Here is a 144,179-nt window from a genome sequence, read left to right on the forward strand (position 1 = left end):
ACGGATTGCGACTCGGTCGCATGATTATGGTAGTAAGAGTCCTGTTGATGGTAAAGAAGCAGAATCTTCTCATTCTAATCCATCAACCTCAGCTCCCGGTTCCGATCCACTACAGATCGAGAAACCTAACCCGGACTTAGTAATCAAACCGCCCGCCAAGGGTATACTTCGAAAGTCTGCTTTCAATCCACATGCGAGAGCAACTCAGAATTATAACATTGTTGAGGATTTAGCTGTTTCACCCTCAGCAATGTCGGCTTTAGAAGTGCTGCAATCATGTCCAGCACAGCGCAAATTACTTTTATCGGCTATAGGAGCTATTGATATTCAGGACCCGAACCTGATAATCTTCGATCTAGAAAATAGTACACCGCGACTCCCTCATCAAATGGCTTTCCAGATCCCAGTGATAGTCAAAAACAGGCCCATTCATCGGACTGTAATTGATGAAGGAGCTTCTACGTGTATTATGTCGATTCAGTGTTGGAGATCGCTTGGTTCTCCTGCATTGAACCAATCCCCGACGATTCTTAAGGCCTTTGATGGCCGTGGGTTCCATCCGTTTGGAATCCTACAGGATTTGCCTATAGGGGTTGAAGGAAAAACCATTAGTCTGGATGTGGAAGTGGTTGATGCCCCTCTAGACTACAACCTTCTTTTGGGTCGCAGTTGGTCTTACGTTATGACAGCAGTCGTGTCATCGGTCTTCAGAGTTATAAAATTTCCACACAATGGTAAGATCGTGACCATAGACCAGCTGGCTTACTTTTCATCCGACCCAGCCTCTTCAGAGAGTATCCAGCATGTTGGTAAAACGACTATCCCTTACAAGGATGTTGGTGTAGGATTAGTTAAAGATTCCGGTTTACTGGGAACTTTTCCTTTTCCTCCGCTCAACGCAGACCCTTCATTTGCTCTCATTCATATGATTACTTCAGACACTATTATTTACGATGATCCTTGGATTGTCCCATCTGAATCTGAGATAGACTCATTCGGTGATGCTATGCCTTTGAGTCCATATGAGATTGCTTATGAAGCAGTGCAGTCTTTTTCCGACACGAGTTCAACCCAAATTGACCAAATGAATGTGGTCGGTGAAGAATCACTTTTCACATCAACCTCGGAACGGATAGCGTTTCCTGAAGTTGTGTCATCTGACGAACAACTTCGCGAAATCCTAAGTGTAGACGATCTACCATGGGAAGATCTCCATCACAGATCTTCGTTTTTACCTGAGGGTGATGACTTTGAAAATGATTTTTCATCCATCTTTTCCGCTGAATATGTCAAGGACGCTCAGAATCCCATGAAACATCCTGATTCAGAGTTGAATTTGGCAAACATTTCTCAAACTATTGCCATTGACATTTCAGTCAAAACTGGAACTATTGAGAACATTCATATAGGTGCCTCGTGTACAGATGACGAAATTCAAAGCTACAAGGCCCTATTCCAAGAGTTCCGCGACGTGTTTGCCTGGTCCTATGAGGAGATGCCAGGAATTGATCCCTCCATTGTTGTTCATGAGATTAAGACTTACCCGGACGCTAAACCCGTTCGGCAACGTCTGCGTCAGATACACCCTAGGAAAGCGGCTGCGATTAAAGCAGAAGTCGAGAAGCTGTTGAAAGCAGGTTTCATTTATCCGATCCCGTTAACGGATTGGGTTTCGAATATTGTTCCAGTTAACAAGAAACAAGGAACAATAAGAATATGCATCGACTATAGGGATATAAATCGTGCTTGTCCAAAAGACAACTATCCCACACCCTATATCAATCAAATAATTGATGATTGTGCCGGCAATGAAATATTTTCCTTCATGGATGGTTTTTCCGGCTACAATCAAATCAATATTCTACCTGCCGATCAACCAAAAACGGCTTTCATTTGTCCTTGGGGGACGTTTGCTTATTGCAAATTACCTTTTGGACTTAAGAATGCCGGAGCCACTTTCCAACGGGCAATGTCTTACGCGTTTCACGACATCAAGCACATTGTGCAACCGTATCTCGATGATTTGCCTGCTGTTATAGACAATTTTGTGCCTTGCAGCATCAGGCATGAATTGTCAATAATCCAAGGGATCCAAAGTCCCTAAACATGATGTTCCTAACCCTAGAGGAACAAGGTCAGCAAACCAACAGCTCTCAGATTAGTTCTCCACCTGAAAACACTCAAAAACAAGCAATCTTGAAATCAAAGCAGGTGCTCCACTAGGCTTCTGCGCTGAAACTCAACTCCTCCATGGTGTACCTGCGTTGCAAAGCAGGTAGAACAAAGGCCACCTGCGCTGAGCGATATGGGACAAGTGGCACACTGAGTCATTGCTCTGGAATCTTCCAAAAATGACACTTGGATCAGGGATTTCGCCTTGTGATGAGTCAGAGGCTCTGTTTCTCCAAGTGGAAGCAAGGTTCTCCAAGTGGACTCAAGAGCTGAAGATCAACTGAAGAGAGAGAGGACACAAGGCAGCTACACATCAGTTGCAAGCTGACTCATCCTTTCTCAATTCATCTATATATTGAGCTCTCTCCTATGAGCTCAGGAGGCTGGAATTTTGTGCAAAGCAATGATATGCTGTTGGTTTCACTATAGAACTATTGGGTGATTGCTTGAAGGAGGTGAAGAGGAGAAATTCTTTCTGCTGGGAGGTGTTGCTGGATTGGGGCCTTCAATGGTTGTAACACTCTCAGAACTTTACTTCTTCCATTAATAAAAGCTATTGAGGTTCTTCTATATGCACTTGTTTCAATGATGTATTGTGATAATTGTATATTTGATTTATGCTAATCCTTGAATCAGTTATGATTGCATGCTTCTTGTAGTTCCCTTCTTTGTTATTTTGTAGGATCTCATTGTAGCTAGGCCAGCAAAAGAGCAAGGAGCTAGGAACAAGCAGCAAAGAGAAGAGATTGGAGCAAATATTAAGCGCAAGGCAACGGTTAGTGCATTTCTTCATTCTCTCTTGCTTTCATAAAGAAGTAAACCTTAAGTAGTTTTGTTTACAGTTGTTGCTGAGGTACTATCACCCTTAGAGTGGGATAGGGTCATCCGAACCGGATACTTTTCCCTACAACAAACTGGCGACTCCACTGGGGATCGTATCTGTTTGATTGTTTGTAGCATTTTGCTATTCATTTCCTGAACAAAAGAGTACCAAATCGAAAAGCTTTTGACTATATCAAAAGCGAAGTAGAGGGCAGCTACTCTAGCTCATTTCTGAGCATGTTCATGATTTGAAGAGCTGATCTACAAGGATCCTTGTAAGCTCTTAGTGATAGCTTTTCATCTTCCTTGTCATCCCTTAGTGTGTGCTTGACTGATAGCTTCTGATTTGAGCAAAAACTGTGAATTTTTTAGAAAATTGTGACCCGGAAACTGAGAAAACACAACTTTCGTTTTCCAAAGTAGGTAGTACACAGGCTACCTGCTTTGCAACGCAGGTCCCGAAGGGGCTACCTGCGCTGAGAGCCAGACTGGCTGTGGAGCACCTGCGTTGGCCCAATTTTGCCTTGTGCATTTGGGGTTTCCTCCCTTTTTCTTGCCTGTTTTCACTATAGATTTTGCAGTCAGTTACCAGTCTTGTACCTATTCTGAAACAACCTTACTTGCCATCATTCCGCCTCTGTTATATAACGAAACTGTACTTGTTCTTTTGTATTTCTTACATCATTTACAATTTCCCATAACGAAAGTGAACTAGTCTTGCTTTGGCCTCTTAGATCTGAACCTGTGTTAGGCATTTTGCTGGTCAAAAGAGTTAGCTTGTTTGCTGTCCATAGCTGATTAGTCTTTTTACTTTCGTCATTATGGTTTGATTTCATGTATTTCCAGTGATTAAACAAGTAAATCTTAAGGTGTCTTTTGATTTTGGACAAGCTTGTTTGTTTTCGCTTTAAATCGAAATCAAAGTTAAATAACAACTTTCTTTTTGTAATACATCAACATTAAGAAAGGGAAAAGAAAATACATGCATTGTGCATTTTGCATTTGAAAATGTTTGCATGATGATTTAGGAGAAAGTGCATTAGTTTGTGCTGTATGAACTGTGTGAAAAGATATGCCTTTCTTCTCCCTCAGTAGTTAAGATTTTCATCAGTCAAAAAGATTTGAAAAAGCTTGCTTCTCATCTTAGGCTGCATTTAGGAATTTTTCATATACATCTCGTGGTGAACCTTGAAAGGCAAACTTTAAAAAGATCAACTTAAAATATACTGAATGAACCTAACAACGCATTGAAACATAACGCAAACACATAGAGGTCTAAGCTAGAGACGTGTTCCGGCGTCGTTAAACGTAGTGACTGTCGATCTCTACGAAGGTGGGTGATTCCTCCTGAGGGACGATAGCACTAATACGGACTTGTGCTCCCACGTACCGTCGCGTATATATTGGGAGACCCCTATAGGCATTTATCCTTTATCCTTAGGAAGCCGTGTCGGCCGCCCTACTGATCGCGATGCAGTGAACACAGCATTCACGAAGATCGACCACCCGTACCGTAAAACTTATTCTGTGGTTTCGCGAAAGGTTTGGCACACCCTCTGCCTAGATCTCCAGAGCAGTTTCTTTTGGCCCTTTTCAAACTCTATAACTGAAAAGGTCCAACCGAGCATTTGTCACTTCGGGCTCGTTAATACATCGAAGGAGACTAGAGTCATCTTTAGCTTTTTCTCAACTCTTAAAACATGAAAAAGCAAAGTTATGTCTAAAGGCGTCTAATAAAATTCATTCAAATCGGAAACACAAATTTTCCCCTTTATATTTTAGTTGATCGAGTAATCCGCAATCGTGGAAGAAAGTCAATTGAATATCCGTCGTTCGCGGAGGCTTGCGAGTCAACCGTCTTTGTCTCCGGAGTCGAAAACAGTCCGGGCAAAGCGAGCTCGTCGAACCAGTTCAAAATCTCCTTTAAAAGTTAGAACAAGTGTTCCAACAGCATCTGAGATTCTGGTTACTCCAAACATTTCTGGAAACCCTGCCTCTATAGAAGAAGTTCAACCGCCACAGAAGGACAGTAATACTGATCCTAGTCTGGGGGCAAATACTTGTATAACTGAACCAGTTCCATCTGTAACCGGTCCAGAGAGTTTTGTTCCTCAAACATCTGTCGCTGTCGATACAACCCCTTCTTCGGCCCCGGAAATCTTTTACGGACCTGACGGTCTTCCTCTTCCACCTGGTCTGATTGCGATAGAGGAAATTATAGAGGAACCGCAAGTATCCACTCCAACTCATTTTGGAGTAGGGGTCACTCTATTTCCTGCTACAACAGAAGTTTGTCCATCACCAGTGGAAGTTCCTGTAGAATCACTAGGCAATCAATTGGATAGACTCAAAATGTCTGAACAACCGTCGACATCTAGGACTGTGTCAAATGACACGGCGACGACAGAATTACCTGCTGCAAATCCAACAATGTTCGCCAGCATACCATCTGTCCCAACTAGCTCTCAATCGCTAGAAGGAGTCCACCAAGGGACTATCTCGGCAGTATGGTCTGTTCCTGTTTGTTCCAGAGTAATGTCTGGTAACTCTTATGGTGAGACTCATCAAATTGACCCTTTTGGGAATCAATTTAGGCCATCCAGTCCTCCAGGACAATCAATTGCCTTGAGTTCTGGATTACCACCGTATGGGGGGCAGTATGCCCTTTCATTACCCCCTCCGGGAGGGTACCCATACGGGAGTTCTCAACCTTATTCAAGTTATGGTGGAATTGCAACGAGTAGTTGGGTACCTATGCTATCCCAGCCACCAAGAGTTGTATATTCTATGCAACAGTGTGTACCTGTGACGAACATCCCAACTACACCGGCTATTGTAACCGTGTCGCAAGTTCAAACGATGCCTGTTGTATGTCAACCTCAGATTTCTCAGGATCTCATGCAACAACCCTTTGACCCTGCAACCCAACCACAATCGCCTACTGGTGGGGCGACACAAGTACAATCGGGTACAATTACCCCACATCTTGGTCCAATGGTTAGTGTAGCACAACAACCCATGGTATCGCAACCGTGGATAGTGCAATACCAACAGCCACAATTCCAACAAGTGTACCAAGGTTCTGAACAGCAAATCTTTGCGAATACTGGACAACCATATATCCAAAATGGTCAAAATCAACCACTTTATAGTGGTCAAGTCCATCAACCGTATCAATCATACCAACATCAACTCCATTATGCTGGTATGCAAAGACCAACTGTTCAGGCAATTCCATCGTACCCTGGTTACGCTTCCCCTAACTTGAATCAACAGTTACCATTCGTGGCGACTTTAGAGTTGCCTGATTTACATCGGTTAACCAATGATCCAATTGCTTACGCCCCATGGTGGCCAGTGATCCTGCACAAACTTCCATCCGACATTCCTAAATTCAATGGAAATCCAGGTGAAGACCCGTCGAATCATGTGATGACATTTCATCTATGGTGTTCGTCGAACACTTTAAATGATGATTCGATAAGGCTTCGCCTCTTTCAGAGGACATTGACAGGTCCAGCGGCGAAATGGTATATAGAATTGCCAAGAGCTTCGTTCGACAATTTTAGCTCCCTTGCCACGACATTCTTAACCCACTTTCAATTACCAATAAGGTATGAAACGGGAACAGAGATATTGACCAACTTCAAGCAGACAACCGCAACTCATATATCAGATCATATACATGAGTGGCGACGTCGACGAAGAATGGTTAAAACATACGTTCCTGATCAGCTTTTAGCTGAGTGGTTTATAAAGTCGTTACTTCCGGCCATAACGGAAGATGTGGCAAAGGGGGGAGTCGTAACAGAAGAGCAGGTTATTGCTCGTGCGCAATATTTGGACTTAGTATATACTCAGTCCGGCACGCTCTATGACAAAATACCAGACGCCCCTAGACCAGAGTTTTCAATCCCTCCTCCTCCTAAATCAAATAGTGACTCTCATGCCGGCGATGGTGTGATTGGCACGGCAAACACAAATCCAAAAAGGGCCAATCAAAAGAAGGCCCGTAAGGATTCGAATCAAAATGCGCATGAGGAAATTCTTGCTTCGGAAGTAAATTCCGTATCGACAGATAAAGGCAAAGAAACCAATCAACCAGGAAGCAAGAAGAAGCAAAACAAAGGGAAGAAGAATAAACAAGGTGAGTCATCCCCTAAGAAAAATTCTTCGAACCCTCCTGGGAATAGGAAACCGAATCCATGTCAAATATGCGATGACAAGGATCATAACACTAAGAATTGCCCATTCAAAGCTGAGCTAAAGAGGTTCTTTAAGAGTCCGCATACCTCAGCTGTGTCAAGTGATCCATTTCCTAACCCAGGTCAAAATCTGGTTGATAGTGGAAACGCTTCCCCATCTCAAGTACTTATGTTGTCGATTTCGAAACAGCAAAATGATGCTTTGATTTCGACAAGGAACAAAGATTACGGGAATCCACAGGTGTCGAACGATAAAGGTAAAGATCAACCTAGCAGTTCGACAACAACTTCGGCAGAAGTTATACCCCCCATCACGCATGAATTAACGATAAAACCGCCAAAGGGAGTAGTACATAAGTCGACATTTAATCCCCGTGCCAGAGCGGCACAGCATTATAACATAGTGGAAGATTTGGCGCAATCGCCATCCGCTATGTCGACTCTTGAAGTACTACAACATTGCCCATCCCAAAGGCAGGCATTGTTATCAGCAATAGGTGGGGTGGATTCTAAAGATTCCAATCTTGTATCCTTTGATCACAAAGGGTATGATCCTCAGTTACCAGCCCAACTAGCTTTCCTCGTCCAAGTGAAAGCCCTCAACAAAACTGTTCATCGAACGATTATTGATGAGGGGGCATCAACATGTATTATGTCGATGAGTTTCTGGAAAACTCTAGGATCTCCAACCTTGTCACGATCATCGACAACATTAAAAGCATTTGACGGAAGGATATATACCCCTTACGGTATCCTTAGTAACTTGAAAGTTGAACTAGGGGGCAAAACAGTAGAAATAGATGTTGAGGTCATCGATGGCAATCTTGACTATAACATCCTACTGGGCAGACCATGGATTTATGCCATGCAAGCTGTTGTGTCAACTTATTTTAGGAAGATCGCATTCCCCTTTGAAGGAGGGATTATGGTCGTCGACCAACAGAACTTCCTCCCTAATGGTTCACAAGTTACAAGAAGCGTTCCCATGATCCATAACAGCGACCGGTCGATTCAAGATATTGGAGTAGGTCTGTTGAAAGATCCCACCATGATGGGAACTTTCGCGCTACCACCTCCTATTGGCATAGGAAATGTACCATTTGTAGCAACATGCAACATGGTATCCACCTTGAAAGTCACGGAAGGTAGAGTCGCTATGGATCATGCAATGGTTTTGCCACCAAGTCCCATTGAAATATTGTAGCAATCAATGTTTCATGCCTGGGAGGCGAACCCCAATCAGCGCTCTTCGAGCGTTTGGGTAGATAGATCTAGAGAATATGGTACCCCATTAGATCCTTGGTCGAAAGTACATGGGACTGACGAAGAAATCTTACAATCAATGATGATTGAGGGGGCACCATGGAATGATCACCACCATCGTTCCCTTCTTCCGGAATACGAAGAAGATACTCAAAAAGATCTTTACCACCCTTCAGTCTTTGAATTCCTAACAAATACTGTAAACACGGTGGATTCCGAGCGGAACTTATCCAATATTGAAGAGACTATAGCCATAAATATCTCGACCAAAACAGATGTTGTAGAGAATATTCATGTTGGCAAAGGTTGTTCCCCTTCAGAACTGGAAATATATAACGCTCTTTTTCGCGAATTTAGAGATGTCTTTGCTTGGTCATATGATGAAATGCCAGGCATCGACTCGAGTATCGTTGAACATGAAATTAAAATGTATCCTGATGTCAAACCAGTAAGACAACGGCTTCGACAGGTGCACCCTAAGAAAGCCGCTGCCATTAAAGCAGAAGTTGAGAAACTTCTCCATGCTGGATTCATCTACCCGGTTCCTCTAACCGATTGGGTATCGAATATTGTTCCTGTTATGAAAAAACAAGGAACAATACGAATGTGCGTCGATTATAGGGATGTAAACCAAGCTTGTCCAAAGGACAACTACCCTACACCCTTCATCGACCAGATAATTGATGAATGCGCCGGATGTGAAATTTTTTCCTTTATGGACGGATTCTCCGGGTATAATCAAATTAATATCCGCCCACAGGACCAGTCTAAGACTGCATTTATATGTCCGTGGGGCACATTCGCTTATCGAAAATTACCCTTTGGTTTGAAGAACGCAGGGGCGACTTTTCAGAGGGCTATGAATTATGCCTTCCACGACATCAAGAGCATTGTTCAACCATATCTCGACGATCTTCCGGCTCATTCGCAAAAGCGGACTGATCATCCGCAGCATCTAAGAGCGATATTTCTACGTTGTCGACACTACAAGATAAGACTCAATCCACACAAATGTGTGTTTTGCGTCGGTTCTGGTCATTTACTTGGCTTTGTAGTCTCTAAAGATGGGATTCGTCTCGACCCCTGTAAGGTTCAGGCAATCATCAATTTGCCTCCACCTTCGAATTTGCTTCAGATTCAGAAACTCCAAGGGAAAGCAAACTTTCTGAGGAGGTTCATTCCAAATTACGCAGAACTTGCTAAAGGTTATACACGTCTTTTGAAAAAAGATGTACCCTTCGACTGGGACCAGGTTGCGCAAGCTTCCTTTGACGCTTTGAAAGAGTCTCTAGTAAAAGCATCATTAATGTACGCCCCGGATTATCTTAGGGATTTTAACCTGTATCTAGCTGCAGCGGATACAACCATTGCGATGGTTTTAGTTCAAGAAGTCGATGGAGTTGAACATCCTGTATATTATTTAAGTAAAAACTTAAATGATACAGAAAGTAAATATTCTTACGTTGAAAAGCTAGCGCTTGCTGCTGTTCAAGCGGTACAGAGATTTCGACATTATATCCTCTTTAGGAAAACTACCATTCTGTCAGATTGCAACCCCATGACTTATATACTGTCGCGACAGTTGCTGGGGGGCAAGTATTCCAAATGGATAGCGATCCTTCAAGAGTTTGATCTGGAATTTGTGAAATCCAAGTCAAAGAAAGCTCTGGTATTCGCAGAATTATTATGCGATCTCCCATCGTCGTCCAACGATGAAACTTCCAAGGAATCAATCGTGGACGAGACTTTATTTTTGATATCTGCAAGCGATGAATGGTATGGAGATATAATTATCTATCTCCAAACCCAAAAGTTTCGGCCAGACACCTCACACTCCGAACAGAAACGTATACGATACCAAGCAAAAGACTACGTGATCGTCGGTGATACCCTTTACCGTCGTGGTATCGATACAGTTCTGAGGAGGTGTCTCACCCATGAAGAGGCCGAAAAAGCCCTGAATGAGTGTCATTCAGGCGCGTGTGGAGGGCATCAATCCGGTTTCGCTACAGCCCAAAGGATATTAAGAGCAGGATATTTTTGGCCAACCATGTTTAAAGATTGCATAATCGCAGTCCGAAGTTGTCATTCCTGCCAAATATTTGATAGCAAAACCAGAAGACCACCCGCACCACTGCAACCAATAGTTGCAGTTGGGCCTTTCACCAAATGGGGCATCGATTTCATGCAATGTAACCCCACCTCGACCGGGGGGCATGGGTATATTATAGTCACAGTTGACTATTTTACCAAATGGGCCGAGGCGATGCCTACATTGGACAATACTGGTGAAACAGCTGCCCTATTCTTTTTCAATCATGTAGTCGCCAGGTTCGGCGTACCCCAGGCTATAGTTACAGATCATGGATCACATTTCCGCAATCACATGATGGTCGAATTAGCTGCCAAACTAGGGCTATCTCACGACAGCTCTACTCTGTATTATCCACAAGCCAACGGACAAGTTGAAGCAATCAACAAGGTCCTGAAGCGTATGTTGCAAAGGATGATCGGAGTTCATAAAAGAAGATGGCACCTAATCCTGTATGCAGCCTTGTGGGCCTACCGAATTTCGGTAAGAAACGCAACCAGATTCACACCTTTCCAATTGGTGTACGGTCTAGAAGCAGTCTTACCGATCCAGTGTGAAATTTCGTCGCTTAAACTCGCAATTGATCTCCTCCCGGGAACTTCGGAAGAAGAGGCTCGTTTCTTGGAATTAATCCACTTGGATGAAACCCGTCGTGATGCCGCTTTGGCTAACGAAGCCCATAAGAAACGAGTCAAGGCTCAGTTCGACAAAAATGTCAAACCCCGTGTCTTCTCAGAAGGTGATTTGGTCTTGCTTTATGACCAAGAATCCGATAAATTAGGAGCAGGTAAATTCAATTCCTTATGGATGGGCCCCTATATTGTTAAAAGAGTGTTAGCAAAAGGAGCCTACGAGTTAATAGATTACGATGGAATTCCACTGGCGCAACCCCGGAACGGGCTGTACCTCAAGCGTTACTATGCTTAAATAGTAACCTGCATGCTTTTGTTGTATTTTGTTTTCGCCAAAGTTCTTGTTCTGGTTGAGTGATTCCCCTTTTTCATTCGTTGCAGATGTCAAACCTTATGGAGACATGTGTTGGATATGCCGACGGAGCGAGTCGTAGTTCGCGGAACCTATCCTCCGCAGCATGGGCCATTTTTGATCCAAGTGGCGAGTTAGTAAGTTTCAGAGGTGTATGTATTGGGCAATCAACGAATAACATCGCTGAGTATAGCGCGTTGATAGAACTACTCTCTGATGCCGTCACACGAGGCATACGCCGACTAATTGTCAGGCTAGACTCACAGCTCGTAGTACTACAACTCAATGGCATATATTCTGTTCGTAATCCAGCTATTTATCGCATGTTCCTAAGAGTAAAGATCTTGGAAAGACGATTTGATTCAATTCAATATCAACATATTTCAAGAAATTTAAACACATTAACTGACTCATTAGCAAACTATGTGTTAGATAGACATTTGCAACATTTATAAAAGGGACACATCATAAAAAGTGTACATATGAATCATCCAAATCAACCAGAATGAAAATCGACAATCAAAATATATATAATCTGTTCATAAAGTTCATACATAATGTTCTGTAACCGAGACAAAATTGGTCATGTGACCTAAAAACTCAAAAGTGCTAGGGGGCACCCTAGCCTAGTGATGCTCCTGATAGTAAGCCACAGTCTGTGCTATCATGCGCAGAAGACGGGTCCATCGTCTAGGTACACCGATAGTATGCTGCTGCATCGGTAAAGGTAACTCGTCAATCTGTACATCCGGAAGACCACGGGTAAGGTTCTCAACCTGCCCCTGCACAGCTGTAAGGGTCTCAGTATCGCTAAGATCACGGATAATAACTCTCCGAGCAGGTTCCTCTGCCGGAGCAGCAACAGGTGGTCTCAGACGAACTGCCGGACGAACAGGACCGACATCTGCAAGCACACATGAGTTCAATTAAAGTCTTGATAGAATAAAGCACAAGAACATTATAAATGAAAACAATGAACAGTAATATGGTTGAAGCTCTTACCAGTAGCATCCCACTGAGCACCGTCTGGCAGTACCATATCCGGATCACCCCGAAAATCCATACCAACATATGGGTACTCGGAAAAAGCCATCTCCTGGCGATTGAACCACCTGAAGAAAGCGGCATTGAAAGAAATCTGGGATTGACCTGCATGTCTGGACATGTGATCGACCCATCGCTGCATACGTGGCTCGGTAGGAGAAGGCACTCCGAGATCAATGTACTGAGGTTGCATCAGAGGGATCTTCTCCAAGGCGAAGGCAGTCAGAATCGAACCAAAACCAAAGTTCTTCAGCTTCCCGTCCTTCACCTTGTTCAGTTGACTTTTCATCTAAGTAAGCACTGCATCACTCCAGTTGAAGATCTTCGGTTGGAGACACTCCAAGGCGTGCTGCATATGAGACCTGTTGGCAACATGTAAAGATGCGCTGCCGTCCATCCTACCAAGGGTATACAGAATAGACCTGAGAGGCCTGCTAGTAACATCACGGATGACTACCTTGTTGTCTCTGCTCGGCTGGGACCCCTCCCTACAATACTGGCGGACATAGTCTCTCACGGAATCATTCCCCCGAACTGTACCAGATAAAGAAATGGGGGCACCCCGCCTTGACAAGCCAGTCAAGAAGTAAATGTCTGTCACAGTCAATGGAATAGGTTTGTTCCTGATCTGGAATACTTGGTTAACAGGATCCCAAGCATCAAGCATATACTGCAGTAGTGAAATCTGTGCTCTCATGCTTGAGATACGGAAAAACTTCAGCATACCACAGTCTCGTAGCGCGCCCACCGTAACAAGATCATGAAGGGCAATCATATCTTCTTCTTCATGTTCTCGTTCTCGCCATGTGAGGGCCATCTTGATCAAAAATCCCTGCAAAACAAACAAGAGAATGAGTCAGCTCCTGAAATTGATGAAAAACTGGCGAAAATGTCATCAAAATCTGTGAAAAATTGTTGTTTTTATGCCCCAACGCAGGTGCCCAGTGTACTACCTGCGTTGGGGGACAAGCTGCCTTCAAACAGCTTGAATCCCAACGCAGTTTTCGAATGGGGAACCTGCGCTGATCAGAGGGCGCCCTGGCAAAACCCCAGAGGCTCAATAGAACAGCAAAACAGGCATAAAACAAGAAAATGAAACCATGAAAATGAAGAGCTAAGGTTTAGCTCCTACCTGGTCCAAACGGCGCCGAAAATCGTCTGCAGAATCTCCCGGAATCAGCTGGTAAAAATCAAGGGGAAAGAGGCTCCTCCAAAGCTCCAACAAGCAAAATGCAAATGAAATGGTAAAGTGAGAGGTAAAAACCCTTTTTATTTGCTTTTTTACGTAGTTCAAGGTAAATATTAATGTGTTAATCTCATTTTCAAGTAAATATTACTCATTTCTAACTAGTTTGTTGCAGCAATTTGAAAATGCAGTGCTATCAGTGAAAAAGAGAAGCTAGTTATGGTAAAAAATCAAAAGTAAACCATATAATCGAGCAGTTTTAGCACACAGTTCATGCTCGTGAAAAAATAAACGCAAGATTCGAGCAGTTTTAGCACATAGTTCATGCTCGTTAAAAAATAAACATAAGTTGTGAGCAATCTTCCCCTAGAGTTCAAGCTCACCCAGAAAAAATGAACCGGTAAATAACCTTGGTAAAATGTAACCTTTGACAGCCATATTAAAGCCCTTGGTCGTGTTCTTGCAGTCTCACCTCCATCCGTTCATTTGGCCAATCGTTCATCTCCATATGTTTGTTTACCCATTTTGAGGAATAGCTGCGAAGAGTGATTTCACTAAGCCATCCTTGTGACACTGCCGTGATTGGAATATTCCAACCTGTACCTGGAATCTGCTACTATCCCTGTTTATCACTCGTTCCTCAAAAGACGAGTCTTCTTTGAGCTCTTTTCTCCTGACTCGTAAAATATGAAAAGTTTGCCGAGTTTTGGCCTTCCAGCTCGTTAAACGACCGGAAGAGCTATCCCTCCTCTAGATTTTAATCTTTTTGGACCTGAGGGATTATTGCACAAAAAGATCGAGCGCTTGTTTAGTTCGGCTCGTTAAAGCAATCGAAAATTCATCCCTTCCGTATTGTTTTATACTTTTTCGGACTTAAGGGATTAGATGACGAAAAAGGAATTCTGGAGTTGACTTTATGAAACTTTTCAGACTCCCTAAAAATGAAAAGGACCGAGTTATCCTTGTCGTTAGACTCGTTAAATTCATTAAATAGCGACAAACTTGTCTTTAGACGAGAACGAGTTTCCCTATCGCTAGGCTCGTTAAAACATAGCGATGGGCTTGCCCAAAGGGCAGGTTATAGAACAAGCATATGTTATCCTCCTCAAGCTTGACAAAAATAAAGAGGTACTGGTCAGCAATGACTGGGGAAAATTGGGAGAACCTCATAGCTTTAATGGTAGCAAGTCGCTCTTGAACATAACACTTTGTCCTCCGTATCACATCGGGTTGGGTTGTTTCATTCACCGGTCTCATCACCATGGTCCTCGCCACACCATCCACATTTGGGGTAATGCTACCGATCCATCACATCAGTGTCGTTATATGTTCAAGAGATGTTGTTCTGCAAAGAGTCAACCGTGTCCCATCCACTGCCATACATTGTCCTTCATCCATTTCATGACCGCCACCCTGAATCATACATCACAGTTTGTTTTCACCTCATCACAATCGCTAGCTCCGTTCCGTGTCACTGATGTGGGATTCATTAAGGCCCTCCTTTGACGGATCGCTCCTTGTCGACATCAGCTCATTATCCAAGGAGTTGATCTAGGAACAACCCCTTCAGTACTTTGAAGCTTGCATGCCTCAATGGCAAGTTTCTCACTTCCGGCGACAGGTATACATCAATGACCTTCGACCAGAAGATTTTGCATGGTGGTCGACGCCAAGTCCTTTATTCCCACCATGTGAATTGTACTGCCGTACCTTGAGGGTCATCATCCTTATCGGTGATTCCTCTCGCGCTTGTTAACGGTTTACATCATTGACCGGTAATCAAGCGATGTCTTTCCATGTTCAACTTCAAGAAATTCTCACATGGATCGACTTGTACATCGAGTGAAGATCGGAAGAGATTGAAGACCCCGGATCTAGTTTCATCCATCCGGGCTGCGATATATATTCAGGATATAAAGACATTTGATATGTACATCATTGCAGCAGATGATCATCCTTCTCAAAGGATGATAATTTCAGCAGAGAATTATCAGTCTATCATCAAACGATCGTCTGTGCTATGTACCAAAATGAATTTATAAAGTTGAGCATGGGAATGCCCGCCTCAGCTAGATCATGAAAAAGAATGAAAAATAATGTATTGTATTGTATCTTATTACAGGACACTTCTCAGCAGATTGAATGAACTTCGGATCCTCCTAATAAAGCATTTCACTCGATAAACGACCTCATACTTTAGGGGGCATCTGTTATAGACAATTTTGTGCCTTGCAGCATCAGGCATGAATTGTCAATAATCCAAGGGATCCAAAGTCCCTAAACATGATGTTCCTACCCCTAGAGGAACAAGGTCAGCAAACCAACAGCTCTCAGATCAGTTCTCCACCTGAAAACACTCAAAAACAAGCAATCCTGAAATCAAAGCAGGTGCTCCACTAGGCTTCTGCGCTGAAACTCAACTCCTCCATGGTGTACCTGCGTTGCAAAGCAGGTAGAACAAAGGCCACCTGCGCTGAGCGAGATGGGACAAGTGGCACACTGAGTCATTGCTCTGGAATCTTCCAAAAATGACACTTGGATCAGGGATTTCGCCTTGTGATGAGTCAGAGGCTCTGTTTCTCCAAGTGGAAGCAAGGTTCTCCAAGTGGACTCAAGAACTGAAGATCAACTGAAGAGAGAGAGGACACAAGGCAGCTACACATCAGTTGCAAGCTGACTCATCCTTTCTCAATTCATCTATATATTGAGCTCTCTCCTATGAGCTCAGGAGGCTGGAATTTTGTGCAAAGCAATGATATGCTGTTGGTTTCACTATAGAACTATTGGGTGATTGCTTGAAGGAGGTGAAGAGGAGAAATTCTTTCTGCTGGGAGGTGTTGCTGGATTGGGGCCTTCAATGGTTGTAACACTCTCAGAACTTTACTTCTTCCATTAATAAAAGCTATTGAGGTTCTTCTATATGCACTTGTTTCAATGATGTATTGTGATAATTGTATATTTGATTTATGCTAATCCTTGAATCAGTTATGATTGCATGCTTCTTGTAGTTCCCTTCTTTGTTATTTTGCAGGATCTCATTGTAGCTGGGCCAGCAAAAGAGCAAGGAGCTAGGAACAAGCAGCAAAGAGAAGAGATTGGAGCAAATATTAAGCGCAAGGCAACGGTTAGTGCATTTCTTCATTCTCTCTTGCTTTCATAAAGAAGTAAACCTTAAGTAGTTTTGTTTACAGTTGTTGCTGAGGTACTATCACCCTTAGAGTGGGATAGGGTCATCCGAATCGGATACTTTTCCCTACAACACCTGCTCACTCTTTACGTCGAGCTGATCACCTTGTTCACTTACGAGCTATTTTCATGAGGTGTCGGCATTATTGAATTCGTTTGAACCCACACAAATGTGTCTTCTGTATAGAAGTGGGACGATTGCTAGGTTTTGTCGTTTCAAAAGCCGGTATCCGCGTCGATCTTTCGAAGGTAGAAGCTATCATCAAATTGCCTCCTCCTTTGAGTTTGTGCCAACTCCAAAGTTTGCAGGGGAAAGCAAACTTTTTACGTCGATTCATTCCTAACTACGCCGAGGTTACAAAGGGTTTCACCCGGTTGTTAAAACAAAATGCTCAATTCTCTTGGGATGAGATAGCTCAGAAATCTTTTGATGCACTTAAGCACGCGTTGACCCATGCACCGTTGCTGCATCCTCCCAATTACAACCAGGATTACTTTTTGTACCTCGCCGCCTCCCACTCCACCATTGGAATGGTTTTAGTTCAGGAAGATGAATTCGGAATGGAACATGTTATATATTATCTTAGTCAAACCTTAAATCCAACCGAGTTAAAATACTCACATGTGGAAAAGTTGGCCCTGGCAGCCGTTCAAGCTGTCCAGCGTTTTCGTCACCACATTCTTCTCCGAAAAACTACAGTGATTTTGGATTGCAACCCTATGAGCTATATCTTGACTAAACAATTGCTAGGGGGCAAGTACTCCAAATGGATCGTTATCCTACAGGAGTTCGATTTGGAGTTCGAGAAGTCCAAGTCTAAGAAATCCTTAGTTTTTGCCGAATTAATGTGTGACTTCCCGCATACTGATACAGAGACTGTGGCAGAGGAGCCCATTGCGGACGAATCTTTGTTTCTTATCAGTACTTTAGATCCGTGGTATGGGGATATAATCGTCTATCTCCAGACCCAATCCTTTCGGCCCGAAATTTCAAAGTCGGAACGTCGGAAAATTCAATTCCAGTCCCAACAATACAAGATCATTGGAGATACTCTTTATCGTCGTGGGGCGGACTTGATTTTTCGACGTTGCTTAACTCATGAGGAAGCTGAGAGGGTTTTGAATGACTGTCACTCTGGAGCGTGTGGCGGTCATATGTCTGGGTATGCCACTGCCCAAAAGATATTGCGCGCTGGTTATTTTTGGCCGTCCTTATTTAAAGACTGTATTATTGCGGTCCGAAAATGCCACAACTGTCAGGTGTTTGATCGAAAGATGCGCGCGCCACCTGCTCCTCTCCACCCTATAATTGCCGTTGGTCCTTTCGCCAAATGGGGTATCGACTTTATTACTTGTAACCCTCACTCGGCCGGGGGGCATGCGTATATCATCCTTGCGGTTGATTATTTTACTAAGTGGGCCGAGGCGATGCCTACATTCGAGGCAAGCGGCAAGACAGCAGCAATTTTCGTATTCAATCACATTATAGCTAGGTTTGGTGTCCCACAAGCAATAATCACTGACCATGGGCGCCATTTTCGAAACATTATGATGACAGAACTTACAGGCCAGCTTGGTTTATGCCATGATAGTTCTACTCCTTATTATCCCCAAGCGAACGGTCTGGTTGAGTCTATCAACAAAGTTCTAGTCATCATGATCCGACGGATCATTGGTATTCATCGGTCGAATTGGCACAACATGTTATTTTCGGCGCTATGGGCATACCGAACCTCAGTGAAAACATCAACAGGGTTCACTCCTTTCCAACTAGTTTATGGTTTGGAAGCCGTGTTACCCATTGAATGCGAAATCCCGTCACTGCAAATGGCCATCGAATTACTCCCAGCTACTTCTGAAGAGGAGAAGCGTCTGTTATACTTAGCTAAATTAGATGAGACTCGACGTGAAGCTGCTTTAGCAATCGAGACTCACGCCAAACGAATGAAAGCTCAGTATGACCGGAATGTGACCCCTCGAAGTTTTTCGGAAGGAGACCTAGTGTTGTTATATGATCAAGCTAATGATAAGCTAGGCGCTGGAAAATTCGTTCCTATGTGGCATGGGCCCTACATTGTTAAGTGAAAGCTAGCAAAAGGGGCCTATGAGCTGGTAGACTTTGATGGGGACTCTTTGGGTAAACCCAGAAATGGACTTTACCTAAAGAGGTATTATGCTTAAATGATGGGTATGGAGATCTTAGTTAGTTTAGTTTTCTTTTCTAGCCAGTATGTGTGCTTAGTTTAGACTGTGTGCTTAGTTTAGACTGTGTGCTTAGTTTAGACAGTGTGCTTTAATATAGAGAGTGTGTTTTCGTCGTTATTCTGGCTTATCTTGATTTTGCTCTTGATATTACAGATGTCGATGCCTCTCCAAACGTACATTGGATTTGCTGATGGTGCTTGTCGTAGTACACAAAATATCTCTTCCGCAGCTTGGGTTATCTATTCGCCCTCTGATGAGTTAGTTTCTATGCATGGGGTGAGCCTCGGTCAAACAACAAACAACATTGCAGAATACAGTGCAGTGATTGAATTATTATCTGAGTCTATTTCATTTGGGATTCGAAGTTTGATAGTGAGGTTAGATTCTGAACTCGTTGTATTACAGCTTAATAGAGTCTATGCCATTAGGAATCCAGTGTTGCTGAGATTGTTTTTGAGGGTGCGTCTCTTGGAACGTGAATTTGATTACATTGAATATCAACATATTCCGAGGTCTTTAAACACATTAGCAGATGCAATGGCATCTCGAATGTTAAATAGACATTTGTAAACAATCATAAATGCAAATTTATAAACATTTCATCATACATGTTAAACAAAATAAGCCGGTAATAATGATATATATATAGATAGGAGTGTGTCAAAAAATATACATCGTCTTCGATCATAGGTTTAAAACACCTTATGATCGGAAAAATGATAAGTACAAAAAGTCAAAATGTCACATGTGACTACAAAAGTGACCATCCAGTCACTGGTGATGCTCTCTGTAAGACACCACTGCACGGGCTACCCTACATAGAAATCTCCTAAAAGGCCCCGGGACTGCGACTACATAACGCTGCAGTCTGATAGGAATGTCATCTATGGTCGTCTCCGGTATGTCCACCGTCAGACGCTCTAGATCCTGCTCCAACTCAGCTAGCGTCTCTGCGGCCGCATCCTGTGGGGCCGGTGCCGGTATAGCTGGATGTCTCCTCTCAAAAGCCCAGAGATTGGTTGGACGCCATGGGCCTACATCTGCATTTTGAACATTTTTACTGTCAGTTTGAGGCGATATATATAAAAAACAGAAAAAAAATAGATAATTTAAAAAACTTGTGAAAAATGAAGTACCTCTGTCATCCCATTGTTCTCCCTGTGGAAGAACCATGTCCGGGTCATTCCGAAAATCCATTCCGGCATAAGGAAAATCCTGAATAGCAAAGACCTGGCCCTCTAGCCAGTGAAAGTAACCATCAGGAAATCGAACCACTGTCGTTCCCTCATCAAGATGCCGGGCCATCACTGCAACCCATCTCGTCAACTTAGGCTCCCGAGGAGCCCCAACTGGAACAGTAAGCTGCTGAGGGATCAACATAGGAACTCTCTCTAGGGCAAAGCTCACAACCAAAGGCCCATACCCAAAGGTCTTTAGTTTCCCGGTCTTTACCCTAGTCAGTTGGGCCTTCATGTTGGCCAACACAGCTTCGCACCAGTTGAAAATGGTGCCTTGGTAGCAATCTATCGCTATCCACATTTGGGACCCGGTGGCAATGTGCAAGGCGGCTGCGCCGTAGAGTCTGGTAACTGTAAAGGTAATGACCATAAGTTCAGGCCGGGATATATACTTGATTTCTATCCCTTTCTCATGGTTTTGATTGTTGCACCACTCTAGCCAGAGGCTAGCAAGGGATTGGCCACCCGGCCTGGTCCCGGAAAGAGTCAGTTGCTCACCCCTGTTGGGCAAACCAGTGAGAAAATATATATCAGAGGGCTCTATCTCGAGCTGGTGCTCTCCGATGTAAAAGCATTGTTCCTGGACGTTCCACCTTTCAACCAGCCACTCCAAGAATGGCACCTGTGCCCTCATGCCAGCTATGGCCCAGTATTTGTATAGTCTGCATGCCTTCAAAGCATCAATGGAGGGTTGATGATTTATTGCGGCTAAATCAACATCCTCGTGCTCTCTTTCGCGCCAATCAAGCATGGTGTGCTCCCTACACATCATTAAACATCAATTAGAATCCATAAAATTTAAAAATTTTGGTCTATTTTGGAGCTATGAGGGTTTCAATTTACGTTTTGCGGGGTACGCACCCTGGCCTTTAGGGACAGAGCGTCTGTACGCACCTGCCCTTAAGGCCGGGTGCGTACACCCCGTAATTTTCCCATTGAGAAAATATCGGGGTACGCAGGTCAGCAGTGCATGACCTGCGTACCCCGAGGAGCGCATCTTGAAACCCCAAGACCCCCAAAAAATCAAATAAAAGCTTAAAAATGAATTCTAAACGGATGGAAATTAAGAGAGGGGTGTTGTAGAATACCTGGTGAAATGGCGTTCGATTCTGATGGTCGGATTCTCCGCAATCTCCACGGGAAGTTTCTTGCCAAAAGCCCTTTTCTCAACCTCAACAGTAAAATGGTAAAAATGACATGGTAAGAAGTCTTTTTATAGGTTTTTTGGATAAATAAATGCTAAATTTGTTTATTTTTCACCGTGAAAGGATATTTTTCAATGCATTTTTGCCCATCTTAGGCAGGTATGAGTAATGTGTTGTTTTTGTGCAGGACAAAGGGACTTTAGGGTAAATTATCATTTTTCGCGTCAGAGTCATCTTTTAAGCCCTTTTCTGACTCCTAAAATATGAAAAGATTGCCGAGCGTTTCTTTTACACTCGTTAAAATGGAATTAAAAGACGGTCTTCTTATAGCTCTTTTCCGACCGTAAAAACGCGAAAAGGTTGCCGGGTTTTTGTCGTTTCAAACTCGATATTGGAAATAAAACGACGTGTCTTTGATCGCTTTTTACTTTTCAGGTCAACGACACTAAACATGAAAGTACTCCTTGGTCGCAAGATCAAGCGGTTCTCTCAGGTATGATTTTATACTTTTTCGGGCTTGAGAGACACAAACTTACGAAAAAGTTCATCTTGGAGTCTCCTTTAGTTTTTTCAGACTCTCTAAAATTGAAAAACACCGAGTTTCTCCTATACTGGACTCGTTAAAATTTCACAGTAAAGGGCCTGTTCGATTACAAACAGGAACGGACCACTCCTTCTTAGGGTCCGAATCTAAACTAAGTTGGACTCATCCGAAGGATGAGCTTATAATCAAGCATATGTTATCCTCCTCAAGCTTGTAAAAAATAAAGAGGTACTTGCCAGAAATGGTGGGGGAAAAGAGAGAAGAATGAACCTATTTGTTATCCTTTACTACAGAAGAACCTTATCACCGCTCTTGAACACGACACTTTTCATTCACCTGGGTTGGGAAATCCTTTGCCTTAAAAGTTGATTAAACCTCTTTGAAAGTCTTCAACCATTTTGGGTATTAACTTTGGGTCAATCGTCACCAAGCCATCTGTCGTGTCGTTATGTGTTCAAGAGGTCTCTGCAAATAAACCATTCATACGCAAAACACATGTCATCCATTTGACCATCCCTGAGTCAGTCCTTACAGCAACATTTCTTCAACTTGAACAATGATTTCGTGTTGTGGGCTTGCCTGCAACGGGTCGCTTTCTATCGACATCAGCACATTATCTAGAAAGATGACTTAGAAATCGTCAGTACCTTGAAGTCTGCATGCATCAATGGCAGGTTTCTCGCCTTTGACGACGGTTTACATCATTGACTTTCGATCAAGGGATTCCGTGACATGTTCGACATCAACCCATTCATTCACATTTCATGGATTGTACTGGGTACTTTGAGAACCATTGACATCACTGGTGGTCTCTCTCACACTTGTTAACGGTTTACATCATTGACCGGTAATCAAGTGGTTTCTACCATGCTCGACATCAACTCATTTATTCGCGTGGATAGGATCGTACCAATTCGAGAAGTAGAGATGAAGACCCTGGATCTAGTTTCCGCCATCCAGGCTGCGAGGAGTTTTGTATTCATTATATAGTAGACTTATCATAAACAGATGGCTGCGTCCATACTGTGTCTACAGAAGTCTATGATTGTGATGTACTGCAAAATCATTCTTGTATCAGAGCAGTAGTTAGATTGTTAGTTAAAGTTTTCAATCTGAGTATGGGAATGCCTACCTCAGTGATGATATCATTTTATATATGTCTTTTGTGTTGAATAATTGCAGGTTCTGACCAGGCTCTCCGCAAGATACTCCTTGAAATGATAAAGTACTTCACCCTTCCTAGATCATATGAAACCCTAATCTACTACAGGCTTCGCACTTTAGGGGGCAATCTGTTACACTAAAAAATGTCACCATGACTATTTGCAGTTAGTATGGCTCCATCCACTGTCATACTATCCTCCTTGGCAAGTCTCATGCCTCTGCTCTGCATGTCAAACTCCAGAAAGAAGAGAAAAGTCATTTAAAGTCAATTATCTCTGGTACGCAGTTTCTCTTAGCCTTACCTGCGGGTACGCAGCCCAAGTTCACAATGCCTGCGTACATGTACGCTCTGTATGTAAAGGGGTGGGTGCGTACTCCTGTAAAGGTCAAAAGGCGCAAGTTTCATCTTAAAAAAGTTACTTGTGGTCATTTCTAGAACATTCTAGAAGCTTGTTTGACGTGTATGAAGCGCCTCCAGATGGTTCATGTACCCAAAGAAAGAGGGACTTATCCCATGAAGAGGGGAGACTATCCCATTGAAAGAGGGGCTTATCCCATCCATGGTGGAGCTAATTAACTTCCTCTAGAACACTATAAATATAGGCATTGGGCCAGAGGGAGGGAGGTTGAAAGCTGAACATTCCTAAGGGTAGATGCTGCTGGAATTAGGACTTCCTTGTGAGAGCTTGTGAGGAGAGATTACCATCTTTACTTGTTTCCATTGGGAGGTGGGTGAGCTGATCAAAGTAAAGGAGGACTCTTGTGGACCCTGGAAGGAGCTTGCACAACACCAAGGCTCAGGTTGTAATGGTTCCTTTTGTTACCTTTAATACAAATTAGTCCATTCTTCTCAATAACTTGTTATTTATGAGTTGTTTCATATACTCCTTGGTCTATATGTTGAATATGCTTTGTTTTATGTTATAATCAGGTGCTATTTAATGGTTTGACTGTTGGTGAATGCAGGTTTCGAAGAGGAGGAGCTCATCTGGATCAACGAAGCTGGACTACAACAACAGCGTTTGGTTAGAGGTAAGAGCTAAACACTTGATTTCTCATATTGTAATGCATATTTAGAGAAGGATTGTTCTCTTTTGTCTTGTTTTTCATTAGAAAGTCTTAGACTTCTAGGAAGGTCGGTTGTGTCCGCACTATTGACTGATTCCGTGTGACAGGAATAATCTCTCCTTCTGTGCACTGCTAAGATCCAAATCTAGCTGGGTTGCCATCCTTAACGTGTTATATTCAACTTCAATGGACAGCAAGGCATTTTTCCCATAGACCAGCTCATAGGGTGTGAATCCAGTGGTGGTCTTCCATGTGGTATTATTGGCCCAAGTGGCCTCAACTAGCATTTCTTCCTAATCCATCCTACTGCTGCTTGCCACCTTAGTTAAGATGACCTCCAGTGCTCTATTGGTCACCTCCACTTGCCCCTTAGCTTGTGGATGATAGGGAGTGGAGGTCCTATGCTTGATCTTGTGATGGCTGAGAAAGTATTTGATCATGTTGGAGGTAAATTGGTTGCCTTGATCTGTGACCAGCTCTCTAGGGTACCCAAATTTGTAGAATACACTCTCCCTTAGGAACTCAGCCATCTTCTCTTCTGTTGTTGCCTTAATTGCCTTATATTCAGCCCACTTAGTCAAATAATTAGTGCACACAATAATGTACTATTTTTTCTTTGAAGGAGGGTCAATAAACCCAATGAATTCCATGCCCCACTTGTCAAATGGCTCGAAAGTCACTTGAGGTTGCATAGGCATTTCATCTCTTGGAGTAGGCCTTACCATCCTCTGGCACTAATCACAATGACTAGTGTATTTTTTCACATCCTGATGAAGAGTGGGCCAATAATAGCCTGCTTGTAACAATTTGAATGCTGTCCTCTTTGCTGCAAAGTGACCTCCACAAGGCCCATCATGATAGGTCAGAAGGATGTCAAATACTTCCTCTTCCCTGACACACCTTCTCAAGGTTTGATCTGGGCCAAGTTTGAAAAGATTGCCCCCAATCCAAGTGAAGGGGGCACTTTTCCTAACTATCTTGCTCTTTTCTCTCGAGGACAAGTTTGGTGAGAACTGTGCTAATACCAAATAGTTTTCTATATCAGCAAACCAGGGAGAGAGAATTGAAATAACAAATAAGTGCTCGTTAGGTAATTGGTCATCCACCATACCTTTTTCACCTATAAGAAAATTTACCCTAGATAAAAAGTCTGCAACAACATTTTCCTTACCAGGCTTATCAACAATGGTTAGATCAAACTACTGTAATAAAAGTAACCATATTATAATTTGAGCATTCACATCTAGTTTGTTCATTAAATATTTGATTGTAGCATGGTCAGTATGCACAAATTTTTGATAGCCTGTAATGTAATGCCTGAATTTGTTTAATGAATGTACAACAGCAAGGAGTTCCTTTTTGGTCACTGTATAATTTAGTTCATACTTTGATAAGTTCTTACTAATAAAATATATAGCACAAGGAAGTTTTTCATCTATCTGACCTAAGGTTGCTCCTATGGCTTTGTGTGAGGCATCGACATGAATATGAAAAGGAAGGGCCCAGTTTGGGCCTCGGAGAATTGGTGCAGTGGTTAACTTATCCTTTAGAATGTCTAAGGCCTCTTGACAACTTTTTGACCATATAAACTCAGAATATTTGGCCAACAAACCAAATAAAGGAGAGGCCAACTTGCTGAAGTCCTTTATGAACCTTCAGTAGTATCCAACTAACCCTAGGAAACTTCTGACATCTCTTTGCTTTTGAGGAGGTGGGACCCTTTGGATGATGGCTATTTTGTTTGGGTCCACCTACAGTCCTTGCTAAGATATTGAATGACCTAGCACTGTCCCCACAGTCATTAATAATTCACCATTTTCAAGACTGAGAGACAGGTTCATTTCAATGCACTTGTGCAATACTTTTCCTAGGTTAGACAGGGCTTCTTGAAAATCACATCCATAAGGTTTAAATCATCCATATAAATGTCCACCACATCATGGACTAATTCGGCGAAAATACTCAAGACTGCTCTTTGGAAATTGGCAGGAGCATTGCATAGGCCAAAAGGAAGGAACCTATAGGCAAAAGTACCCCAAGGATAGGTGAATGTGGTCTTATCCTGGTCTTCTGGGCAGATCTAGATTTGGTTGTACCTACTGAATCCATCTAGGAAAGAGAAAAACCTTTTCCCTGCCAGGCCATCTAGCACTTGGTCAATCTAGCAATTTGTGTAGTTCTTCTTTAACTATATCTTTAAGAGATGGATTCATCCTCCTTTGTGGTTGCTAGACCGGCTTGCAACCTTCTTGTATGTATATGTGGTGAGTACAAACTGAGGGGTGTACTCCCTTAATTTCCTTGTAACTCCAAGCGAAGGCTTCTAGATTTTCCTTTAACATGTTGCATAGCTTCTCCTCTTCGAGAGAAGAAAGAGATGGATTGATTTTCAAGGTTCTATATGGGCCGAATTCTATGGTTTTGACATGGAGTGAGTTGGAATTGGCCAAGCATAAGTCAATTGGACGATTGTTCTGGGTTTCCTTTACTGTTTCTTCTAAAGGTAATGAACCGGGATTTGGACTTTGGAGCAGATGTTCAATCAAATCATCCTCATCTTGTTGTCCTCCTCCCATGGTTGCTTCCAAAGCATAAATTTGGGTGGAATAAACTTCATATTCTTCCTCCTCTTCCAACAATAAAGGTAAATCATGCTCTAGAGAAGGTTGAGCAGGAGGGTATAGGACTAACTGCTTCGACATATGCCCATTTTTTATGGTCATATTCCCAGCTTTGCAACTAATGTAAACATTGGTAGTGGCAAACCATGGCCTCCCAAGGATGAGAGGATAACCAATAAGCTTAGCCTTAGGCTGGAGAACTAGGAAATCTATAGAGTACTCCCAGGAGTCAATGGATACCATCACATCCTCCAAAATTCCCTCAGGGGTTACTGTGGAACGATCTACAAGTTGCAGAACCATTGTGGTCTTCCTTAATGAACCTTGGAGGTTGAGCTTGAGCATGGTGTCCTTGGTCATCACATTAATGGCAGCCCTAGGATCGATTAGAGTGTGTGGGACATTGGTGACATTGATGTGCACATCTAGTACAAGGCTTCTAGGGTCCAAATATTTTGGACATATTACCTACCCTAGCATTAAGTCAGGCAGTTCCCCAATGACATTAATGGTAGGGGCATCTGTTTTTCTCCTCCCTCGGTGCTTGAAGCACTTCTCCTTAATCAACTTATTGTAAATGGGAACATCTTTTATTGCCTGGAAAAGGGGGATCTTTACACATAGATTTTTGAATTCTCCCAGAAGTTCAGTCTCTTCTGGGGTAGGTTGGAGTGTTTGGGCTAATCTCTCAGGAAAGGGTGGATTTACTTTAAGGTTGCTTTCCTCTCTTTCTTCCTCAACCTCCCTAGGTGGAGGGGGAGGTTGGTTATCTGGGAGAAATATCCTAGATCTCAGGTTAGTTTCCTAGATTTCCATAGCATAAGCTGGATATGATGTCTCTCCATTGTATACTTGTTGAGCCTTCCTATTGTTCGGGTTTGGATGTGGTTGGGCAGGCATTTGGGGTTGCTTGGGTGGAGCAAAGTGTAGGAGTTGTGGTTGGGCAGGTGCTGGAGGCAATAGAGTTGGAGCGTTGTTGTATTGGGGCCTCCACCCCTAGAGTGGTGTATTCCACTAAGGTTGTGGCGGAGCATAAGGTTGAAATGATTGGATGGCTAGTTGGGAATGATACTAAGATGCATAGGACCAAGGAGGGGGTGTAGCCCAGGAAGGATGAGTGATCCAAAATGGATCTTAAACCCTCTAAACCTCTAAGTTTTCAAATATCAGAAAACACTATCACAGAGAAAAAACACTAAGAATGGCAGAAAATAGAGCTAATCGGAGGTCTAACTGCAGCTGCAAAGGAGCCGTCGGATTGGACCGATCAACAGTCCAGATCAAATCGGCAGATCACATCAGAGGGTTCAGCGACACAGTGCAAACTGTTGATTGAGCGTGCAGATCAGTGGCTGCGATTACACCATCACATTGCAGGTTTCCAAGGGAAGGACTTACCAAAGGCCCAGAGACACAGTGATATGCAATTTGCAACTTATCGCATCGCACAGACCTAAAGGGGAAGGACCAAAGCATAGCAAAGGGCCAATGTATAATAGCGATCGGTGATATGCGATTGCGATATATCGCATCACAATATCACATCACAATGATACAAGGGTGATACCAATGGACTCGCGACCCCACCATATGCGATACGCTGATATCAACGATCAGTGGAGGAATGGAGCCAAATACAAAGGGGCCTATGTGCCATGCGATATGCGATTACGATCAGGGCAGACCTGAAAGGAATTATAGATGCAGCTGTATAAAATTTGAAGTTTGATAATAAGCGTTTTCCTATGTATTTCTGAGTATTCCTGCTATGGACCAAATACAAAGGGATTATGACCATAGCGCTTGCGACTTGCGATAGCAATGCAACAACGAACCTGATAGGATTATAGGTCGGATTCAATATCATTTGAAGTCCAGCTTAGTGGAAATTCTCACTGTTTTGGTGCATTTCTCTTTGTAAATAGAGAAACATATTCCTAGGGATTTCACCCATGGCAGTGGTCCTTTCCGTTTGAAAAAAGGTGGCCACCATACCTTAGAGCATTTTGCAATGATTTTTTAACGCTCAACAGGGATTTGAACGAAGAATGGCCGGGAGCCAGAGAGCCCGATAAGGGAGGCAAACAGACAGTGTCGATAGGCTTAAAAGCCATTCAATGGCAGCACAGTAGGGCAAAAGAGATCAAAGACAGAAGAGAGACAGAGAGTCAGAGGAAACACAGCTACGAACAGTTGATCATAGGCACTAAGAGGGAGAGTCTGTGTACTCTTTACACTCGAGTTTTTTGAGTGAAATCCCTGTGTAAAATCACTGTTGTAGTGTTATGGCTCTGATTGAGCTCACACTCTTGTAAATTCGGTTCTTGAATACATAATATAGAGGTCGACACTGATAGCTGGACCAGGAGACATAGCCAGGAATTCTGGTGAATTCCTTGATTATTTACTGTGTTGATGTGTTGAATTGTTATGTTTTCTGACTGTTAATTGTCTGTATTATTCACAATCCTTTCGATCCATTGCACTAAATAATATAGGCATTCCTACAAATGTGTCTGTAATACCTTAATATTGATTTAAGATCTCATTTTCATATCAAGTGGTATCAAAGCATTTGGTTTTGGTTTTGTTAAGGTTAGACAAGCGTGTGCTGGATTTTGAATGCTAACTAGATTAAAGCTCGGACTAGGAGAAGGAGAACTTCTTGAGGCTAATCTGGGGATTGGAAGAGTCTATTCTCAAAGGAGAATGGCAAAAGGAGCTCCATTGGGATCAGAATCTCAATTTATAGAAATTTTTAAGGCACTCAAAGCCATGGTGGAAGATATGTATTTGGAGTTTAAGAAGGGTTGAGGTGAAACCAATTCAACACCCAAACCAAAAAAAGGAGCAAAGGAACCTTTTCTAGCTGCCCCTCCATAAGGCAAAGGTAAAGGAGACATGCCTCCTCCACCATCTCCTCCATCATCACCTTCGTCATCCTCATCATCTTCTAGCTCTTCTAAGAAGAAGAAGAAAACTTCCTTAATCAAATTAGATGTGAAGTTTGATTTTCCAATTTATGATGGAGAACTCAATGTAGAAAAGCTAGATAATTGGATAAGACAAATTGATATATATTACAGGGTGCAGAACGTTGATTTAGAAAGGAAGAAGATTCAGCTAGCTAGCCTTTGACTTGGAGGAACTGCACTAGTATGGTGGGAAGGCAAGACACAAGTTGATCTGCAAAAACATGGTAAAATCATTTCTACCTGGAATGAATTTGTTTATGCTATCAAAAAGCAATTCTATCCTTTAGCTTACATGCTGCAGGCAATGATGAGTTGGCAAACTCTTCGTCAGTTGAAGGGTCAAAGTGTATAGAGTTATACTCAGGAATTCAGAAAGAGAGCTTTAACTCTAGGTATATCATTAGATTCACCTAAGACTTTATTGAAGTATATAGGTGGTCTTCATAGCTATTTAAAGCATACTATTATCATGTTTAATCCCACTAGCCTATATGATGTATCAGTTCAAGCCACACATCTAGAAGCTAGAGGTAAGAATGTAAACCTCGAGGTTGGGGGACCATCTAAATATTCTGTAAGCAAGAGCAAGGAAAATAAGAAACTGAAATGGAAGGAGAGGAAAGCAAACACTATAAATAAGGATAAACCTTCATGCACTCATTACAAGAAAGAAGGACATGATGAGGCACATTGTTGGTTTTTGCATCCAACACTGAAACCTAAGAAGTTCCGTGGTAAGAAGAACAAGAATGCTACTACTATTCAAAAGGACTTGGGATCAGATTCAGGGGATGAAACAACAGTTACGGCCACAGGTATTAAAGGTAAAGATTCTGAAGCATCCACAAGTAATTCTGCACAATCTGTTGATAATGAAAGTAATGAGAGGGAAAGAAATGAGATTTTTCATATTAGAGTAATTTCCAAGCACAATAATATTGATGCTTGGTTTGATAGTGGATCACAAGTAAATTTGATTTCTGAAACAATTGTAGAGAAGTTCGGATTACAAACAAAACCTCATGAGAAGCCATATCCATTAGGTGGGGTGTGTGATAAAACAAAGCTACAAGTAACGAGACAATGTAAACTTAGGTTTTCTATTGGATCAACATTTGTAGATGAGGTTGAATTAGATATAGTTCCATTGGATATATGTGGTATTGTTTTGGGAAGTCCATACTTGTATGACAGGAAAGCTATTTTTTATAGAGCTGAAAATAAGTATCAACTCACTAAAGATGGAATATAATATATTATAAGAGCTCATAAACTCAAAGATAACTATTCTCTCATAAACTTGGGACAGATGAAAATAACTGTGAATTCAAATAAGAAATTTTTACTAATGGTTGTAAAGGCAAAGGATCCTGAAAAATCCAATGCATTTGAAGGCTGTGATTTTAAACAAAAAGCTGATTTAGTTAAAGTTGTTACAGAGTATGATGTTCTATTTCAAGAACCAAAAGGTCTGCCACCCAAGCAAGAAATAGTACATGATATTTATTTGCAGCAAGATGCTCCATTACCTAACATTGGAATGTATGGTTGTCAGCTTTAGAGAATGCAGAGATAAAAAGCAAGTACAGGAATTGCTTGATAAAAGGTTTATACGACCAAGCGCATCACCATGTGGATCTCCAATCATGCTAGTGAGAAAGAAAGATGGTTCGTGGAGAATGTGCATTGATTATAGAGCACTAAATAAAATAACGATCAAGAATCGTTATCCTCTTCCTCATATTGATGATTTATTAGATCAATTGAAAGAAGCAGTTTACTTTTCTAAGTTAGACTTGTGAAGTGGTTATCATCTAGTCAGAGTTGCAGAACAGGATGCATGGAAAACTGCTTTCAAGACAAAGCAAGGACTTTATGAATGGTTGGTTATGCCTTTTGGCTTAACTAATGCTCCTGCTACATTTATGAGAGTCATGAATGATGTACTCAGACCATTTATTGATGACTTTGTAATTGTTTATTTAGATGACATTCTTGTTTTTAGTAAGACATGGGAAGACCATGTAAAGCATGTAAACCAGACTTTAGATGTTTTAAAAATAGAAAATCTCTATGTAAAACTGTTAAAATGTGAATTTGGCATAACATCTTTAAATTATTTGGGTCATATTGCAGGGGGTGGTGAATTGAAGATAGATCCCTCTAAGGTTGAAATCATTGTGAATTGACCTAAAACCAAATCTGCTACAGAGGTTAGGAGTTTCCTAGGGGCAGCACAATACTGGAGAAAGTTTATTGCTAACTTTTCTTTGATTGCAACTCCATTACATGCTTTAACATGATTGAAACAGGTGTTTAACTGGGGAGGAAAACAACAGAAAGCCTTCCACACCTTAAAAGAGAAAATCAGTATAGCACCAGTACTAGCACTACTAGATCTTCAACATCCATTTGAGATTGAGACAGATGCCAGTGACTATGCCATGGGAGCAGTGTTGATGCAACACGGAAAACCCATATTCTATCATTTTAAGACATTTAATTCTGCAATAGTTAATTATCCAACATATGATAAAGAATTGTATGCATTAGTACAAAGTGTGAAAAAGAGGAAACATTACCTAATGGGTAAAGAAACAATCATACATACAGATCATCAACCACTTCAATATTTTCACTCACAAACTAAATTGCAGCAATCAAGACATTATAGGTGGATGGGTTTTCTACAGCAATTTCATCTTGTCGTCAAATATAAGAAGGGCATACATAATAAGGTTGCAAATATGTTGTCAAGACCAATCATAAATGCATCTACTATACTTAAGCATAACTCAGTAATGCATGAAAGTTAAAATGAACAATATGCTCAAGATGTAGATTTTAAAGATGTATATGCAACTTTAAGTCATGGCAAGCAAGTAGAAGAATTGGATTATTATGTAAAGGACCAACTCTTATATCATTTGGGAAAGTTATGCATTCCACAAATTGAAAGAGTTAACATAATACGAGAAGCACATACTTCTCTAATATCAAGTCATTTTGGTGTAAGTAAAATAGTTGCACAATTGCAAAGGTTCTGTTATTGGCCGAGAATGCATGAGACAGTTTCTAGATATATCAAAGGGTGTACTATGTGTGCTACAAGCAAGCCCAGTAATAGAAAATTAGGCTTGTACACTCCACTTCCAATTCCTTCTCATCCTTGGGAAAGTGTTTCCATGGATTTTGTTGGGGGATTGCCAAAATATAGAAAATGTCATGATTATTTGTATGTTGTTATAGATAGGTTCACTAAAATGTGTATTTTGATACCTTGTAACAAGCAAGTTACAGCTAAACAAACAGAAAAGTTGTTCTTTCAGAATGTATGGGTTCATTTTGGTTTACCCACTTCTATTATATCTGATCGAGATTCTCGATTTATTGGGAAGTTTTGGTCAAGTTTATGGGAGTTGATGGACACCAGGTTGAAGAAGAGCACAACATTTCATCCACAAACAGATGGTCAGATAGAGGTGGTTAACAGGGCAGTGATCTAGTTGCTCAGAGGCTATTGCAGCAAGCATCCCAAACTTTGGGATGAGAATTTGTGTTATGTGCAACTTTCTTACAACCGTGCCAAGCACCCTTCTACTCAAAGATCTCCTTTTGAGACTTGTTTTGGTTTTATACCAAAGTCTCCCTTGGATTTTGTCTTTGGTAAAGGCATAGTAGTTGATGGACACGGTGATGTGGAAAAAGAAACCAAGTTTATTGAACAAATCCAGGAAATTCACCGGGTAGTACAGGAACAGCTAGAAAGAAAGCAAGGCAAGTACAAGGCAAGAGATGACAAGCATCGAGTTGAGCATAGTTTTCAAGTTGGTGATCAGTTCTAGTTGTACATCAGCAAAGATAGAATGCAAGGTGAAGGTAAGAAGCTAAAACCAATAAGGTATGGACATTTCAAGATACTTGATAAAATTGGTGAAAATGCTTTTTGCCTTGATTTTCCAGCTTATATGCAGATCTATTCAGTCGTTAATGCAGAAAACTTGAGATTGTATGAACCTTCATTGGTTGAAGATCCTGACGAGCAAATTCAATTGCCTTCTATTAGGGATTTGTTGCCTGAGTATCTCAATGAGTTACAGGAGGACATAGTTCTAGACAGGAAGGTAAGAACTACGCGTCAAGGGGATGTTGAGTACCTAAGAGTGGGAATCAAAGGTTCAAAACCAAGCAGAGCTCGATGAATGGAAATTGGACAAGTGAGGGCGCAGTATCCTCACTTGCTCGAATGCTAAAACCAACTTTTGGTGGTCCAAAAGATTTTTAGTGGGAAGGCGTGATCCAAAATGGATCTTAAACCCTCTAAACCTCTAAGTCTTCAAATATCAAAAAACACTATCGCAGAGAAAAAACACTAAGAACTGCAGAAAACAGAGCTAATCGAAGGTCTAACTATCGCTGCACAGGAGTCGTCGGATCGGACCGATCAACGGTCCAGATCAAATCGGCGGATCGCATCGGAGGGTTCGGCGATATCGCATCAGCGAAGTGTATCAAAGGCAGCGCTATGGAAATTGCGATCGCGATCCAGCAACAATGCAAACCGTTGATCGAGCGCGTAGATCAACGACTGCGATTACACCATCGCATCGCAGGTTTCCAAGGGAAGGACTTACCAAAGGCCCAGAGACACAATGATATGTGATTTGCGACTTATCTCATCTCACAAACCAAAAGGGGAAGGACCAAAGCATAGCAAAGGGCCAATGTGCGATAACGATCAGCGATATGTGATTTTGATATATCACATTGCAATATCACATCGCAACGATACAAGGGGTGATACCAATGGACCCGCGACCACGCGATATGCGATACGCCGATATCGACGATCGGCGGAGGAATGAACCAAATACAAAGGGGCCTATGCGCCATGCAATATGCGATTGCAATCAAGGCGGACCCGAAAGGAATTATAGATGCGGCTGTATAAAATTTGAAGTCCGAAAATAAGTGTTTTCCTATGTATTTCTGTGTATTCCCGCTATGGACCAAATACAAAGGGATTATGACCGTAGCACTTGTAACTTGCGATAGCGATGCAACAACGGACCCGATAGGATTATAGGTCGGATTCAATATCATTTGAAGTCTGGCTTGGCAGAAATTCTCACTGTTTTGGTGCATTTCTCTATGTAAACAGAGAAACGTATTCCCGGGGATTTCACCCGCGCCAGTGGTCCTTTCCATTTGAAAACATGTCTCCACCATACCTTAGAGCATTTTGCAATGATTGTTTAAAGCTCAACAGGGATTTGAATAGACAGCGGCCGGGAGCCAGAGAGCTTGATAAGGGAGGCAAACAGACAATGTCGATAGGCTTAAAATCCATTCAATGGTAGCACAGTAAGGCAATAGAGGTCAAAGACAGAAGAGAGACAGAGAGTCAGAGGAAATGTAGCTACGAACTGTTGATCAGAGGCACTAAGAGGGAGAGTCCGTGTACTCTTTACACTCTAGGTTTTCAAGTGAAATCCCTGTGTAAAATCACTGTTGTTGTGTTATGGCTCTGATTGAGCTCACACTCTTGTAAAACACGATTCTTGAAGACATAATATAAAGGTCGACACTGATAGCTAGACCAGGAAACGTAGCCAAGAAGTCTGGTGAACTCCTTGATTATGTACTGTGTTGATGTGTTGAATTGTTATGTTTTATGACTGTGAATTGTCTATATTATTTGCAATTTTTTCTATCCATTGCACTAAATAATATAGGCATTCCTGCACATGAGTCTATAATACCTTAATATTGATTTAAGATCTCATTTTCAGATCAATGAGAAGGGGGTCCCCAAGAAGGTATAGTTGTGGTTTGGTTGGGGTTGTAATATGCATGGAATGACCCTTGCATGCCCTGTTGGTATGGTCTATGCCCAGGAGGTCTCCTTTGGTTAATGTAGCAAAGTTGCTGAGTGACCCCTTCAGCTCCTTGATATACAGCTTTGAGTCCAGGTAAAGAAGGTAACTTGTCTGTGGAGTGGTTTTCCTCACAGACCGAGCAAATTTCAATAGAGTTAAATGGACATTCATTCCTAGGATGCCTCCTGGTGCATCTAGGACAAAAGATGGCCAAGGATCTCTCTGCTTCCTCCTGCTTCCTTTTAATATTCATGGTGTCCAGTTGCAAGGCAAGGGTTTGCAACATCTCACTTTGAAATCTTCCAGCATGTTTCCAATTTCACCCTTGATGGATGAGTTGGAAGATGATGTACTGGCCATAGGTTGACTACCCCTACCATTTTTCTTGGCTGCCCTAGAATGGTTTATAAAGACAGCCTTAATATCCTCATAGGGTAATTGGTATAAATCTACTCCTACTAACAAATGTAAGGTATCGAGAAGATCTTCTCTTACTCCCCTAAGCAAGACTAGCTTTAGTGACTTAAGGTCAAGTGTACACCTGTCCCTTTTGTAACTGAGCTGGAATCTTTCTTCGTAGTCTTCTAAGGATTCATCATGGCCTATGGTCACCCTAGAAATTTCTTCTTTAGTATCCTTTGACCAACAATAGTCCCGATATTTTTTGTTAAAGGCCTGCTGCATCTAAGCCCAAGTTGAGATGCTATCTCCAGGTAAACCCATGAACCAGTGCAATGTTGCATCCTTGAGGGTAGATGGAAATAGTTTTAACTTTTTCTCATCATATGTATAGTCATAGGTTTGGCATATAACAACAAACTCAAACAGGAAAGTGTCGGGGTCCTCTGTGGTCAGGCCATGAAAATGAGGTAGGGCAGAGGGGCTTATATGTTTCATCTTAGTGTCCCCATTGGTTTCCCTGATGGGGAAGGCACCCTCAACTCTCTCTCTATTGCCTCTGTCATTTCGGTTTTCAGCCATTGTCTCAATAGGAGTGGATTCCTCTTCTTCTTCTTCCCATGTAGGTTCTTCAAATATGTTAGGTTGCTCACCTAAGGGTTCCTCCAGTTTGCAGCCACCGAAGAAGAGAGAAGGTTGGTTGTTGGATGCAGTGGGGGTATTTGGTAAAAAACTCCCTAAGTTGTCCCTATTCCTACAAGGCATGAAAGGAAATATTTTTGGGTTGGTTTTGCATTCTTTTTAAAACTTGGAAAGTACTTGTAGAATTGAAATTGATAATTGAATGAAAATTACTGATGGAATGAAAAAGTTACTTGATGAATTGAAATCCTACTTTCAGAATGGAAATGAAAGCAAATAATGAAAAATGAAAGAAAGGAAACAACTAGATTAATTTTGCAAAAATAAACTAAAGGCAGAATATTGAAGGCAAGAAACAGAATAAAAGAAAGCAGTAATCACGTTCTACTCAAACACCTCCCCAGCAACGATGCCAAAAAGTGATGAGCGCCAGTATTGCAACAAGGATGCTACAACTCCTGGGCTACCAGCTTTACTTATCAACCCAGGGTTTGTACAAACTTGGAGGTGACACAGCTGTATGCACAAGTAAGAGTGATGGTTCTGCCTATTGTCATGGTTCAGTTGGCGAGAGATCACTGGGGTTCCAAGCCAGACTTCTATAGAGTCAGAAGAAGCTTGATTCTTTGATGGAAGAAAGGAAAATCTACTCTAAGAGAGTTACTCTACTACAGTAATGGAAAAAGCCAACATGTAATCCCTAATTAACCATTTAAGAAGCTATGCTAAGTAGAATTGCTAAATCAACAATGAATAAATGCTACTATCTAAGTTGCAGAAGTAAAAGGAATCAAAGCATACTAATGTGCAAGCAAAGAAACTAAACTAAATCTATTTTCACTTTTTTGGTTTTTTAAGGCAAAATCAAGTATGCAAGCTAATTGTTCTTGCGGATGTGACAGGTAGATGGAAGGTGTTTGAGGTGTTGGGTTGTGTTATATTCTTTCCACGACTAGCCTACGTAGTTAACTGAGGGGTTAGAGGGGGGATGGAGCCCCCCCTCCGTTGCGTCGATTACGTAGCAGGGGGGGTCACAAGGGGTTTGATGAGTGCAGGTAACGCCCCTCTATGGGGTTCGAGGCAGCGCCCCAAAAATTTTTGTTTTTGGACCCTATATTAGGTTGGGCAGACCTACGTATGGTTTTGTGCATGATTTTTCGCACATGGTTTTGGACGCGATGGTTTTCGGTCCATGGTTTTGGACGCGATGGTTTTCGGTCCATGGTATTGGATGCTTCAACATGTATAAATATGTATTGTAACATTGAAAGGAACATAATGAAAAATCAAGCTGGTAATCCTGGTTTTGGGATCCACGGGAAAATCTCTTTGTATATGTGTTTTATTTGTTATGCTCTCGCATTGTTTATTTTTTGTGTTTTAGAATTCGTATGAAGGTAATTTCTGTACGGGGTTAAAACCTACATGAGGATGGCTAGAAGGTTTATGAAGTGGTTGGATGGTGTGGATGTGTCCTAGGAGGATTTTCGTGACTTCCTAAAGGTTTCCCATCAATTCGGCCTCAAAATAGGCTGTTTCAGGAGAACCTACATGATTTACTAGAAACCTACACGATGATCCTGTAGGAATTACAGGATACAACCGAGAGCTAATTGTGAGGTGTTGGAGGTGTTGGGATGCTTAGGAAAGGTGTGTGCTGGGTGGAATGGAGTGTTAGAAGGTCTAGGAGCACTTAGGAGTCAATGTCCAAGATAAGAGATGGCTACATTCACTCAATTTGTTTAGGAGAATTTGAATGAAAAATGATGAAAAACTAGTGATGGTGATGGTGAAACAAGGGATGGCTAAGGTGGATGAAGTGGAAGATGGATGTTGGTTATGAAGTCTTGGTCTCCTCCTGAAGTACCTACTTTGCATAAAACATGTGTGTCTTCCAAAAAGAACTATGCAACAAGATACATTTTCATAAACTAGAAAAGCATGAATCAACTGCCTATATTATGCATGAAGAATGTTGTTGAAGGGAATGAAAGCATGAGTAAGATCTTATTGCAGAAATGGAGATGGAAAAAGATGACAATGAAATCTTCCTTGCAACATTAACCAACTACTGAATTAAAGACAACAAACTCCAAAGCTCATAAAAGAACTAGAAATTTGTGTTTTTGGGGCTGCTGAAGGGTCCCTTCCTCAAGTCATGGTCCCAGAGGGAGGAAGTGAGGCCGATACACCTGCTGACAATCTCGCGGTGATCCTTTTTCTCCTTTCCAACCTACTACTTGAAAGAAGGCACAAATGGAAGCAAACTATCACACAACCAATCTGATCTACACTACTTGTAAGGGAAATGCATCTAATAAGCAAACCAACAACTAAGATATGAATCTACACTAAGCATACATGTACAATAAAGAGAAGCCTTGGCTTCTAGGGTTGGACCCTAACCCAAGAGCTTCATCCCTCTGAGTTAACTCAGTGCTGGCTCAAAAAAAACTCATTCCTATTAATAAAACAACATATTACATCAAAAGGACTGTCACAAGTCTTGCAGCTCGAAAAATAGAGGAGTTTTACAATAAAAATTTGAATCCTACTGAGGTCCTAGGCCTCTATACTTATACATATGAAGTCTCCAGTGACTTCCTTAAAATTAGGGAGGCTCGGCTCCAAAACTAGAGATAAACTAGTGTTTTGTCTTTCACTTGCTCAGTTGCCTTCTAGTCCTCATGATTTGGTTGTTTGCACTCCGAGCTGATGGAGGAATATTCAAATGGAGGGGTAGTCAATGAGGAGGATTTACCTCCTATAATCCCTATCCCTTGTCCCATGCTAGTTTTGACCTTGGTCTTTGGAAAAATTCCTTGCTTTTCGCCTTTAATCCTGCATTAAATGCACATTAGAACACAAAGCAAAATATCCAACTCTGGCTCATCTCATAAACAAAATACAACCAAAAGTATGCAATAAGTTATGATAATAGTTGGTTTGACTAAGCTAGGAGGTGAGTTAAGGCCCATATAATTACCCAATTATGAGGCTCATCAACTGCGTCGGGCGACATATCCAATGTTTGTCGTAATTTGAATTACCAAGATCAAGTGCTAAAGATCCTTCTCTAATGGAATTGTCAGATGATTAGTGGGTCGAAGCGATGACTGTTAATTTTTCCTTATTTTTGGTTATTTATGTCAGGTAGCATTTATGTTTTCCTCTAAAAGATGATACACTTTATGTGAGATCTACCCCCATATATACAGTATTATTAGAGATAGAGTCTCAAACACAAGTGATAAATAGGGAATAGCATCACTTCATATCCTCTTCTAGAATTTTCGTGGTTTTCCCTGTTGTGAAGACCTCACGTTAAGTTCGATCTTGAGTGATATTGATCTTATTATTTTAGTTGAAACTTGGGAGCATGACGAATATAGGGTCCCTCACCTTGATGGATTCACTCTTTGGTCAGCTTGGAATAAGAAATCCTCAAGTAGAGGTTTTGGTGGTATAGCCTGTTATATTAGGAACATTGTTTCCTCTCACATCCAACTTCATAAAACCGACCCCTTTAATCAGTACATTTGGATCAAGATCTATGATTCTACAACCAATAGGATATCTCTTGCAATCTGCTATTTCGCCCCTATCAACTCTACATCCTATAAGAAAAACAACCTCGATAAGAATTGTCCTTTCAATACCTTAGAAAATGGCATCTACAACCTAAGGAATGAAGGTAATATCCTTTTACTTGGGGACTTTAATGCTTGAACTACTACTAACCAACCTATTATGTTAAGTAACAACTCTAACCCTGGCCCCTTGTGGCTTAACAAGGATGGTAACTTAGCTAATAGATTAAAGAGAAACTCTGGAGACATAATCAAGAGCTTATTCGGCATCGAGCTCCTAAAACTTTGTAGTTCCCATGACCTAATCATTTGTAATGGTATTAATAAGTGGCCTCTCTCCAGTGAGATTACCTATTTCCATGGGTTGGGTAGCAGTGTCATGGATTATGTGATTTCTGACACTCATGTCCTCAATCATATTACAAACTTTGAGCAACTTAACGGATACGAGCCTAACTCTGACAACATACCTTTTTCTTTATCCCTAAATCTTGTTATGCATACCACCCACATTGTGGAGACCAGTGAAAAAAAAATACACATTCACTTCGATAGAAGTAATGTCGACCTTTTCTTAAGGGATTTAGAAAGGGACTTAGGCTCCCTCACTTATAATAATAACATTGATCAAATATATTACCATTTTACTACTACCCTTTCCACTACCATTAGAAATTTCTCTAATGAGGCATCATATAAGTATAATTGTAGAACTTCCAAACCTTGGTATGACAAAGACTGTAAAATTTCTAAGAAAGCAATCAGAGATGCCCCTAATGAAATCATTAAGCTCCATAATATAAGTATATACAAAGCTATCATTAAGAGGGAGAAGAGATCGTATATTACTAAGAGACAAGAGCAAATTCTCCACCTTTCTAAAGTTGCACCCGGAAAGATTTTATTAAGATCTTATAACTAAATTTTAGTATCTAATGAAAGTTAAATCATTATGCTCATTGTTATTAAGAACTTAGTTTTAAAATAAAGCAATTGACGAAGTAAAAGGTATTGATATTAAGATACATATTATATGATTTTTTTAAGAAAATATATCATGATGGTGCTCCTCATGATGGTTGAGGTTAGGATTTTCCCCTAGACAAATGTGTTGCATCCTCACCAACCATCTAATGCACTCACAACTATGTTAAGTTTTAAAGTCTTCCATCATTGTCCTCCTCAATTGGCTGATGCACTCATAACCATCATAACCTTGTAAATTTATGGCATCCTCTGTCCATGTGGCCTCTATTGGGCTCATAGCAGTCACAGTGCTCAAAGTTGCCTCCTGTCTCTCAAAATTACACAATCTTGCCTCCCAGTCAATCTCTCACTGCGCACTCCATATTTTTTGTCAGCAATCAACCTTCTTGTCTCTTTGAAATGTGTAACTATGCAATCCACTAGCCGAGTCTCTCTCTTGAGCTGCGCACTCCATAATCACAATGGGAAAGTCTACCTCACTGTGTCACTGTCTCCCTCAACCTCACAGTCTTGCTTCTTAATTCTCCAATCACTGCGCATTGCGCAGTCACAGTCATCAGTCTCTCACCCCTTCCTCCAAGAGCTATGCATTGTGAAATCCCTAAGCCTCCTCCTCTGTCCAACACTTAGTCTCGAGTCTGATCAGTGAATTGCATGAAGAAAGTTAGACTAGGAGATTTAAGAACTAATATCATCTTGTCATGAGTGAATTTCATCTGCAGGTACTGTATCTTGACATGATAGGATGATGCTCAAGAAGGATAACAAGGAGACCATGCAAGAACACACTTCTAAAGCTGTAAAGACAAGATGATCATCAAACAAGAAGATGAAGGGACACTAGATCGTGATACAAGATGAAAGATCAAGATCGCATAGGAGACTCCATATCTTCAAGCCTTTTGGAGGAAGAAGATGAAGAACATGCAACATCTACCATGAAGATACAAATATAGCAGCAATAAGAAAAGCTTGGCATTGACACATCATCATAATGTCCATGACATCGGTGCCAAGACATGTCTTCTCTAAGTGTCATCTCAAGAGTCATATGAGTCATCATGTGCCACATTGTTGGGTCCCTATAATACTAGTGATTACCCCATTACTATTGTAGTTATACCCCTTATTTATATTGTTGTGCCCCTATTACCCCCATGTTGTTATTTCTGTGCCCCATAGAATCCCTCTATTGTTATTTTTGTGGCTTTATATTATTATTGTTAGGTCGGCTGGATTATATTGTGACTCCTTAGACTCCTATATATAGAAAGGAGGTTTTGTCATTTGAATCATCCAAGAATTTTTCATTTATGTAATGTAAAGGAGGTTGCCCCCTCGAAGAGGCTGAATTCTAAGGCGTTGATCTATCTTTTCTATCTTTTCTTGAGCTGGTTTCATAACATTTGGTATCAGAGCTTTGGATTCTAGGGTTTCGCTGCTCCAAACAGGTCATCGTGGCATTTTCGCTATAACTTTTTTTCTGTGACGTTTCAGAAGTCGCAAAAAAAAACCCATTTGAGAAGAAATCGTGCTGAACCTTGGGTCCGAATTTCAGAGCTTTTCGCGCGATATTTGCGGAGATATGATCTGAGGAAGTTGGTCTTTTTGCAGACTCCTGAATTACATTCAAAACAGGTGACCTGGGGAAAATCGTCATAACTTTCTCTCTGTGGATCGGATTGAAATTTCGTAAGAAGGTACAGAAAGAGGACGGACTGTAGTTTCTTGTATGCATTTTTCAGATCCAAAGGTTGAAACAGTGACTCGTGGCACGTCGTACAAGTTCGCTCTACTGAACTAGTCTATAATCAAGTCACTGTGGGAGATTTCGCATAACTCTTCCTTGGAGAATCCAATTGGGTCAGACTTGTGGCATTGGAAAGAGGACATAGAAGGCTACTACAGGTCGCAATTTCAGAACTGGATGATCTGGAATTACAGAGATACATCAGATTCAATATCAGGCTTCTACAAAGTGAAAAAAGGTGTGTAGTTTTTTTTTTAATTTTTGTGTAAGCTTGGTTTGAAGGAATTCAAAGGGCATAGTAAAGCATTATTATCGGTAACTGATGCCCCGAGGAAAGAAAATGCAAACACCTAGTAAGGAACCTGAAAGCTCTAGCATGACTCATGAAGAAGAGGAAGAAATGCTACATGATATATCAAAATTACAAGAACAAGTGCAACAAATGTCACGCTCACAAAAGCTAACAGAAGCTAACATAAATGGCGTGGAATCTAAGATAAATGGCGTGGAATCTAAGATAAATTGCGTGGAATCTAAGATAAAGGGCATGGAAGCTAAGATGGATGATTCGAAGACAAATTTGAAGAGAGACATGGCAGATTTGAAGACAGATTTGAAGACAGACATGGCAGATTTGAAGATAGATTTGACAAATTTTCTACAAGAAATACTTACTAATGGTGAAAAGGTAGTAAAGGAAACTCATGATGTGAACAAAAGAAATGTTAATCATGATTCCATAGACTCTAATGTTGGATCGAAGACCCACCATATTCCAAAAATCGATATGAGGAAGTTTGATGGCAAGGATCCCGCCACATGGATATTACAGATGGAGCAATTCTTCGATCTCAATAATGTGCAAAACACACAAAAGGTACGTATGGCAACTGTATATTTGGAACCAAATCAGTTTGTATGGTATCAATGGCTTTGCTCTCGTAAAAAATTTATCACTTGGGCAATTTTTACGGAAGAATTGATAGCACATTATGAGGATACAAAAAGCAACACTTTTTTTAGCCAATTGATAAGTCTCAAACAAAAGGGTTCAATAATGGAGCACATTGAGGAGTTCCAAAAATTGAACATAAGGGTAAAAGATATTCCAGAGGAGCATAGGATTGATGTGTTCATAGGGTCTTTAAAGGATAATATCCAACATGATGTTCGCCTTTGGGAACCTGATTCATTAGAGAAGGCATTCAGGTTAGCAAGAAAAATGGAAAGCAAAATTATGGCAACCAGGAAGCATACCACTCACAACTATAAAGACGGAAGTGTTGTTGCCCTAGTCTTCCACAACCTATAAGGTTGACACCACAACAATTGGAAGAAAAAAGAGCAAAAGGGCTTTGTTACAGTTGTGATAGCAAATACACTAAAGGTCATAAGTGTGCTGAGAAGAAATTATTCTACATAGATTGTGAAGAGGAAGAAGAAAAGGAGCAAGAAAGGTCAAAAGAAGAGGATATACTCCAGGAACAAAGCCTAGATGAAGAACAAATAAATCCGACCATATCTTGTAATGCATTGGCGGGAATTACCACTCCTCAAACCATCAAGATAGAAGGACAAATCAAGAAGAAAAAGGTAATAGTGTTGATTGATTCAGGAAGCACCCACAATTTTATTCATTGTAGGGTAGCAAAAGAATTGAATTGCTTCCTATATCCAGCACCAGAGTGTCAAGTGATGATTGCAAATGGAGGAACAATAAATTGCTCTGGAAAGTGCCATAATATCAAGCTATCCATGGGAGAATATGTATTGACTAGCCCAATGCTTTCCATTCCAATGGGAGGTGCTGATGTTGTACTAGGAGTCCAATGGCTACAATCCTTGGGTACAATAGCTTTTAATTTTCAAGAACTTTTCATCAAATTTTCTATGGAAGGAAAGGAAGTTGAATTAAGGGGTATTGCAGGGAAACCAGGAAAGATAATCAGCTCTAATGGTATGACAAAGCTTCTAAAAAAGGAGCAAAGAGGTGTAATTGCACAATTATGTTCGCTAGATGTTTCCACATTGGAATCATCTATTTCTCCAGATCTCCAAAAAGTCCTGGACAATCATTCCAAGGTATTTGAGACTCCCAAAGGTCTCCCACCTATGCGTGATCATGATCATGCTATTCATCTGATTCCAGGAAGTGTTCCTCCAAACATCAGGCCGTACAGATATCCCTATGTCCAAAAAAGTGAAATTGAACGTATGGTTGCAGAAATGCTAGAGGCTGGTATAATTCAACCGAGTCAAAGTTCTTTCTCTGCTCCAGTAGTATTGGTGCACAAGAAGGATGGATCATGGCGCATGTGTCCGGATTATAGGGAGCTCAACAAGCTCACTATTAAAGATAAGTTCCCCATTCCTGTCATTGATGAATTACTGGATGAATTGCATGGATCAATTTACTTCACCAAGTTGGATCTTCGTTCAGGATATCATCAAATCAGAATGAAGATTGAAGACATTCCGAAAACGACATTTAGAACTCATGAGGGTCATTATGAATTTTTGGTCATGCCTTTTGGCCTTACCAATGCACCTTCAACATTTCAAGGTTTGATGAATTCAATTTTCAAACCATTCCTTAGAAAATTTGTGTTAGTATTTTTTGATGATATACTAATCTACAGCAAGTCTTGGAAGGATCATGTTGAACATGTTGACAGGGTGCTACAACTATTGGAGGAGAAACAATTATATGCAAAAAGATCCAAATGTTTCTTTGGAGTCCAGGAGGTGGAATATTTGGGTCATATTGTATCTCATGAAGGAGTTAAGGTAGACCCTAGCAAAATTAAAGCCATTAAGGAATGGAAAATCCCCACATCCATAAAGCATCTGCGAGGATTTCTTGGGTTGACAGGGTATTATCGCAAGTTTGTTAAGAATTATGGGAGAATAGCAGCACCTCTAACAACATTATTGAAGAAAGATGCATTTTCATGGACTCCGGAAGCAACAAAGGCCTTTGAACATCTTAAAGAGGCAATGTGCCAAGCACCGGTCTTAGCTACACCGGACTTCACAAAAACCTTTATTGTGGAATGTGATGCTTCAGGAAATGGAATTGGTGTTGTTCTAATGCAAGATGAAAGACCCATTGCTTTTGAAAGTCGTCCAATCAAGGGAAAGTTTTTAAGCAAAGCTATTTATGAGAAGGAAATGTTGGCAATACTCCATGCACTTAAGAAATGGCGACCCTACCTAATGGGAAGACACTTCAAGGTAAAAACGGATCATGATAGCCTTAAATACTTTTTAGAACAAAGATTATCCTCTGAAGAGCAACAAAAGTGGGTCACAAAGATGTTGGGTTATGACTTTGAAATCATCTACAAAAAAGGGAAGCAAAATGTGGTGGCAGATGCACTCTCAAGAAAGGATGAGGATGTGGAAGCATTGTTGTGCGCCATTTCTATTATCCAACCAGATTGGATAAACGAAGCAAGGGAGGAATGGAAGAATGACGAAGAAGTGTGGGCACTTATTCGAAAGCTACAACAAGATTCCAGTACTTCTGATACATTTAGCTGGCAAAATGATTCGTTATGGTACAAAGATCGCTTATACCTCTGTAAGAATTCCCAGCTAAAACAAAAGATTCTTATGGAATTGCACACTTCTCCCTTAGGAGGGCACTCAGGATTTTTAAAAACTTACCACAGGGTTAAGAAGGAATTTTTTTGGGATGGCCTTAAATCAGATATTCAAAAGTTTGTGGCGGAATGTTTGGTTTGCCAACAAAATAAAGTTGAAACAATTAAGACACCGGGTCTATTACAACCTTTATCCATTCCAAGCCAACGTTGGGAGGAGGTTTCAATGGATTTTATCACAGGTTTACCCAAGTCTGAGGGAAAGAGTGTCATCATGGTGGTAGTTGACAGACTTACCAAGTATGCACACTTTTGTGCATTATCACATCCATTTAAAGCCAGTACAGTTTCTACTGCATTTATGGAAACAATTCAAAAGCTACATGGAAACCCAAAGATTATTGTAAGTGACAGAGATCCCATTTTCACTGGAAATTTTTGGACAGAATTATTTTCTTGTCTTGGTACTCAGTTAGCTCATAGCTCATCTTATCATCCTCAATCTGATGGGCAAACTGAGATAGTAAACAAATGTTTGGAAGGATATCTTCGTTGCTTTGTATCTGATAAACAGACACAATGGGTCAAATGGTTGCCTCTGGCTGAATGGTGGTATAACACTTCCTTCCATACAGCAACAAAAATGACCCCATTTATGGCACTTTATGGGTATCAACCACCATCCATCACATCATATTTAAGAGAAAATTCTAAGGTTCAGGCAGTGGAACATCACATCGAACATCAACAACAAGTCCTCCAACTCTTAAAGGATAACCTCGTGTTGGCACAAAATAGAATGAAACAACAGGCAGATCAACATCGCAGTGAAAGAAGTTTTGATGTAGGTGATTGGGTATTCCTACGGCTACAACCATATAAGCAAATGTCCCTAAAGCAAGCTAAGAAGGATAATAAATTATCACCAAAGTATTATGGTCCGTACAAGGTGTTGCAAAAGATTGGTACTATGGCATACAAATTGGAGCTTCCTGCAGCTTCTCGATTGCACCCAGTTTTCCATGTTTCATGTTTAAAGAAGGTTATAGGCGACAAGCTCCCAGTTCAAACAATATTGCCAGAACTTGACGAGGAAGGAAAAATTATATTGGAACCGGAAGCAGTCACAGAAACAAGAACTCGACAGCTACGAAATCGATCAATTTCAGAGTATCTTATCAAGTGGAAGAACTTATCCGCTGAAGATTCCACATGGGAGGATGAGAATTTTATGCAGAAGTATCCAGAACTACTCAAGCGTTGAGGACAACACTTTTTTGAAGGAGAGGGGCATGTTGGGTCCCTATAATACTAGTGATTACCCCATTACTATTGTAGTTATACCCCTTATTTATATTGTTGTGCCCCTATTACCCCCATATTGTTATTTCTGTGCCCCATAGAATCCCTCTATTGTTATTTTTGTGGCTTTATATTATTATTGTTAGGTCGGCTGGATTATATTGTGACTCCTTAGACTCCTATATATAGAAAGGAGGTTTTTTCATTTGTATCATCCAAGAATTGTTCATTTATGTAATGTAAAGGAGGTTGCCCCCTCGAAGAGGCTGAATTCTAAGGCGTTGATCTATCTTTTCTATCTTTTCTTGAGTTGGTTTCATAACACACATCATTTGTGGATGTATTATGTAATTTTCAAGAAAATGAGACTCATAATCAATGTCCAAGGTATCACTAATCCTATCGAGCTAAAGCAACGACCACAATATGAAGGATTGGGTTATGTTCATAGAGAAACTGTAGAGTGCTCTAAAATTGTGGAGGCAAATAAATCATCAAGTGATGGTATGTCACGCCATGAGGGTGGTGATAATGGTAAATTGTATCCAAAGAGAGATGAATATTCCAAGGGACATGAAAAGTCCATTTCTTCTCGTCAGAGTCACAACCCAAAGGACAAGTATAAGTGTCGTGGGAATTTTAAAAATGTTGGTGATTTTGATTATTTATGGGAAAAGTTTCCTTGCACATTTTGTGATGCACCTCATCATTGTGTGGCTGATTATGAGCACAGTAAGGTGATGGTCAAAATAATGGATCAAATCCTTGGGATAAAGCATGACGAATATCTCCCTATTATGAAGACTTCCTTATCGATGGGCAAGCGAAAGCATTTTTGTACCCATTGTAGCATGAATGGGAACCAAATTGAAAAGTGTTAGAAACTCCATCTGGAACTTCGTCCTAAGAAGGAAAAAGAGGTCATGTGATCCTTTGTAAGGAAAGAGACAGGTGGAAAAATGGAAACTAATGTAGTTCCTAAAGAAACCTTCAAAAATTGATATCTTATCAGATGAAGCTTCAGGCTACCATAGGGCCAAATCTTAATCTTTCACAAGGCTGAGCCTTAGGATTTCCATAGAGTTGAATGTCATATTTTCATAGGGATGAGCCTCAGGCTTGCCACAGGGTTGAATTTATGCTTATTACAGGATCAAAATGCATATGCCTTAAGGCCGAAATACAGCCTACTACAGGGCTGAAAAATAGAGGCCTCGGGGCTGAAATATTATGAGGAAAAGATGTTGAGTTTCTTCCATGATTTCTTAAGTGAAATTAACCATTATCAAGCTCCATAAAGAAATAATCTTAAAAAACAAAAAAACAAAAAAAACAAAAACAAAACTTTTAAAGGTGACTTCCTTCAAGTCTTCTTTTACTCCTTGGTTCATGAGATATGAACCTCTTCTTTTGTTTCTCAAGAAGTTCTTAATTCACTTGCTGTACTTGGATGAATTTCTTGGCCAAAATGGGAGAGGGGATGACCTATTTATAGGCCTTGTTGACCCTAAAATAGGGCCAACTTAACCCAAGTAGGAATGACCTATCCTATAGGAGGGGAAACTTGACTAAGGCCATATAAATTCGATTTTTGTCTTGAAAAAATTAAATCTCCTGAACCAAGAGGAGTTATGGGGTGAGTCATAGCTTTTTAGAAAGGTCTTGAGATGATATTTAGGCCTGTAATATTATATTATTTAGCACAATAACCTTTGACATCAATAACAACCATTTTCTCAACAATTTGATGTTCCAAATAAAATTTATGGTAACTTTCCCAAGACTTGTTGATTTTTGGCGTCTTCCCAAGAGAAACATTCTATAGCTTTCCACATGTCCAATTATTCAAATATAGTTCTAAAAATTATACTTCATATACTTTCTTATGTTTCCTTAGATCTCTAAAATTTTCACAATATGAGGTATCACTGAAATTGCTATAGTGAAAATGCCAAACTCGTTTAGAATTGATTTCAAGATACTTCTCACACTAAAACCTCCGCAGAGTATACCTCCAAAAGAATAAAAAACCAAAATTTTAAGTTTTAACTAGATGTTTCTCAAGATATTGCCTCAATGTGATCTACATTTCACCATTTGAAATGTTCCAAAAAAATGTTTTAGTGAAAAAGCCGAAATGAATTGTTTGAAACTAATTTCAGGAGCATCCAGGAACCATAACTTCCTTAGAGAATATCTTAAGAATTATAGTGAATAAATATCTACAATTTTAAATATATGCTCCCTAATAGTTCTCCAAAATATGTTTAAAATTTCATCATTTGAAGTGACCCAAAATTTTCTTTATATAAAAAATGCCCAGATAACTCATTTGAAGTAACAAAACCCTAGGATCATATGCTCTTATAGCAAATGGTATAAACCTTGCACCTTAAAAATGATAATAATATGGAAATTATAATCCTCTTCAAGGGGGTTACAATGAATAAAATGTACAACACAATATTTTGTAATCGTGAGACTAGGTCTCCTTAATATATATAGGAGACAAGGGGTCCAACTATAATAAAATGGAACCATGAATGGATCGGGGTGATGGGCGACATAATAGGGAAATGTAATCTCCCATACATTATAAGGATATAGGTGGGGGAAGCATGATAGGAAAATCTAGCCTTTAATATTGCATGGTGTTATCAGGAAAACTAGTGTCTATTCAGCGCTGCTAGTCCCACTAAGACGGGTAGCTATCTTAGAAACAAACAAACTAAAGTCACTTGTGTTTTCCTTTACGAGAGATAGATGAGAAAGAAGCAGAGAGTACCAACCTCAGTCCTTTGCTTGGCTCCTTGCTTGTTTCCTTTCCCCTTTGACAGAATCTCGCCACTCCTTCCTTACTTGTCCCGCTTCAAAGAGCACCTGTAGAGTCAAAGCAGCATAATACCATCAAAGCATAGAGATCTATCACTATAAACAATATAGGATCAAATATATATTGACCATACAAATGCATATATCAACACAATATTCAGAGATACACAAGAATATGGAGGAAAACTCAAATAGCTTTATTGATAGAAGTAGTAGAAGAGAGAATTACAACCACCTGGTCTGACCCAGCGCCATTCTCCCAGCATGAAATCCCTCTTCACCTCATACAAAGCAAGATCACCCAACAATGTCTTCAAAGAGAAACCAACATCACTTCCTTGTAAATTACAAAATTCCTGCCTTTGGATATCTAGGATGAGGGATCCATATATAGATGTTTGCAGGGGGGTGAGTGAGCTTCTGGGATTTTGATTAGTGTCATCTCTCTGATAGTTCTTGGTTCCACTTGGAGATTTCATGATCTATTACTCATCCTTGGGCAAATTCAGAGAGGCAAATGTCAAATGAGCAGCTTCTAGAAGATTCTCAGGGTCTCCACCTAGCAAACTGCTTGTGCCATTTGTCTGCTCTCTCTCATCGCACCCTATAGAAGGGCTTTCCAATATGCATCACACTTTTTGCATGTGGCAGGTGATATGCATCGCACCCTTAGCACTGGGCAGTCTGTATGGTCCTACTTTGACCAGTTCTGAGTAATTTTTCATGGAGATTCTGGGAGATGATGTAATCAGCTGACCTTGCTCCTTTAGGGTATGACACAACACTTTTAGGGGCTTAGAAGCTCTTGGTTTATGGACATATATGATTGGGGTTATAGTGCCCAAATATGTCGATAACACATGGTGTTGGGGTGGGGGAAGATATTGCGGAAATATAATCTCTCATAACTTATGAGGGTGGGAGTGGGAGGAGCTATTAGAGAAATTTTAATATTAGAGAAATAAAAAATTTAATACCCTATGTCAGTGAACATGCGGGGGGGAGTTATTAAGTAAATATTATCCTTATGAGGATGATTGTGGGGGTTGTGATTGTTGCCCTAGTATCTACCCCTACCTTATGGGGGCAGAAGGAGATATTAGGTAAATCTAATCTCCCTTACCCTTTTGGATTCAAGGTGGCGAAGCGCTATTAAGGAAATATAATCCATATGAGGGTGGGGGAGGGAGTGGATATTAGGGAAATCCTCATCAAATTTACTTAATATCTTTTCTCCATCCCAATTCTCATAGAGTGGGCATTACAATTTCTACAATATCTTCCTATAATCCCAATCCTCATAAAAGAAGATAATAACAAATATTTATAAGATTTCCATAATGTATTCCCCCACCATACTCTTATAGGATAGGTAATAATTCTTCTCTAATATCTTCCCCTCATATGAGGGTGGGGTCTGCAGGGATAAATTTTAGAAATATTAATACCTAGAGTAGAGTATATGAGGGTGGGGGTGAGATATTTTGGAAATATTAATACCCAATGTATATAAATATGAGGGTGGGAGTGGGATATATTAATGAAATTTTATAAGAGGGTGGGTGTGAAAGGGAGATATTGAGAAAATCTTACTAGCCTATTTGCAACTAAGGGTGGAGTGGAGATATTAATGAATTCTTATATGAGGGTGGGGAGATATTATGAAAACCTTATTAAGGTTCCCTTAATTTTAGCCTCATCTTATATTAGGGTGAGGGTGGATATTAGTAAAACCTTAGTTAAATTTCTCTAATTTCTACCCCTGTTGCCTCACCCCCATCTTATATGATGGTGGTGAGGGGATATTAGAAAAATCTTATGAAGGTTTTCTTAATATCTCCCTCCCACCTTCACAAAAAATACGAGCTTGAGTATGGGATAAATATTTGAGAAAAATTATTAAGATTTCTCTAATATCTAACTCCGACCTCCACCCTCATATAAAGGAGTAAGGGAGTAAGGAGAGATATTACAGAAATATTATTAAAGTTCTTGATACAAGGGGGATTTCAAGGCAAATATTAGGAAAACTTGATTAATATTAACCCAATATCTCTTCGTTATACCTACCCTAATAGAGTTGGTATTGATATTTCCTCAATATCTCTCATCCACTACTACCATTATATAAAGAGAAAATATTTAAAATAATAATAAACGTACAAAATTATTAGTAAAATATTAAAGAAATTAAAGATTTTGTTTAGTATCTTGTGACCCACCCACATACACATATAAATAAGTTTTTTTTAATGTGAATAAGAAGATATTTATAAAATATTCATGTATTTTAAAAATCTCCATGTAGATGGACAAAGATATAAGGGTACGTCAAATCTCACATATGTATGTAAAAAAAAATATCGTGATGGGATTTTAAATAACTTAAATAACGTTCAACTATCCCATTTAGTTGGTATATATTTAGAAAAAACTATGGTCATGAGATTGTAAATACATTTTAAATAACTTAAATCACATTCAACTATCCCATTTGGTTGGACCAAAGATTCCATATTTAAAATAATTATATCAATTAAATATTTTTATTATTTAATTTACAAAGGAATAGAGAGTCAACAAAGGTGATCATCTATTACAAACATAAAGTAAGAGGTAGAATGTGAATTCTTTCTATTGTGACATTGGAATAGTTCCAGAGATTTCCCATGTAAGAAGGAATCTTTATAATAATATCAACTCCAAGAAGACAAGCAGACAAGCATGGACAAAAGTTGGAGATTTTGTATGTGAAACACATGTTTAAAATAAAATAAACTCCAACTAAATAAAATAATTAGTGTAATAGGTTCAACTGAATAATATCAAAGGTATCATATACTCAAAGTGATTGCTACAAGGTAGTCTCACTGTTATATTTTTGGTGTTTTTCAAATATGGGTGAGTTAAAAAATGAAAAATTATAATTTTGTAAATTATTACATTAAAAGTGTTTTTTTCTATGGAGTTAGTTGGAAAAACAATGTTTATCTTAGCTAATTTCCGGGCTTTTTTTTCATCTTCCTCTATTCTGTTAAAACTCGATATGTCGAAATCTTTGTATATCGTCACATCTCTGGAGAAGCCCTTTGTGCGGGGTAGAAAGCTAGCCATGGCGGCAACGGGTGGGGTAATGAATTTGCAGACATTTTTGTTAGGTCTGTGGATTTAGTGAAAGTAGAAGCCATGGGGAATTTGATAGATGGGCACACAACGGAGGAAGAGGAGGGTGGTGATCTGAGAGAGGAATGCAATGTTGCTAGTGTTTATGGCGATCTGGAGGTCGGGTGACTTTGTTACCTGGCACTGCATGCCCTACAACACCGCGGGAAAGAAGGGGCTAGTATAGTGTCAGTGAATAACGGGTCCTTGAAGGCCATGACTAGATTGAGTCTTGTCTGAGAGGTCTTTAATGAAAAGAATCTCTATCAGTTGAGCAGTGCCTCGACCATTGGCCATGTGAGGTATGCCACAATCGAGACCGCGGGAAAGAAGGGGCTAGTATAGTGTCAGCGGATAACGGGTCCTTGAAGGCCATGACTGGATTGAGTCTTGTCTGAGAGGTCTTTAATGAAAAGAATCTTTGTCAGTTGAGTTGTGCCTCGACCATTGGCCATGTGAGGTATGCCACAATCGAGACCTCTGTGGCAAGAAATGTGCAATCATTCGTGGCAAGAAACGTGCAGTTGTTCGTGGCAAGCTATAGGTTGGGTATGTTGGCATTGCCCACAATGGGAATCTTCTTATTTATAAGTAGCTCATAGGTAGGCTTGAGGACGAGGGCCCAATCTTTAATACTAGCTCTGATACCGAAGTTATGTTGCATCTTATTGCACAGTCGAAGACAGATTCTTTTATTTTGTGGTTGGTTGAGGCCATGGAGCAGCTGGAGGGCACTTTTTCTTTGGTTCTTCGAAATGAAGCTTGTTTGTGAATTTAATCTCTAATAAAGATTATGCAAAAGATGACCATGATTATGCGGCAAAATCTAAGCATGTCATTGAACAAATGCGACAAGTGCATGTAAGAGTACAAGTGCATCTTGAAGACAACAAAGAAAAGTATGAATCAGTGCATGGAAAGCATTGAATTGCTTATGATTTCCAGGTGGAGAATCAAGTTTAGTTTCATGAAGGAGGGACTTCAAGGTGAAGTTTGTTTGAGCCAAAGAAATATGGTTTTGGAGAAAATGTTTAGATTCCATCCATCAAAGTTTTTTTTGTTTTGTTTTGTTTTGTTTGTTTGTTTATTTGTTTTTTTTTTATGAATGATTAAGAGAATTGCAGCAAGCCACAATTCTTGTCAAGAAGATAGGACTTCACGCAGTAGGAAGGTGGAGATTGGAGCTCAAAGGCACCAATTCAAACAGAACAAGAAGGATCGAGAACGTGAAAGTTAATGAGTTTTTCCCTCACTTATTTGTTGAGTGAAAAATAGAGTTTTGGAAGTCGAAAAGTTCCTATTGGGGAGGTATGATCCAGAGATACAAAATAGGCTAAAAAATGAAAGTGCTCAGAATCTCCCAAAACTAACGTCAAGTCGTAGTTTTTGTTGTCCTGACTCCAATGTTTCTTAAATTGCCTCAATCCAACGTATGAAGAGGTTATGATGTTCTAAAGTTTTTTATCACTAGCTAAAAAATCAAGAACACGGTTGACTGGGCTGCTCACTAGGTAGTCCGTACTCATGAGCTCACTGTGCAGAGTACGGTTGGCAGCAAACCAATCAAGTATTGACACGTGGCATGTCCATACAAGTGCATTTAACGTAGTGTAGTTGATTTTTACATTCTGAAATGGCCCAATCAAAAACTGCCATGTAGCCCAATCAAAAAAATGCCACATGGCAACCCAAAAGTAGTCAAAAAAATTATAATAAGCCTAAAACCTCAACAAAATTTGATACTTCAACCAACAATACAACTCCACCACCACCGCACTATACAATTAGTTCAACCATACTATACAATTAATTCTTAACTTATGGTCATGAGTTATTTTTAATCCACCACCACACTATACAATTGGTTCAACAACACTATACAATTGGTTATTAACTTAAAATCACTTACTATCATGTTTTTCAGTAATGAATAAAGAAAATTACATCAACCAAAAAAAATCTTATATTATGAATCCAAAATCATTATATTATTATATTTTAATTATAAAAAATTAAAATATAAAATAATTAATTTACATTAATAAATATAATTTAAATTTTATAAGGGAAAAAAGAAAAAGGAATATATATATATATATAATTTTAATATTTTAAGCGAACACTATCCTCCTACAACATTTCTCTAACAACTCTCCCTAACCCTAAGTGTATTCATATGTTATGTCCACTTCAACATCGGGATTCAGATTATGTTTTATTTATAAAATACAAAGGAACAACGGTCCACTACCACTCCTAAGTTTGTGGGATTAACATTTAACCATTACATGTTGTTGAGAAGTTTACATGCAGTTGATTGCATATTGATTAGAAGTTGACAGCTGCCCTAAGCCTTGAATAGGATGTTGATGATCAGTGCAGTTTGTTTGTTTTCGTGCCTGAAACTTGGCCACTACAGTACACCGTCTGTTCTCCTATAACGTGCCATCGTTTTCCACGTTGAACAATGAAATTGGACAGAAAACCACCGCGTCATCTGGTGTTTTTCAAAAGATTTGGTAAAAAGATTGTTTTTCGAAAGATTTGGTAAAAAGATTTAAATACTATGTTTAATGGTGGAAATGGATTAGGTATCATAAAAAATTGTGTACCATTTCAAATTTTGAAATTTGATAACTATAATTTGGATAAAAAAAATTCTACTTAATTTTATGAAAATTTTACCAAAATTTTCATAATTAAAATTTGACAACTGTAACCTAAATTCACAAAAAAATTACTTTTTTATCAAAATCTTACCATGATCTTAATTTTGAAGTCTACTTACGCTAATCCTAAAACCACAATTACTTTGCATCCGGATAAACATTGCTTCGACGATAAGATGTACGTGGAAAGTAGTCTTAAACTCTCTGTCAATTCTGTGGAGGGAAAGAATTGAAGAGATCTCCACCATCCATGGTCGGTCGTTGCCTTACATTTTCTTTCCATGTCGATGGTACCGACAATGTTGAAACTTGACAGAATATGGCGTCCTTCCTTTCTACATAGTCCCGCCTTCGTACGTCATTTACCTTTTTTTTTTCCATCGCTGAACTTGCGCGTGAAGATTATTATTGTCACTGACTGTGGTAGTATGCTTTTCTGATTGACATCGCCCACCTGAAACAAAAGGACAGACCTGTCATGATTTAATGGGATGGGTTCCCGGTTGTGGCCGACCGGTAGATTGGATTTCAAATTCCAATCTATTCCTTACTATGTACCATTGATTTGATTTGACGGGAAGTGGAAGAAAAGCAGGCTATGGAACGCAATCAGGGGTTAAATTTGACGCCCGTATAGCTGTATTTCGCATTTTTATTCGTAAAATACGTTTTAGTTTTAAACGTCCACGTCATGCGCAACTTGTCATTTATTTTCAAAAACGTGCATGTTTAAAAATTAAAAGTTTAAAAAAAAAAATTAAAATTTTTTTATATATATATTTAACCTTACTCATATATTTTTTATACCTGCTACAGGCTTCCGAGTCTCCGACTTTTATTCCAGAACGCAAGCATCGCTTCAGCGTGTTAAACCTCCTAAAAAAGGAAAGGTACCTTGAAAATACGGCATTAACGCGTGAATTTAATGATTTGCCACGGCGCCTGCCTTGCAGTGATTACTATTACTTTTATTGATATATTATGTATTTATTGTTTATCATCTAACTATTGTTGCCATTTAATTATATTATATCATCAATTTTTTTTTAAAAACTGATAAGAAGCAATTGAGAATTTATTGCCAGTGGAAACATTCATGATATAACAAATAATATATTTAATTCATAAGCACTGTACTAGAAATAGATATATTAATTATTTATATTTATATACGAGAAAATAAAAAGTAATACATGCTATAACAATTAATATATTTATCATTCGGCCTGGAGTATGCCGTAAAACTGCTTCTGTTTGGCTAAGAGCTCGTCTTCCTCGGACTTAAGGAAACAGGTTAACGGCCCAAGACCCAGAGGCATCTGGCAGGAGTGAGAGCCTGCTCCCGATTACGGACCACCAGCAGGGTTATGCCAGGTGGCGTGGTTTTCCTATTTAACAGTGATGAGTCAACCCAGCTTTCGCGGATAGCAGCCAGAGATGGCTGTCCTCACTGTTGGTTTGACACCTGAGTTGATAGGTTTTACCACCTTCGGAAAAAAAAAAAAAAATTAATATATTTATCATATTTAATGATAAAGTAATTCATAAGCACTGCACTCGAAATAGATATATTAATTATTTAGAAAGAGAACGTATTTTGATAGTATCTTGTGTATTGTAAACTTGAAAGTAAGATTTTAAGAAAAATTAAAATTGATATTTAAGCCCCACATATATATATATGGCACGCTTCAAGTAATCGGTACCTGGTTGAGTGGCCCATTATTTCACTCTACATCAAGGTTTAATCACTCTGTTAGTGGCCCATCATTTCACATTGTGCCATCGCCTCACAGCCTACAGCCTACAGGGATCTTGACGATGTGGCGATTTGTTGTGAAATAATTATAATATTAATAATAATTACTATAACTCAGAACTTTTTGGAACGACTATGGCATTTTTAATATGGTGTGAATCTGTAACAGTGTAACTTTATAAATTTATAATCTCCAGACTCCGACCGGGGCAACTTGCAAGTTTAGGGTTTATTGACAAAGTACAGTGATCGGATGGTTATCAGATCTGAGGATTTTGCATTCAATTCGCATTCAATTCACATTAGGGTTTATCGCTTGAACATTTAGAATAAAACTTACCACTGTTACCAGTGACCAACTTACCACCTGTAAACTTTAATATGTACAAGATTCCATTAATGAGTCCTGTAACTGTCCGTAGGGAAATAATCCATCGCTTAAAGCTTTATCGTCAATTTACCACCGAATCCCGATCACTTGTGAATCTGTGATGTGCTGTAGCCTGTAAGTTGTAACGTCTTACCTCAATATTCCATATGAAGAGAGCAAAAATAGTGATGACTATGACAGGCTGACAGGCCATGGGAAAAGAAACAAAAGCACCTAACAAACCAGTTCACAGAGCAGAGACGAGGTGGAGTTGGTGTGATCGTTGCTCAAAGTGGACACCTAAGGAGGACGGTCGCATGGTAAGTACCCTCCCACTGTTTCAATCTCAGAACCCGAATATTTGTTTTATGTTCCTGCATTTCTGTCAAGGTTCTGTGCTATTAACTACAGCCACACTCCTTAGTGGGCACTTCATTCTATTCAATTTAGGAGTGTGGGAGAATCAACAAATTCACTAGTTACAACAGTCACTTGAAATTTGACTGCCCTCTGTGCAGTTCGGTCCAAGTTCTGTCCATATATTTGACTGTTGGGTTTCGCATTGAATGAATGTTTAAGTATTGGGTTTTGCATTGGAAAGTGGGTATCATAGGATTTTGGTGTGATTGAATTTTGAGTAAGGGGTTTACACCCATGAATTTTGCACAGTAAGTCTTTTATATGTTTGAAATTTCAGTAGAGCTTGATGCATTGAATCCATTTGTCTTTAGTGGGATATTAAATCAGCTGAATTCTGAGTAGTGGGTTATGTAAAAAATTGAAATTTGTTTTGTAATTGTTGTAAAAATTGCACTGGACTTTCAACAGCGGAGTAAATAGCATTAGACTGTTGGGTTTTGTCCGAAATGAGGTTGAACACAATTTCTTGTCTGCAAAGTCGGTTGTTGGGGGAGCCACCAAAAGGGTCGTTGTATCTAACCGAAAAATCATACACATTATGTTTTTGGTTTGAAAATTATTTCACAACTATTGTTCTTTTATTGTACAATTTGAAATTAGATGAAACTTGTACAAATAAATTTTAAAAGTCATATGATGGGCAGTTTAAAAATAAAAACGTCATAAAAAAATTCCTTGACGGGTAGGGTCACCCGTCAAATTTAACCCCTGAACGCAATAGCAAGTCCACAAGAAGATGACGAAACAAATCCGAATAGGACTTCTAGTAAAGTTCTTTAATCTTTATTATAAAATTAATATTTTAAAAAATAAACATATATAATTATGTATTACTTTATTTTAATAATGATTTTATTTTAAAAATAAATATTTATTTTTTAACTATATATATAATGTTAATAAATATTTAAATACAAATCATATTTTTACATTCAAGTAATCCATTATTTTCTTCAGATCTTATAACTAAATTTTAGTATCTAATGAAAGTTAAATCATTATGCTCATTGTTATTAAGAACTTAGTTTTAAAATAAAGCAATTTACTGAGTAAAAGGTATTGATATTAAGATACATATTATATGACTTTTTAAAGAAAATGTATCATGATGGTGCCCTTCATGATGGTTGAGGTTAGGATTTTCCCTTAGTTAAACGTGTTGCATCCTCCACAACCATCTAATACTCTCACAACTACGTTAAGTTTTGAAGTCCTCTATTATTGTCCTCATCAATTGGTTGATGTACTCATAATCGTCATAACCTTGTAAATTTATGGCATCCTCTGTCCCTGTGGCCTCTATTGGGCTCATAGCAGTCACAGTGCTCAAAGTTGCCTCGTGTCTCTCAAAATTGCACGCAATCCAGTGGCTAAGTCTCTCTCTTGAACTGCGCACTCCATAGTCACAATGGGCAAGTCTACCTCACTGTGTCACTGTCTCCCTCAACCACGCAGTCTTTCTTCTTAATTCTCCAATCACTATGCATTGCGCAATCCAGTGGCTGAGTCTCTCTCTTGAATTGCGCACTCCATAGTCACAATGGGCAAGTCTACCTCACTGTGTCATTGTCTCCGTCAACCACGCAGTCTTTCTTCTTAATTCTCCAATCGCTGCGCATTGCGCAGTCCCAGTCATCAGTCTCTCACCCCTTCCTCCAAGAGCTATGCATTGAGAAATCCCTAAGCCTCCTCCTCTATCCAACACTTAGTCTCGAGTCTGATCAGTGAATTGCATGAAGAAAGTTAGACTAGGAGATTTAAGAACTAATGCCGTCTTGTCATGAGTGAATTTCATCTGCAGGTATTGTATCTTGACATGATAGGATGATGCTCAAGAAGGATAACAAGGAGACCATGCAAGAAGACACTTCTAAAGCTGTAAAGACAAGATGATCATCAAACAAGAAGATGAAGGGACACTAGATTGTGATAGAGGATGAAAGATCAAGATCGCATAGGAGACTCCATATCTTCAAGCCTTTTGGAGGAGGAAGATGAATAACATGCAACATCCACCATGAAGATACAAATATAGCAGCAATAAGAGAAGCTTGATGTTGACACATCATCATAAAGTCCATGTCATCAGTGCCAAGTCATGTCTTATCTAAGTGTCATCTCAACAGTGATATGAGTCATCATGTGCCACATCATTTGTGGACGTAATTATGTAATTTTCAAGAAAATGAGACTCAGAATCATTGTCCAAGGTATCACTAATCCTATCGAGCTAAAGGAACGACCACAATATGAAGGATTGGGTTATGTTCACAGAGAAATTGGAGAGTGCTCTAAAATTGTGGAGGCAAATAAATCATCAATTGATGGTATGTCACGCCATGATGGTGGTGATAATGGTAAATTGTCTCCAAAGAGAGATGAATGTTCCAAGGGACATGAAAAGTCCATTTCTTCTCGTCAGAGTCACAACCCAAAGGACAAGTATAAGTGTCGTGGGAATTTTAAAAATGTTGGTGATTTTGATTATTTATGGGACAAGATTCCTTGCACATTTTGTGATGCACCTGACCATTGTGTCGTTGATTATGAGCACAATAAGGTGATGGTCAAAATAATGGATCAAATCCTTGGGACAAAGCATGACGAATATCTCCCTATTATGAAGACTTCCTTATCGATGGGCAAGAGAAAGCATTTTTGTACCCATTATAGCATGAATGGGCATCAAATTGAAAAGTGTTGGAAACTCCATCTAGAACTTCGTCCTAGGAAGGAAAAAGAGGTCATGTGATCCTTTGTAAGGAAAGAGACAGGTGGAAAAATGGAAACTGATGTAGTTCCTAAAGAAACCTTCAAAAATTGATATCTTATCAGGTCAAGCTTCAGGCTACCATAGTACCAAATCTTAATCTTTCACAAGGCTGAGCCTCAGGATTTCCACAAAGTTGAATCTCATATTTTCATGCGGGGGCTTCACTCAATGAACCTTTGACATATCATGTGCGTTCATGGCATATTAAACAATACCCTTAATTTGACTACATATTGGAAAATGCCTCTAAAAATCACATTATTTAACCCCCTACCAATATAAACCCAATATACCTTCCGAATTAAAAATCCCCTACTTTCATTAGATTTTTTAATTGTCCATTTTTTCATTAACATTTTTTATACCCCTTTATATTTTTACATTAACTTTGGACTCCATTTTTTATACCTGCCAATATAAAAACCCTCTACCCCCTATATATCTCCCAATATATTATGTCATTTTTTCCTCAATAAATATCCCCCAATATGAACCCACATGGTATGGTATTGCTCCCTTAGTGAAGCCCCCATGTATTTTCACAGGGATGAGCCTTAGGCTTGCCACAAGGTTGAATTTATGCTTATTACAGGATCAAAATGCATATGCCTTAAGGCTGAAATAGGGCTTACTACAGGGATGAAAAATAGAGGCCTCAGGGTCAAAATATTCTAAGGAAAAGATGTTGAGTTTCTTCCATGCTTTCTTAAGTGAAATTAACCGTTACCAAGCTCCATAAAGCAATAATCTTAAAAAAACAAACAAATAAACAAAACAAAACTTTTAAAGATGACTTCCTTCAAGGCTTGTTTTATTCCTTGGTTCATGAGATATGAACCTCTTCTTTTGTTTCTCAAGCAGTTCTTAATTCACTTGTTGTACTTAGATGAATTTCTTGGCCAAAATGGGAGAGGGGATGACCAATTTATAGGCCTCGTTGACCCTAAAATAGGGCCAACTTAACCAAAGTAGGAACGACCTATCTTATAGGAGGGGCAACTTGACTAAGGCCATAGAAATTCAATTTTTATCTTGAAAAAATCAAATCTCCTCAACCAAGACGAGTTATGGGGTGAGTCACACCTTTTTGAAAAGGTCTTGAGATGATATTTAGGCATGTAGTATTATATTCTTTAGCATGATAACCTTTAACATCAATAACAATTATTTTCTCAACAATTTGATGTTCTAAATGAAAGTTATGGTAACTTTCCCAATACTTGTTGATTTTTGGCATCTTCCCAAGAGAAAAATTTTATAGCTTTCCACATGTCCAATTATTCAAATATAGTTCTAAAAATTATTCATATACTTTCTTATGTTTCCTTAGATCTCTAAAATTTTCACAATATGAGGTATCACTAAAATTGCTATAGTGAAAATGTCAAACTCATTTAGAATTGATTTCAAGATATTTCTCACACTAAAACTTCAACAGTTTATATCTCCAAAAGTGTAGAAAACCAAACTTTGAAGTTTTAACTAGATTTTTCTCAAGATATTGCCTCAATGTGATCTAAATTTCACAATTTGAAATGTTCTAGAAAAATGTTTTAGTGAAAACGCTGAAATGAATTGTTTGAAACTGATTTCAAGAGCATTCAAGAACCATAACTTCCTTAGAGAATATCTTAAGAATTATAGTGAATAAATATCTATAATTTTAAAATATATGCTCCCTAATAGTTCTCCCCAATATGTTCAAAATTTCATCATTTGAAGTGACCCAAAATTTTGTTAAAGAAATGTTAATTTTAGCAGTTTATTGGTTAGCGCTGCTGCAACCCTAGCCACGCTCGACTGATCCCTCCCTCCTTCGCGCGATCTTCTCCTCTATGGAGCTTGGAGGTGGCCCTGCGGCCCCTCCTCCCTCGCCTCCGGAGCTCGAAGCCTTCAAATCTCTAATAGTTGCTGCAGGGAAACATCAGACCTCTAGCTCACAGCAAAAGTTTGTTAAAAAACTGGACAGCATTCCTACGGTGACCTTGCCTATGGAGGAAACTTGCAGAACAGCGTTGAACCTAGCAGAAAGAGGCCTCATTGGCCAGTTTACAGGGCTATGGCCATCCCCGAAAGCAGTAGAAGAATGGGTTAAACAAAACTGGATACCACTGGTTAATGAAGGAATAAAAAGTCATTTTGTAGGCAAAGGGTTCTTTGTTTTCGTGTTTGATAACGTAGACGACAGAAGCCTGATCTTCAGAAATGGGCCATACTTCATGGGTCCCCAAGGCCTCTACTTGAACAAATGGTCCCCAGACTTTGATCCAGCACAAGATGTGCCCACGGCTGTACCTGTTTGGGTGCGTCTCCCACACCTTCCCCTTCATTGCTGGAGCCAGAACTCACTACAATCCATCGGCAATGCCCTAGGAAGATACATAGATCAGGCACCGAGGAAGGATCAATACTCCTGTGCCCGCATCTGTGTAGAGGTCGATCTGGAAATCGGGCTACCTGAAGCAATCAAACTCTCGGTGGCGGATTGGACACACATCCAAGAGCTCAACTATGAACAGCTGCCCTTCAAGTGTCGACACTGTCACGAATACGGGCACTTCGCAAGATACTGCAAAAAGAGAAATGAGGAGGTATCAGAGAAAGAAAAGGGCGAACAATGGAAACAAGCAAAGAAAACAACAAGTAACAGGCAGAATAACAAAAATAAAGCTAAAGAGACAGAGAATAAAGCAGGGCAAGAAAGTGCAAGCAATCAAAACACTAGAAGCAGAGAAACCATTAGCATCGTGGAGGACAAAAATCCCTTTGAATCTCTCAAGCCACCTCCAGATCCTCCAGAGACAGAGCGAGAAGATCTTCCTCAGCTGAACAATAACGACACTTTAGAGCCAGGTAATAATTTAAACCTAACCCCAAGTAATACTTCCTCTCCTTCTTATGCTGATATAATCAAACAAAAGAAGAAAAACACAGAGAACATGGGCTCATCAGACGATGAAACCTTTGAAAGGCCAACAAAAAAAGTTGGAAGAAGAACAAACAGGGAAACCAGAGAAGAAGAGTCAGAAAGGCAAAAAACCCTTGGCAGTCAAGCTACCATTGAGATGACACTTGGGAGGAATACCAGACCTAGGGTCCCCAAGGGAGGAGGGCCTACCCCAACAAGTGGTAAATGATGCAGCTGGTCTCTTGGAACTGCAGGGGTTTGGGGAATCCCACTAAGGCAGAGGCCATTAAAGATCTATTGAAAATGGAACCCACAGACATCCTCATGCTCCAAGAGACAAAGGTAGAAGGGGAGATCCTTCTAAATACCAGTAACACAAAATGGAAATTCGATTCTGGAAAGGTTGTCAGCGCCAGAGGCACGGCTGGAGGAATAGGTACATTCTGGTAAAAAAACTCCTTTTCTTTAGAAAGATCCTTCGAGACCCAACATTGGATATTTACTGAATTGCGCCACACAGCAAGCAATCTCAACCTAGCTTTGTTTAATATGTATGTTCCTGTACACTATGAGGAAAAGAAAGAGTGCTGGAAGACACTCTCGGATTTTCTAGACCATATTAATCCCAGGAACATAGTTATAGGAGGTGACCTGAACATAATTCTTGACTCTAAAGAGAAGAGAGGAGGGATCTACTCAAGAGACCCTTTTCTCACCACAGTGGAGAATCTGATTCTACAGTGGGACTTAGTAGACTTCAAGCCAATTAAAGGAAAATACACCTGGACCAACAACAGAACAGGAGAAAATCACATAGCAGCAAGGCTGGACAGATTCCTCATCAGCAGCTCTATAATGATGGGGAAAAGAATAGTCATCAACAAGATTCTTCCAAAACTCACCTCGGATCACAAACCAATTCTCCTCTGCCTGAAAGATGAAGAAGACCTAGGTCCCCTCCCCTTTCGCTTCAGTCCTCTCTGGGCAGAAAGAGAAGGATTCTTTGAAACAGTTCAAACAGCTTGGAGAATAGATGTTTTAGGCTCCCCAAGCTATGTGTGGGAGCAAAAAATGAAAAATGCAAAGAAGGCCCTAAAAGAATGGATAAAGAAACCTATGAATACCCCCACCAGCCAGAGGAAAGAGGCTGTCATTCAGCTGGAAGAAATGCAATTTGAATTGGAAGAGAAAGATATTTACCCCATGGATTTAGACAAAGAAAAATCTGCACAAAGGAAAACATATTGCTCCTTCAGAAGCGAGGAAGAGTATTGGCGCTTAAAGTCCCGCAGTTTGTGGCTTAAAGCTGGGGATAGAAACACCACATATTTCCATAGATAGTATAGGGCTCGACTTTCCCAAAATCATATAGCAAAAATCACCACATCTAATGGACAGGTATGCAAAGGATTTGCCCAAATCAAGGAGGCGGCAGTGAATCATTTCCAGACTCTCCTTACTGCAGAAAAGGATGGGAGCGAGGAAGATATATCAGAGTTCCTCGCAAACATACCAAATCTAGTCAGCACGGAGGATAATGAAAATCTTATGAGCTCAGTCACAGAAGAAGAGATTTCTAATATTGTCTGGTCCATGGAGCCAGACAAAGCGCCAAGACCTGATGGATTTTCAATCCACTTTTACAGAATTTGTTGGGAGCTAATCAAACCTGATCTCCTCATAATGATACGTGGATTTATGATGAAGGAAAAGATTGGGGGCGGAATAAACTCAACCTTCCTCGCTCTAATACCCAAGGAAACAAACCCAGGATCATTGGAAAGATATAGGCCGATCTCACTGTGCAATTTGTCCTACAAGAGAGTGGCCAAACTTCTGGTGAACAGAGTCAAGCCTCTCCTACAAAAGCTCATTTCTCCAGCCCAAGGGGGATTTGTGAAAGGAAGACATATCCTAGACAACGTCATCCAAGTCCAAGAAGCCCTGCACTCGAGCCACTCACGCAAAGAACAAGGTATGCTTATAAAACTGGATATGTGTAATGCTTTTGATAGAGTTAACCACTCTTTTCTGTACAGGGTCCTTTCATCCTTTGGATTTAACCAGGACTTTATAAATTTAATCAAAGCTTGCCTAGAGAAGATCTGGATAGCTCCAATGGTAAATGGGAGACCAGCAGATTTCTTTTTAGCCACCAGGGGATTGAGGCAGGGCTGCCCCCTTTCACCATTTCTTTACATCCTGATGGCAGATTCCCTGAGCAGAAAATTGATCTTGGAAAAACAAAATGGCAACATCCCTGGGATCAGAATCGTGAAAGAAATTGCCCCGGTGAATCACGCGTTGTTCGCTGACGATTCACTGTTGCTTGGGGGTGCATCTCCAAGAATTGCAAACTCCTTCAGAACCATCCTTAAAAAATATTGCAGTATCTCTGGAGCGTTAATCAGTGAAAGGAAAAGCGTTGTCTACGGATGGAATACAGAGCAGCACGCTATTGACAGAATTGCCAGCGATCTGGGCTTTAACGGATATGCAGATTGGGACAAATTCAAATATTTGGGTGTTCCAATAACGATGGGATCCAACAGAAATCAACTATGGGAGGATGTCATATCAAAATTTAAAAAAAATATCGCAGTGTGGGGGGGCTATTGGCATAGCACAAGAGGTAAACTCATGCTAATTAGATCGGTTCTCTCGACACTGCCAATGTTTCAGTTATCCTTAATGATGGCCCCAAAGCAAATATCAGACCAAATCTCCAGTCTCATGCGTAATTTCCTGTGGAATGGAGGGTGAGGAAATGGTAACAGATTTCATTTAATAAAATGGGAAACAGCGAAAAGACCATTAGAGGAAGGCGGCCTTCAAATCCGAGATCCCCTGCAAGCAAACTTAGCGCTGGGTTGTAAATTACTGTGGCAATTTCTTGCTGAGCCCAATCACCCAGTCAGCTAGATATTAAAGTTTAAATACCTCAAACACCAGTCAATTAAATCCTTCATCCCGGAGAAAGCCCCAAAAGGAACGCAGGCTTGGAAGCTATGCAGCAAAGGCATCAAATTTTTCAGATCTCACCTGTATAGAATTCCCGGGAACGGCAAAAACACTCTGCTATGGAAAGACAGAGTCATGGGTCATCCCCCTCTGACAGAAAACAATGAAATATCAGAGATAAGAAATTGGTTACAATCAAAAGGAATTCGGAAAATTGAAGACATCTCTGGCTGGGACAGCAAAGGAGATTGGCAGCGCTGGAATTTCCCTAAAGCACCAGCGCATCTAATCCCCCAGCTAAATGCCCTTAAAGAGGCAATTTCAGACTTTGCTCCAGTACATAAAGATGAAGAAGATACCTGGGGATGGGGAAAGACGGGGGTGTACACAGCAAGACAAGGATATTTACAGATGCAAAGCAAAAAGGATTCGCCACATCCGAAATCAGTGTGGAAGCAGGTCTGGGACAACTTTAGCATCCCCAAGATCAATTTCTTTTTTTGGACATTGTTCCATAACAAAATCCTGACTGGAGAAAACCTGTGTAGAAGGAACATCGCAGGTCCCTATCGATGTGCTCTATGCAAAAACGAATTGGAAACCTCAGATCATATGTTTATCAATTGTGAGTATGCGAAGAAGGCTTGGTCTATCTTTTTGACCGGACTGAATGTGAGACCCACAGCTCATTGTTCGATTGCAGATATGTTCTCCACTTGGAAAGCCAATTATTCTCACAATATCGCTGGCAAATCTCTATGGTATAAGGTATGGATTGCTGCCCCAAAATATGTATGCTGGAAGCTATGGCTAGCCCGGAACGAAATCATCTTCAACCAAAATGAAATACCTGCAGAAAAAGTGGCAGAACAGGCAAAGAAACTCCTTTTAGAAACTCTGAACTACTCTTCAGTCAAAGATGATAACTCCCTTCGAACAGAGGAAAGGGCATGGCTGGATGACTTCTCTTGCAAGACCAGACCTTCAGCAATCACTCGGCCAACCCATAAGGAAAGATGGCAGATTCGAGAATCCGTGGACAGATTTCAGCAGTGGTGGAAATCCCAGGGCAAGTGCACTATCTTCTTCGATGGTGCCTGATGAGCCCCAAAAATGTACAATTATTTGGGCTCATTCAACCTCCTAATTTGGCTTAGTCCACCATTCTCATTTGTTTATTGCATGTTTTTTATTATTTTTATGTTAATAGAGTGAATTTGGTTAGTCATTATGCCAACAAGTCTAATGGGTGCTTTGTGTAGCCTTTTTGGTCAACTTGGAGACAAAATGGAAGGTCTTAATGAGCACTTGGCAGCCAAATTCGTGGGAGAACAAGCTAGAGGATTTGTAGGAAGGTGTCCCCCTCATTTATGGGCCCTTACCTCGAATTCTCCACCATCAGCTCGGAGTTCAAGGGCCACCGAATCAATCAGCTCAAAGGCAGCCAAGCAAGTCAAGTTGGACTGCTGTTAACTACAAGTCTTGGGCAACCAAGTCCCTAACTTTTAGGAGGACTGTTGGGTCCTCAAATTGTATAAATAAGAAGGCTTGGGGCCTCATTTTGGTTAGCTAGTTGGTAGTCATTTTGTGTAGCTAGTTAGTCAATTTGGGGTTAGCTAGTTAGTCAATTTGGTTAGTCATGTTGTAGCTCGGTTTTTGCTCCTTGTAAGCCAGTTTTGGCATGTCATTAGATTCATGATTATTCAATAAAGACAGGCAGCTTTTGATCCAATTCTGAGTTTTTAAGAGAGCAATAGACCTCTTCCTCCTTGTAATGTTATTTCTTTTTCCTTGCAGCACTTTATTTCCTCTGTTTTGTCATGCATTTAGAATTTCCAGCCTGCTGATTTGATTTGTTTTATGTGATTGAAGTAGGATTAGTTTATGGTTTAAGTGCTTTTAGTTGTTTTGAATTAGAGTAGGAGGATTAGTGTTCCTTTGAGCTCCAAGAAAAGGTTGAAAGGACCTCACTGCCATCTCTGTTTAGGGATTGGGGTGTAGTCCATATCAACCACCAAAAAGAAACGCAGTCTTTTACTTCCATGCAAGCTGCAACATAGTCATTGAAGATCCATCCATGCACTGTTGATATTGAACCATACTTCTACATTTTTCATTCCATGCACGGCTCCTTTTTCTTGGTTTTACATTGTTGTTCATAGGTTTAATGGCACAGGTATCATAGGTTAATGAATTCTCGTTTTTGGTGCAAAACATAAGTCATTTGTTTCATTTACACTACTCCATATCATTCCACTTCCTTCTTCTTCTTCTTGACCTCTCCTCAAGCCACCTACCCGGCCTCTGTCCAGCTTGTTCACCTTCCAACTCATTCATTACCGCGTAGCTTCATCCTTTTGTCCTTTTGTTGATCCCATCCTTCTATCCACCAACCACTTCGTGCACTCATTCTCTGTCCTATTTCTCTGCCCCTGAGTCATCACAAGTCTCATCTCCACCTTACCTATCTACCCAAACCATTCCATCCCTTCACCATCACCCAAAACTTCCACTTACAGCACATCCTGTAGAAATCCCTAAGTTTCCTGTAGGATCCCCTGCAGACATCCTGTAGGAGCCCACACACTCGGTTGCTGAGCATCTGAACGTGAGGAACCTCTGTGGACTGATGCTAAGGATCCCTGGGTACCTCTCCTAGCCTCCCCAACCTTTCCCAAGCTTTCCTTCCTTCTGCACCACCTCTGCACAACCAAACCCTAATAAGAACAAAATCACAATCAATTCAACCATTAAAGCAAAAACATAAAAACAACATCCTTCTCCATGAAAGTAGTTTGAGTTCATGCATTTCACATAACTAGAGGTAATGGCATCATTCTTAGACATCTGCACTCTCACTATTGCATCATAAAGGTTGAACTAGTCAGATTAGGGTTTCCTAGGGTTTCCATGCTTTGGTTTGTTTCCAGTTCATTTTTGCCAAGTAGATTAGTTTTCTTTGAGCTAGCTTTCGTCCATCATTTAGCAAGCTTCTTCTGAGAGCATATAGAAGTTGGCTTGAGCCTTAGTGGACTTGTGCCAGCTGACCAAGTGACAGCTGCGACAAGAGCTAGTACTTGTGCATATAGCACCGTCGCTTCCAAGTTTGTACGAACTACCGGGTTGATAAAATTAGAGATAGGAAGCTCCAGGAGTTGTAGCATTATTGCTACAATACTGGAGCTCACCATCTTTTTGGCGCCGTTGCCGGGGAAAGCGGCAGAGTATTGGTGATTGTTGCTATTCTTCTATTTTCTACTACAACTTTCTTCTAAGTAGTTTATTTCATTTCCCTTATGCAATTTCATTTCTGCAAAAGTAGCATAGCATTTCCTGCTTTCATAGATTAGCATTTCCTGCTTTCATAGATTAGTATTTTCTGCTTTCATAGATTAGCATTTCCTGCTTTCATAGATTAGCATTTCCTGCTTTCATAGATTAGTATTTCTTGCTTTCATAGATTAGCATTTCAATTCCGCAATTTCATTTCTGCAAGCATAGATTAGCCTTTCAATTTCGCAAGCGTAGCCTAGCATTTCATTCCTGCAATTTCATTTGAGCAAAATAGATTAGTCCTTTCCTGCTTTCATTTCAATTCCGCATTTTCATTTCAGCAAGATAGTTAGTTGCAGTTCAATCTATTTCAGTTTTGCAAGTAGAAGTAGAAAAAAGAAAAAAACAACCAAAAAGATTTCATTTCATGCTTTGTAGGAGTAGAGATAAGTTAGAAAAATGATTGCACAACCCCCCCACTGCTTCACACAACCAACGTTCTTCTTCGATGGTTGTGATGAAAGAACCCCTGGGTGGACATCAAGACATAGCTGAAGAACCTCTAGGGGAGAAGAAGAAAGAAACACTCCTCTGAAGCAAATGGCTACAAGCAGAAATGATTGGAGCAGTCCCTTGTCCAAAGATGAATTTGAAAATCAGATCGAAGGTTTCAAGAGTGATATGAGGCAGTTTCTTGCCATGCAACTGGATACCTTGTGGATCCAAAAGAAGCAAGAAGAAGCCAAGATGGTTTTGGCCATTTTTTGTCCTAGGTGCATTAGAAAGCATCCTTGGAACGAATGTCCAATGCACTCTCTAGAAGTGTGTTTCATCTGTGAAGAACACCATCCTACAGATCAGTGCCCTTCCTTGCCCAGAATCAAAGCTACATATCAAAGAGCCAAGGGAGCCACTGAATCACTCTGTTATATGAACCAAAGGAGGCCACATGGACCCATACCCTACCAGCAGGAACTACAAGGGACACCCGAGACCTATTATGACCCTTACCAAGCCACCTTCATGCCTTCTTGGGGTCCCCCCGCTCATCCTTCCTGGTTCACACCTCCTCCTTATTCCTTCATAGATCCATATTATGCCCAACCAGTTGCTCATTCGTTTCACTCTTATGCTCAGCCACAGCCTCAGTGGAATGCACCTTATCAGGAGTGGAGGCCCCAGTACAACTCTCATCCCGCTCATTTTCCTCCACCACCTGCTCATCCACAACCATCGCCTCCTCCTCCACCAAGGCAACCCCAAATGCCTACCCAACCACAATGCCATCCATCTCCATCTCAATTTCACACCTCCACTCAACTACCCGTACCATCATCTCCAAACCCACACATTGGAGCAGCTCATCACACGTGCAAAGCTGAGGCACAACATGTGCAAATGATTCCTCGTGAGCTCAATGATCTTCACCACAGCTCAGGAAAAGCATTGCACAAAAGAGATCATCTTGAAAGCATTGAAGAATCACATCCAGCAAAAGAAGATTCAAGAGATGAGATCAAAGAACTATGGGCTGCACTTAATGAAGAGAAGAGATCAGAATCAGAGATCGAGAGAATTCCTTCATGGTTACCATCAAATCTTCCATGTATTCAAGAGAAAGATCAACAAAAAGAGGAAGATCAGAAAGTCATGTTAGAAGGTGACATGAAGAATGATCCAGATCAGCAAGAGAACCAAGGATATCAAAGCTATATTGAGATATGGTTTCAGAAGGTCACTAAGTTGCAGCAGTACTTTCTTCCTCAACTTTGTTTGATCCCTTCAAAGCCAGATCATTTGGTCTCTGAGATCTGGGTACCTGTCAAAGCATGCATTTCGAGCCTTCACATCATTTTTTCTCTAATCTCGATGTGCACATGGCTCCATTGGAAGTATTCTTATACTTGAAAATGATTTTGTTTTTCAAGTAGGGTAGGGTAGAAAAAAAAAAAAAAAAAAAAAGAGAAAAAATGAAAATAAGAGAAAAAAAAAAATCTAAGGTGAAAACCTCCTCGGAGGCGCCTTAGATTGGCTCATTGATTGAAAACCTCCATGAGGCGGTCAATGGGTTGGAAAAAAAGGAAATAAAAATGGAATAAGATCTTTGGGTGAAAACCTCCCTTGGAGGCGCCCAAGGCAGGCAATTAGGGTGAAAACCTCCATGAGGCGCCCTAGTTGTTTTTCAAAAAAAAAAAAAGAAAGAAAAAGAAAAATAAAGCTAATCTCCATTGAATAATTTCATGTTGCAACAATGACATTTCAGGTTGCAAGAAGGACGTTTCATGACAGGAGGAGAACTCAAATCAAGGTCAAAGGAACTTTCTTGTGCCTTCTACAGGAAAGCTCTGTATTTCCACAGGAAACATCCTGTAGAACCTTTGGACGAGCCAAATCCAATTTCAAAAGTGAATCTGATGGTGGGAATCTGTTGATTAGGCCTACAAGCACTTGTGTGTCCATCCCTTGCCTTTCTCCATCATTTTTCCACCTCCTTGTGCTTCTCATTGTGCTTCTACAGGAACTTCCTGTAGAAATTGTGGGAAACTAGGCATGCATTTCAAAAAGTGGTTTGGCGAGCATGGTAGCTTTCTCAAGGGTTCAGAAGCCCTCATGCAATCTTCCAATTCCTCCTCCATCATCTCCATACCCGCATCACAGCCAAAATTCATTTTGTCATCCCATGCAAGCACATGCAAAAAGCCTTGAGGCAAAAATCCATAGAACCAAATTTGTTTTTGCCATAACTTGAAAACCATGCATCCATTTGACAAACCGTTTTATGGGGAATTGTACAAGGGTGATGGCCACATGCTTGAGCAGTTTCATGCAATTCCGATGCACGGTTTCCAAGAAATCAGCCTCCATCACCATCAGCCATTTTTGCATTTTCTCCATATCCATGCATCCGTTTTAAAACCTGTTTCATGGGGAGATGCACTTGGGTGATAGTAACCTACCCAAGCAGTTTCAGCCGATTCCGATGCACGGTTTCCGAGAAATCGACCTCTGAAATCTTCAGCCATTTCCCATTTTTCTCGAAATCCGTGCATCCATTGATCACGAATTTGCTATGGGAGATGCATAATGATGGTAGGAACATGCTCACCGAGTTTCAGATCAATCCGATCTACCGTTTGAGAGCAATGGCGAAAACAAGTTCTGATTTTGTGACCATGCAGCAGCAGCAGCTTGAAGGTGCAGATCTGAACATGAAAACAATTGCATGCAGCTTAGATCTGGCCAGAGGACACCTGCACAAGGAAAAGCAATCAAAATCATCAGCCACGCCCTCATGCAATCAAAGGATCCAAGCATGCAGCAGTAGAATCAGAGCATGCAGCAGCAAGAAGCTTCACAAGCAGCCGTTTAACTTTCAGGTACGTGACAAAACCTATTCATCTATTGCATGAATCTAGTCTAAAGCATTGCATGAATGAATGGGATGGTGGAATTAAGCCACAAATTTAGGAAGGGTCACTTGATGTCCAGTTCTCTAGCAAGTCACGCAGCATGCATGGGTCAGCCATGCACGTGAAAGAAAAAAACGGACAGTGTTGGTTGTTTAAACTCCAGTGCAACGGGTGGATGAAATCACAGGCATAGAACATAGTTAACAACTGCAGTTCATGCACAATTGCATGGGCCAGCACGTCTTTGCCACCTCACTCCTACAGCAGTCAACGCAGACTAGCAAGAGACAATACACAGTGGTCATTTAAATGAGGATTTATCACAGCAATCAAAACTTTGGTTTGGTGGCAGTTTACGACAACAAATTGATGGGAGTTAAACTCCTCCTTATCTCCACTCATACTCACACCTGGCAGTAAAAATATGGCACGTTAATCTTCAAGAGAAACACGCACAGCAGATCAACCTCTACGCTGGCTGCTATACACAGATTTGATTGGCAGCATTGGCATTTGGTTGCAGACGTGTCAAATCACAGGTTTTAGTTGAAGATTTGGGTGGGAGTTTGTCTCCCATTTACGTTAGTTATACACATGCACTTGGCAGCCATAAAGAATATGCACAAATAGTTGGATGAACGCTGATTTTCAAGGGAGATAGACACAGCTAGTTAGGGAGCAGTTTACAACCGTGATCTCCAGCTATTTCCAAAACATGTCTCGGGATGACAATATCAGAGTTTTGGCCAAAGATATCAATCCTTTTAACAGCTGAAGGAAGTTTGCAGAGCCCTGAAAGTGGATCTGACCAAGAAATTGATCAATCACAGGTTAAGTGAAGGCTCATTACAAATGGGGACGGTATGAATGTCATGTATGCATTCTCTAATGAACAGTCATGTTATTCACCAATGATGGTCTGTGTTCGTTTTTTTCTATAATGTTCAACAGATGCAATTTTTAACATTGTTGTCAAAGCTGATGAGTCAATCGAGTCTCCTGTTGAATCTGGAGCACCAACAACAGAATACATGATCAGCCTGTGATCTTATGCAAGAGATTCGATGTCTTGGTCCAGGTCAAACAATAGAGGCAGAGTTGTATGTTTCTTTTCATCATCAGTTAGTGCCTCTCAAGTTGGGTGCCTGTTGGATAAGCCAACAAGAGGGAAAAAGAAGATTGTTTCGTTGCAGGAAGATGATGAGCTTGATGCAGCAACTTCAGGGCTCATTGAAACTAAATGTGATAAGCTTATCCGTAAAGGAGTGTTGACACCTTTTGGCCAAGTCAAAGGTTTTGAACGCCGTATTCAAAGGTCTCGCCCAATAGAGGATGATGGGGACAAATTTTCTTTAAATTCTGTCTCGAAAACTTCCAGATCATTGTCTGCACTCCCAATAGCTCGACATTCAGCAAAGTTGCTTGATGTAGGAGATTTACCTAAACTGAATCCTCCCACACCTAAATTCCGAAGGCTTAGAAGGCCTGCCAATATTCAAGAATCCAAAGAGGTTGAGAAACATCCAAAGGATCAAACAAACCATTTTAAGAAAGCAAAGAAGATGACCTGTACCTGATCAATACTGGAGGAAAGCTACCTTAAGTGATGATGAGCCATGGGATGATTCTGATCACCATGAAAGCTGTGAAGACGACATCTTGCAGAAACAGAATGATTGGAATGAACAACAGGAAGGTTCAGATTTAGCAGACTATGATTGCAAAATTGAACGTTGTGAGGAAGCTATGGATAATGCTGGCAGCATTAAGGAAGACATTGTAACTCTTGAAGGAGGATTGGAAATTCCTGCTCGAATCTTTGACAATCTCTTTGATTATCAGAAAACAGGAGTAAAGTGGCTACGGGAGTTACATAGCCAGAGGGCAAAACAGAGGAAGAAGAGCAGAAAGGGGGAGAAGATGAAGGCTGCCACAGCCAAGCTGAAAGGAGAATCGCCCACAGCCAAGCAGGATACAGCAGTAAAGACTGTTTCTACAGGAAGACAGAGGACTGTTTCTACAAGAAGACAGACACTGTTCCTACAGGAAGCCAGCGAACAGTTTCTACAGGAAAGTTTGAAAAGAGGGAAGCCAAAGGAGAAATCGGCCGAGATGCTAGCCAAGGAAGCCACCAGGGCCATCAAAGACGAGGGGAGAGACTTGGTTGCTCAGAGGATGAGCAACACTTTCAGTAGGGGGGTGATGATGAGCCCCAAAAATGTACAATTATTTGGGCTCATTCAACCTCCTAATTTGGCTTAGTCCACCATTCTCATTTGTTTATTGCATGTTTTTTATTATTTTTATGTTAATAGAGTGAATTTGGTTAGTCATTATGCCAACAAGTCTAATGGGTGCTTTGTGTAGCCTTTTTGGTCAACTTGGAGACAAAATGGAAGGTCTTAATGAGCACTTGGCAGCCAAATTCGTGGGAGAACAAGCTAGAGGATTTGTAGGAAGGTGTCCCCCTCATTTATGGGCCCTTACCTCGAATTCTCCACCATCAGCTCGGAGTTCAAGGGCCACCGAATCAATCAGCTCAAGGGCAGCCAAGCAAGTCAAGTTGGACTGCTGTTAACTACAAGTCTTGGGCAGCCAAGTCCCTAACTTTTAGGAGGACTGTTGGGTCCTCAAATTGTATAAATAAGAAGGCTTGGGGCCTCATTTTGGTTAGCTAGTTGGTAGTCATTTTGTGTAGCTAGTTAGTCAATTTGGGGTTAGCTAGTTAGTCAATTTGGTTAGTCATGTTGTAGCTCGGTTTTTGCTCCTTGTAAGCCAGTTTTGGCATGTCATTAGATTCATGATTATTCAATAAAGACAGGCAGCTTTTGATCCAATTCTGAGTTTTTAAGAGAGAAATAGACCTCTTCCTCCTTGTAATGTTATTTCTTTTTCCTTGCAGCACTTTATTTCCTCTGTTTTGTCATGCATTTAGAATTTTCAGCCTGCTGATTTGATTTGTTTTATGTGATTGAAGTAGGATTAGTTTATGGTTTAAGTGCTTTTAGTTGTTTTGAATTAGAGTAGGAGGATTAGTGTTCCTTTGAGCTCCAAGAAAAGGTTGAAAGGACCTCACTGCCATCTCTGTTTAGGGATTGGGGTGCAGTCCATATCAACCACCAAAAAGAAACGCAGTCTTTTACTTCCATGCAAGCTGCAACATAGTCATTGAAGATCCATCCATGCACTATTGATATTGAACCATACTTCTACATTTTTCATTCCATGCACGGCTCCTTTTTCTCGGTTTTACATTGTTGTTCATAGGTTTAATGGCACAGGTATCATAGGTTAATGAATTCTCGTTTTTGGTGCAAAACATAAGTCATTTGTTTCATTTACACTGCTCCATATCATTCCACTTCCTTCTTCTTCTTCTTGACCTCTCCTCAAGCCACCTACCCGGCCTCTGTCCAGCTCGTTCACCTTCCAACTCATTCATTACCACGTAGCTTCATCCTTTTGTCCTTTTGTTGATCCCATCCTTCTATCCACCAACCACTTCGTGCACTCATTCTCTGTCCTATTTCTCTGCCCCTGAGTCATCACAAGTCTCATCTCCACCTTACCTATCCACCCAAACCATTCCATCCCTTCACCATCACCCAAAACTTCCACTTACAGCACATCCTGTAGAAATCCCTGAGTTTCCTGTAGGATCCCCTGCAGACATCCTGTAGGAGCCCACACACTCGGTTGCTGAGCATCTGAACGTGAGGAACCTCTGTGGATTGATGCTAAGGATCCCTGGGTACCTCTCCTAGCCTCCCCAACCTTTCCCAAGCTTTCCTTCCTTCTGCACCACCTCTGCACAACCAAACCCTAATAAGAACAAAATCACAATCAATCCAACCATTAAAGCAAAAACATAAAAACAACATCCTTCTCCATGAAAGTAGTTTGAGTTCATGCATTTCACATAACTAGAGGTAATGGCATCATTCTTAGACATCTGCACTCTCACTATTGCATCATAGAGGTTGAACTAGTCAGATTAGGGTTTCCTAGGGTTTCCATGCTTTGGTTTGTTTCCAGTTCATTTTTGCCAAGTAGATTAGTTTTCTTTGAGCTAGCTTTCGTCCATCATTTAGCAAGCTTCTTCTGAGAGCATATAGAAGTTGGCTTGAGCCTTAGCGGACTTGTGCCAGTTGACCAAGTGACAGCTGCGACAAGAGCTAGTACTTGTGCATACAGCACCGTCGCTTCCAAGTTTGTACGAACTACCGGGTTGATAAAATTAGAGATAGGAAGCTCCAGGAGTTGTAGCATTATTGCTACAATACTGGAGCTCACCAGTGCCTCAAAAGGCAATCCAGGTAGATCAGGAGCAGGAGGGGTAATCTTCTATCCAAATGGGGAAAAATATGAATTTAGCTGGGGACTCGGAATGAAAACCGACAATCAGGCTGAAGCACTCAGTCTTTTAAAAGCTTGCCAATTAGCCAAAAAAGAAAGCCCAAGCGAAATCCTTATTTTTGGAGATTCAGAATTGTTGATAAAGTCATTAATAAGCAAGAAACGGCTCAAGGATCCAGCATTAAACAAATAGCTCTCAAGAGTGAGCAGAATCCTGAAGGACTTCTCCTCGATGCAAACATTCCACATACTGAGAGATCTGAACAAGGAAGCAGACAGATTGGCAAACATAGGATGCTCTCTATAGAATGAAATGAATAGCATAAATGCAGGTGCTTTGAAAATAGAAATTATTCCCTAACCGGGATAGGAGCTCATGTAAAATATACGAATTGTAATGGTTGATTAGGCTTCGCCCAACCCGAATTTTTCAATAAAACACAATCATTTCAGTTAAAAAATAAATAAATAAATTCGTTATGCTCTTGACCTGCGAGAAGATACCAAAATACCAAATATGTGAAGAAATATACCCAAAACATAGAACAATAAGAAATAACAACATGTATTTTATTATTCATAAAGGAAAGCAATGCTCACTTGCCCCTTCGAGGGGGCAACCTCCAATAGAGTTGGGCTCAATTACAAAATAAGACACGGCGCTCCTCAAGGGGAGTCTCTATCCTTTATATACGATTCATACATACAATACCATGGGTCAGTACCATGGTTGTTATTAATACCATCCATCTAATACGTTGGCCCATTTGCAACTAACGGTGGTCCCTTCTTTAAATGCGGGTCAACCACTTATAGTTATTGATATGGGCTTTATTGACTCTTTAAATAACTATAACTATGACTCGACCCTATTACATAAATAAGGGGGTTAGGGTTGGACCCTAACATGCCCTCCCCTATAAAAATAGCCTTGTCCTCAAGGCTAAAGCTGCTGAAACTGTTGAAGAACAGTGGCTGGTTCCCAGGTCGCATCTTCTAGAGAGGTGTCAATCCACTTGATGAGGACTTCCTTGATCATGCGGTCGCGCAGGTGCTGTTCTCGCGTGTCAAGAACCTGTTCAGGTTGGAGCCGGATTGAACCTTCTTCATCCAATTCCGGTAGACTGGTTTGAATTCTGCAATGGTTCCCAACCACTTTTTTGAGGCATGAGACATGGAAGACGAGATGGATTTTTGCAGTGGGTAGCAAGGCTAGCTAGTAGGCTACTTCTCCAATGCGCTGAAGTATTTGATACGGTCCGTAGAATTTTGGAGATAATTTCTTGCAACCCTTGTCTTTGAGTGATGTTTGCTTATATGGTGGCAACCTCAAGAATCCTTGATCCCCTTCTTGAAATTTTCACTCTAAACGATGTTGGTCTGCCTATTGCTTCATGCGATTTTTAGCTTGATGGAGATTCTCTTTGAGGTGGGCCAGCATGGTTGCACGGTTCTGTAGGAGTTGATCCACTGCTTGTACCTTCGAGCATCCCTGGATATAAGAAGTAGGTGAAGGAGGGAGTTGACCATAAACTGCTTCATATGGAGTCATTTTGGTGGTGGCATGATAGTTAGTATTATACCACCATTTGGCTAGAGGTAACCACTGTACCCATAGATGTTGCTTTTCTGAAGTGAAACACCTGAGGTAGGTCTCCAGACATTTGTTGACTACTTCAATTTGACCATCAGTTTGGGGATGATAGGAAGTACTAAGTTGTAGTTGGGTACCTTGTAGCCTGAAGAGTTCCTGCCAAAAGTTACTGGTGAAGATCGGGTCACGATCAGACACAATGGAAGTGGGCATGCCATGCAATTTGAAGATCTGGTCCATGAAATATTGAGCCACCAAAGTTGGGGTAAAAGGGTGGGGTAGGGCGCAAAAATGAACATACTTAGAAAGTCTATCCACAACCACCATGATGACTGACTTGTTGCCTGACTTCGGAAGACCTGTAATGAAATCCATAGAAACCTCTGTCCAGATTGAGGCAGGGATGGGCAATGGCTATAATGTGCCTGGGGATTTTATTGTTTCTCCTTTGTGGCGCTGACACACATCACACTCACCTACAAAAGTAAGAATGTCCTTTTTCATGCCTGTCCAAAAGAATGAACATTGAGTGCGAGCATAAGTCTCCTGAAAGCTTGAATGGCCTGCAGTGGGAGATGAGTGCAACTCTGCCAAAATGCGACTTTTAAGGGTGGATGTCGGTGATATCACTACTTTGTCCTTGTAGCGAAGAATCTCATCCTGCCAAGAGTAGCCCGCTATGGAATTTAGATCTGCATGCAATTTATTAATGAGTTGGAAGAGCAAAGGATGTGAAAACCATTCCTTGTGAGCCTCTTCAATCCACTCTGGAATGGGAAGAGAGATTGTTAGCAGGGTGCTTTCCTCCTCAAATTGGCATGATAAAGCATCTGCTACGACATTTTCTCGCCCTTCTTATAAATTATCTCATAATCATATCCCAACATTTTGGATAGCCATTTATTTTGTTGTGGCGAGGATAGGCGTTGCTCCAAAAAATATTTAAGGCTTTCATGGTCTGTGCAGATTTGGAAACGCCAACCCAATAATTATGGTCGCCATGTATCCACTGCATGTAAGATGGCCATCATCTCCTTCTCATAGGTAGATTGTCCCATATTTGTCCCACTTAGTTGTTGGCTAGTGAAAGCCAAGGGTCGACCTTCCTGCATTAAGACAGCCCCAATACTCGTACTTGAAGCATCACATTCAATCACAAAAGATTTGGTGAAGTCGGGTAGTGCCAATACTAGAGTGGAACACATGGCATGTTTGAGAGCTATAAATGCCTGTTGTGCTTCATCATTCTAGAGGAATGAATTTTTCTTGAGAAGGTGAGTGAGCGGTCTAGCAATGCGACCATAATTGCGGAAAAATTTGCGATAGTAGCCAGTGAGACCAAAAATTCCTCTCAAGCTCTTCAAGGTCTTTGGTTGAGGCCAATCCTGCATTGCCTAGATCTTTTTGGGATCCACCATGACACCTTCACGCCCCACAATGTGACCCGAATACTTAACTTCTTCCATGCCAAAAGAGCACTTGGACAATTTGACAAATAATTTATGCTTTCGTAGCAGTTGCAAGAGCAGATCTACATGCTGAAGATGCTTTTCCCAGGTGAGGCTATAGATGAGGATGTCATTAAAAAAACAAGGACAAATTTTCTGAGATATGGTTTGAGCAGGTGATTCATGAGGCTTTGAAAAGTGGATGGGGCATTACAGAGACCAAATGGAATGACCAGGAATTCATAATGGCCTTCATGAGTTCGGAAAGCAGTCTTTGGAATGTCTACTTCTTTCATGCAAATTTGGTGATAGCACAAGAAAAGGTCGAGCTTAATAAAGAATTGAGCCCCATTTAGTTCATCCAGCAAATCATCAACAACTAGGATGGGAAATTTATCTTTGACCGTCAGCTCGTTGAGGGCCCTGAAGTTTGGACACATACGCCATTCCCCATCTTTCTTGAGCACCATTACCACGGGCGATGAATAAGGACTAATGCTAGGACAAATGACACCGACTTCCAGGAGTTCCTTGATGATTTTTTCAATTTCATTCTTTTGGGTGAAAGGATATCTATATGGGTGCACATTTGGTGGTTGTGCCCCTGGGACCAAAGTAATGCTATGATCATGTTCCCCTCTTGAGGGTGGAAGCTCATGAGGCTTGTCAAAGACTTGCAGATGGTTGTTTAAGACCTGTTGCATCTCAGGATGAATATGAAGAGAAGTGGGTTCGAAGGCCTGGATGGCATTAAATTGGGCTATAACTCCATGGTGGCCCTTTTTTAACAATTTTTCCATCCTATGCGAGCTGATGATAGAAGGAGCACCTGTCTGGAGTCCGCGGAGGGTATGTGTCTGATTATTCTACTTGAAGCTCATATATAACTCCTGGAAATCCATTGTGATTGGGCCGAGTGTGCGGAGCCATTCAGCACCCAAGACAATGTCACACCCACCCATGTTGATGGAAAACATGTGGGTCTTTAGGTGATAATCCCCCATTTGAAGTTTGAAATTTTCACAGTGGCCTTCACATTTCATTGTCCCCCCATTAGCAATCTGGACCTGGAAATTAGAGATTGCTCTGACAAAACAATGCACTGCTTCAGTGACTCTTTGATGGATAAAGTTATGCGTACTACCACTATCAATCAAGACTACTACACGGCGATGCTTAATAAAGCCTCTGAATTTGAGAGTTTGGGGAGAATAAATTCCTGCTAAAGCATGAAGCGAGATAACTGGTTCTTCAGGTGTAGCTGGGAGCTCATTGTCCAACTGGTTGTCCTCATCTTCCTCCTCTGGTCCCTCAAATGGTGAGGCTTCCTCAGATGAACTGTGATCAATAGCATCAATTTGAAAGAATTTGGGTTCCTTGAATTTATGCCCCGGGGAGTATTTCTCATCACAGTAGTAACACAATCCTTGCTTTCTTCTTTCTGCCATTTCCACTAGTGACACCTTTTGAACCTTAAGTGTTTGGGTAGTGCTCAGAGCCTGGGTGGGGCATCCCTTGGCTATGAAATTTGGACGAGTCGACTAGGCCGCTAACGTGCGTTCTACTTCACGAGCTATCTTGCAAGCTGCCAGCCATGAGACTGGGTGTTGTAGTCAGATGTGGGCTTGTATGGCATCTTTGAGACCACTGATAAAACATTCCAAGTAGAATTCATCTGCTAGACCTCTTGTGTGGAAGGCTAATGCTTCAAAGGCTTTAATATATTCTTACACTGTGCCTGTCTGTCGGAGCTTAGTAAGACAACCCAAAAATTTAGATTCATGGTCAAAGCGATCAGAAAGGGCTTTTGAGAATATCTGCCAAGTCAGTGGCATTGCATAGTAGGATTGATGCCACTACCACCATTGCCATCTTTCTTGGTCCAAGTACAGGCTTCCCACACTTAGCTTAGTCGCATCATCTTTGATGTGATTCAATGTGAAATATTGCTCCATTTGTGCTAGCCATATGGCCAAATGAGAGCAATCAAATTTATACATGTCCAGCTTGGGTGGTCGATGCTGGGACTGTTGGTGGTTTCCATAGAAGTGAAGAGAATGGCTAAACTCACCCTCAAGGTTTTCATTAAAAGCATATGCCTCTGATAGTTCCCCCAACTTTCTCTTTGTGATAGTGTCATTTAAGGTCTGGATCTGCTTCGTTAATGCCTCCAACTCTTGTTCAAGGGTGTCTATCTTCTCATTGGCCATAGCTTGAGCTCTGATTTGTACCATGCACAAATCCGGTGCACTTGTTGTTACTGTGAAAAAAAAATTGGGACCACCAGAAATTTTGACGCTAACAAGTGAATGGTACCACCTTGCTCAGCCCATTGACTTGATTCTTATGGGCTAAGTCTCCTATAAGCGTCCCGGGAGGGTCTCAGACTTTTTTTTTCTTACTCTGAAAGGATTTTTGCTTCTCGCTTAGCCCGTCGACCTGATTCTTATGGGCTAAGTCTCCTATAAGCGTCTCGGGAGGGTCTCAGACCTATTTTTTTATTTTTTTTTACTCCTCGCTTAGGAATACTGTAGTAGCCGATTCCCAGAAAACTTAATTCTTCCCAATGTCCTGCAAGAATCACGCCTAGGTATAGGAGCCACACAAATAGTCAGATCTGTCAGTGAAACCCTCAATTGCAGAGTATGAGTAGGAATGTGGCAGTGATTGAACCCCTACTACTAGATCTGAATGGCGAATCTGATTGTTGCGACTGCTACAGAACCCAAACTGCTGGATCTGAATGGTGGATCTGATAGATCTGATTGGCGGATCTGATAGATCTGAATGGCGGATCTGATAGATCTGAATGGCGGAACTGATTGTTGCGGCTGCGACAGAACCCAACCTGCTAGATCTGATCTAGCAAAGATGATGCATGATCGAGAGAGAGACAAGGGAACTATGGTCTCAAGGAGTGTCAGGTGCTACAGATCGCAATATACATAAGGGTCCGACAGTAGTACTCGGCCCAATCTTTCAGGGCACTAACCAAGGAGGATCAACCGTACCCTTAGCCGTACAACCCGACTACCCTATCGTACATGCGAGTAATCTCCTCGAGTGTTGTTCTCGGTGTACTGTAGTAGAAAGACGGCCGACGGTTTATCTATGGCGAGGTTTCAAGAGAGCCTAGGGGGCTTCCGATATACCCAAAGGGTACTTGGAAGACAATCCATGCATGGTTCTGTCTAATGCGCTACTACTCGAAGGGGTACCCACAGGGGTTACAAGGGAGGCTAACAAGTGTGACCACCTCTTGTATTTCCTGCGTGCATGCCTCCCCAAATCCGCAGGTTTATGCACTCAATGACAGATCCCGTGGTTTAAAGACGTCGGAACACATCTCTAGCCAAAATTTTTTTGCTAAAAATGGAGATCCCACCGGCCCTGGAAAGTGCTCTGATACCACTTGTTATGCTCTTGACCTGCGAGAAGATACTAGAATACCAAATATGCAAAGAAATATACTTAGAACACAGAACAATAAGAAATAACAGCATGTATTTTATTATTAAAAAAGGAAAGCAATGTTCACTTGCCTCTTCGAGGGGGCAACCTCCAATAGAGCTGGGCTCAATTACAGAATAAGACATGATGCTCCTCAAGGGGAGTCTCTATCCTTTATATAGGATTCATACATGCAATACCATGGGTCAGTACCATGGTTCTTATTAATACCATCTATCTAATACCATGGCCCATTTGCAACTAACTATGGTCCCTTCTTTAAATGTGGGTCAACCACTTACAATTATTAATATGGGCTTTATTGACTCTTTAACTAACTATAACTATGACTCAACCCTATTACATAAATAAGGGGGTTAGGGTTGGACCCTAACAAATTTTCTTTATAGAAAAAATACCAAGATAACTCATTTGAAGTAACAAAACCCTAGGATCATATGCTCTTATAGCAAATGGTATGAACCTTGCACCTTAAAAATGATAATAATATGGTAATTATAATCCTCTTCAAGGGATTTACAGTGAATAAAATGTACAACATAATATTTTGTAATTGTGAGACTAGGTCTCCTTATATATATAGGAGACAAGGGGTCCAACTATAATAAAATGGAACCATGAATGGTTCTAGCCAAACTCCAAGTATAACAATTAAGCTAATAATGAATTTTTATTATGGCCTTAATATAGGGCCAAGGGCCATAAAAACTTATGTTTGTGGTTGGTTTTTTTTCCTTCTAGACCTAATGATGAACCATAGTTCTGATAATTTATCTCTCCCAAACCCTTTTAGTCCAAGTGTTGAACCTTAACTCTTATAATGTTATTTCTATAGTCTATTTCTTGGCTCATCAAAATCAAATGTTTGAAATTTACTCTAATACCACTTGTAGCATACATATCTTCTTTAATGTTTGATTAAGGATGCAGGGTATCGAGACTCCACCTCTAAGGTTACTTTATAGAGATGGGGATTATCAAAATTCCTCTTCCTTCAATTAACTTATAATTTATATTGAATTACATCATCATATTTTGCTTATCTAATAATATAAACTGCTTCCAAATCCCTAATATATATTTGTTGAAAAGTGTGCAACAAGAAATGCTTGTTGAGAATGCAACAAGATGATGGAGCTTAGTGGAAAGGAGTCGCCTTCACTAAGTGGGCCCACAGGAAAATTATGGCGCAAAGTCTATTTTTGGATCACAGCAGGAGTGATCACAGCAGGAGTGATCACAATAGGAGTGATCAGAGTCTATTTTTAGACTGCTAGTCAAAAATAGAAAAGTCAAATATTATTGTCTCATAATAATATTTAGACTATAAACTTTATCTTATCCTCTTGGAGCACTTCAGTTTGAGCTACAGATGTGGCACATGCAGCTGTCAGAAGGAAATATGTTTTTCTTATGAGTCAGTTGAGCTATTGCATGCATGACATCAGTTAGAACTCATGTGGTTGAGTTCTGTGGAGTTGGATGAGCAGTTAATGGAGTTGTGTTCAGTTTGACTTAGTTGAACTAGTTGTATTTAGTCTAACTGATCAATAGACTAAGTGATGAGTTGTGTGAATTAGTTATTAATTAATTCACTAATTATTAACTCATAATGCAACTGAAGAATACATCAGTTAACTCAGTGCATGTACAGTTCAATAGGGACAGGTGTTAGAGGTTGAGATTGCTATCACTTGTGCATGAGATTTTGCACATGCATGGATTGAGTAATGCCAATGAGGATTGCGCAGTATGGGGCCAATACCAAGTGAATATAGCCTCTACTCACGTGATTCCCAGTGTGGGTGATTCTCTTGAGGTAAAAACGAGTTTGGTTCAGCCATTCTCATTCATTCTCAGCAGGTATTGTGCAGTGGAGGCAGGCAAGCAGCGGAGGAGATTTGGAGATCAGATCTGAGCTGTATTCTGTGTAACTGGTGGAGATAGTGCTGGATACTTGTAAGGAGTATTGTACTATGTTTGTTACATGTTCTCAATCAATATAATATACAGATAGTTGGGGTTTTTAGCGAGATGGTTTCCCCGGGAAAATACTGTGTTGATATGTGTGATTGATGCTTCTATGTGCGCATGTTATTGTTTCTGCTTCTGTGAATTGATGATCAACGTAAAGGAGCTTATGTATTGTGTATGTATTCCGTAATAGTACATGATCAGGATAATCTCCATTGAATATGTGTCATATTATTCAAAATTTCTACATGGTATCAGAGCTGTTGATCATCAAAGCTGTTGATCATTAGATCTACTATTCAGGAAGTGTTTACATTCTATTTCTTCACGCAGAGTCTGTAATCGGGCCAGGTAGCCTCTCGATTCATCCTTCTTTTGGAAGGTAAGATATCCGGTGAATGCCCATACAAGCGATCTTTGTATAAGAAATACTTTGTTCTCACGAATTCTAGATCAGAGGCGGTTGAGTTGTTGAGCTGGTGGAATTCGAATTTGCAGCAGTGTTTTCTTGGTGTCAAAGTTGAAATTTCTTTCAACGGATTGCGATTGGAGTATGCCCTTGAGGGAACCTTGAACTATATTGCATGGAAGGACAGGATGGAGGCGGTATTAGATGATAATGGGTTGAAGGAGTTCATAGATGCGGATGTCCCAAAACCTATTGATGCTGCTCAAGTTGGGGATTGGCAAAAGAAGACAGCTAAGTGTCGAAGGATTCTGTTGGAGGGCATGAGGGATCACATTGTGTCCAGCCTCCATGGAAAGGCTTCTCCATATTTGATGTTGAAAACGTTGACAGAATTATTCTAAAGCAAGAGCGACTAGAGGAAGTTGGCGCTCAAGGATAAACTGAGAAACATTAGGTTTGAGAATGGAGATAGTATGCCCCAGTATCTCACGAAGTTCACCCAATGCCGGGATGAGCTGGGAAGTGTGGGGGTAACTGTTGAGGATGAGGATATGGTGAGTCTAGCACTCCTTGGCCTTCCTAAGAGTTGGCATAGATACCAGGACTCGGTGAATGGAAGGGAGAAATTGCCAGGATGGGAGAGACTTTGGTCGGATCTTGTGCAAGAGGAGATTAGACGACGCACCAGAGATAGTTCTTCATCTATGCATGATGAGGAGAATTGTGCCTTAGTGAGTAAGGCGAAGAGGGGGAAGGGGAAGGTTTCTCTTTCCGAATCCAGTTCTTCCAATGATGGGAAGAAGGTTGACAAGTCGAAGGTGAGATGCTTTCGTTGTCATGAGTTGGGCCATTATGCTACTAATTGCCCAAAGAAGAAGTCCAAGAAGGGATCCGGGGAAGGATCTGAAGGTGAGGCACTTGCTTCACAATTTGAGTTGGACTTCACACACTTCGCATGCATGGTGGGAAGTGGTTGGTTTCTTGACAGTGGAGCTTCTTTCCACATGAACGGTGACAAGAGTTTGTTCAATACTTTGGAGGAGAAAGATCTCCAAATACTCATAGGGATGGGTAATGATGAGAAGTATAGTGTCTCAGGTGTAGGCATGGTTATTTTTCAGAGGGAGCATGGAGCTCGCCTTACCTTGACCGATGTCAAGTATGTACCAGGACTGAAGAGAAACTTGGTGTCGATCGCGATGCTGGAAGACAGAGGCTATGATGTAGTCTTTAGTAAGGGAAAGGTTTTCCTTAGACACATCATCACTAGACAGGTGAAGCAGATTGGTTCACAGGTCAAGAACTTGTATGCTCTTGAGGTTCAAGATGCATGCAAAGCCTTGAGCAGCAAGGCAACTGATGGAGACTTGGTGGTTGAGAGGGAGCATATATTACCTCTCAACATGCAGAGCCAGAAGAAGTCTCAGACGATTGTGGAGGAGCCACGATTGGTGCAGCAGCTTCAGGAGGTTGTGGAGCAGCCACAACAAGGGAAGCTGAGAGGAGATCGAGTAGAGACATCTACTCATGCAGAGACCTCCAGTAGGGGAAAACTTCGAGCCAGGTGAGCTGAGGGATCGCATGTAGCCATACCTCCAGGTAGGAGGTGGGGTGATGTGGATTGATCGTCCCAAGGAGGAGGGGCAGGATCCTTGAGGTACCCAACCTCTTGGATGAGACCTTGCTACGGGAGCTCCAATGTGTAGCAACAGGAACTGACTGATTGGGTAGAGACAGATGCGGATGGAGCGATAGAGAGAGCGACAGTGTAGGGAATCCTAGGACAGCGCATAGCATGTAGGCTGCAGCAATGCGAGAGGCACAAGTGTTTTGCACAGTGCTAGGTGGCACAAAGAAGTGTGTAATGGTGCGAGATGCATGGAGATGTTGCAGTAGCGCAGATGTCAGAGAGGGAGCACTTGTCAGCAGCAGGTAGAGCTTCAGCATCAGAGTATGTTCCTAGCCCAACAGAGTGGTCAGTTGGGAGTGTTTTTGTTCCAAGTGTTGTTGGAGCAAAGTGGACCCGGCAGATGTGTTGCATGCAGAACATTCTAGAATTTCAGGATCGGGTTTGAGAGGAAGCCTTTCTTGTTGAGAGGGAGTGTTGAAAAGTGTGCAACAAGAAATTCTTGTTGAGAATGCAACAAGATGATGGAGCTTAGTGGAAAGGAGTCACCTTCACTAAGTGGGCCCGTAAGCAAATTATGGCACAAAGTCTATTTTTGGATCACAGCAGGAGTGACCACAGCAGGAGTGATCACAGCAGGAGTAATCACAGCAGGAGTGATCACATCAGGAGTGATCACAGCGGGAGTGATCACAGTCTATTTTTGGACTACTAATCAAAAATAGAAAAGTCAAATATTATTGTCTCATAATAATATTTAGACTATAAACTTTATCTTATCCTCTTGGAGCACTTCAGTTTGAGCTACAGATGTGGCACATGCAGCTGTCAGAAGGAAATACATTTTTCTTATGAGTCAGTTGAGCTATTGCATGCATGACATCCATTAGAACTCATGTGGTTGAGTTCTGTGGAGTTGGATGAGCAGTTAATGGAGTTGTGTTCAGTTCGACTTAGTTGAACTAGTTGTATTTAGTCTAACTGATCAATAGACTAAGTGATGAGTTGTGTGAATTAGTTATTAATTAATTCACTAATTATTAACTCATAATGCAACTGAAGAATACATCAGTTAACTTAGTGCATGTACAGTTCAACAGGGACAAGTGTTAGAGGTTGAGATTGCTATCACTTGTGCATGAGATTTTGCACATGCATGGATTGAGTAATGCCAATGAGGATTGCGCAGTATGGGGCCAATACCAAGTGAATATAGCCTCTGTTCACGTGATTCCCAGTGTGGGTGATTCTCTTGAGGTAAAAACGAGTTTGGTTCAGCCATTCTCATTCATTCTCAGCAGGTATTGTGCAGTGGAGGCAGGCAAGCAGCGGAGGAGATTTGGAGATCAGATCTGAGCTGTATTGTGTGTAACAGGTGGAGATAGTGTTGGATACTTGTGAGGAGTATTGTACTATGTTTGTTACATGTTCTCAATCAATATAATATACAAATAGTTGGGGTTTTTAGCGAGATGCTTTCCCCGGGAAAATAATGTGTTGATATGTGTGATTGATGCTTCTATGTGCGCATGTTATTGTTTCTGCTTCTGTAAATTGATGATCAACGTAGAGGAGTTTATGTATTGTGCATGTATTCCGCAATAGTACATGATCAGGATAATCTCCATTGAATATGTGTCATATTATTCAAAATTTCTACAATATTATGGAAATCTTATTAATATTTCCCTAATATCTCCCCAAGTTTGGGGTTGGGGGGGTATATTAGGGAAATATTATTAATATTTCCCTAATATCTCTCCTTTAGAGGGGGTAGGTGTGTGGAGAAGGGGTGTTATTAAGATTTCCCTAACATCATTGCCTCATACCCACTTTGTAATGTGGGGTTTTGAAGGAGGTAATAGGGAAATCTAAGATTTCCTTAATATGTCTTCCCATCTTAAAGGCGGGGGAGAAATATTTCTCTTATATTTCTATATTTTTTCCATACCCTGACCTCACTTCTCTTCCTCATAAGAGGTGGGGGTTGGGGAGAGGTATTAGAGAAATGTTAATAATATTTTGCTCACATTATTCTTTCCCTACCTAACATTTAACTTATAAATATTTTTCTAATATTTTCCCCCTAACCTCACTTGAAATGATGGGTATGTTATATTAGGGAAATCTTAGGAGGTGGTGGTGAGGAGAGATGTCTAAGAAATATTATGAGGTGGTGGTATGGGAATATATTAGGTAAATATTATAAATATTTCCCTAATATTTACCCCCTCCCACACCTCATATATATTTACCTAATATTCGTTCCCCACCACCTGCCCCCCACCCCCACACCTCATAATGATGTGGGGAGGATATCAAGGAAATATTAATAAGATTTACCTAATATTTCCTCCATATCCCCAAATATTTTATTTATATCTCAACTCCCATCCCAAATTCATGTGGATGGGGAGATGATATTAGGTAACTTTTTTTAATATTTCCCTAATAATCTTAATCTCCTCCAACTTGCATTTTCAATTGTGGTTGGAGGGTCGCTATAAATATTTGAAAATTCTTAATGCAAGTGAGTAGGATATATTAAGCAAATATTAATAGGGTGTGGGAGAGATATTAGGGAAATTGTATATTCTATGAGGGTGGGTTGTGTGGGTGGGGGGAGACATTAGGGAAATCCTAATTGATTTCCTAATATAACCCATATCCTATGAGGGTGTGGATGGGGGAAGAGGGGTGATATCAAGGAAGTCTTAATAAAATTTCCCTAATATGAAAGATATTTCTCTAACATCTCCCATTCCTAGTGAGGGTGGGGATCGGGGTGAGGGGCGACATAATAGGGAAATGTAATCTCCCATACATTATGAGGATATAGGTGGGGGAAGCATGATAGGAAAATCTAGTCTTTAATACTGCATGGGCGTTGGTGTGGGGGAAGATATTGGGGAAATATAATCTCCCATAACTTATGAGGGTGGGAGTGGGAGGAGCTATTAGAGAAATTTTAATATTAGGGAAATCAAAACTTTAATACCCTATGTCAGTGAACATGTGGGAGGGAGTTATTAAGTAAATATTATCCTTATGAGGATGATGGTGGGGGTTGTGTTTGTTGCCCTAGTATCTACCCCTACCCTATGGGGCCAAAAGGAGATATTAGGTAAATCTAATCTCCCTTACCCTTTTGGATTTAAGGTGGCGAAGATCTATTAAGGAAATATAATCCATATGAGGGAGGGGGAGGGAATGCATATTAGGGAAATCCTCGTAAAATTTACTTAATATCTTTTCTCCATCCCAATTCTCATAGACTGGGCATTAGGATTTCTACAATATCTTCCTATAATCCCAATCCTCATAAAAGAATATAATAACAAATGTTTATAAGATTTCCATAATGTATTCCCCCACCATACTCTCATAGGGTAGGTAATAATTATTCTCTAATATCTTCCTCTCATATGAGGGTGGGGTCTGCATGGATAAATTTTAGAAATATTAACACCTAGAGTAGAGTATATGAGGGTGGGGGTGAGATATTTTGGAAATATTAATACCCAATGTACATAAAGGTGAGGGTGGGAGGGGGATATATTAATGAAATTTTATAAGAGGGTGGGTGTGAAAGGGAGATATTGAGGAAATCTTACTAGCCTATTTGCAACTAAGGGTGGAGTGGAGATATTAATGAATTCTTATATGAGGGTGGGGATGATGGGGAGATATTATGAAAACCTTATTAAGATTCCCTTACTTTTGGCCTCATCTTATATTAGGGTGAGGGTGGATACTAATAAAACCTTAGTTAAATTTCTCTAATTTCTACCACCGTTGCCTCACCCCCATCTTATATGATGGTGGTGGTGGGATATTAGAGAAATCTTATGAAGGTTTTCCTAATATCTCCCTCCCATCCTCACAAAAAATACAGGTGACAGTATGTGATAAATATTTGAGAAAATTTATTAAAGTCTCTCTAATATCTACCTCTGACCTCCACCCTCATATAAGGGAGTGGGAGAGATATTAGAGAAATATTATTAAGGTCCCTGATAAAGGGGGGTTTCAAGGAAAATATTAGGAAAAATTGATTAATGTTACCCCAATATCTCCTCTTTATACCTACTTAATAGAGTTGGTATTGATATTTCCTCAATATATCTCATCCACTACTACCATTATATAAAGAGAAAATATTTAAAATTCTTACACTTCCATATATGAAAGAGGAAAATTAAAAATAATAATAAACATATAAAAGTATTAGTAAATTATTAAAGAAATTAAGGATTTTGTTTAGTATCTTGTGACCCACACATATATGAATAAGATTTTTTTTAATGTGAATAAGAAGATATTAATAAAATATTCATATATTTTAAAAATCTCCATGGAGATGGACAAAGATATAAGAGTACGTCAAATCTCACATATATAACATTCAACTATCCCATTTGGTTGGACCAAAGATTCCATATGACACGTCCAAATTTAAAATAATTATATCAATTAAATATTTTTATTATTTAATTTTACATAGATACAAACATAAACTAAGAGGTAAAATGTGAATTCTTTCTACTGTGACATTGAAACAGTTCCAAAGATTTCCCATGTAAGAAGGAATCTTTATAATAATATCAACTCCAAGAAAATAAGCATGGACAAAAGTTGGAGATTCTGTACGTGAAACACATGTTTAAAATAATATAAACTCCAACTAAATAAAATAATTAGTGTAATAGGTTCAACGTGAACTTCAATGAATAATATCAAAGGTATCGTATACTCAAAGTGATTGCTACAAGGTAGTTTCAGTGTTATATTTTGGTTTTTTTCCAAATATGGGTGAAAATTTATAATTTTGTAAATCATTACATTTAAAGTGTTTTTCTATGGAGTTGGTTGGAAAAACATTGTTTATTCTAGCCAATTTTCGTGCTCTTTTTCATGCTCTTTTTTCATCCTCTTCCATCCTGTCAAAACTCGACATGTCGAAATCTTTGTCTATCGTCAGATCTCTGGAGAAGCCCTTTGTGCGGGGTAGAAAGCTAGCCATGGCGGCAACAGGTGGGGTAATGAATTTGCAGGACATTTTTGTTAGGCAAGTGGCTTTAGTGAAAGTAGAAGCCATGGGGAATTTGATAGATGGGCACATGACACAGGAAGAGGAGGGCGGTGAGATGAGAGAGGAATGCGGTGTTTTTGGTGTTTATGGTGATCTGAAGGTCGGGTGACTTTGTTACCTAGCACTGCATGCCCTACAACACTGCGAGAAAGAAGGGGCTAGTATAGTGTCTTCGGATAACGGGTCCTTGAAGGCCATGACTGGACTGAGTCTTGTCTTAGAGGTCTTTAATGAATAGAATCTCTATCAGCTGAGCGGTGCCTCGACCATTGGCCATGTGAGGTATGCCACAATTGGGACCTCTGTGGCAAGAAACGTGCAATCATTCGTTGCAAGAAACGTGCAGTTATTCGTGGCAAGCTATAGGTTGGGTATGTTGGCATTGCCCACAATGGGAATCTTCTTATTTATAAGTAGCTCATAGGTAGGCTTGAGGACGAGGGCTCAATCTTTAATGCTAGCTATGAATTTGAAGTTATGCTGCATCTTATTGCACAGTCGAAGGCAAATTCTTTTATTTTGCGGTTGGTTGAGGCCATGGAGCAGCTGGAGGGTGCTTTTTCTTTGCTTCTTCGAAATGAAGCTTGTCTATGAATTTAATCTCTAATAAAGATTGTGCAAAAGATGACCATGATTATGTGGCAAAATCTAAGCATGTCATTGAACAAATGCAACCAGTGCATCTAAGAGTACAAGTGCATCTTGAAGACAACAAAGAAAAGTATGAATCAGTGCATGACAAGCATTGAGTTGCTTATGATTTCCAGGTGGAAAATCAAGTTTGGGTTCATCAAGGAGGGACTTCAAGGTGAAGTTTGCTTGAGCCAAAAAAATATGGTATTGGAGAGAATGTTCAAATTCCATCCATCAAAGTTTTTTTATATGTTTTGTTTTGTTTTGTTTGGTTCTTCTTTTTTTTTACGAATGTTTAAGAGAATTGCAGCCAGCCACAATTCTTGTTAGGAAGATAAGGACTTCACGCAACAGCAAGGTGGAGATTGGAGCTCGAAGGCACCAATTCAAACAGAACAAGAAGGATCAAGAACGGGAAAGTTAATGAGTTTTTCCTCACTTATTTGTTGAGTGAAAATAGACTTTTGGAAGTTGAAAAGTTCCTATTGGGGAGGTATGATCTAGAGATACAAAATAGGCTCAAAAATGAAAGTGCTCGGAATCTCCCAAAATTGACGTCAAGTCGTAGTGTTTATCATCCTGATTCCAATGTTTCTTAAATTGCCTCAATCCAACGTAGTATGAAGAGGTTATGATGTTCTGAAGTTTTTTATCACTAGCTAAAAAGTCAACAACAGGGTTGATTGCGCTGTTCACTGGGTAGTCCGTACTCATGAACTGACTGTGCAGAGTACGGTTGGCAGCGAACCAATCAGTTATTGACACGTGGCACATTCATACAAGTGCATTTAATGCAGCGTGGTTGATTTTTACATTCTAAAATGGCCCAATCAAAAACTGCCACGTGGCCCAATCAGAAAATGCCACATGGCAACCCAAGATTAGTCAAAAAATTTACAATAAGCCCAAAACCTCAACAAGATTTGATCCTTCAACCAACAATACAACAACTCCACCACCACACTGTACAATTAGTTCAACGACACTATACAATTAGTTCTTAACTTATATTCACGAGTTATCTTTAATCCACCACCACACTATACAATTAGTTCAACGACACTATACAATTAGTTCTTAACTTATATTTACGAGTTATCTTTAATCCACCACCACACTATACAATTAGTTCTTAACTTATATTTATGAGTTATCTTTAATCCACCACCACACTATACAATTAGTTCAACGACACTATACAATTAGTTCTTAACTTATATTCGCGAGTTATCTTTAATCCACCACCACACTATACAATTAGTTCAACGACACTATACAATTAATTCTTAACTTATAGTCACGAATTATATTTAATATCATGTTTTTAAGTTATAGTCACTAATTATATTTAATATCATATTTTTAACTTATAGTCACGAATTATATTTAATATCATGTTTTTTAGTATTGAGTAGAGAGAATTACAACAACAAAAAAAACTTATGTTTTGAATCCAAAATAATTATATTATTATATTTTAATTATAAAAAATTAAAATATAAAATAATTATTTTACATTAATAAATACCATTTAAATTTCATTGAGGAAAAGAAGGGAAAAAGAATATATATATGTATTATTTTATTAATTTAAGCGAACACTATCCTCCTGCAACATTTGTCTAGCAACTCTTCCTAACCCTAAGTGTATTCATATGTTATGTCCACTTCAACATCGGGATTCAGATTATGTTTTATTTATAAAATACAAAGGAACAACGGTCCACTACCACTCATAAGTTTGTGGGATTAACATTTAACCATTACAATTTGTTGAGAAGTTTACATGCAGTTGATTACATACTGATTGGAAGTTGAAAGCTGTGCTAAGCCGTGAATAGGATGTTGATGATCAGTGTTGTTTGTTTGTTTTCGTGCCTGAAACTTGGCCACTACAATACACCGTCTGTTCTCCTATAACGTGCCATAGTTTTCCACGTTGAACAATGAAATTGGACAGAAAACCAAGCACCGCGTACTAGCAAATTTCTTGGATAGTTAAAAAGGTTGGAATTTGATTTTTTTTTTTTAAATCTGGTAAAAATATTTGAATAGTGTGTTTGATGGTGGAAATGGATTGGATGCCATCAAAAATCTGTGGGCTACCCAAAATTTTGAAGTTTGACTCTAGATTATAAAAAATTCTACTTTATTTTATCAAAATCTTATCAGAATTTCCATAATTAAAATTTGACAACTATAACTTAAATTCACAAAAAAAATTACTTACTTCTATCAAAATCTTTTATCAAAATTTTACAGTGATTTTAAATTTAAAATCTACTTACACTCAGCCGAAAACCACAATTACTTTGCATCCGAATAAACATTGCTTCGACGATAAGATGTACGTGGAAATTAGTATTAAGCTCTCTGTCAATTCTGTGGAGGGAAAGAATTGAAGAGATCTCCACCATCCATGGTCGGTCGTTGCCTTACATTTTCTTTCCATGTCGATGGTACCGACAATGTTGAAACTTGACAGAATATGGCGTCCTTCCTTTCTACATAGTCCAGCCTTCGTACATCATTCACTTTTATTTTCCATCGCTGAACATGCGCGCCAAATCAATCGCCAAATTAGTCTTAAACTCTCTGTCAACTTTGCGGAGGGAAATAATTGAAGAGATCTCCACCATCCATGGCGGGTCATTGCCTTGCATTTTCTTACCATGTCGATGGCACCGACAATGTTGAAACTTGACAGAATAAGGCGTCCTTCCTTTCTACATAGTCCCGCCTTCGTACGTCATTCACCTTTTTTTTTTCCATCGCTGAACTTGCGCGTGAAGATTATTATTGTCACTGACTGTGGTAGTATGCTTTTCTGATTGACATCGCCCACCTGAAACAAAAGGACAGACCTGTCATGATTTAATGGGATGGGTTCCCAGTTGTGGCCGACCGGTAGATTGGATTTCAAATTCCAATCTATTCCTTACTATGTACCATTGATTTGATTTGACGGGAAGTGGAAGAAAAGCCGGCTATGGAACGTGGAAATTAGTCTTAAACTCTCTGTCAATTTTGCGGAGGGAAATAATTGAAGAGATCTCCACCATCCATGGCGGGTCATTGCCTTGCATTTTCTTACCATGTCGATAGTACCGACAATGTTGAAACTTGACAGAATATGGCGTCCTTCCTTTCTACATAGTCCAGCCTTCGTACATCATTCACTTTTTTTTTGCATCGCTGAACATGCGTGTCAAATGTAGTTGAGATATCTGATCAAAATGCACAATCATATTAATAAATATATTGAAATTTAAATAAAAATAAAATGTACGGGGAAATTAGTCTTAAACTCTGGCAACCCTTATCTCGATTGCAAATTCGTTGCGCCTAGTTACAGGGCTGCTCGGGCCCATCGTTTGTGTCACCGTTTGGATAGACGGATGTTGGCGTTATTACTGGTTGCCGTAAAACTTTTACAGTGAATCACTGACTCTGTACCCGATAATTTATGACCTACTCTGTACCCTGTAATTTACGACGTTCAATATTTGTCCTTTGTCCTTGGCCCATTTAATCCGAAGTTTGAGGCATGGAATTTGGATTATTCGTGGTTCTATTCCGACACACAAACCCAGGCTGTAGCTTGTAATTTATGTTGTTTTGCACTAATAATTTACCATGCAGCTTAATATGGTGGAAACCCTCATTACCGTGCTTTTTATATAACATGAATTTTTAATGAAAATGTATTGATATAAAATAGTAAAGAAAGAATATAAATACATAGGAGTAAATTAGTTAATAAATTAAAAAAACTATAATTTGATAAGTATAAAAAAATTGGCTTAAGATGTTATAAAATTCATGATAATAATAATAATAGTTGTGACCATATATATAGATATATAATTAAAATAATTATTTGTTAAAATATTTTAATTATAATTTTTTGATAATATATAATTAATTAATTATTATTATTATTTTTATTAATTTATTGTAATATGATAAATATTTATATTTATAATCTAGTGAAAATTAATATTTATTTAAATATGTATAATTCAATAAATTTTGTTTTATAAAGGTTATTTTAAATTTCAAATATTTTTATTATTTAAAATTTTTGAAAATTTGTTTAAATAAATTATAAATATTAGATAATTATTTCTAGTTGATAATTAAATTATAAGTAATTTTTTTTTAGAATTAGTTAATTTATTGTAAATTAATAATAGCTATTATTAAATTAATAATCTAAAAATAATATAACATTTTAAAAAGTAATAGATTAATTATAAGCTTTTCGACTTATTATACATAAAAATAAAAATAAATCTTTTATGATTTTATTATAATAATATTAAGAGATAAGTGAAATGATCATTTGGATATATTATTATAAGGATGATAATTATGATAATTAAGGTCCATTAAAGCTTATATGGTTTAGCTAACCTTAATAAGGTAAGAGATTAAATATGATTGTTTAGCATTTTATTTCTATGCTAAAAAAGAAGTGAGAAAAGGGTTCCCAAATCACCATAGTTTTGATGAGTTAAAAGGTTAAAAAGTTGTCAAATGACAATAGCTCTAGTGGTAGCCTGTAGGTTTAATTCAAATCCCCACCTCCTGCAAAAATTTGAACAAGTTGAAATTTGTGACTAGTAATTTCTATAAGCCTAAAGGGGATTGAATGTGAGTATCAAATGGAAAATCTAACAGAAAGTGTTATTTGAACAAGTTGAAATTTGTGACTAGTAATTTCTATAAGCCTAAAGGGGATTGAATGTGAGTATCAAATGGAAAATCTAACAGAAAGTGTTTTAATGTGATTATAAGATGGACAATCTAAGAGAAAGTGAATGAGAGTATAGGATGGACAATAAAAGATAATATGTCTTAATGTGAGTATAAAATGGACAATTTAAGAGGTTTTTTTTTTGTTTTTTTGTTTTCTAGAACCCTCTTAGGATTGCACAAGAAACAAACACTTTCATCCTAGGGTTTTTTGGAATTAACCAATGCCTAGTTTCACTACGAAGCTCATGAGAATTAGTTCTAATCTTGGAAAATTTCATTTTCTTCTTAACACTAGTTAAGATATAGAGATAATTTTTCCTCGATGGGGGTGAGAAGCGGAGAGGATAGCATTCTCGAGGGAACGTGTGGGCATTCATGTTAGGCATGTGGCCTTAGGTGGGCGGGATAGCCTCCCTGCCCTCCCATAACACCTTGAGTACAGGAGAGAGTAAATTTTGGTGTGTGAGGTTTCATGTCGCCTTGGGTCTCGAGGGTGGTGGCGAGCATCTGAATGTTATGGAGGGTGGCAGGGGTGTTCATTGGGAATTCTGCGTATGCACGAGTATTGGTGTCTACGATGTGGGAATTGTGGGAAGAAGCAGGAATTACAAAGGTTCCCCTGTCCGGGCAAGGGGATGACATCTCCATCAGCATTTCCTCCCCTGCTTTCGAGTGTGCGTCATTGTCAATTGTCGAATTTGGCTTTGTCAATGTGAGTGTGCAAGGAAAGAAAGGTATGGTTGTCTATTTGGGGTGGTATTATGATTTTTTTCTTTCATCTTGCACGGTTTCATTCCAGGTCGGGTGGGAACTAGTTTATTCTTGAACGGACGAGTAGTAGTGGTCCTCTTCGGTCCATGTACAAACTTTTTGTTCGCTTGTTGGGGCCTGACCTAGGTTCGGAGTTAATTATCCAAACAAATCCCTATACTACTAGCCCTTTTGACAATAGTCCGCGGAGAGCAGATAGAGATCTCACTCGAAGTAGTATGGGAGGGTGCTAGAACCAGGTTTCCACACCCTTGAGATGTTTGAGAGGTTCGATAGGTCCACTGTTTGTTCCTGCATGCCGGTTGCTTCGCACCCTTTCCCGTTCCTCGTGGCCTGATACACTGCCTTCGCGCAGCCCTAACTAGGGGCTGCAGAGCTCCCCCGCCACGCTCTACGCTATTACCTGAGATCTTACTTATCTTCTAGTACTAGTTAATTACCTTCACCTACTTGAATGTCTTAAGTTATAATTAGTTATACAAAATGTTCATACAGGTTCGCGCAGTAAATAAACAGTATACTTGCAAATTATATCCAATCATGCATTAAACTAGGAAAAGATACACAGAAATATAGTAAACTTCTCTTTATTGATTCTCCCAACGGTTACATACTCGACCTGTCCTGCGCACTCAGCTGCAGGGGTCCGTGCACTCAGCTATGGACTACTAGGCCTCTATGCACTCAGCTGCAGAGCCTTCCCCTACTCTATGACCCACAGACACACTTTACACTTCAACTTCTCATCATTTTCTTCTCTTCTATATTCTCTTAGCTATCCTATACACTTAGAGCCTCGCTCTATTTATACAATCCCATGGTCTGCGAACCATGGGTAGGTCTATCCAGCCGACATTACATTACAAAAAATAGGGTGGAAAACCCTGTGACTCTATTATAATTTTGCACCCCGCACCCACAATTCGCGGAGCTTTTACAAGAAGACTCTGTCAAAACTTGGGTTTCAAGCCCCAAAACATGCCTTGGGGGGGATTCCATGCTGGTATGTCTACTGGGATGGCCAGCTCCGGGATGCTTTGGCAAGCTTCGTTTATTACCTGGACCAGCTCTCGATTCTGCGACACCACTTCGTCGTGCTGCAAGCTCAATTGTTCCATATTGATTTTCTGCTCGTTGAGGACTTGCAGTGCGCGGCTCTCCCTAGCTCGCAGCTCTGCAGTTATGCCATCCTACAAAAAATATAAGGTCTCTCGTAAGAGTGTAGCCATATTGATACTGAGACCCTTTTGGCGTGCTAATCGTAGGCCTGTCGGCCTCATTTGTTGTCACTAGTGCCCCTTCTGGCAGCACTATGGTATTCATCATCCGAGCGCGCAACATTTGTTCTGCTACCATTGTTCCGACTGCGAGGCTGGTCGAAAGGGTACCAGCCTGAGGAGGGTGCACCTGCAACTCCTATAGCTACGCTCTGAGGGCCCCCAACACAATTTGGTTCTCCTGCATGAAATTTTGGAGGGTCTCGGAAGTGACATCGCTCACTGTCTCACCGATGCCATGCAAATCACCCTTGGTTAAGGTGATTGGGTCAATAGGCAACTTCGATGCCTTGACATTCTTTCGTGACCTTGCCCGCTTGGTTGGGTGCGGGCGCTTCAACTGTGTTGACGCGGTTTGTGCGTCTACGTCTCCCTCTTCTTCCTCTGCTTCCTGCCCATGCGAAGGCGACATTTGGAACTCGCGCGCCTTCGCGGCTGCCTCGTGTGCTACTGTTGATACGGCCTTTTCCTACTCAGTTGTTGTTTGTACAACGTCCTGCGCCACCTGCACTTCTGCTGCCGCTGCTTCCTTCCTTCTCTTCTCTGCCAACTGTGCGATGCACAGCTTAGCCTCATCTTTCTTCCTCTGTGCCGCCGACCTCTCTATCTCCGCGATGTCTAGAGCGCACCATTCCGACGGCCATGTCTCCAGGACATTGAAGATGACATCATCTAGTAGTTACAAAGGGTAGCTTCCCGCATTGTTTGGTTGGGTCCTTGTGCGCTTTGATGTAAATGCTATGGATGTCCGTTTTAAATTCCACAAAACTATGAAGGGTTTTGTAGACAGTGGGTGACAACCACGGCATGCGGTTGATCACCATTTTAAGGTTCATCTCCATGAAAACCCAGAATATTTTACTATCGCAGATCTTAGTGGCATCCTTTGTGGCCCAGAGCGAAGCATACTTTGCGGCCTTCGGCAGATCCCTGTCAATTGTGGGGAATTGACTATCCTCCGGTAATTCCCCTGCCACGAGCACTATGGACAACAGAAGCCATGCATAGTGGAACATTTTGCCCTATTCCTGAGCTTCGCGACAATTCTCCAAAAAATCCTTGCAGAGGAACTCAGACCAGTTAAACTAGACCCCCTCCGCGCACTGCTCAGCCAGTGCGACCACCGGCGCGGGTACCTCGTCTGCGCGGCACTTGCGCATAACCTTACCGGCCAGTATTTGGGTTGCCACTTTCACTACTTTGTCATTGATGCTGGATATGGTGTAGCCCCTTTTCTTCTTTGCCAGCTTGTACTTCTTCTTCATGGCCTCCGCAATGGCCAAGTCACTGCTCTTCCCTTCCGAGATGTCCGCGGGGTCCTCTCCTTTGCATGGAAGCCGGGAAATGCGGTGAATCAAGTCTTCCATGATGGGGATGGGATCCTCCAGCCACAAACACCCATCATGCACTAGGTAGAGCAGCTGCCTGATGATGAAAATGGTTATTGGGGCGTGGTGGAAATGCAGCACCTAGAGCAGGTTAAGTAGCCTGGCCTTTTCCACTCCGCGTAACCACTTTCACGGCTCTAATTCTGTAACCCCGCTGCGGTGTTCTTCTTGGGCTTCATGAGGTGCGAGGTCTCAAGGTGAGGGAACTTCTCGTGGTCAGTGAGGTCCCAATCTTCGAATTTTAAGCTCGGCACCCGTCCTAGGTGCGTGCCCTAAAAAATAATGTTGTCTAGGAGGAGCGGGGTCTGGAGCGAGCTCTTGGTCTCGTCAAGGTCCTTGGGCACTTTAGCCTTCCCTTTCCACGGGGGGACATAGGCAGGAAGCTTTTTCAGGGGGTGCGCAGGCTCAGTTTCCTCCTCCATGCCTTCGTCCTCGTCTTCTACGATGATTAGGTCCTCCAAGTCTTCTTCTTCTTCATCAGTCTCTATGGTGATGACTTTCCCCTTCTCCTCCATTGACAACTTGGTGTGCAACGAGTTCCGCGGGGACACACGTACGGGAACCATTGCTTGTTTGTCCTTCTTGGGTCTTGGCGTGCGCGGTGATTTCGGGATTTCTGCCACAATCCCGACACCTTTCGGAGCATCCCCCACAGTCAGGGCCTGTGTGGCCTCTTCGGCAGTCATTTCTGTTATCTCCATAATTTCCTCAGCTGTTGCCATCGTGTTCGTCGAGAAATCTAGCGCTTGCGAACTTAGGGGCTCAATCAACGCTCGGCACAAAACAATGGGCTCTGCTCAACAGCTCAATTCGTAAATGACCAAGTGTTGTTCCTGGGTAGCCCCTTGTAATTTATAACGCTTTTTGAATTTGAATTTGACCGCTCCCCCAAAATCTGGTTCATTAATGCTCCCTTAGCGACAAATTTTCCAAAATCTTGCCCATAAATTGTGTCTTAAATTCCTGTCGCCCACTCCATTTGGTCTTAAGTTGAGCATCCCATCATGAATAGTGACTTCAATGGTCACTTTCTGGCCAACCCGGGTGACAACGCAGCCCCCCGTGCATGGGTGCGGATCTTGTGACTCTTTGCTTCTGCGCGCAGCTCCAACATCGCGCAGCTCCCAGGTAGAATAGTTTATAGTCCCACGCTTCCTTTAAACTGCTTGGAGGGCTAAGACTGTACTTCCTTCGACTAGTCAAGTGGTTGCACCACCCGTGTAAAGTTTCATGCTGCCATCCATCCTGTTTCCTAGAAAATACCCACTTTTTATTGTTATGGTCGACATCATGCACGTTACCATCTATAATGTGCTACCCTGGTCAATTCACTTAGTAGTGTGCAGTCCAAGCCAAGGCATTAGACTAATCAATTCGTGGTGATAGGCCTTAAACCTGTCATCGTGATCATACACATCCTACCTTATCAGATTGATCGCACTTCTTTGCGAGACCTTCGCGAGCTCTTCTTCGCCCCCTCGTGGAGGTGAAATCAAAGGGTTAGTTTCTAGTTTTGTGCTACCTTCATTTCTGTAGATTCTCCCACTCCGCGTAGCCCCAAACATCAATTTATTCGCATAACCCACTTTTCACACAGTAGCATTTTAATCCAAGTGTTCAAAGATTTAACGTACTTACCTCGCGGTCCCTTGAGGAAGCATCATTCTGGCTCGCTATAGTTGACTAAAGTATCTATTGCGAATTTGGTGATGAATCCTCCTATAATTCGATCGAGCCATTGATTGACAGCGTGCACAATCTTATCTTCCGATGCTTCCAGTCTGCGCACCAATTCTAGAGTCCACACAATAGGTTTCTTGAGTTTACACCTTCCATGGCTATCTGCTAGCTTCGCGATCCACTCGTACAACTCAGTGGGGAAGTATGCAAAGAAAATTTCATGGATATAGGCAGCAGTCTAACCATTCTTCCTTTGATAGTCGCGGATTCCTGTTTTCTTACGCCACGAACTCATGAATCTTTCTGTCCAACCAATCTTCAATTCCTTTCTTTGTCAGATTCCAGTGATACGACATCAGACATCTCTATGCAAATCCTGGTCCCAACAACGGAACAAATCCCTGTACTACTGTAGAAAACAGTCCGCGGAGCGCGGACTGAGGTCTCACCCAAAGTAGTATGGGAGGGTGCTAGAACCAGGTTTCCGCACCCTTGAGATGTCTGAGAGGTTCTACTAGTCCACTGTTTGTTCCTGCATGCCGGGTGCTTCACGCCCTTTCCCATTCCTCGTGGTCTGATACATTGCCTTCGCACAGCCCTAACGAGGGGCTGCAGAGCTCCTGTGTTGCACTTTGCGCTATTACCCAAGATCTTACTTATCTTCTAGTACTAGTTAATTACCTTCGCCTACTTAAATGTCTTAAGTTATAATTAGTTATACAAAATGTTCATACATGTTCGCGCAGTAAATAAACAGTATACTTGCAAATTATATCTAATCATGGATTAAACTAGGAAAAGATACACAGAAATATAGTAAACTTCTCTTTATTGATTCTCCCAACTATTACAGATTCGACCTGCCCTGCGCACTCAGCTGCAGGGGTCCGCGCACTCAGCTACAGACTACTAAGCCTTTGTGCACTCAGCTGCAGAGCCTTCTCCTACTCTATGACCCACAGACACACTTTACACTTCGACTTAATCACTTAGACTTCTCATCATCTTCTTCTCTTCTATCTTCTCTTCGTTATCCTATACACTTAGAGCCTCGCTCTATTTATACAATCCCATGGTCCGTGGACCATGGCTAGTCTATCCAGCCGACATTACATTACAAAAACTAGGGTAGACAACTCTATGAATCTATTATAATTTCTCATCCCCTGCCCACAATTCGCGGAGCTTTTACAAGAAGACTTTGTCAAAACTTGAGCTTTAAGCCCCAAAACATGCCTTGAGGGGGATTCCATCCCCAACACTTTTGTGTTGCTGGGTGGAGCCATTGGAGCAACAATCTCGGGCTCTAGTTAGTGGGGCTTGCGGGTGGCCGCTTTAGGGGAGGTGCATATTTCTGGCTCGTGGTGGGTGGTTGTTTTGTGTATCGCATCTTCTTGATGCCGTAGGGTGTGGAGGTTCAGTCGGGGCTAGTGGTGTCTCCTTTGTGTGGGAATTTCAGGCGATATTGGACATTTGTCCCTTTGTTCATTCAAGTGGTGTCAGGAAGCCAACCATGTGCCTTGCTCCTCCACCTAGGTGTAGCCCAATTCGAGTAGTTCTGGCACGGACAAGTCCGATTCTAGGCTCGATATGGTGAGTGGCAGTGGTGGCCCGGTTCAGGGTGGTTGGAGCAGTGGTAGGTCAAGTCACGTGGCATCGGGGGGTAGAGGAGGTGGGAAGTCGAGGTGCTCTAGGCATGCAGGGCCTGCTTCTTGGGGTGGTAGGCATGGGAGCTCAGCGTTCGGTCGAGGTGGCCACACTTCACCTGTCCAGCAGTGAGGGGGCTCGGCTCGTCATGGTGTTTTTGGGTGTCGTGTGTAGGCGCGTCATGGTGGTCATGCTTAGAGATAAGCTTGTTGTGTTGAGCGATGTCAAGACTTGATTCAGTCAATTCTGGAGCGTCTAGGGACTTCGGAGCGGGTTCAACATGAGGAGCATACTAAATTGATAGCAACTTTGAACAAAACGCATTACTTCCAGTGCCATGTCATTGAGCGGGTAGTGGTAGTCTGGTGAGGCTAAAATTTGTTATTAGAGAAGGTTGACAAGTTGGAGGCCTAGACGACCCATTTTGAGGAGCATGTCCAATGCTCCTTTCATCCTTCATCGCCTCTTGGAACACCCCCTGACAACCTAACCTCCATCACATTAGATGACTAGCATGGGTATAGGTGTTTTGTATGTTATGTTTGTTTACTAGTGCCTATAGCCTCTTAAGTTGTGGACTGTGTCTCTTTATGTTTTTATGTTTCACTGTCACCTACTTTGAGCGATATTCAACAAACTTGGCTGGGGTTAGACTACTTGCGTTTTTCTTCTGATGTACCTATTTCTGGAACCATGAATAAAATATTGACTTACAAAAAAAAAGATGTAGAGATAATTTTGGTTTTCTAGATTAAGGTTGATCACCTCCATATAATATTGCACTTTCATTTTTCCCTCAAACTCTTCATTTTCCCACAATTTCTCCTTAAATTTGGAAGTAATACTATTTTTAATATATCTGACATCCGCAAGATGATCTCCTCTTTATTCCTCAATGGTCTGGCTAGGATTCAACATCCTTATACCACCCTCACTCGAGTCAAAGGTGGAGGTTTTGGCTAAATTCAAAAGCCATTTTGGGAAACCACTTCGCAACCATATTGTGTAACTTTTTTTTTTTTTACAGAAACGGGTATTGGATATATTAGAAACTTGGCCTTAATGCCAAAGAGCAGATTACAAAGGATGAGTCTAAAACGATAAGTGCCGAACAACCTTGCAAGACCGTGACATTTATGATTAGATCACATCTTTTCTTAGCTACAACTATGTGATCAATTTCAGAGATTTTACCAAGCTTGTGGGTACAAACAAACTAATTTAACAAAAAGCAATAAAACATGACAATGTTCTAAATTAAGAGATTGGTTCCCATATTTCCTGTCCGCCTCTGAGCAGAGCACCAGCCGTAAGAAGGGCTGCTTTGTTATCTTTAGTGTCCGCCTCCTTATTATTGGCTCTCAACACATGATAAAAATTTAAATTATGGAAAGAGTCACCAAGGTCTGAAATTCTATGAATCAGCCTTGCTAGCCTTAGGTCCTTTGGCTTAGATCGTGTCACCATAGTGTTAATAATAACCTAAGAGTCTCCAATAACATTAACCTCCCTAATGTTCAGCTCTTTCAGCATCTTGAGTCCTTGAAAAAGAGCCAAAGCCTCTGCTTGGATGCTTGAAGCGATGCCCAAGCCCCAGGCGAAACTGTGAATCCTAAAACTAGCTGGGTTTAAAATAACTCCTCCAGCACCAGCTCTTCTAGGATTGCCCTTAGCAGCCCCATCAAAAAATAGAGAGTGCCTCTGATGGTTTGCAATCCATCCCTGGAGCTCGTTTGCTGTAGCCCTTATTTGCCAAGCTTTTGGGAGGGAGATACTCTTTACCAATTTTTGGAACTGTAGGTTGAGAGAAGAGCCCCAATTTTTATCTTGCTGGGTGAGATTTAAATCATCTTTATAGTCTCTCAGGCACTCTTTTAACTGGCATTTAATTTTAACTGTCACTAGCTTGACGTCCTGCTCGCAATTTCTGAAAATCCTTTTGTTTCGTTCAAGCCAGATCTGCCAGCAGGTAATTTTAGGGAGAATAAACCAAGCAGCTCTAATAATTTTGTTTTTTGGAGGAGGACCAGGGTACCTTTGCAGCCATTTGTCAAAAAAATCAGCAGTGGAGGCAGGCAACTCGAAGCTGGGACTCAAAATATTCAGCAGCACAGACCAGTTTTGCAAAGTAAAGGAACATTCTAACATCAAATGTGAAACGCTTTCCTGATTTACCTTGCAAAGTCTACATCTTGAAGGGCCGTGGAAGCCACACTTTTGCAGATTATTGTTAGTCAAGATTTTGGAATGGCATAACAGCCAATTGAAAAAATAGATTTTTGGCAGAGAGGGGTGGTACCAAATCCCTTTCCAAGGCTCTCGATTCGTGGTCACATGGGGACGCTCGCACAACTTGGCATATCCCTGAGCAACGGAGTAACCACCAGCCTACACACCCTAACCTCTGGAATCCCTACTTCACATCCGTGATGGAGCCAATCTGTGGAGCTTGGAGAGTAGTTCCTCGCGTTCTATAGCCAAATTTGGGGGCGTTTCAATTTTCGAGCCAGCCCAGTGTGAATCCCGCCAGGCTGAGATATCCCACCGGGAACACATTCCAGCATCGTTCATCCAATTGCACAACGCTTGGAGAGAGGGACAGTCTCCCAGCGGCTCATTGTTCATAATTCTGTTTGTCCAAAGGTTGATCCTTTTTCCATTACCAGGGACCCAGTAGGCATGAGTATTTATAAGCGGGCAGGCTTTTGAACAGAGCTTTTGGAAGGGCGTATTCAGGAGCGGCAGAGGATGGTCTAGACAGCGGGAGCGCTTGCCCTTAAAATATTTTTTCCAAAGAGCTAGATGAGCCCAGCCAGGGTTAGGAGCAATAATTCTCCAAATGAGCTTAGCTCCCATGGCGATATTTTGATATCCAAGATTTTTAAAATTCAAGCCTCCTTCCAAGAGCAGTTTGGAGATGGAATCCCAGCTGACTAACGAGATCTTTTTCTCATTTTGCTTGCCCCCCTTCCAAAAAAATTTCATGATGATCTCCTCCATTTTTTTGAGAATCCCGGAGGGAGCAAGAAGAATAGAAAACTGAAATAAGGGAAGACTGTTAAGGACTGATTTAATGAGGACAGACTTACCAACAATGTTGAGCCAGGAAAATCCCCAGGCAAGCAACTTGTTCTTGAATTTCTCTAGTTGGGGAAGCCAATATTTGCTGAAGGCTCTTTTAAGAAAAACAGGTAAGGCCCAAATACTTGAAAGAAGACGAGTTTGAGGAGGTTGCAAAACCAAAGGTTCTGGAAATGCAATTGAGCATGCCGGAAGTGGTGTTCTAGCAATAGATATGGCATTTGCCATTGTTTAAACTGCTTCCCGAAATCGAACAAAACTCGTCCAGGACTCCTTTAAATCTAAAGGCTATAAGCATAGAGGCAACTCCCAATAACAAGGTGTTATCCGCAAAGAGGGCATGATTGATGTTTTTAACACCTCTTGCTATACAGAGCCCAACAATTTCCTGATCCATCATTTTTTTGTCTAAATAGAAGCTGAGGATAGAGTCTTGAAGAACAAAAAGAAGGGGGGAGAGAGGGAACCCCTGCCTGAGCCCTCTCGTGGCTTTAAAAAAGTCAGCAGCTCTACCATTTACTAATGGAGCGATCCAAGGCTCTAAAATGCAGGCTCTAATCCAATCTATAATATTCTCCCCAAATCCAAATTTGTGTAAGACTTTCAGCAGAAAACTATGCTTGACTCTATCAAAAGCATTTGCTAAATCAAGCTTGACAACCATATATTTTTCCTTGCGACTCATGCTTGAGTGGATTTCCTCTTGGACCAGCATATAGTTGTCCACTATCTGTCTCCCTTGAATGAATCCTCCTTGGCTTTCCGAAATTATTTTGGGGAGGATGAGCTTAAGTCTATTAGCAATGACTTTAGTAATCAGTTTATAACCGATATTGCATAGCGATATCAGACGAAACTTGTTGAAAGTGTTAGATCCTTTCTATTTGGGGATGAGGGCAAGAAAAGCAGAGTTCGTGCTGCCTCCAATTTTCGGGCAAGCTTGGGAATTACTCGCCATTTTGTATAGATCTTTTTCCACAATCTGCCAGCAAGATTGGAGGAATCTGGCTGTAAATCCATCCGGTCCAAGGGCTTTGTCTGGGTCCATGGCGAAGAGGGCATCCTTGACTTCATTCTTAGTGACTTTAGCTTCAAGAAGGTGATTCATTTCAACAGTAATCAAGGAGGGAACCACATCAATCATATCAGAACTTTGGTCCAGATTATTATCTTCACTATACAGGCTTTTAAAGTGAAGGGAGATAGCTTTTTTAATGCTTGCATTGTTTTTGTGAGTAAGAGTGCCATCTTTGATTTCAGAAATGGCATTGGTACATTTCCTTGCCTGAGCTTGTTTATGGAAGAAGGAAGAGTTCCTATCCCCTACTTTAAGCCAAAGACTACGTGACTTAAGTCTCCAGTACTCTTCTTCTGCTAGGCAAGCCTTGTGGAAGTTTTGCTGGAGTTGGGCTTCTTTGTCTAGAAACTCTTTAGTTATGTCTGCTGTTTCAGCTTGGAGGTGGTGATTTTCCAGACTGCGTTGAAGATTTTTTCTTTCATTTGCTGGATTAGGCAGCGTTTTGGCCTAGCTTTTTAAAGCCCTTTTCATTCTTCTGAGCTTCTCCTCCTAGACAAAAAAGGGGGAGCCGTTTACTAGCTGCATCTAGATGTCCTTAACTAGTTGCATGAAGTCTGCTTCATTAGTCCAGAGCGGGCTGAACCTGAAGGGGATTGGACCTAGGTCAAGCTGAAACACCAGTTCCAGCTTGATGGGTTTATGATCCGAAGTACTGCATTGGAGGATATGAACTCGAGCCTCTAATCCAAGCAGAAGAAAAGAGCTTTGAATTAAGAATCTATCTAATCTAGCAACAATTTAGCCAGGACTGTTACAGGGAAAAGTGTCTATGCAGAACTGCTAATACCACTAAGGTGTGGTAGCTACCTTACAAATAAATAAAGTAAAACTACTTTTGTTTTCCTTTATGAAAGATAGACGAGAGAAGAATAAAGGAGACCAACCTCTGTCTTGCGCTTGGCTCCTAGTTCGATTCCTCTCTCTTCAGATAGTCCTTTGCTACTTGCTTCCTTGTACACCCAGCTTCACAGAGTACCTGTAGAATCAAAGTAGCATAACACTATACAAGAACATGGATCTATTATCATAAACAATCTAGGATCAGATGTAAATTGACCATACAAATGCATAAAACATAAACGACACAAGAGTATGGAGGAAAACTTGAATAGCTTTATTGATAATCAAGAAAGAGCCAAGAGAGTTATAACCAGTTGTTCTGACCCAACATCATCCTCTCAGCAAGTAAGCCCTTCTTCACCTCATGCAAAGCTTAGATCACCCAACACTATGATGTCGCCTCAAGAAACCAATAGCAATTCCTTACAAGATGCAAAATTCCAGCCTCCAACCTCCGGATCTCTGGGATGAGAGATCTATATATAGATATTTGCAGAGGTATGAGTTAGCTCTGGGTTTTTGATTAGTGTCTTCTCTCTGATAGTTCTTGATTCCACTTGGAGATCTCATTGATCTCTTACTCATCCTTGGGCGATTCTGAGAGGCAAGTGTCACAGGAGAAGTTTCTGGAAGATTCCATGATCATCCACCTCGCAAACTATCTCCGCCACTTGTCTTTTCTCGTCCATCACACCCCATAGAAGGGCTTTTTGAAATGCAACGCACTTCCTGTGTGTACAAGGTGAGATGCATCGCACCCTGGCCATGGAGCAAGTGAAATGATCCAGTTTTGACCAGTTTTTCATGGAGAACTTATGGGAGATGATGTAATCAGTTGACCTTGTTCTTTTAGGGGTTGGAACAACACCTTTAGGGACTTAGGAGCCCTTAGTTTATGGACATTTATGATTGGGGTTGTAGTGCCCAAAAATGTCTATAACAAGGACCATTTCTTTTGTTAGTCCAAATGAACTTACCAGAGATTGGCTTGATGTCCAGTAGGTCCCAACCCTGCATAAGGTCCTCTACCCATTCCCTTGCTGGATTTCGAACAATGCTGCCTCCTCTCTTTTCTGCTGACAAAAGAGTGAGATCGAGATCTCCTGCTATGATGATATTCTCAAGATTAACTAGATCTGCTTGGATTCTTATGGAGTCCTAGCAGGCCATTTTTTCCATAGCATTCACGGGGATGTACACATTGAAGAGGTTGATAATCTCTTTTGAATCTAAGTGCTGCAATTTTAAGAGCAGCCAGTGAGTATTGAGGGTCTCAGAGACAAATGAGAATTTGCTAGCATTTGAAAGAGTGGCCAGCCGTCCGAAAGCCCCTCAGGCTGAGATAGATTTCGCCTCACATTTGTTCGAGAGTTTCTTGCTTGCTTGAAGGAAGATGGAGTCTTCCAGTTTGGTCTCTTGGATGAGAAGTATGTCAGGAGTTTCTGTTCTTATTAAACTTCTGATGGCTTCTTCTTTGATTCTACTCCCCATACCTCTACAGTTCCAGGAGACTATCTTCATCATTTGTATTTCTGATTGGCTCCCTTGGAGCCTTGGGGTTGGTTTCTTGCCATCTTTGCTTTGGATGCTAGGAGCTTCTCAAGGGTTGGCTGGCTGCCTTGAAGCTTATCCTTAAAAGTTTCCTGCCCTCTTTTGTCCCAATCTAATTTGCGGCCTCTTGTGGATCTCCTTATCGAAGCTTGGGATTCTCCTATTTCCCCTTCTTCCTCCGAGCACTCCAATTCATGCTCCTCTTCCTCTGCTGCAACAGTGTTTCCTTTGGAGCTCTCAGCCATTACCATATTTATTGCTGGAACACCACTTTCAACAATTGCCTCTATTGCTGGAACACCACTTCCAGCTTGCTTAACTCCAATTCCAGAACCTTTGGGGGTGCCTTTAGAGGGTGGGATTGATTTTTGATTTTTTGGTTCTTGAGCTTCCTTTATTTGCGAGCTTAGAGGGGCGAATTTGTTTTCTTGATCCTTTCTCGGAGGGGGTTGCTGAAGGGGGGCCTAAGGACCTCTTCCGTTTAGACCAGCCTGCTTTTGGGTTTTCCTGGCGCGCTTGACCTGATTCCAAGCTTCTTCTTTACCCTTATCTGGTTCCACATTGGTTGGGCATCCTTTGGCGAAGTGGCCGTAGACGTGACATTTTCTGCATTTGAAAGGCAATTTCTCATAGTCCAGCTTCTGCAAATGGGACCAGTTTCCTACTTTGATTTTGATGGCTTCTGGGAGACCCACCTCTAGGTCTACTTTTATGCAGATATGAGCACAATCATATTGATCTTTGTTGTTTTCCCTATCTATGAATTTCCCAAGGGCATTTCCGATGTGTTTCAGTGAGTCCCAATTCCAGCAATGGACTGGGAGATTAGGAATTTTGACCTAACAGGGACAGCCGAGGGGACATCAATTGCAGGGTCGAAATCCGGCGTCCATCTGTTGAGATACAAGCCCTGGGGGCCCATGAAATAGGGGCCATTCGGAAAGATCAGATCCTTGTCCTCCTTAGAGGTGAATTCGAAGAGGAAAAACCATCGACCTAAGAAGTAAGAGGTGATGCTGCTCTTGATTAGGGGAGCCCAGTTCCTGTTTACCCATGACTCAGTGGTCTTACGAGAGGGCCATAGACCGGTGAATAGACCAACAAGATCCCGCTCAACTAAGGAGAGGGCAACTTGAATCGGGGTCTCTGGCGACAGGGAGATTTCAGGAATATCTTCCAGCCTCTTGAAAAACTTGGTTGCTTCGCTCTTCTTCTTTTGCAGCAAGCCGGCCAAGAGCTGAGAGAAAGCTTTGGCAGATGAAGGCAGGCTTGCCTGAGGCGAGCTCGGGACCTCCATGAAGGCGAGCCTGACTTAATCGACCCACCCAGCAGAAGACGTGCGCTCTGATCTGCAGAAGCTCAAAAAGGAACACTGAGAAGGGGGCAGCGGGCCCAAAGCCATAGGCCGCAGAGCAGCAAGGGCGCAGAGGCGTAGCTAGGGTTTCATGGCTGCTCCAATGCTCAATCGTCGGATGGTCCATATTGTATAACTTCTTCTTATACATAAGATACCTAGTAATTAAATAAAATATTAAAACAAATTAAAATAAGGTAAAAAAGGAAAGATAGATTATTTATAAGGTGAACTAGTACCTTTTTATTGATCTCATGTCATACCTTTTCATTGGTAATATTCTTTTAATAGTTTCCATAGTATGATTTATATGTTTTCATGATACATTTGCTAAGATATAATTGGTAATGTTTTTGTGTTTCATTTTTATTTTTATTTAACTAATAATATTTTTATATTGGATTTATTTTATTTCTATTCTTATTTAATTGCTAATATCTTTATATGAGATTTGTTAAGATATAATTTAGTATACTGGTTTTAATAATTTTATAAAGTGTAAGGTTTTACTAACTAGTAATGTCTTTGTATGAGTTTTGTTAAGATATAATTTAATGTAATGGTTTTAACAACAATTTAAAGTGGGAGAATTACATATTCCATAACTTGGAAAAAGGATTGAAATGAATTGAATATTCTATAACAAGATCAAAAAAGTAATACATAGTTAATATGTAAGGAGTTGATGTTTTCATGTGAATTTTTTGAGAAACACTTTTATATTTATCATTATTGTGATTTATAGTTTTATATAAATAACAATTTTAATATTGTGGACTAAGTTATGATGAAGATAATTTGGTTATTGATAAATGTGTATAACCTCACAAAAAACAAAAGTAAATGACTTTCAATAATTATGAAATTATATGACTTCACGAATATAAGTAACTTTATGTGAACATAAAGGTTTACTCTTGCATTTTAGATATAACGAGGTTTATATAGTTAAGTAAGGGAGGATAAATGAATTTGGATACTTATTTAGTGCTACAGGGACAAGGGAATATATATTTGTGTGTGAGAGAAAGAGAGAGAGACCAATAAATAGTTATAATGTGTGGACAAAGAAATTTGAGTAATTATTTTATGTACTATTTGTCTTTTATATGTGTCTTCGAAATGGAACATTTTGATAGGATTAATGAAAGTAAAAACCTAGCGATCATGACATAATTTGCAAACGCAATTCCATTTGATATGAATGATGGGTTTAAATATAAAATAGATTCAAGATTATTGTTGAGCCTAACTCCTATTAATGGTTATTGGATTTTCTTGCTTTAAGGATGTTGCATTTTGAAGATGGGAAGAATGTCCTTGTCAAGCATTCAAACTCGATATTAAGGTGGCCACCCGACGACTGCAGGGCATTTTCTACCTTGGTACACTTAGTAAGCCATTCAATCGACCATGCAGTTATAAAACATGACAAGGAAAGCTTTGGAGTATGCATGTTCCTCTTCTGCGGGCGAAGCTCTTCCCTGTTCTAAAGTTGAGCCCATCACTATTTGCAAGTTACTGCCATTGTTTGCATGTTCATTCCTTCTCTGGCCTGCAAGTTCATTCCTTTTGTTGAATGCATGCTCTTTCCCTCTAGCACCCAGACACTCATTCCCTTTGTAACCTGCATGCTCACTACTCTTGCCGCCTGTGAGAACATTCCCTCTACTATCTGCAAGTCCATCTCCTCTGGTTCGATGGTTTGTGAACTTGGACACCCTCGCCATGGAGGTCTTGGTAAGGGTAGGCCTCTGCCATGGCATGGCTTGGGTGTTGAACCTTTTGATTCTAGCATTCCACGACGACATTGACGACAGGTTGCTTACCTTGAGGTTGTCAATCTATGCTTCGTGGATGACCACTCCCGCGTTCTAAGGAATGTCTTTGGTTGACATGTCGAGGAATATGAGGATAACATGCTGGTGATGGAGGCTCACATTCTCAACTTGCATCACTTCAGTCTATATCTCAAGGTGGCTCTTTGTAACATGGTTAACTCCCTCGGCATCAACATGCACATGTCATCTTTGTCAACATTGCCCTTGTCTTTCCCAAGAATGGCCTTTGATATCCCATCCTAGCCAATACCTCTTGTGGTTGACTCTTTATCTTCATCATCACCTTCTACATTAGATATTCCATCTACGTCAGTGCCTCTTGTTAAGCATCTAAGAGTATATGATGATCTCAAGCCTAAAGAAATCCCTTAAAGCGGCGATGGTGATTACTATGGCCCCATGCCCGTGAGGAAGAGGAACCTGAGCCAAAGAAGCCACCCTCAACAGGTGTTTTAGCTTTGCTTCCTTCTAGTTTTGTCCTTTTTCTGGTTTATTATGCCAACAATTATGTATTCTCTCTACTATCAGTTTTTCTGTTACATGTTCAACTTCCGGCCATCGAACTCTAGCCAACGCCTTTGGATATTTTTTGATGTTTTTTGGTCTAACACCCTCTGCGAACTCATGGAAAATTTTGAGGGGTTATGGATTGAATGCCACAACGATGTAACTACTATATGTTTTGTGTAATACAAAGTTCTTTAACTTACAAAAAAAAAATTTGCACGAACAAATGCATACCTATTAACATATGTGAAAAATTGCAAGTTTAATTTAATGGAAAATTGACACATTATATGGCACTAATATTTTTTGAAAAAATATCATTAGGACAATAATTCTCCACAAATTGTCTTTTTACTCCAAATCAAAATTCACAAAGCTTATATGAATTTTGAGGACTTCAATTTGATATAAGAGTAAAATTTTGAATTTTCATAGTCACATTTGGCCCAAAAGTGTAACCCATATTCATGGATTCATCCTAGAGCATTGCAATGCACTAACTAGTCACATATAGAGTGTTGAAGCCATATTTTAGATTTATTTGTGGAAATCAACCCCTTTGTTTTTGGTTTTTATGCAAAATTCTAGGCCTAGAGTCTGGATAAAAATTTGTTAGTAGAGAAGCTTGAGAAGTTGGAGGCTTAGATGACCCATTTTGAGGAGCATGTCCAATGCTCCTTTCATCCTCCATCGCCTCTTAGAACACCCTCGGACAACCTAACCTCCATCACATTAGACGACTAGCATGGGTATAGGTGTTTTGTATGTTATGTTTGTTTACTATTGCCTATGGCCTCTTAAGTTGTGGACTGTGTCTCTTTATGTTTTTATGTTTCACTGTCACCTACTTTGAGCGATATTCAACAAACTTGGTTGGGGTTAGACTACTTTCGTTTTTCTTCTGATGTACCTATTTTTGGAACCATGAATAAAATATTGACTTACAAAAAAAAAAGATGTAGAGGTAATTTTGGTTTTCTAGATTAAGGTTGATCACCTCCATATAATATTGCACTTTCATTTTTCCCTCAAACTCTTCATTTTCCCACAATTTCTCCTTAAATTTAGAAGTAATACTATTTTTAATATATCTGACTTCTGCAAGATGATCTCCTCTTTATTCCTCAATGGTTAGGCCAAGACTGAGCATCCTTATACCACCCTCACTCGAGTCAAAGGTGGAGGTTTTGGCTAAATTCAAAAGCCATTTTGGGAAACCACTTCGCAACCATATTGTATAACTTCTTTTTTTTTTTTTTTACAGAAACGGGTAGTGGATATATTAGAAACTTGGCCTTAATGCCAAAGAGCAGATTACAAAGGATGAGTCTAAAACGGTAAGTGCCGAACAACCTTGCAAGACCGTGACATTTATGATTAGCTCACATCTTTTCTTAGCTGTAACTATGTGATCAATTTCAGAGATTTTCCCAAGCTTGTGGGCACAAACAAACTGATTTAACAAAAAGCAATAAAACATGATAATTTTCTAAATTAAGGGATTGGTTCCCATATTTCATGTCTACCTCTGAGTAGAGCACCAGCCGTAAGAAGGGCTGCTTTGTTAGCTTCAGTGTCCGCCTCCTTATTATTGGCTCTCAACACATGATAGAAATTTAAATTCTGGAAAGAGTCACCAAGGTCTGAAATTCTATGAATTAGCCTTGCTAGCCTTAGGTCCTTTGGCTTAGATCGTGTCACCATAGTGTTAATAATAACCTGAGAGTCTCCAATAACATTAACCTCCCTGATGTTCAGCTCTTTCAGCATCTTGAGTCCTTGAAAAAGAGCCAAAGCCTCTGCTTGGATGCTGGAAGCGATGCCCAAGCCCCAGGCGAAACTGTGAATCCTAAAACCAGCTGGGTTTAAAATAACTCCTCCAGCACCAGCTCTTCCAGGATTGCCCTTAGCAGCCCCATCAAAAAATAGAGAGTGCCTCTGATGGTTTGCAATCCATCCTTGGAGCTCGTTTGCTGTAGCCCTTATTTGCCAAGTTTTTCAGAGGGAGATACTCTTTACCTATTTTTGGAACTGTAGGTTGAGAGAAGAGCCCCAATTTTTATCTTGCTGGGTGAGATTTAAATCATCTTTATATTCTCTCAGGCACTCTTTTAACTGGCATTTAATTTTAAATGTCACTAGCTTGACGTCCTGCTCGTAATTTCTGAAAATCCTTTTGTTTCGTTCAAGCCAGATCTGCCAGTAGGTAATTTTAGGGAGAATAAACCAAGCAGCTCTAATATTTTTGGAGGAGGACCAGGGTACCTTTGCAGCCATTTGTCAAAAAAATCAGCAGTGGAGGAAGGCAAATCGAAGCTGGGACTCAAAGTATTCAGCAGCACAGACCAGTTCTGCAAAGTAAAGGAACATTCTAGCATCAAATGTGAAACGCTTTCCTGATTTACCTTGGAAAGTCTACATCTTGAAGGGTCGTGGAAGCCACGCTTCTACAGATTATCGTTAGTCAAGATTTTGGAATGGCATAACAGCCAATTGAAAAAATCGATTTTTGGCAGGGAGGGGTGGTACCAAATCCCTTTCCAAGGCTCTGGATTCGTGGTCACATGGGGACGCTCACACAACTTGGCATATCCCTGAGCAATGGAGTAACCACCAGCCTACACACCCTAACCTCTGGAATCCCTACTTCGCATCTGTGATGGAGCCAATCCGTGGAGCTTGGAGAGTAGTTCCTTGCATTCTATAGCCAAATCTAGGGGCGTTTAAATTTTCCAGCCAGCCCAGCGTGAAGCCTGCCAGGATGAGATATCCCACCGGGAATGCATTCCAGCATCGTTCATCCAACTGTGCAGCGCTTGCAAAGAGGGATAGTCTCCCAGCAGCTCATTGTTCATAATTCTGTCTGTCCAAAGGTTGATCCTTTTTCCATCACCGGGGACCCAGTAGGCATGAGTATTTATAAGTGGGCAGGCTTTTGAACAGAGCTTTTGGAAGGGCGTATTTAGGAGTGGCAAAGGATGGTCTAGACAACAGGAGCGCTTGCCCTTAAAATATTTTTTCCAAAGAGCTAGATGAGCCCGGCCAGGGTTAGGAGCAATAATTCTCCAAATGAGCTTAGCTCCCATGGTGATATTTTGATATCCAAGATTTTTAAAATTCAAGCCTCCTTCCAAGAGCGGTTTGGAGATGGAATCCCAGCTGACTAACGAGATCTTTTTCTCATTTTTCTTGCCCCCCTTCCAAAAAAATTTCCGGATGATCTCCTCCATTTTTCTGAGAATCCTGGAGGGAGCAAGAAGAACAGAAAACTGAAATAAGGGAAGACTGTTAAGGACTGATTTAATGAGGATAGACTTACCAACAATGTTGAGCCAAGAAAAGCCCCAGGCAAGCAACTTGTTCTTGATTTTCTCTAGTTGGGGAAGCCAATCTCTGCTGAAGGCTCTTTTAAGAAAAACAGAAAGGCCCAAATACTTGAAGGAAGACCAGTTTGAGGAGGCTGCAAAACCAAAGGTTCTAGAAATGGAATTGAGCATGCTGGAAGTGGTGTTCCAACAATAGATATGGCATTTGCCATTATTTAAACTGCTTCCCGAAATCGAACAAAACTCGTCCAGGACTCCTTTAAATCTGGAGGCTATAAGCACAGAGGCAGCTCCCAATAACAAGGTGTCATCCGCAAAGAGGGCATGATTGATGTTTTTAACACCTCTTGCTATACAAAGCCCAGCAATTTCCCGATCCATCATTTTTTTTGTCTAAATAGAAGCTGAGGACAGAGGCTTGAAGAACAAAAAGAAGGGGGGAGAGAGGGCACCCCTGCCTGAGCCCTCTCGTGGCTTTAAAAAAGTCAGCAGCTCTGCCGTTTACTAATGGAGCAATCCAAGGCTCTGAAATGTAGGCACGAATCCAATTTATAATATTCTCGCCAAATCCATATTTGTGTAAGACTTTCAGCAGAAAACTATGCTTGACTCTATCAAAAGCATTTGCTAAATCAAGCTTGACAACCATATCCTTTTCCTTGCGACTCATACTTGAGTATATTGCCTCTTGGACCAGCATGTAGTTGTCCACTATCTGTCTCCCTTGAATGAATCCTCCTTGGGTTTTCGGGATGATTTAGGGGAGGATGAGCTTAAGTCTATTAGCAATGACTTTAGTAATAAGTTTATAACCAATATTGCATAGCGATATCGGACGAAAGCTGTTGAAAGTGTTGGCTCCTTTCTCTTTGGGGATGAGGGCAAGAAAAGCAGAGTTCGTGTTGCCTTCGATTTTCTGCAAGCTTGGGAATTACTCACCATTTTGTATAGATCTTTTTCCACAATCTGCCAGCAAGATTGGACGAATTTGGTTGTAAATCCATCCGGTCCGGGGGCTTTGTCTGGGTCCATGGCCAAGAGGGCATCCTTGACTTCATTCTTAGTGACTTTAGTTTCAAGAAGGTGATTCATTTCAACAGTAATCAAGGAGGGAACCACGTCAATCATAAAAGAACTTTGGTCCAGATTATTATCTTCACTATACAGGCTTTCAAAGTGAAGGGAGGCTGTGTTTTTTATGCTTGCATTGTCTTTGTGAGTAATAGTGCCATCTTTGATTTCGGAAATGGCATTGGTACATGTTATAGATCTGATACCAAAAATATAAATATACCCAAGAATAACAAGATAGAAATATACAGAAATGCTTCTTTATTGATATCAAACCCTTAAGGTAGGGCAACACCATACATTCACTCCTTAAGGAAGGAGAACACTTCACAAGCCATATGCATGTTCATACAATAATTCTTGACACCTCTCCATGTGGAGTCTCTAGCCTCTATATAGGCCTCATACATACAATACCATGGGTCATTACCATGGTTCCCTCATACCATCGAACTAATACCATGGGCCCATTACATTATTACTAACTACTTGTGGTCCCTTACATGATATGGGTTAACCACCTTATTTATTATTATGGCCCATCCCATTATTACATTATTACCTTGGGTACCTCCCTTTGTACCCCATATTATCCTTCCTAGGTATATAACATTCCACCCCCCTTAGCATGTTTCGTCCCTGAAACATGGGAAGAACACAAATAATAAGATCTACTCAAAAGAGTAGTCCAATGGTACCAGGCATGTGCATCTAGCCATCCAAGAGAAAGGTGAACCCTTGATCTCACTGGTGCCTCACTCACTTGAGATGGAAGTTGATTGTGGTAGCTCTTCTATGTTGATGTGTAGTAGGTGGATCTTCGCTCCTCTCTATCTGTCTTGCGGGGGTTGTTGTCCTTGTGGCTAATTGGTTGCCATCTCATTGGTTGTTGTCTTGCGAGGTGATGTGGGTGATGATATGTTGAAGTTTTAACCCACGGTGTCTTTTTCTTTGATTTACCCCTTACTGGAGCCTGACTGTTATGTTGTGGTGCCTACTGTGGTGTCTTATCTTCCAATAGTACTTCAACCACTAAGCCCTCATCTGATGTATCAGCACCTGTAACCTTTTCTGCTTCAGCCTCTGTTTGTGTTTGATTGTCAATCATCACTGGCTCATCATCTGATATGTCAGTCCCTGGAACATCTTCTGCTTCAGCCTCCATGTACTCTACCTGTTTATTGATGGAAATATCCTCTAATGTAATTTTCTTCTTTTTATACCAGAGCTTCAAGAATTTCTTCTGGACATTAATATTGATAGTACCCACAGATTCCATCCAAGAATATCCCAAAACAACATCCATATTATTCATCTCCGAAATATAAAAATCACCATGAAACACATACTTATCCATAGAAATCTTCAAATCCTTATATACTTGAACATCCTCATAATCCACCTGTGTGTTTTCAATTTGTTTTGCTAGAACTTGTAATTTTTTTGCCAAATTAACATTGATAAAATTATGCTTGCAGCTAGGATTTATAGAAACAACGATCTTCTCCTTTTGAATCAATCCATGAACCTGTAATAAGGATATACTAGTAGGAAATAACCCTACATGTTTCCCCTTATCTTGTTTTCTAGCATGAGACCATTTGTCCATAAGGAGTTTTTCCAATTCTTCGTTCGAAAAATTGGACAAGTCTTTGATGCCAAGTGAGTTCCACCATATGGCGGCCTCTTATTTCAAACCAATTGGTATTGTAAACTTCCAATGATATCCAAAATTCTCTTTAGTTTTTGTATGAATCTTTCAATAGTAGGGCTATCATCTTTTCCTGTAAAATTTTCCATGAAGAGGGTTTGAGAAAAATTCACTTACTTGGCGAAAATTTGAAATGGCCACAATTCTGTCAATATTGCTCAGAATCCCTATTATGACCTGTTTTTGGAAATGGAACAACCATTCGGCATCTACCCAGGTCTAGAAATCTTGATCCAGGCACTGGAATTTCAGATCTGCGCTGCAACTTTTCCGCCGTCACCAAAAATTCTGAAAAAAAGAGCTGATTTTAAATCAGCGATATCTCCCTCATCCGGACTCCGATTCGACTGAATTTTTTTTTATAAATTGGGTATTTTTTCACAAAGAATCCATATCTGCAATTAGATTTTGCAGATATTGCACAAGGACGTCCATATCTGCGCCGCAAACTCGCTGCCCCGAAAAATTGTCTTCAACACCACTGGTTTTTAGATCAACGATATCTCCTTCATCCGGACTCCGATTCGGCCGATTTTTTTTTAAATCAGGTATTTTTTCACAAATAATCCAGATATGCAATTAGATTTTGTATATTTTCCCCCAAAATGTACAGATCTAATCTGCAAACTCGCCACCCCAAAAAGTTCTTACAAAAATAAAAATAAAATATTCTCCACTTTTGCCCAAGAAAGTGCTTTGATAGCACTTGTTATAGATCTGATACCAAAAATATAAATATACCCAAGAATAACAAGATATAAATATATAGAAATGCTTCTTTATTGATATCAAACCCTTAAGGTAGGGCAACACCATACATTCACTCCTTAAGGAAGGAGAACACTCCACAAGCCATATGCCTGTTCATACAATAATTCTTGACACCTCTCCATGTGGAGTCTCTAGCTTCTATATAGGCCTCATACATACAATACCATGGGTCATTACCATGGTTCCCTCATACCATCAAACTAATACCATGGGCCCATTACATTATTACTAACTACTTGTGGTCCCTTACATGATATGGGTTAACTACCTTATTTATTACTATGGCCCATCCCATTATTACATTATTATCTTGGGTAACTCCCTTTGTACCCCATATTATCCTCCCCAGGTATATAACAGTACATTTCCTTGCCTAAGCTTGTTTATGGAAGAAGGAAGAGTTCCTATCCCCTACTTTAAGCCAAAGACTGCGTGACTTAAGTCTCCAGTACTCTTCTTCTGTTAGGCAAGCCTTGTGGATATTTTGCTGGAGTTGGGCTTCTCTGTCCAGAAACTCTTTAGTTATGTCTGCTGTTTCAGCTTGGAGGTGGTGATTTTCCAGACTACGTTGAAGATTTTTTCTTTCATTTGCTGGATTGGGCAGCGTTTTGGCCCAGCTTTTTAAAGCCCTTTTCACTCTTCTAAGCTTCTCCTCCCAGACAAAAAAGGGGGAGCCGTTTACCGGCTGCATCCAGATGTCCTTAACTAGATGCATGAAGTCTGCTTCATTAGTCCAGAGCGGGCTGAATCTGAAGGGGATTGGACCTAGGTCAAGCTGAAACACCAGTTCCAGCTTGATGGGTTTATGATCCGAAGTACTGCATGGGAGGATATGAACTCTAGCCTCTAATCCAAGCATAAGAAAAGAGCTTTGAATTAAGAATCTATCTAATCTAGCAGCAATGTGGCCAGGACCAATTCTTTTGTTAGTCCAAGTGAACTTACTAGAGATTGGCTTGATGTCCAGCAGGTCCCAACCCTGCATAAGGTACTATACCCATTCCCTTGCGGGATCTTGAACAATGCTGCCTCCTCTCTTTTCTGCTGACAAGAGAGTGAGATTGAGATCTCCTGCTATGATGATATTCTCAAGATTAACTAGATCTGCTTGGATTCTTATGGAGTCCCAGCAGGCCATTTTTTCCACAGCATTGACGGGGATGTACACATTGAAGAGGCTGATAATCTTTTTTGAATCTAAGTGCTGCAATTTTAAGAGCAGCTAGTGAGTATTGAGGGTCTCAAAGATGAATGAGAATTTGCTAGTGTTCCAAAGAGTGGCCAGCCCTCCGGAAGCCCCTTGGGCTAAGATAGCTTTCGCCTCACATTTGTTCTAGAGTTTCTTGCTTCCCTGAAGGAAGACAGAGTCTTCCTGTTTGGTCTCTTGGATGGGAAGTATGTTAGGAGTTTTTGTTCTTATTAAACTTCTGATGGCTTCTTCTTTGATTCTTCTCCCCATACCTCTACAGTTCCAAGAGACTATCTTCATCATTTGTATTTCTGATTGGCTCCCTTGGAGCCTTAGGGTTGGTTTCTCGCCATATTTGCTTTTGATGCTAGGAGCTTCTCAAGGGTTGGTTGGCTGCCTTGAAGCTTATCCTTGAAAGTTTCCTGCTCTCTTTTTTCCCGATCTAATTTGCAGCCTCTTGTGGATCTCCTTATCGAAGCTTGGGATTCTCCTATTTCCCCTTCTTCCTCCGAGCACTCCAATTCATGCTCCTCTTCCTCTGCTGCGATAGTGTTTCCTTTGGAGCTCTCAGCCATTGCCATATCTATTGCTGGAACACCACTTTCAACCATTGCCTCTATTGCTGGAACACCACTTCTAGCTTGCTTAACTCCAATTCTAGAACCTTTGGGGGTGCCTTTAGAGGGTGGGATTGATTTTTGATTTTTTGGTTCCTGAGCTTCCTCTATTTGCGAGCTTAGAGGGGCGAATTTGTTTTCTTGATCCTTTCTGGGAGGGGGTTGCTGAGGGGGGGCCTGAGGACCTCTTTCGTTTGGACCAAACTGCTTTTGGGTTTTCCAGGCGTGCTTGACCTGATTCCAAGCTTATTCTTTACCCTTATTTGGTTCCACATTGGTTGGGCATCCTCTGGCGAAGTGGCCATAGATGTGACATTTTTTGCATTTGAAAGGAAACTGCTCATAGTCCAGCTTCTGCAAATGGGACTAGTTTCCTACTTTGATTTTGATGGCTTCCGGGAGACCCACCTCTAGGTCTACTTCTACGCAGATACAAGCACAATCATATTGATCTTTGCTGTTTTCCCTATCTATGAATTTCCCAAGGGCATTTCCGATGTGTTTCAGTGAGTCCGAGTTCCAGCAATGGACTGGGAGATTAGGAAGTCTGACCCATACAGGGACAGCCGAGGGGACATCAACTGCAGGGTCGAAATCCGACGTCCATCTGTTGAGATACAAGCCCTGGGGGCCCATGAAATAGGGGCCATTCTGAAAGATCAGATCCTTGTCCTCCTTTGAGGTGAATTCGAAGAGGAAAAACCCTCGACCTAAGAAGTAAGAGGTGACGCTGCTCTTGATTAGGGGAGCCCAGTTCCTGTTTACCCAGGACTCAGTGGTCTTAGGAGAGGGCCATAGACCAATGAATAGACCAACGAGAGCCCGCTCATCTAAGGAGAGGGCAACTTGAATCGGGGTCTCTGGCGACAGGGAGATTTCAGGAATATCTTCCAGCCTCTTGACAAACTTGGCTGCTTCGCTCTTCTTCTTCTGTGGCAAGCCGGCCAAGAGCTGAGAGAAAGCTTTGGTAGATGAAGGCAAGCCCGCCTGAGGCGAGCTCGGGACCTCCATGAAGGCGAGCCCGACTTAATTGACCCACCCAGCAGAAGACATGCGCTCTGATCTGCAGAATCTCAAAAAGGAATGCTAAGAAGGGGGAAGAGGGCCCAAAGCCATGGGCCGCAGAGCAGCAAGGGCGCAGAGGTGCCGAGGCGCAGCTAGGGTTTCATGGCTGCTCCAATGCTCAATCGTCGGATGATCCATATTATATAACTTCTTCTTATACATAACATACCTAGTAATTAAATAAAGTATCAAAACAAATTAAAATAAGGTAAAAAAGGAAAGATAGATTATTTATAAGTATAACTAGTACCTTTTTATTGATCTCATGTCATACCTTTTCATTGGTAGTATTCTTTTAATAGTTTCCGTAGTATGATTTATATGTTTTCATGATACATTTGTTTAAGATATAACTCGTGATGTTTTTGTTTTTCATTTTTATTTTTATTTAATTAATAATATTTTTATATTAAATTTATTGTATTTCTATTCTTATTTAATTGCTAATATATTTATATGAGATTTGTTAAGATATAATTTAGTATAGTGGTTTTAATAATTTTATAAAGTGTAAGGTTTTACTAACTAGTAATGTCTTTGTATGAGATTTGTTAAGATATAATTTAATGTAATGGTTTTAACAACAATTTAAAGTGGGAGAATTACATATTCCATAACTTGGAAAAAGGATTGAAATGAATTGAATATTCTATAACAAGATCAAAAAAGTAATACATGTAACAAGTTAATATGTAAGGAGTTGATGTTTTCATGTGAATTTTTTGAGAAACACTTTTATATTTATCTTTATTGTGATTTATAGTTTTATATAAATAACAATTTTAATATTGTGGACTAAGTTATGATGAAGATAATTTGGTTATTGATAAATGTGTATAACCTCACAAAAAACAAAAGTAAATGACTTTCCATAATTATGAAATTATATGACTTCATGAATATAAGTAACTTTATGTGAACATAAAGGTTTACTCTTGCATTTTAGATATAATGAGGTTTATATAGTTAAGTAAGGGAGGATAAATGAATTTGGATACTTATTTAGTGCTACAAGGACAAGGGAATATATATTTGTGTGTGAGAGAAAGAAAGAGAGACCAATAAATAGTTATAATGTGTGGACAAAGAAATTTGAGTAATTATTTTATGTACTATTTGTCTTTTATACGTGTCCTCATAATGGAACATTTTGATAGGATTAATGAAAGTAACAACCTAGCGATCATGACATAATTTGCAAATGCAATTCCATTTGATATGAATGATGGGTTTAAATATAAAATAGATTCAAGATTATTGTTGAGCCTAACTCCTAATTAATGGTTATTGGATTTTCTTGCTTTAAGGATGTTGCATTTTGAAGATGGGAAGAATGTCCTTGTCAAGCATTCAAACTCGATATTAAGGTGGCCACCCCATGACTGCAGGGCATTTTCTACCTTGGTACACTTAGTAAGTCTATCAATTGGCCATGCAGTTATAAAACATGACAAGGAAACCTTTGGAGTATGCATTTTCCTCTCCTGCGAGCGAAGCTCTTCCCTGTTCTAAAGTTGAGCCCATCACTATTTGCAAGTTACTGCCATTGTTTGCATGTTCATTCCTTCTCTGGCCTGCAAGTTCATTCCTTTTGTTGAATGCATGCTCTTTCCCTTTAGCACCCAGACACTCATTCCCTTTGTAACCTGCATGCTCACTACTCTTGCCACCTGTGAGAACATTCCCTCTACTATCTACAAGTCCATATCCTCTCGTTCGATGGTTTGTGAACTTGGACACCCTCGCCATGGAGGTCATGGTAAGGGTAGGCCTCCCCCCGCCATGGCATGGCTTGGGTGCTGAACATTTTGATTCTAGCATTCCACGACGACACTGACGACAGGTTGCTTACCTTGAGGTTGTCAATCTATGCTTCGTGGATGACAACACCTGGGTTCTAAGGAATGTCTTTGGTTGACATGTCGAGGAATATGAGGATAACATGCTAGTGATGGAGGCTCACATTCTCAACTTGCATCACTTCAGTGTATATCTCAAGGTGGCTCTTTGTAACATGGTTAACTCCCTTGGCATCAACATGCACATGTCATCTTTGTCAACATCGCCTTTCTCTTTGCCAAGAATGGCCTTTGATATCCCATCCTAGTCAATACCTCTCGTGGTTGACTCTTTATCTTCATCATCACCTTCTACATTAGATCTTCCATCTACGTCAGTGCCTCTTGTTAAGCATCTAAGAGTCTATGATGATCTCAAGCCTAAAGAAATCCCTCAAAGCGGCGATGGTGATTACTATGGCCTCATGCCCATTGAGGAAGAGGAACCTGAGCCAAAGAAGCCACCCTCAACAGGTGTTTTAGCTTTGCTTCCTTCTAGTTTTGTCCTTTTTTTGGTTTATGCCAACAATTATGTATTCTCTCTATTATCAGTTTTTGTGTACATGTTCAACTTCCGGCCATCGAACTCTAGCTAACGCGTTTGGATATTTTTTGATGTTTTTTGCTCTAACACCCTCTGCGAACTCATGGAAAATTTTGAGGGGTTATGGATTCAATGCCACAAAGATGTAACTACAATATGTTTTTTGTAATACAAAGTTCTTTAACTTACAAAAAAAAAATTTGCACGAACACATGCATACCTATTAACATATGCGAAAAATTGCAAGTACGAGCATTTAATTTAATGGAAAATTGATACATTATATGACACTAATATTTTTTGAAAAAATATCATTAGGACAATAATTCTCCACAAATTGTCTTTTTACTCCAAATCAAAATTCACAAAGCTTATATGAATTTTGAGGACTTCAATTTGATATAAGAGTAAAATTTTGAATTTTCATAGTCACATTTGGCCCAAAAGTGTAACCCATCTTCATGGATTCACCCTAGAGCATTGCAATGCTCTAACTAGTCACATATAGAGTGTTGAAGCCATATTTTGGATTTATTTGTGGAAATCAACCCCTTTGTTTTGGGTTTTTATGCAAAATTCTAGGCCTAGAGTCTGGATAAAAATTAGATTTGACTCATCAGAACCTGTGCACAATCACCACACCTTAGGTCCACTTAGATTTGTGGTCTATTTTCTTTTTAAAAGTGTTTTGAACTCAGTATTGGGTTTTGATTCTAGGTGTGTGTGTCGATGATATGTTGGTATATATACTTGTTTATATATTGACATAATATGTGTATGTAATTCCTTGTTCTTTTGAAAGAGAATATATTAAGGATACAAGTAGGGTAGTCAATATTAGGATAAATGAAAACAAAAAACAATGATTATGTAGAATCATATAAACAACCCTACTTTAATTGGGAACTTGAACATGACAAAACACCATATTTGTTTTCAGAAATTTAACATGATTACTTCTATTGGTAACAATAATAAGGTACACATAAGAGTGGCAATGAAAATTGAAAAGCACAAAAATAATGGAAAATAAAGTGTATGCATTAAAAATAAAGGATACCTTAAATCCAATCATTTAAGATAGAATTAATTTTAATGTTGCCAACTGCCTTTATACTTTGTCCCTTTCATGCAAATTGAAGAAAAATGAGAACCAACCTTGCTTATGCATGTTTTTTGCAATAAAAAATGTATTTATTGTTTGAAATAATTTGTCTATCTCTTGATGATGAAGTTTTCTTTCGAAGTTCAAAATGTCGAAGTCTTCAGGCATTCTACTTAGGAAAAATTTTCTACTAAATTATCCCTAATATACATTGCAAACAAGAATATTTTATGATTTTTTTATTTCCCATGTATACATTATAATTATTATTAATGTTAGTAAGACCAAATTCAATATTTCACAGTTGCATGCTCCCTTAAGATTGACTTAGGAGAAATGAAGGGACATTATATTAATTCACACTTCATAGAAATTTTCTTAATCCCACTCAATAAAAAATAAAAAACGAAGGGACATAATAAGAATTTCCACATGTAGGGTTAATATGTTGTGTGAGATTGATGAAGCTTAAGGAGATTTAGAGTTCCAATGAGAAAATCATTTTTTTTTCTTAGTGCATAAGTCTCAATTGAAAAATATAAGTTAGATGGTACAAATTTGCATTTGAATGTCAAGGCATATGCATACAATAGGTATTTGTTTCAATTTTATGGGGAAATTCGATAAACTTTTCAAGTTTTCAAGATTCGAGAAAAATATCAAACAATTAATTTTCAACCATGTTAAAAGCTCAACATCATGGTTTGTAGTCAATGTGTTTTTGTCTTTTTGCATGCACTATGATAAGGATAGACATTTTTCACACAAAAGTGCACATACATATGCAAAGAAAGAGTGAAATTATAATAAGTGTAAACATGTAAAATCAATAGGTCTATGGATAACAAGTTAGGACAATGTTTTGAGTAATCATCTAACGACTTCATGATAGTTCTATTTTATTTCAGCCCTTAGTCAAAATGACTTATGATTTTTTAGATAAATGGGAACATTATTATATTTTGAATCTCATTTTATAATCCTATGACCCTTAAAGGGTAGTCTTGATAGTCTTGTGTTGTAGTAAGAAAATAGGTACCATGGAAGTTTTTGATAAATTTGTGAATCACTAAGTTGTGTTATTATATTACTAAAGTAGTATATGGTGGTTCTGAACATGATTATAAATATTATACATACAGGATAAGGATAAGAGAGCTTGCCAATTTTCTACATTAGTTTTGATGTGAAATGATTTTAATATATTAAAAATACAATATATCTTTTTATTACTATTTTAATACACTTGAATAGCGGTTTAGCGTAAGCTATTCCTAGAGGCTCCCATTGGGATAAACTTCGTCGAGTTGGGGGCTGTCGTATTCCATCGATTTGAAAAACGTGATATTTTATCCGTTGATTATCTCGGCATTTTGACTTCAGAAGAGTGCCCATAAAAATGTATATCATTCTCGGACTCATCATAATACCGCATCTCCATCATGTGTAGACAAAGACAATCTTCCACACATCGAACGACTTATAACACACGCCTGGATTTCCTGTGCTTTAAATAGCTGAGTGATATTTGTGTAGATACCCAACACCATGGATAAAGCATGACTCCAGATAGATTCTTTTATTTTTTCAATGTACAAGATCTTCTTTAACACGTTGAATAAATTGGATCTCTCCCCACCATTTGCTTTTGAATACGCGACTAGATCATGAGTAGTAAATATAGCTTAGTCGTTGCTTGCGTTTGAGCTTCACAATTTGTTAGTTCATCATGTTGAACCAGTTACAACACCGCTAGTTCTTGTTGTCGCACCAGTGAAAACACAACTCATGTAGTAAATTGCATTTAATTTTCTTCCACACTCTCAACAACCTACCAATTTCATAAATGACCATCTTGAGGATTACAATCATGATCTTCTATGATCTCATTGTTATCAGACAAACTTTATGGGACAAAACAAATGCTGTCATATATAAAATCTCTTAGGTTTAATTACTACAGGTTTCAGCCTCCCCACATCCAACATAATTTTATTTAAGTCCTCACCAATCTCTCCTTTGACAATGAGTCATGAAGATAGAAACGAACAAAGACTCTTCACAAAATTCTTCCATTCTTTCATCATTGGATTTTCGTTTATGCTTGTGCTTCTAAATATGCCGGGGGAATGGAAATTGTAACACTTTTGAGCACTGTGAATACATCTTGACCCGTTTTGGTTCCTCGTTGGTGCCTTGTATGGGTGCTAGCTAGGTGGAATTTGATTATTAATTAGTGGAGGAAAAAATAGAGTCTTTGATTATTAATTAGTGGAGGAAAAGTAGAAAAAATAACCGTGGAAATAACTTGAGTCTCGGTCTAATACCTGATATTTTTTATAAATAAAAACAACCTCCCTTTATATTTTTTTTAAATAAAAACAATCTAAATAAATAAAAACTTTTTTAATAAATAAAAAACAACCTAAATAAATAAAAACAACATCCTTTTATAAAAGGATAGAGCTAAAAAGTGGTCATAAAAATTCTGAATTTGCCTCGAATTCGTTTTTTTTTTAAATAAACAAAAACAACCTAAATAAATAAAAAAATCTTATAAATAAAAACAAGCTAAATAAATAAAAACAACCTCCCTTTATAAAAGGATAAAAACTTTTTTTATAAATAAAAACAACCTCCCTTTATAAAAGGATAATTTTTTTTTTTTATAAATAAAAACAACCTCCCTTTATAAAAGGATAGAGCGAAAAAGTGTTCACAAAAATTCTGAATTTGCCTCAAATTCCTTTTTCTTTTAAATAAACAAAGATCATAGAACCTGGTTTATGAATTGGAAAAAATAACAGTGAAAATAATTTGAGTCTCGATTTAAGACTTTATATATATATATATATATTTATAAAATGTTAGAGGGCAAAAAGTGCTCATAAAAATTATGAATTTGTTTCCAATATTAATTGTTTTTTAAATAAACAAAGATCATAGAAAATTTGTCTTATAAGGTCATAAGCTCCATTGAAATTATTGTTCTTTTTGGCAAAGTTATGTAACACCTTTCATATGTAGCTTCTTCCATGAGCTAGGTAGAGATAAGATAGATGATTTCAACACTAATTTTTCCTTCTCATGAGTGAACTTCATTGGTAGGTGTACCTCCTCAACAATGCAAGGTGATGCTCAAGGAAGATAGTGAGTAGAAGAAGCAAAGAAGCACTTGTAGGGAAGGATGGTGCGCTGGTTGCAGGTGTTAAGGATAATCGTTCAAAATGAGAAACTATACCTTCGAGTTTGGGTAAAATTTCTTCTCGGGTTTCCTTTGGAGCATCAGTGATCAACCTCCAATTTTAGTTATTTTGCTAAAATAGAAGAACTATTTAATTTACCCGATATATGGCAAATCTTAAATTTTTTCCATGGAACCAAAAGGAATTAAAACCCCAATTCATAACCTTATCACGTCTGAAATTTAAATTAACTCACATGCATCTTCCGACACGATCACTGTTAGATCTGACCCATCTAATCGAATGGCTATCACGTAACCCGCTCGCCAACTAGCTTGGCTGATCTCCACCATCGATCAATCCCGCTTGATCCAACGACTATCAAGTAATCTCACGTGAAATCTTACACAATGCATAAAAGTCGAGAACGCGTGAGAAAAGTAGTTTTCCCATGCTACGTGTCAACCCCTCAAGTTAATCGCGTGAATTTTCAAAATACCATTTACCACTTTGAGACTGCGCGAGATACTGCTTACACCTACGAAGACCGCTCTTCTATTCTGATTAACGTCTACGCTTGTTGGCACGCAATGACCATAGATCTATTGGATATGTCGATTGGACGATTCAGATCTTCTCCTGGGTTTCTCACGAATTTGTCAGGGTTTCCTCGTTCTGCCAAGACTTAGCACTTCCGCCAAGTTTAGTTTGTCTCTAAATTATATTCTGTGATTTCGAATACATCCAGGTTATTTCAATGCACAGTGAGTGAAGATTTAGATGTGACCACACAAGATTATACAAAATCTAATTCTAAAGGGCTCCAAACTGGAAATCAACAAAACTCAGAAATATTTTGAAGGAAATTAAAACCTCCAGGATTTGACCATTCATGCACAATATTCACAGAGATACAGAGAGATTCCAAATTTTACAATCCAATCTTCCACAGCCAAAATCCGGCTAAAAATCCCCTTCTACTAATTCAAAACTTACATAAATACTTGTACATAGAACAATCAGATCCGAAACCAATGGATCGAATCTACCTAATCCTAGATAATATCTACTCTGCATGATATTCTCCTCGAGAATCTCAACTAAGCCTAAATACTTGAATTAATTGCATGATAATTCAAATCCTATTTAGAAAACTTTGTAAAGTGACAACTAAAGGATCCCACTCCTTTGCTTGTAAACTTTTTTGTATTTTTGGAATAAAATTCGAAGTCTTTTGTCTTCTAGCCTCATGTTCTTGCATCAGACTCCTAAGGACAAAATTCTTCATGGGCTCCTGTCCATGAGCTCTTCTACAAAACTACCCAACTTCTGTAGCATGGCATCTATCATCCAGGTAGCATCAGCAATTGGTTGATCCTTCCACTTGGTCAAATATTGAAAATACTCCTGTCCTCTTGTCTTTTTAAATAATCTCTTATCTAAAATCTTTTCTGACTGCAATGCCTTTGCTGTAGGTAACTATTTTACCCACAGATATCGCTCCGGAAGATGCGTGTTGGTTAGCATTTGATTCAGACGCGATAAGGTTTTGAATAGGATTAAATTTATTTGGGTTCCGGTCATAATGTCAAAGAATTGAGAAATGCGATATCCGTTGGATCTGGAGAAGTGAGATCAATGGCACGGATTGAAGCGCTTGATAAAGTCAGATAAGCGGGACCCTCAGGGTGAAAATCCACGTACAGAGTCTGTTTGCACATAGTTGATTGGTTACAAAGTTAACCCGTAGTCGAATCACAGACTACCACCTCATTTTCATTAAGACAAAACGACAAAAAGAAAAACAAAGTTATTTTATTCATTTACATGCACAACAGTAGAAGGTTTGATGGTTTGAATCTGCATGCTTAGGACAGTAGGATTGCATACATGTTAACTTAGCATTCTTTTGCAGCAAAGCCTCTTAGGAGTTAGTTAGAAAATGGTGTGTTTTAGCATTTGATTTCATTCTCTTTCCTTGTACTTTCTTTCTTGCAATAGGTTAAGGTTCCATTTCAAGCATTTCATCTTATGCAATTAGTTTAGGATTTGACTTCAGTACATGCACTCCATTACATCATGACAACAAAGGAAGGACACATTGTATGCTGCACATATAGTGCTGATACCTCTTAAGTTTGTACGAACCCTGGGTTGATATTTAAAGTTGGTAGCCTTGGGAGTTGCAACATTCTTGTTGCAATATTGAGGCTCATCAATTGGGTGGCCTGCCCCATAACCTCCACAGTTGTTTGAGTTTTAAGTATTAAATGGGGACGCATTAATATTTGTTGTCGGCGTATTTAAGGTTTGGTGTTTACTGGTTGGGCTACCCGTGGTGTGGGCCAGCGACATGGCCGGGCAGGTTCGATTCCCGCTGGCCCATTAACATGTATGGCAACGTTGGTGGGACGTGGTTCGGGTCCACCGGAGGTGGCTCGCCCACCGCCCTTATATTTTAATATGGTACGGCATTTATTGGAGGGTCTGGCGAGGTCATTACCGCTGTCCCATATTAAACATAAAATTTTGTATGGTGTGGTTGGGGGGCGGATTGGGGTCATGGCCTGTCGGCCATATTTAATAAAATTTGTTAACATATTTTTTGGGGTGGCGGCGGTGGTGGCCGACCACCACATTATATATATTTATTTTGATTTTTATTTAATAATAGGGCATTTTTTCAAATTTGTCTAACATAAGGGTTATTAGGCAAATTAAAGAGGCAACAATTTCACCCACCTTCGGGAGCTAGGTTTCATGCCTCGGGGTCGGTCAAATTGTAGGACACTTAAACTTGGCCCACAACTCAACTTTGACTGGCTTGTTCTCCCTCATACGAGCTTGTATTGATGAACTGTTCACACTATTGCGATTAGGACAACGAGATCTACGCTCTAGTCCTGGTTTGAAAGCATTCCGATCACTTTGATTTTCAAGCTTCCATAAGCCCTCTTTGTCCTGTGTGTGTCTCTAGAGCTACCTGGATCAATCCTCCCCACTGAGGAGATTTTGGTCATCCAAACGCATGACAAATAATCTGTAACTTTTCTATACTTGGTTTGCATCACAAGTGTTCTGAAAAAGATCCTGCTTCCATCTCCTTCACCTTTGTTCTTCAGAGCCTTAAGCGATGAGCCGACACCTGCAATCTCTGCAACCTGTAGTACATTGTTTTGCAAATTACATGCTTAACTGACATGACCAACTAATGACCCAAGCATCCCATGCTTGCCACGAGTTTATAACACATACTCGGTGGTCAAGTTTACATAAAAATGGAAACAATACCCCAACTCTCAAAACAAGGCCAACATATCATTGTTGCTTCAACAAGTGATGGAAAACACATCATCACTACAACACCTGATTTACAAAGATAAGGCCAAACACTATTTTTTCTTTGACAAGTGATGGAAACACAACATCACTTTTAGAGTGTAAAATGCAACACAAAATAAGACCAAACATCATTGTTGCTGAACAAGTGATGGAAAACACATCATCACTTTTACATTTTAAAATGCAACAAATGATTTACAAAAGCACGACCATGAAAAGCTAACATATCTAGAAGCCATTTTTCACTTATCACTGTGAATGGGTCATCCCCCTGTGGTAGTTTTGCTTGTCGAACAATTGTTTCACCTGCTTCATGCATCGACACTTTGTTTTTAAGGTGATGCTCTGGATGGAGCCTCCAACATGTGGCTCTTTGATGGCCACTTCTGTTGCAATTACTGCAATAGGTTTTCTTCCTCCATATCTGCTTACCATGTTTCTTTTCCTGTTGTTGAGGGGGTCTTTCATGCCTCCTCCTTTTGTGTGCTATTATTCTTTTCCAACACTTAGAAAAGGTATGGTTATGTAATCCACAAAAGGTACATGTTTTTTGATTCCATGATGTTATCACTCAGGTTGTCCCTTGGATCCTTAAGGGATATGACCGAGGTAACCACAAACCAATCTTTGGGCTGCAGGTCCTAGCCTACCTGCAGTCAGAGAGGGCTCTCTCTTTAAAATTTAGCTTTGTTTTGGGTTGATTTTAGGCTAGTTATGGTGTACATGGGTTTTGTTTTGATTTTGGTGGGAAGGATGATGTTTTCAAGCAGAGTTGGGATGCATAGTGTGAGAAGTTCAAACCATTGGGCATGGAGTCATGGATTAGGGCTTGCTGTTGTGTTTTCTTGGTCACAAGAGGAATACAGAGCAGGATAGCTACACATAGAACAATATCAAGCTGGAATAAAGATGGAATGAAGGTCAGAGATGAAAGGCAACTAAGAATCTTTCATTAGCTAACAGAGAGGGAAGGTGAATGAAAGTTTATCTAGGAGCAGTCAAGAATTCCTAAATAACAGTCATATGTGAAAGAAACAGTGTAAACATGATCATTTAAGTATGCATATTCATAACCATTTCTGAAGAAAACATATAGAAATAACAAGAACTGAGCATAGAGTGCAGTCAAGCAAAGCCTAAGCTATTCTTCTTTCTTGCTATTTAGATGGTAACACAATGGTGGCATAAACATATATAAACTATAAACAGAGGTAAGAAAACACTTATTGAGCCATGTAGTAGCACAGGAATTCCACAGTCACTTTTCAGCCATTAAATAACACAACAGACAGTTCTTCATCCAAAGCATTCCAGCAGTCTTTGATTATAGAGCTCTCAAAGTATACAGCGCAAGTCTAGAATGAGGATTGTCAACCAACCAACCCTTTAAACAATGAATCAGGGTGGTTTATATAGAGAAAATATCCAAAAATATCTGTTACAGCAGATCTTAAACAGATCTGAGGGAAATGAGTTCTTTAATCTAATCTTATCCTGAAATTAATGCATAAAATATCTATCTAACTGCTGCGCTGGGGCAACCGCCTCAAAAATGAGTTGAAATCTGTCCTTAGTGGCTCGGTGCAGTGTTTCTGCAATAACTGTGCCTTTAATATCTTATCTGCACCTCTTAGGCGGTTCTGCTGCTTTTAGGTGGCTTTAATGTGCACAAATCTCGATTTGATGAGATTTGAATGGGCCTTTACTGCTTCTTTGACTTGGATGGAGGCCTTTAATGTTCACCTGCTTTGATATTGCCGATCTGATACTCTTTAACACTTCACTGATACTCTTTAATTGAATCTGGGCTTTATCTTTCCTCTGATACTCTTTAACACTTGAATCGGGCCACTTTCTCTCCCTTGATATGCTTGAAACTGTCAAATCGCCCCTTTTCTGCCCTTTCAAGGCAAAAATAACTGCTGCAAATGCTTTCCGTGGCCTCTAGAATGTTATCGGCGCTGGCCGATTGAATATGAACATACATGAAGAAATCCTGCCAAATAATGGCGAAGGAATGCAACCTGATAACTGTGTTGGGCCGAGGCTGGCTTCCTGAAGAAATAATGGGCTTTGGAGTGATCCAAAATGACTGAAAAATGCATGATTTCCCTTGACTGGGCGCGCGCAGGCACAACTGTGAAAACAACGAAGAAATGGCCTCCTTTCCTTTTACACAGCAAAAGACCCATTACACGCAAAAATCGCGAAAATTTGGAGCGGGAGCGACACTGTAGATTAGATTCAATCCTGGCCGTTGGATCGCGCGAAGGCAGATCCAACGGCTGGCGCTAAATCGGCGATCGGCGGATCCCCAAACCACCATGCCTCCAAAATGCGATGAACCCGCGGACCCGAAATGCATTATAGGCTCAATTTTTATTGAAATCGGGTCTGGCCCATCAGCGGATTTATAATGAAATGGGTCTGCGGACCCGAAATCCCCTTCAACTGTTCTTTATAACTTTTCGGCTCCGGCCAGTCGGAGCTATATATGGGAACGATGCGACTAAATATGGGCCGTTGATCTGAGGGCCCGAATGGGCGGCTGTGATTAAGTCGGCATTTCGCTATCGGCGGGGGCATGGGGGCAGGGCTTTATACATATGCGATCGCCGAAATGATCTGAGTTGTTGATCTGAGCGAGGGCGATGGACGGCTGCGATTTAATCAGCGCTTCGCTATCGGCGGGCGGAGGGCTTTATACATAAGCGATCGCCGAAATGGGGCGATCGCCGAAATGATCTGGGCCATTGGATGAGCGGGGGGATCGGACGGCTGACATTAAGTCGGCGATCGGCAATCGGCGGGGTGGAGGGTGCGGGCCTTTGTATATGCCGATAGCGAAATAGCGAAAAAGCAATGAGGCTTGCGATACATGGAAAATGCGGGTTTTGCGATAAAACTTAAGTTTTATGAAAAACTTAGGTTATAACAATAAAGGGCCATTAACGATAGAGCGGAGATATGCGGCATATATGAGATATATGGTATGGAGGGCTCCCGATAGCGATATCGCATCGGCGAAAAGGGGAAGGGGCATATATATGGGGCATATAACATTGCGATACGCCGATCGCCGAAATCGCGTCGGCGACTATCCATCGGAGAAATGCATAAAAGGGCCAACTCTTTTCGCTGCGACCTCCGACAGCGATATCGCGTCGGAGGGAGGGGGAAGCGATCGGAGGCATGTTTATACATCGGCCAAGGCATAATATGATCGGAGGAATGATTTATGTGATCGGAAAAGGCTTTTTAAAGCTTTGGAAGGGTTCTTGAGGCCTCGGAAGGGGTCCGATAACCAAAAAAAGAGGAATTTCATGCCTTGGAAGGAGTCCTTTGCATTGGAAGATGGTTAAAGAGGAAAAGAGGGTTCTTACTAAGTTTCAAATAAACTTAGCAATTCCCAAGCATACTTATGGTTATTTTTCAACCAGAGGGAGGGGATATATACATAGAGGAGCTATTTAGCATATTTTAGTAAGGGGAAGGGAAAATAGATAGGGATTTACATAGTAGAGTTAGAAATTAATATGGATTGTGACAAGAAAGCGCTAAGTTTAGAGATCTTAGGCTTAAAAGGGGAGATAGAACTTTGTAGAGGACATATGAACACTCCTTAAGTAAAGCAAATCTTTACTAAGGGAAATGATATGAAACATGATGAATTTAAGAGATATCAAGCAGATCTTGACCTCTTTAGGGGAATTAGTGAGTGATTTGGGGACAAGGAAGAAGGGGAAGTTAGACATGCCTCACTTGAGCTGCTCCAAATGGATTTTTGCCTTGCAATTGTGATTTGAATAGATTTAACTCTTGAAAAGACAAAACTGATCACAATCATTGATTATGCAACCTCAAAACTACCTACCCAGCCTACTTACCTAGCATTTTCTCTTCTTTTTGGTTTGGGTGCACTTGAACTAGCAAACCCAACTTTTCAACTTTTCTTTTGGCTATCCTCCTATCTAAATCTACCCTTATAGCTTCCAGGGGCTCAGATTAAGCTGTTGAGCACCCTTGTTTCTCTACCTAGCTAAAATCTGCCAAGATTAAACAGTTTGGACAGATATTCATTCTCTATCTTCTAAAACAAGCAATTTAAACCTAGGGAAGCCAAGATTAAGCTGTTTGGCTTTCCCTTAACTGTAAAACTCTTCAAAAATGGTATGATTCTTCAAAAATGGAACTTCTTGGAAATATGGAACCTTGCAGCATGAAAAGATGACATGTTTGGCATGTAAAACAGCCAATCATGAAATATGAAACCTATTGCAATAGGAGGCTAACACATGATTTATGCCCATCATTAACAGCATGATTATAATTGACATGAGCATTCGAATGTCAAGAGTGGTTATACCTTTCCTTGTTGTCTCTAGTGTAAGTATGGCAATGAGAGCTTGCCTCGGCTCTTTCCCTACCATGGGATGATGGGGTTGTGTTCCCATCATTCTCTTTCCTCGACGATTTCAACGATGTCTCGGAATCATATGACACATTCGAGCATTCTCATTTGGTGTATCTCACGCCTGCAAATCGATGTTTATGCACAACCTCCAAAGGTTGAGTTATTCCTTGGTTATTAACACCAAGTTCTTTTTCCTCCTTGTGCCTTGTCCTGGTAAGGAGCCTCATGTTTGTCCCTGTAATTGGGATCTCCAAATCTCCAACATAAGTCATACTATGTGAAGACGAAACCAAAAGAAAATCAACATCTTTTACCTCCTCTGTCGATTTGGAAAGAACTGATGAGGGCTGCTCATCATCAATTGTTGGTGGTTCGCTAGCTGTCTCAGTGCATTCCCCAACTTCCTTTCTAACAAACCCAAGTTCTGCCTGATGAGGTAGTTCTTCTACTTTGATGGGGTTGACAATGCCTTGGCCATTAATACCCAAGCCTTTCCTTCATACCCCATTCTCTTCAACAGTTTGGAGCCAATTCCTGTGGTATGATTTTCAAAAACAACGAAAACATCATCAAGACACATACATGAATTCAGAGAATTACATTTTACCTCACATGGGTCACGCTGCAACTTTTCCAAGGGCTCGTCCTTAGCTTGCAGCTTTCGTAGCAAACAATGTTTCTCCTCTTTCTCTTCTTGTAGACATATCTTCAATTCAACGTTATATGTTTGGAGATTTTGGTTATTGTGCTTCAATTCTTCCAGGGCCTCTTCCATGGGTCGCAACTGAAGTTGCAATTGCTCCTTGTCCTCAGTCTCTTTTTGTAGAGCTTCATACATTATTTCCACCCTTTTGGAAATTTTGAGAATCGTCTCGTACATTGCTTTTTCATCCTCTATCGCTGCACGTTCCATTGTTCACGCTTGCAATTCACATCCATGCAAAGACCGCTCTGATACCACTTGATCTAGGTCCGGGTGTGACAAGGACCATTCCAAGACCTTTTACTTTGGTTATCTGTTAAATTGCATTTTTAAAAGAACATAAATGAATACATCTGCATGGTGTAAGGAAGAGGAACATGACATTCATCAACACATGAATACATAAGCTGTTGATAATGGAGTTCGTCTAGGAGGGACTATGTCTCCAGGCCCCGATGTCAAGATGGTGTAGGCCGCTGCATTAAGTGTTGTCAATAGTGATGATTTACATAAGAGGTGATGTTGCTATCATACTAGGAAAATGCCCTCATGTAGGAGTGGCTCCAAGAGATGTTCCACTACAGGAACTCTCATTCAAAAGGACTCCTATCAGTATGACATAAACTCATGCATGATGATCATCCTGCCAACATGGCATAAAAGGTGTCACACCCCTACATTGGCGGTACTCTTCCAACCGCACTATAGCGAGGTGCGGCACTACCAACCGTTTTCTTTTCACCAATACTTACGATTGTAGACTACGCCTAACATTCCATACTTAGTTTATTTTTTTCATTACCAAGTATTATCTTTGTCCTTTATACAGTGAAAGCCCATAACATTCACATAAACAACATTATACAAGAGAAATGCACAACAGTATAAAGGGAGGGGCAACTCCCTGCAATATGAGTCTGCCTGAATCAATATATAATCTTCTTTTATAAGTACAAGTTAAATCTTGGGAAACCCCAAATTTACACTTAGCCAAATTTCCAACTTCGGCAAACTCGGTTGCCCAGCTCGTCAGCGCCTCCACATAGTCACCGCACGACTCACCAACCCTTCGTTCACCTCGTCGCACGATTGTGTTGTTTTCCCAACTTGGGCGCGCCTCATCGTAGCCAAGTCGCCACACACGGGTGCCTCCGCAGGAGTCACACCTTCATTCACAACCTCAACACTTCACTGTTTCCACCGTTTCGTCGTGCACGACGCACCCTACCCAAGTCGCCCGTCTGCACGATTCTTCGTTTCGGCATGCACGGCGCGCCCTCACCCGGCCGCCCATCCGCACGTCCACCCGCTCACCCAAACTTGTTCACCCCAAGAACTTCACCTGAGTCGCCACACGACTTCACCCAGGTCACCACACAACTTCACCCGGTTCGCTCGAATGACCTCACCTGGGTCGCCACACGACTTCACCCAACTCACTCGAACGACTTCACCTGGGTCGCCCAATGACCTCACCTGGCTTGCCCGAACGACTTCACTCGGGTCACCCGACGACCTCACCCGGCTCGCCCAAAAGACCTCACCCGGTTCGCCCGAATGACCTCGCCCGAGTTTCCTACCTGACGACCTCGTCCGAGTTTTCTGCACGAGTTTCCTACACGAGTTTTTCGCCCGAGTTTTCTGCATGGTTTTTTGCCCGAGTTTTCTACACGAGTTTTTCGCCCGAGTTTCTCACCCGAGTTTTTCACCCAAATTTTCTGAATGAGTTTTTCACCCGAGTTCCGCCCGTCGTGCGGGCTCATCCACGCATCACAAAACTCCTTGTTCGAATTCGTGTTGATCAAATGATGATTTTCCTCCACAAACCCTCCATTAATATATACGAGCAGGTGGCGGGTTATGTCACCCAGCCGACCCACGCCCGACGCCCAAGCCGACTCGTTCAGCATGTTTCCTTCACCCGAGTGGAGGGTCGGCTCGCCCAACTTGTGGGACCACCCTCTCAACTCACCCAACATCGTATAAACTCACCCTTGGCTTGTTCAATTCGCATTTCGCACGAGCTCCTCGCCCATCCTTTGCATGGTGAAGATGACCCAGACCGTTGGTCCATACATCCTCCCCCACTTGAAGTCATTGTCGTCCTCGACAATATCTCATCCTAGAAACCATCTGTCACTAAGATATCCATACCAAGGCATACACCCCATCGGTATGTCATACATCAGAAATCATCCCAATCCATGATCATCAACAACCCTATCACAATCTCCACATGTTGCTCCCATCGTGGAAGGCTGGTCCCTCCATCTCAAGCTACATGCCCACTGCAACATATCGTGTTGACCTCAT

Source organism: Pinus tabuliformis, chromosome 8 (genome assembly GCF_031772625.1).
Source record: "Pinus tabuliformis cultivar Carrire ecotype Pingquan chromosome 8, CPIR1, whole genome shotgun sequence".
Lineage (NCBI taxonomy): Eukaryota > Viridiplantae > Streptophyta > Pinopsida > Pinales > Pinaceae > Pinus > Pinus tabuliformis.